We start from the raw sequence: 130,363 nt of genomic DNA, 5'->3' as shown, positions 1-130,363 counted from the left end.
CACTTTGGATGGACAATTTCTTTTTCTTTTTCTTCCCCCTCTCTTTTACTCCTAACTTTTTTCCTTTCTTCTTCCTCCTCTCTCCCTCTCCCTAGTAAACTCTTATTCACATGAATCGTAATTTTGCATTCTTGAGGGGATGAAGCCATGAAGGGAAAATAACAGCTTCAACAATGGCTTATACAATGTGACCAAAATCTTGAGAGGTTGATTCAACGGCCGAGGGATCATAGAAGAGTTTGATTGCAGTATCAAGGGCTTGGAGCTTAAAGAAAATACTATCATTCTTTGATATCCCTATGAAGGCCACCAAACGGCTTATATTGACTATAGCTGTGAAATATGATGGAAAAGTGAAATATTTTTGTTTTACTTTTTGGTGAATCAAAAGCAGTGAAAATTAGCAAAGAAATGCAAAGAATCTATATATATTTCTCAGCTTCGTTTTGGTTATATATATAAAGAAAGGCTGAAAGAAAATTTGGATTAAAACAATGAAGGTTGGTGAAGAGGATTGATGGGATAGAGGCAATCGGCAAGATGGCTTGTCAAGACACAGACGCGCATCTTTAAAACTTGAGCTAAATTATCGTATATTCGTTTAAACATTTGCATGTTTCATGCAACGAATAAATGCGAATAAGCCTAATAAATTTTGTCATTCACATATACTGTTTCTCTACTGCAAATAGAAGTTATTTTCTTAAAGAAAGTTCATGATGTATGATCGGGAATGGAACAACGAGAAAAAACAAAGACCTTAGCAAAACACGAGGCACCGAAAGTCAGATACAAAGAGTGGTCGTTTAATGCATAAAAAGGTTGCTTTTTTTCTCATTTGCAACTGTTGATGTTTGGTGCTGCAAAATTTGGCTTTGGCTCCTTATCACTTTGTCTATAGTTGCCTTCAAATTTTCACATTTCTGGATTCTGGTAAGAAATTTTGCGTTGCTTTCTCTTGCAAGAAGGTTTCATGAATTGAAAGGGGCTGCTAATTTATTCAATTTCTATAGTAAAAGATATTCTAAACGAAGAGAATGTCCTCAATAAAACGAATTAATAGTTAACAGAGGAAGAAGAGTTATTTTAATTTTTTAAAAAATTCACGAATCAAGCCACATATTTAATAGAAAAGACAGAATTTGCAGGATGAAAACAAATTTTAGAGAATATTTTTGACCCAAATAATTTTAAACACCAATATAAAAATATGAAAAATTAGACTACTATTTGATTATTAAAATCGTTAATTTAAAACTTTGCGAAAAAATATTTTGATTTTAATCTTGAGAGTGTCGAAAGTATTAGGGGTGAGTATTTGATCGAGTCATGTCGAATCAAGTCAAAAAATTTCGAGTTAATGGAGCTGACGAATCCTATTTTGGCAACCGAACTCAATTTGAATTTTTTTCGAATCGAGTCAAAAAATTTCGAATCGATCATTTAACTAGTAAATGAAATATAACATTATTTAATTATACAAACAATATAATGGTTTTGACTTTTATTTTAATAAGTAAATATTTACCAAAATAACGTAGTTTTAACTTTAACTTAATGGTTTTAACTTTTAACTTTAGAAAATGTAAACATTTATTAAAATGACGTAGTTTTGCCTTTTTTATTCGGATTTTCGGATAACTCAAATTGTATAATTCATATTCGAGTTAAACTAAAAAACTTAAATTTTTATTCAAGTTTATCCAAATGACTTGATTAACTCAAATAATTCGAACTATTTAATTCAAAATTTAAAAATTTTATCGACTATTTCAAATCGAATCGAATTTTGCTCACCTATAAAATAATTAAAAATTAAAATTATAAGTTAAATGAGATGATAAAAATCATTTTTATATTAATCAGTAGTTAAAAGTTTAATCATTATATTAAATATAAAATAACTTTAAAAATCTATCAAACCACAAAAAATTTAATTAATTAAGAATTAGGCTCACCCATAAAGCTGAAATGACTGCCATTTACCTATATACTATATATTTCTTCGTTTGGACGCGGGCAACTGCAGCCTTTTTCTCTTTCTTCCCCCTCACATCACTAGAATCTGAAATAAACTGAATGATAAGGTGTATTTATTAAAGGAAAGCTTTCTGCTTTCCGTTTCAAATGAAGAAAGCTATCGCCTACCCATCCTTTATATGATTTTGTACTCAGCTTTCTTTCTAAGCAACATTCCCCTTTATTTTAAGAGCCTCTGCGTTGGAGGTCTCAACTACGATAACGAAGATGACCAAGCTTCCATCAGCCAAGAAGTCTGCCAACATGATTCTAATACTCATGGTCATTGGCATTGCTCTCGCTCTGATGGTATCACCGGTGCTAGGAAAAGGAGCTGGAAGAGGCGGCGGCGCCAGAGGCAGAGGAGGAGGCCATATTATAAAAGGCAATCGTGCTCGGGGACACTCTTCTTCCGCTGTCGCATTGTACCCTGGCCTAGTTTTTGCCATGGTTCAACTTCTGCATTTCGTATTTTACGTTTTCCTTTTCGTTTAGGCACTCTGATGTTGTTTAATTTCTGCCCCTTTTAGAAAAAAAGTGTTTAACGCTTCTTTTAATGACTTTGGTTGTATGACACATGGTTTTCAGATTTGCTGTGAAAGTAAGTCAAATTGAACATGCATTTGCAGCCTTCTAGGAACAGTAAATTGTTTGTTTAATCATTAATTACTGCTGTTTGCCGGTTCAAATCTTCCAGGTTGGTGTAGGATTTTATTTTATTCCTTTATTACGTGCGCTCCAGCACAGTTTATTAGCAGTCAAGGATCAAGATACTCTCTTATGCCTAGGATTTTGTCAGAGATATCAGTGAAGAAAGAGTATCCATATAGATGACATGTCGGATACGCAAACTCAATGGAATTGGAATCAGAAGCAATTTCTATACTATACTTTATTACTACTAGATACATTATTTAGGGTAGAACAACGTCATCTATCATCCTTGCTTTGCTTAATACATTTAGTAAGCTGAATAAATAGTTGCTTAACACACGTGGTCGTGAATTTGATTCTAACATATACACTTAAATGTTAGAGTCTTCTTTGAACCGACATGGATCGAGCTTATTGTGGTATTTATTATTGTGGTATTTAAGGGGTTAGATTTGATTTGCAAGATTAAAAAATAAACTAAAAAATATCGGAATTGAGACTCCAATCACTCTCTAATGCTGAAGCTAGTAAAGGATTATTGGTTATGAAAAAAAACAAAGAATCTTAGCTTAGTGAAAGAGATGAGAGAGAGATAATACCTTATGATGCTTGATCTCAAGCTTGTTTTTTATTGATGGTTTGGTTGGTGTAAGGAGTGACCCACACTGTAGCAAGTTGATACTACTTAATAATTGGCATGTCTATCCTACAAAGGATCAACGGATTTATGAGGCTAGAAACACAGATCAACGGATTTATGAGGATAGAAACACATGGTTGGCAAAAACTGCAAGAGGAATCTTATGTATATAATTTTATATGTGGACTACATGATTTGGTGATTGTATGAATGAACTACCAAGAGTTTAGAATGAAGTAATTAGTAGAGCCAAAATGAAAGTTTTTTCCCCTTCATGTGCATTTTCATGTCATAATTTCTGTTTTTACTTCTTCAAAAGTAGGCCGGATTGAACTTGGACTATATATTTGACTTTCTGTTTTCTCTCGTCTATATTTATTTACATGTTCTTTTTCTTTTTCATTTTTTGTACTCGTGAGCACCTTATTATTTATTATGTGTATAAGGTAGTTTAGCAAATAATAGTGTTATATGTATACTATATATTGATCATAAATTTTATTTAGGATTAACAGCATATATATAGTGATAATAAAGTTTTAGTCAAAGCATAAAAATACACCTTAAATATGTAAATGAAGCAGAAGTCCATGCAGGTCAAATCAACATATAAAAAGAGTTCACTAACTTAATTAGTACTGTCACATAGTTAGACCAGCAAGCATTCATTTACTCTTTTTTTTCCTCTGAAAAAACCCAACAAGCACTCCTTAATCCTTATTACTATAGCTGGAGACTGCAGCCTCATTTATGCTGCTGGGCATATGGTTCCCCATTTGCCACTGCAGCCTGTGATGAGCCTGCACTGGACTCATCCTTGAGATACCCTCCCATGGCTCCACTCCCGAAGAACCCATGGCCATGGTGATGGTGATGCCCCATGTGAAAGGCAGGTGCAAAAGCAGCAACACCCAAAGTTCCATAATCAACCACTCTCTTCACCACCGGCTCACCTCTGATTGATCCACGCTCACCCTCCAGTTCTCGGTAGCGGTGGAGGTATACCGTCAAAGGCTCGATGTAATCATCAAAGCCTAGCTTACTCATTGCCCACAGCACATCCTCAGCAGTGATAGTCTTGCGTTGCTCACGTTGGCAATGCTCGTTGGCTTCGCCGGTGATGAAGCTGATGTACTCGGACACACATTCTTGGATCGTTTCCTTGGCGTCATCAGATATTTTGGCGTGTGGGGGAAGGATCTTGCGCATGATCCTTATTACATTAGCAATGGGCATGAAACGGTCTTGTTCTCTCACGGAGCACTCATTGTCATCAGAGTTTGAGTGGCTGTTCGTATGGTTGGCTTCACCCATTCTCATGTTCATCTCCGCCACCTTCAGCCCTGGACTCAAACAAACATTCCCAACTTATTTCAAAGACATGAAAATTATCCATTTATAGCAAGAAAACGCTAATATTTGGTCAGTTCTTGGCAAGCATGTAATGTGTGACCCAGTCAGTTCAATTTTTTGGTTTAACTATATTTTATACAAGCCTACACCCACGGGCCATCTCACCGACGGACCATTTGTCTCCGCATAGAAGGCTCTACGTATATTCGGGTTTTATATACACGCAGTTAAGTATGCAAGGAAAAGGCCGGCCCGTTAGAAGAACTTATAACTGCTTAAGCTGAAAAGTTTGAAATTTTGAACCCCACAAGCGTTGCTTTTCTTTTATTCATTTTGGCAGATAATGAATGCATGGGTGCCACTTGTTTTCGAGGGGCTCAAGTATTGGATGCCTTCCCAATTGTGCACACGCTTACCGACAAGTCAGCCATTTTGCTTGCGTCTCCACTTTGAGTCCTCACAAGCAACCACAAAACCACTTAATGGAGAAACAAGTTTCTTGTACGCCCATTCAAGTAACTTACGAGAGGAAATGTGGGAAAAGAGAGCAGTGTGTCACAATGGGCATTAAAAATTTCAACAAAGCGTACGTTTCGAAACTGGAAAACAACCACTCGAAGAAAGGTACAAAAATCGACATTTTCAGGTCGGGATATCAGTACATCGGAACACAGCTTCAAAATAAGACAGTAAGAAACAACGAACACAAAAATCTGCATGCTAATATCCATGGTGGTAAATCAAGGACAAATATGTGTTTGTGGGTGTGTATCAATTATAAAGATACAATATACATTATAAACCAAATTAGTATCAATTGCATGCAAGAAATAATCCAAACACTAGACACTTAAGGTCCCTCATGAACCAGCAGGTAAGAGGAAACACTAATGAAAGGGGTAGATGATAGAATCATCTCTTGAAAAAAGAAACATATACATTACACAGATACAATATTGCACCTGCAGCTGCATGTTGTTAAAATGAACAAATTAACATAGATCCAATCCAAGCAATAATTTTCACCATTTCCTTTTTCAAGTTAAAATATGTGTTTGTAGGTGTGTATATATACACTTTACCAGAGGTATTGTCGGGGAGTTTACGGTAGCCATGGAAGCCTCCACGTTCCATCTGTCTCTCCTTTCTAGCTCTCCTGTAGCTGGATCCCCCTCTCGCTCGCACACACGCAGGCAACTTTTAAGAGTAAAATGCTGCGATCTTGTTAATTCGTAATCAAGAGGATACGAGGGAGAGCACTTGGCAAGTGTCAACATTTATAGTGCCTGAAAAGGTAAAAACCACGTGGCATGGCGATGCCAACGATGTAATGTAATTTTGCAGCCTCCAAAACCCGAACCCATACCCGAAAATAAGTCCCAGTTGACTGACCGCTGGCTGTCGCAAGGCCGAGCATGTAGCTGCATCGCCTTGCTTAATTATACTTTCTTAATTCATAATATATTGGGGTTTTTTTTCAACAATTCATAATATTTGTGGTCTTGAAATATTTTTTTTGTGTGTGAATGATAAGAGGAAGGTAAAACTCTAACAGGAATACAATTAATATGATTTGAATTTAGGTTATACTTGAAGTGACAAATACTTTGACCATCAGGCAAATACATAAGATTCTGGTTCCACAACAAATTTAAGGCTAAATTTTGCTATTGTTTCCTATATTGAGGGACTTTTAGTAATTCTAATTTTTTTAGTTATTATATTTTTCAAAAATTAAAATTTTAGTTCTCATAAAAGTTAAATTTATTAAAATAAATTATGCTATTTTCAAAATTATAAGTATCAAATATATTACCATATACTTTTATATATATTAATCACAAAAAAAAACATTTAATAAATTTAACATCTATCACTTATGTCATGAACAAAATTTAAAATAAAAAAATAGTGTTAACTTTGATTTGTTAAACTTTTAATATATTTTTATTAACTAAGTTATTTAGTTATCAAACATTTTCAAAGCATTTCAAAAACTTGCAAAGCACTCAAAAACATGTTTGAAATGTGTTTTCAACTTACTCAAATGTTTTTAATGTGTTAAAATAATTTGATGGTTAAATATAGATATTGGGTATAAGTTTTGATACATTGCAAGTAAGTAGCCAAATAGCTACACTAGAAGGAGATGTATGTATACATCCCTTAGATGTACCTACACATGGTTGTCAAATTAATCACTAATGGTTGCTTTTATGAGATGTATCGATACATTCTTGACATGCATGTATGATGTATGATATATGAGTTGTAGGGTCTCCTTTTTAGTCTAAGATTATTGCTTCTAACAACAATAAATATCTACTGATTTGTTTCTTGGTATAAATACAAGTCAAAGACATCTCAAAACACAATAGAACAACATTCTAGCAAAAAGTTAAAATAAAACACTTCATTTATTCATTTTCTTCATTTCTCTTGTACATATATTTTTAGAACTTATTATAATATATTTTTGTATTCTCATCTCCATTCTTTGAGTGAGTTAAAACATATAAACACTCACCTTTGAGAGATTTTCATTGTTCGCACATTTCTCTTTGTAATTAAAGAGTATATTTAAGGTATTTGAAGTATAAAATCTTAAAGAGATTAGAGAAGTTTCTAGTCGAGCCCTTGAAAAAGATAGAGGCTATTAGTCAAGCTATAAAAACTAGGAGAATGTTCTCAGGCTTGACAAAAATACAGGGATTGTAAAGGTTATATATTTTCCTTGCAAGATAACAATTCAAGTTTATTTAATTAAGAAATATCTGGTTAAGGTATACCAATATAGTGGAAATAGACAATTGGGGTTGAACAATTAGAAGTTAGTTGTATTCAAGTTTTTCTTCCCTTTCCTTATCATTTTAGAAAAAAATTGTAAAGAATTTTTAAAATATCAATTTACTTCCTCTTGGTATTTTCATGTCTAACATAGAAATTAAGAATGATTAAAATGGAAAATATCGACTAAACATACAACTTTACATATAGTATTATAGGACTAATATGTAATAGAATTTAACCAAATAGATTTAATTGTTAACATTTGAGTTAGGTTTGAAATTTTAAAATTAAAAAGTATAAGACTAAAATTAAACAAGAAAAGTACATACACTAAAATTAACTAAATTAAAGTAACGGCCAAATCCAAAACTTACACAATTAATAGCATATTTTGCCTAAGCTTTTATACCCAAACTCGAATCCAACCCAACAAAACTTGATGCATCTTTTTTACTGTTCATATAATTATTATAAAATATATTTAAAAGTAGATTTATATTAATATATTCTTATTTTGTAATTAGATTCAAATAAATTTTATCTTCTAAATTCGAATGAAAAAGAATTATCTTTTTTTAAAGCGACCCTTGTTGGGCCAGGCTTCCAAATCTATGGATAGGTCTGCTTAATCAAAGCGATGAAATTTGAAGTTTTTATTAAAAGTATATTCTTTTTATCTCCGAAATTGCAAAAGACACATGGCCCTTTCAGAAAAGGCGACCATCAGTGGCTTGCGGTTGTGAGAGGGGGAGGGGCGGGGGGCCAAAAATCACGTCGGCTGCTGGGTAGATATGTTGCTGAACCAATCGTCGCAACTCTTTGCCAAAGGTGCATCAATCCGTGCAGCACCACGACTCTCTATATATAGATCAACAGCGTCTCTTTTCATTTGCATATTCGAGGAAGTTAATTTTCCCTGGCTACATTGGAGAGAGGTAAGGCATTTCAGTGAGAGTGAAGATGGAAGATTACGGATGCGGTATCAATTCGATAGCCATGATGCTGTTGGTAGTTGCTCTGCTGTTATTGGGTCCGCTCGGAATGCCACCGTTGCAGCCTCCACCCGCTTACATTTTCCTCATCTTCGCTTTCGTGTTGGTCTTCGTTTTCATCTACCTCTCTCATGCCTCCAAATGATGATCCATGGCGATTTCATTGCTTTCTAGTAGTATTATTCCCTTTTATTCAGTTGTATTTGATGATAATATGCTTTGGTTGGGATATTAACCACCAAAAATACAGTTATTTGTTGTTTTCAGTCGTTTATTAATAAATTATATGAATTCGAGGGAAGAATGTTTGGGTTTATCTAATACGTAAATAAAACATGCAATGCATGCATACTTATATTGCTTTAAAATGGACACGACGCCTTTTACTAATATGATTCCTTTCATTCCCATTGGCTTATGTACGTTGCATGTGTTGTCCCTTCATGCTGTCTATTAACTACTGGGTTAATAATGTCCTGATCAACAATTTTAAAGTGATCTTCATTCCATCCATCGATCATGTCTTAATTAGCCTCATTTTTCCTGCATAAGTCAAATCGTTTGCATTTTTTCTGCATACATCAAATTGTACTATATTTAATCTTACGGAAATCAATTTAAGTATAGTTCATATGGATACTTTTAACACTAATTTTTCAGAAGGATTAAAGTTATGAACTTAGATTCAAAACTTTCGCGACGACGCTAATATAGCTTTGGTTGCATGATGGATATGTGACTAATTAATCCACAGTTTTGCTTGAACATTTCATAGTCATCCCATCATTTGTCCTACTAAAATTCTGTTTGGGCTCCTTTTTTTCTCAAAAAAGAAAAAAATTAACAACATATACTTTTTCTCCTCAGCCTCTTTAAGGCATGCATGGGCAATTTCAGGGCATTGGCTCCCATTATTCCTTTCAATTATTTGAATGTGTTAGTTATTTGTTAAAAGTAAATGTAAAATTACAACGGTCACTTCTTAATTTTCCTGCAGTACCTCTCTCATGGCCATGGACATTTCACCTTCTTTCTCATCACCACCAAAACATTGCAATTCTACATTCTAAAGGGAAGAGGGGACAAACTGGCCCAAGTATGTGACCGTGCAAATTAAGTAGTAGCGATAGTGATGGATGGTGACTACTCCTTGTAGTCTCCAATGATATTTAATTGTGTTATAAATTCCAGGCATTTTTTGGTTTGCTATATAGAGTATCTGAAGTAATTAAGAGAATAGAAACTGCATATTCAGGAAAGCCAATTAATTCAAGATCACTTAAATTGTACGGATCATACATTGTCATCAACAGTAGTAAATAACAAGTAGGTTGGAAAATTGCATATGGGTATCACAAAATGGTGGTCACGTACGTAGATGGATCCTACATGAGAGAGCAAGCATTCGGGTTCTCGTCGCTGAAAAATTGAGGAGGATATGCAAACTCGGAGTAGTACTTGGATGAGTAATATTCACTTCTTTTGATATCGTCCATCTTCTTATCATTATCTCCATCTCCTTTGCCTTGATCTTCTTCTTTCTTCTCTCCTTCATCTTGTTTCTTCTCTGCTTCTTTCTTCTCTTCTTCCTTGTTTTCCTCGTCCTTCACTATGGATACTTGCTTTCTGGTTCTTTTGTATACATAATCTACCAGGTTTGCGGGATCTACATCCCCTTTTACTATTACTTGATGATTTCTCACATCAGTATCCACCGTCTCTACTCCTGTTTGCATTTACATACAAGATGAGTAGAAAATTAAGGCAAATGTCAATCGGGTAGTAAAACACTGTAGGATAATCTCTGAATCATCTCATCTCATCACTGATGATTAAGCAACATATAAATGCAGTTTCTAATTTCTTAATTATACCTGAATTGGGTTGCAAAAATTAACAGAAAAGAATAGTAGTAAATATATTACCTGGGATCTTTCGGATTCGCTTCCGCAAAACTTGAGCACACGCTTCACAGTGCATATGAACCTTCAATACTACTGTTATCGCCGCTGGAGGCTGGCAAAGTTACGGTTACGACCAGAAAATAATAATTAAGGACAACAAAAGAAAAACCCTAAGGGTCAAGCCCCGTTAATTGTTCAATCCAAGAAACAAATGAAACTAAGATGATACGTGATCACCATATACTTTGCATGCATGCTCAGAACTACCGATAATTACATATAATTAAAGACCATAATGAATAGGGATGAGCACCAAAATCCCATAATATACAACTCTGAACTTAACAATGTTGGTTTGTAAATTCCAAGTAAAATTAACATCACTATCAACCAATGAGCGTACGTTAGGGCTTTACCCCCCATGGCTGCAACGTGCAGAAGTGCAGATGCAGTGGGGTCAAAAGACAAACTAAAGCACTAAACAGTGGCCTCCATCCTTGGAATATGTGCTTCGGGTATTGGGCTGTTTTGTTACTTTCAATGTCTGCAAACAGCACACCACTCACTGGTTTCACGGTATAGGAAGTTCAAACCCCAAAGTCCAAAATGGATTCTAGCTAATTGCATTTCAATTTCTATGGCTCCAAAAACTAAAGTCTAAAAGAGAACGGGTCACTAAGGGACAGGACGCTGCGAGTGTTTATTATTAGTCGTTTTGCCACTGTAAATTTATCATTATGCTTGATTCTTTATACCGTTAACTATGAATGAAACCCATACTACCTCTTCCTTTTTTTCTTCTTTGAGCTCTTTGTTTTCTTCCTTCTTCTCCTCTTGCGATGGTGGTTTAGGCAAAGGTGAAATTAATTCCACTTTTCTTCCACTCTTCTTTCGTAGCCTTTCACAAACCGTGATGGGGTCTACTGTCTTTCCCTTCACCACTACTTTATTTGCCTTACTATCTGTGGCTACGTCCTCCACTCCTGTTATCAAACACTAGTATTACAAACATTAACATATATCAAAGAATCTTAATTAATGTTTCCGTGAAAGATGAAGGAGGTTCGTGTAAGCTAACGATGAAAGTAGTAACTTAATGAAGGGAAAATGAAATGAGGACCTTGAAATCCTTTGAGGGCTCTTGCAACCTTTCTGGCACAAGCTTCACAGTGCATGTCAACTTTGAGTACAATCTCTGCAGGCTCTTCTTCCTTGTTCGTTTCATCTTGTTTGCCTTTGCTTTCTTCTCTCTTCTCCTGAACGGATTATAATGGAATAAATATATATATTGTAAATATAATATACTTATACTATATATACTAAGCTAGGCCTAGTGGGTAGGAGATCCAGAGAGATGCTTACCTCACCCATCTCTTCGATGAGCAGTAGTCTACTTGAGAACTTTGTATCTATCAGCAAAGAAAGAAGAGATTTAAGTAACGCAGAGATGTGATCTGAGGTGGAGTTGTTTAATTGATGCAGGGTAGACGTATTTAATTTAGCTGACTCGTCATCACTCCATTAATTTCCCTCCTCTTCCTATTAATTGCTTGCAGTGAAGTTGCTGGACCTGTATGTATGTTGGATATTATTTGATAATAAAAGCATACGTGTGGGTCATATCAATTATCAAATCATTGTCATATTTGCATCTGATTTTTATTTTTATTTTATTTTTTAGAATTCTACTTCGAAAACAAAAACAAAAAATTGACAACAATTTTGATTTTAAGATTTTTAAGTCTCATAAGTTTATTTTAACATATTATGATTGATTAGTTTAATTTACTAAAGTGATTGATTATAATTATTCGAAAAAAATATTAATTATAATTATAGAGATTATAATATCTAATTTATAATTCATATTTGGGACTAATAATTTTCTCTCAATAATATTATTTTAAAATTTAAATTCAAATTCTTCCCTTAAAAATATAATAAGAATTACCATTGCTTGTAATAAAATCTTTAATCAACTCTTTTTTTTTAATCTTTACCATTATCACTGATATTTATTTGTCATGAATTGAGTTAATTCAATTCGGATCAATCCATCACTTGATGTAACCAAAACTATTATTAAAGTTTGATTCCAAGATTGATATATAGAGAGAGATGTAAGGAATGTAAAAAGCATCATTCATATGCTTATAACAGTCCAAGAACATGTTGATAAGCTTTTCTTTTCATGGATTTCAGACAACACAAGCAGGACCGCGCACCCACGAAACGACTTTTTCTTAAAAGGAAAATACAAATAATTGTGCTTTTGGTTCGGAAATCCAACGGCTGTGAATGTAGCAGTAGTGGTCAATCCTTTATTTAATCAACCAGAAATAGAAAACGTGAAAATGTAAAACCACTCATTGAGTGGCATTTATGTTGATAAGAGCTAGCGTTGTCTATCGTCCTCTAATTTTCATTCATAAAAATAAAATGGAAAAATAGGCTTCGTATTTGCAATGATATCAATAAATTATTGAATTATCTATAATATTATAATGTTTTTAAGTAAATTATTAGTTTTTTAATAAAATTACTGAGTTTATTTTAAAAGAATCTCTTACAACATTATTGTTTTTATTTTTACACAATTTTGTTGAGTTAACGAAAATTGATTTTAAAAAGCAAATTGACTTAATGCTTGCTTCCCTTCACCCTCGTTAAAAGAATATTGGTTAAATTCTACTATTAGTCTATATATTTTATAAAATTATATATTTAATTTATGTATTTTTATTTGATAGTATTTTTAAAATTTTTAAATTTCAATCTTCACCAAACAATAATTGTTAAGTTTATTAAGTAAAGTTCTATTATTTCCAAAATTTAACGTACAAACATATTATCGTATGTATAATGTCATGTTAATTTATTATTTCTAAATATTAGTCTCTAAAATTCCAGTTAATCGATTAACAATGGATATTTATGTCAAAGACTTAAATTTTAAATGTAAGAAAGTATAGGGATTTAAAAGATCCAATTGAAAAAATAGATTAAAACTACAACTGTATGCATAATATATAACTAGTAATTATATTCAACCAAACATATTTAATTACTACTATTTGAGTCTAGTTTAAATTTTAAAATTTTTAAAAATACAAAGACTAAAATTGATAAATTCAAAAATACAAAAATTAAATTTAATTAAATAAAAATATAAAAACTAAATTCATAAATTTTACAAAATATAAGGACTAATGGCAAGATTTAACCAAAAATTCCATTATTATTAATAATTTACTAGCACTAGTAATCCATGATTAAAACATGCACGTTAAGCGCTGAACCTACTTTTTATAAAATAAAATTTCAAACGCTTACACAAACATATACACGTTACTCCTTCAATTTTATAAAAAAATTTATTTTTATTTTTAATCTTTAAATTTGTATATTTTATTAAATCACTACAAAATAAATAAAAATTTAATATATTTTTTTAATTTTGTTAACGTTGCATACATGTAGATTGCCACATGAATGGCGGTGAACATTTAATTAATTTTAAAAATTTTAAAATTCAAAAAACTATAAAACTATTTTTAAAGATTAAAATCATTAAAATTATTAAAATCAAGTAGTTTAATCCCTGTCTTCAGTTAAAGTAATGAAATATTATGTATTTGTATTTTAAATGATTTCAATAAAAGTCGGAAGCTGATAAATGGAAGACATGTGCAACGAAAAGAAATCGAAGAGATTACGATAAACAGAGTATGACCAGATTGTTTTCAGCTTCTCTATCAAAAAAAGTTAAAAGATGTTGATAGTCATTTTTCGTTTTCGACAAGGTTTTTAAGGGATCCAGAATATTTAGATTATTCGACAATTTTACAAACGATAAAAAATTGACTCTAATTAACACTCTTAATTGTGCACTACATTGTCCAACTGCAACCCAATTAAACCATGCCAATTTTTTCTTTAATAAAATAAAATTATCATCTCTGATCGAGTTATATTTAATAATCATATATTGTTCAAAGCATCGAACAAAGAGTCTTTCTTGAAATGAAATCTAAAAGCGATATTAAGAGATGATCTTCATCTTTCTCGTAATTCAAACATGAGATGAAGTGCTGGTTTCATGCTAGAGTGAAATTTAACTAAACTTAATAAAATGATAACCAAAGGAAATTACAAAAGAAATTTTTTTAACTAAAACGGGAAATAAGGAATAAAGGTGGAGACGTTTGAAATTCCCAGTAATGGGACTTATATTTATATAGAGAGTTGGTGCTTAAAAGAAAGATAAACAATGAAGCACCAAATTTAGTAGAATCCATATCCAAAATTCATTGAAAAATGTAAAGGGCTCGGAAACAGAACATGTTTTTCTCTTGGTGAGATGATGATGATAGCATGGCCATGGTTAACTAGGTAAGGGAGATTGAAACCGTGACTTGTTCCATGTTTGAGTATTTATTGTCCCTTATCTCAGGGCCAAAAGAACAATGAAAGAAGACCAGCTGGTTGTTAGTTTCCAGAATCGAATAGCAAACAGGAAGAGACATTAATGAATTTGAAAATGTTGATGCTGGTTGTGGGTCAGGTGATGAACACATCATGTTGAGATGCAAAACCAGCTAAAGGACTCGTTGCTAAAAAAAGATAATAATAAAGAATTAATTTCATTCACATACACGTGTTGCTGCATAAAATAAAATAAAAAATTGTAAGAAGCAAGCGGATCTTGCCTCCTTGCAGAACCATATCAACAAGACAGCAATAACAACAAGAAGGCGAGACAAAAGCAAATGATTCATTAATACAAGGCATTGAATGTAGTACCACCGTCCGCATTATTATATAATATTTGTATATATGGATTTTATGGCATTGAAAACTAGTAGTGTTTGTTGCTACCGAAGGGTGATGAGTTGTGATTGTGGAGAGGAGACACAGCAGAAACATTTTGGTGATAGTTGTGGGGATCGAGATCGAGTTAGTTCATGTTGCTTGCTTCCAATTGATATTTAAAATGATCGAGATTCCTCATGTCTGCCCTCAACCTGTAATATATATGTTGAGCAGATGGTAAGGGGACTACAGCAAATAGCTAAGCAGAGTTGAAACACAAATCGCTTTTGCAAAACAATAAAATGGCAGCCTCTTACCATGCTCGATCAAACAGCTTGCCCTCAAGGCAACACCCCATCGTTTCACAAATCGACGACAACTTGAACCGATTGAGGGCATCTCAATCAGCCTCTACATCATCATCGATAGGCCACGATCTAAATGGTCTTCAGGATTTGCATGAATATGTTGATGTATTGCTTCAATTTCCCCTCACTCAACAAGCTCTAGTCCAAGAGAAGCAAAGGGAAATGGTTGAAGAGCTTTTGGATGGATCTCTCATGCTCTTGGATGTATGTACCACTGCTAGGGATGCCTTGTTGCAGACAAAAGAATGCACACAAGAGCTTCAATCAATTTTGCGCAGAAGACGTGGAGCCGAAGGGCTTGCTAATGAGTTTAGGAAATACTTAACATCTAGGAAAGCCATGAAAAAGGCAATCTGCAAGGCCTTAAAGAACTTGAAGCATATACAGAACAAACTCGGTACTCCTGGCGAGAATGGAGCTGTGATTAGCATCTTAAGAGACGTAGAAGCAGTTACCATCAGCGTGCTAGAGTCCGTATTGTCCTTTATTTCAGGGGCAGGGGCAGAATCAAAATCGAGCCGTTGGTCGCTGGTTTCGAAGCTAATGCACCAGAAGAAAGTAATGTGCGAGGAAGAACAGAAAGCAAATGAAATTTTGAGTGCTGAAGCTGCAGTGCGTTTCTGCATCAAATCCGAAAACATGAAGCATGTCGAGAACGTGCAAAAGGAGCTTCAAAGCTCAGAGTTGAGCATCCAAGATCTTGAAGAAGGCCTTGAAACCCTTTCCAGGCGTATGATCAAAACTAGAGTTACTGTTCTTAATATCATCAGCTGTTAAATATTGGCATCGCAGTTGTACATATACTGTAATTTTAGAGGTTATACAATAGAAAAGAAATACAAAGATTAGGCAATCTTCTTTCTCAAAATTCTAACTCTTGTGAAATCATTTAGTTATATTTCCAAAATGGTTGCAGAAATCAAGCATATTCAACAACGAACAAGAAAAAATTTGAAAAATACTTTTATCCAGCACATGCTAATATCCAAAATTTACACCCGAATCCGAGTAACTTAGACCTACCTTTAATTTTACCAAGTTGAATTATAGAGCCTCATCATCACAATTGGTATCTTGGAATATCTCATGAAACATTTCTATGGATATGTGAGTTGCCAGGATTCCTCTTGTCCCACTGAAGACAATGGAAGACTTGCTAAAAATTAAAAACTCGATGCCCATCAGTTTATCACATGGAAGATGGCAATGAAAAGATGCTAATTTGATATTATGTTAATCATAAAATTTTCTTATGTTAGGGGAAAAGGAAGCAAGGATCAGAAGTGGATCGTGTTCAACTTCAAACCCTTCTTTACTTGGTTATCAAATTGCCTGAAAAATAATGGTAAGTGCTAACACACACGTGGAAATAATGAATTGGTTGTCTGTTTTTCCTTAATAAATTTGAAAAATGTCACCAACTCCCGTGCATTGGCAACTAGGATGGTTTCAACGTGTGCAAAGAAATGGCAAGGATATATATATATATATATATATATATAAATTGAAGTGCTTGGATAGTGAGCTGGAGAGATGGTAGAGGGGAGACATTGCGTGAACATTGCGACACCCTTTGATCGAGATCTTAATCATGTCAACATTAGCAGATAGAAGAAGCATTTGAGATTCCCTTTGTCTCCATGGATTGATATGCATATACATATATATAACTTGGGAGCAGATGCCTAGTATTTCAGTGAAAATTGCAAGAAACATTGATTCAACAAATAGGCTTCTTTTCTCAGAAGAAAAACAATGGCAGCCACTCGATCCAACAGTTTCCCCCGCTCATCTAGACAACACCCATTAGCAACAGAAGTTAATGAGCATTTGAATAGATTGAGGGCTTCTAAAGAGGCATCTACTTCATCATCATCATCAATAAGCCATAAACTAAATGGCTTTCAAGATTTGTATGATTGTGTTGTTAAGTTTCTTCAGCTGCCTCTGTCCCACCATGATTTAGCCCATGAATGTGCTGACGAGTTGTTGGATGGTTCTCTTAGACTCCTCGACCTTTGCAGCACTGCTAAAGATATTGTGCTGCAAACAAAAGAAAGCGCAAATGAACTTCAATCGGCTTTGCGTCGAAGGAAAATCGGTGAATCCGAGATTGTAAGTGAAGCAAGGAAATACATAAGCTCCAGGAAAGTTGCCAAAAAGACTATCCACAAGGCATTGGGAAACTTGAAGGTCATACAAAGGAAAAACACAGTCTCACCTTCAGAAACTGTTAGCATGCTGAAGGAGATTGAAGCTGTGACATGTTCTATGTTTGAGGATTTGTTATCTCTCATCTCCGGACCAAAGCCTGGAAGTTGGTTATCAGTTTCGAAACTATTGCATCAAAGAAGAATAGCGTGCGAAGATGCTGCAAGAAACGTGAATGAATTCGAAAAGGTTGATGTTGCTTTGAAATCCTTCGGAATAACCAAATCTGAGATCATAAATCTTGAGATTCAAAACCAGCTAAAAGACTTGGAGCTATTTATTCAAGATCTTGAAGATGGACTTGAATGCCTCTTCAGGTGTATGATCAAAGCAAGAGTTTCGCTTCTTAACATCCTTACCCTGTAAAAAAGCAAACCCAATTTTGGATTACATCATGTATAGAAATCAAATATACATACATATAAATGAAGTACTCTTTTCCATTTCCATACGATAAAAGCTCCCCGTTTTGGTCATACTATTACCATCATTGCCTGTTATTTTTCCTCTTTCAGTAGCATTTGTTTTAACCTTCTTTTCTTCCTGAGAAAACAAAAAAGTTACATAAAACAGTAACTAGATAGTAATGAAACAAAGTTAACCTTGGGTTTTTGTATTTTACTTTCTTCTTAAATATGATGCAATTAATTTATCAAGTTTGAGGCTGTTAAGATTCCTTTTGTCTCTAAATTAAACAACAATCAATTCATTCACACAGATGCATGCACTTTAAATCTACCGCACGTTTCAGTTGATAAAAAATGGTGAGGCCAGCTTATTGCCAAATATCAACCATTAAACTCAACCCTTTTCTTTTTCTATTTGTTGGCAATATGTGTAAAAATTATTAAGTTTATATGCAGATATTGCCTCCCTCCCCCACAACAAGATAATCATATGCTAAAACTTCACCCATTTTTCTATTTATTGGCAACATGTGCGCAACATCCACATATTGCATGCAAATCCCTTGTTTCCAAAGGTTGAATTGCAATACGAGCAACCAAAAAAAATGACTCTCCAAACATAGGTGAGTTTATGTAAATAGAATTTAACATTTTTCGTAAAGAAAATAGTATTAACAAATAGTTCACAACACCTTATATATCCGAGCAGAATCGTGTAGCAAAACACAAGAACTGCATTGTTGTCGAAATGTGTAGAAGCATGGTGAAGCAGTTATCACAACAATCTTCTTTAATTTAACATTGAACGGAATATGCAATTGAAATTATGCTTCACTTGGTCTTCTAGCCTATAGAGACTAGATCTCTTAAAAAATGACAAGTTCAAAAATGTTAGCTCTTAACTAAGGAAAAATAAATGTGAGCCTATTACTAAGTCAGGGTATGCACAAACTATTAGAAGTTGATTCATTTAATGAATGTATGTATGTCGATTAAGCAAAACCCAAATCATAAATAAGTTATTGTAGTTAGATTTGTGAAATATTTAGAGAGTACCACCAATTATTTTTCATTATATTAGAAGATACAATTATATATGTTAATTGGATTTGAAATTTAGATGAGATAAAATCCACCACATGTTATATACTCACTCTTGGTGGTGGTGCAATATTGTGGAGATCAACCAATCTATTATAGCAAAATCTATCATGAACTCAGAGTTTATTCTGTCTAACACATGCCGTGATAAATGGAGTTATAATCTTTGGATTATATAGTCCAAAGTGAATTTGGCCAATTCTTTGACTAAAACCACTAGGGAAGAAACTAGTGACTGAAACATAGAGGGGAATGTAACTTTGGTTGAAGGATAAGCAAGGGCAAAACCCGAAAATTTTTTAGGGGGGCCGAAATTAAATTATAATTTTTATGATAGAAAAAATTACAATTTACCATTTTAATAGACTATATATTTATAATTTTTAAAGTATTAAATTAAATTTTTTTATATTTAGGGAGGCAAAGTGCAATTTTACTTTTACTATTTTAAAATTTTAAAAAATTTAGAGGGACATATGAAAATATTTTCATTGTAGGGGGGTCGGGGCCCCTGCCTGCACCCATTATTTTGCCATTGAGGATAAGATTAGCAATGATGGAAACCCAATCTATTTGATTGGAGATCCCATGAATTAGGTTCGTATAAGTAATAACAAAGTCATTGGTTAATCTGTAAAGAACTGTAAGATTATGTTCCTCCTATCGTGTAAATAGTGTTAAAACTACATGGCTAGTAAAGATGAGTAAAAACTCTTAATCAAATTCATATCCCTTATAAGTAGTGTACTAATATACAGAATACACTTGATGGATTGACATATATGAATGTGAAGTGAGACCACTTCTATAAGATATTTGACAAAATCTTTAAAGCACTTTTGAAAACTAAGCACATGCATAGCCTATTAGTGCACAACTATGTTGAACAACAATAATATAAGTATAACGTGATTGATTATAAAGATTAAATATGTTCTAAAAAGCCTATCACACACAAATTAAAAAAAAATTTTGAGTGATGCTGCCTGACGCACCAACAACAAAACTAAAAAATATTCTTTTTGTTTTATTCTCCCACCGTGTATACCTGTATTTTGACTAGTATGTTCATAAAAACATATCAGTGTCGCTCGACATTGTAGTGACACCAAAAATACATATATAATTTAAAAGCTTAATGATTGTCAAATGATTGACCGAAAATTGGGGTGGTGCTGCTATCGTGTAATTAAAATTTTTCAACCTATTTTTGTAATTAATTAAAATTTTAATATTACTTTTATAAAAGTTCATCTAAATAATAAATTTAAGAGTTAAAAAATACATTTTGTACAAAAAAGCATTTAAGCTTTTAGAAAAAATTTATATTATAGAATTCTTAATGAAGTCCCAAAAAATTCAATTAAATCCTTTCGTTAATGAAAATCGTGATGAAATTATAATTTAGTGCAAAAATATTAAAAAAGTTTATAATTTATAAAATTGTTAATAATTATTTAAATATGTAAATATATATATATATATGCTTTTACCAATAAATTATAATTTCTTCTATAAATCTATAAAATATTAGTTATTATATAAACCTTACGAAGAAATTATAACAATATTAATTATAAAAATTAAATATGTTCTAAAAAGCCTATCACACATGTTTGCATCTGAAATCATAAATTTAGAACACATATGTTTAATTAAAAATCATATACAATAAATAATGAAATGTATGGTTTGAAATTGATCAATAATAATATATGGAATATGCACATTATTAAAATGAAAAAATGGATTAAATTGTTTATCATTTTGTTGTCATTAATCATAAGTCGATGCCGAGTTAAATTGCAATACCAACTCAATCAAATACATTATTTTTTTAACATTAATATCATTATAAGTTCTTATCATATTTGTTCTTTTTGATATAATACTTAGAACTATCAATAGTCTTTCCCCAACTTTTAAATAGGAGGATAATGAGCTTTAGCGTAATCGGACCCATGTCTTCTTGCATTGCCAATAATGTCGATGTAAATCAAGCTAAGACTCAATCGGATGAAGGTAATAAAATGTATATAATAAAATTAAAATGTATAAAAATATAAAATAAAAACTTAAGTTAAATAATAAATTAAAGGTTTTATTAATGTAATTGACATGTTTTAATAATTTTTAAGTATAAAGAATAAAATAGCCTTGAATAATATTATTTATTTTAATTAAAAAAATAATAACCTAATTGAAGATGTGACCAACCCAACCAAAATCTTTAAGTAATAGTATGAACAGATATTAGTAATTTGCTGGAATTTTAGTTGAATATTATAAATGTTGTTCATTATGCCATCGTCTGCTTCAGGACCTTGTAAGATTAAACCAGTCCAAGCCAAGGAAGGCATTGACAGGCTTTTTTTTTTTTTGGGAACATTTTAATTACTTTGTTGTAAACTTATAAATTATAATTTTTATAAATTATTAATAAAATTTTATTTTTAGTTTTTTAAATATTTAATTTTATAATATTTTCATATTTTTTATTTTTAATAATATTTATAATTTTTTGAAAATTTATAGTTTTGTACTCATTTTGAATGAATTCACGCACCTAATTTTTAAAAATTCTCGTTTGCTATACCAACATGCCATGTTAGCGTCATTTACATTCTAACTAATCACCTGACAGTTTCCGTTAACAGAAAGGCCTAATTGATTTTTTGGAGTCATTAAAGACTCAATAGCATGAATATTTTCCTTAAGATTTAATTGCTTTTTTAGTTTTCTATAAAAGTTTTTTTTTTTTTTACTTTTAAGCCTAAATAATATTATAATAGGTTTGTCGATTGAGTCTTAACTCGACCGACGTAGGCATCGTTGTCAATGTAGGAGGATGTAGATTCGAGTATGCTGAAACGTATTATTCTCCTATTTATGAGTTAGGAGGGACAATGAGTAATTCTAAGCATTGTGTTAAAATGAGTCTTTATGATCAAAATCTATAATGAGATTGCTCAAAATAAATATTATAAAAGTTTATTATTATTTTATTATGACCCGATTGAATTGATCAAACCAAAATAAGTAGTTTAACCATTGATCTAATTCTAAAATATTATTTTTAACTAGTAACACTTATATAACGAAAATAAAAATAGTTTGAGCTTAAACCAATCGAAATTATCTTTATCCGATTCCACATTCATTAAATTATATTTAAACTATTTTTAATTAATTTAATTCACTTTTTATTTTTAATGAAAAATTTATCATTCTTCCCTCGCTCTTTTTTTTTTCCTATTATAATTTATTGTGGAATTACCGAAAAGGTTGTTAAAATTTAAAAATATGTTAACGATGAAATATCCTTAAAAACAATCTCAAATTACTCTACTCATATAGTTGGTTTTTTAAAAGTAGATGAATATTTGGCTAACAACTTTTAGAAGGTTGGACTCGTACATTAATGCATTGCTTGAGAGCGAGGGATAGTCATTGAATATTGAAATCATATTAAGTTTCCTGGATGACGTTGCATGGATGACGTCAGCCACGTGGAGAACATGGAAATAGGCTTATTTGTGCCACGTGGCACTAGGACACACGTGTACTGTTGGACGATTACATCTATAATATAATTAATTAATTTAATTTAAAATAATTATTTGAATTTACCTTCTTTCTATCATATTATTAAACTCTAAATATAAATATAATTATAATTTAAAATAATTAGTTAATATTTAAATAATTGAGGTGATAATAACTAATGTAGTTTAAATAATAAAAAACAAAACTTTATCAAGTTACTTTTTCGGGTAAATTAGTTAAAAGGTTATTTTTAAAAATTAATTAAGAAATTAAGCCGTTCTTTTTAAGTTAATTTTGGTGATAGAAATAAAAATGTGTTTTGTTAGATGGACTTTCATTTGAGTTGGCAATCAGGGGTTGAAAGCATGCTTTGCAGGACATTGAAAATTTTTAAGATGGGTTGAAAATTAATTATAAAATTTTGAGAGGTTAAAATATAATTTTATAATTTTATTTTTAAGAGATTAAAATTAATTTTTCTATTTTTCAAGATTAAAGTATAATTTTATAGTTTTTATATAAATAATATAAAAATTAATTACGAAAAATATATGGGAATCAGATTAATTACGAAAATTTGATATAGTGTTCTAAGGGTACTGTCTGACATATTAGCATCATCAAATTGAAATGTGATGAATTAAAATATTCAGGGACCAAATATGAAAATTTCCTATTTAGATTGGCTGTTAAACTTTAAGCGTGCTAAAGTTTCCTATTTTTGTATTTATAATTTCGCAATTTTTTTATTTTTTTTGGACTTTAAATACGCCCCTGACATGGAGAGTAAATATTGTACTAACGTGCAAGTTATAAAACCTTACCCACTTGCCTTAATTTTATATGGCTCTTGGTTTCTTACTTCTACCGCGGATTTAGTTTGGTATATCAAACTGTTCTCACTTCAAAATTAATTTAATCTTCATTTCACCACTCTCGCTTTGCTACTTATCTTCTCAGTTCAGATCTGTGAATTTCAGCTCCACCATAACAGCTAGAGATGGCCGACAAGCACAAGGTTTCATTTCCCTCTATACTTTCATTCTTTCAGTGTTAATTACCAGCAAACACCCGTTTCTTTTTCTTGTTAGGGCTTCTATTCATTCGTAAAAATTTATTCCTATTTTCGATTTTGTGGCTCCTTTTCTTTTTCCTTTGCCCTTAAATATATAACTCATCAAGTCATGCCCATTCTTCCGTGCCAGAACCCGAATACCTTATTTCCCTTTTCTCTTGTCAAATCAATCAGCAAAAAATGCTTAATTTGTGATATAGAACTAGGCGGAATTTGAAAACAAAAGTTTATTTTAAAAATATTTAGGGTTTTGTGTATTTTTTTTAGATATAAAACATGCTTTCTGATTTTTTAATATATGAACTTTTTTTGTTAGATGATTAATGTTAGTAGTTTTATGTTTAAGTCTCGGCTTTAATTTCTTTTTTACTCACATTTGTTAATATTTATTTTAATATTTTTAATTAATAAATATATTATTTTAAAGTTTTTATTTTTAATTCATCTTTTAATTAATATTTTTATTTTATTTTTTAAAACATTAACTAATTTATTAATTAAAAGATGAATTAAAATAAAAAATTTAAAATAATATATTTATTAATTAAAAACATTAACTAAAAATAAAAATAAAAAGCTTGAAACAATATGAAATAAAAAATACAAACATGCTTAAAAAAGACTAAAAATAAAATTATTTTTATTTAACCATTTAACCAAGAAAGCTAACATTTTAAAAATAGTAATTAAAAATAAAAGTAAAACTTGAAACAATATAAAATAAAAAATTATATGGGTAAGTGAGGAGTAGAATCCGAAAGTCAAAGATAAAGCCACTAATATTTAAGAGAAGGGATTGTATTAAACTGTAATTCCACGTCATTCATTGACTGATTTTTTTCGTATTGATTTTTAGTATTTTTAGTTGAATTTGAATTTTTTCAAAGAAAAAGTTGAAAATCAGAAGGAAAATATTTGATTTGTTATTCTCCCGTTGAGAAGAGATAAGGATGAGGTGGAATCACAATTCCATACAATTACTTCTCAACATTTAAATATTTGACAAAAAAAAGTTGATGTATCGAAAGAATAAATTGGAGAAAAGTAGAAACTGAGAGGTGTTTTTTAAAATCAGCATTTTTTTTAAATTCGCTCATGTAACTAGGTCTTCCTGTAACACCCCTACCCGTATTCGTTGCCGGAATAGGGTACAAGGCATTACCGGAGTTTACAAATTAATTTAAATTTTTTTAATTCAATATAACCCCTTTATAGATATCCAACCTTCCCTACAATTTTAAACCGAGACTAATTCACATCAACCAATCCAATTCAACATATTTTCAAGATAGATTCATGCATATTTATAAGATAACCTCATCACATACCAAAACCAAGATTTGTTAGCCATACCAATGGCTGACCTTACAATCATTTCACATTAACATTTACTATATTAACTTATACATGCCATTGATTTCCAAAATAAAGTTTTTTTATATACCGAAATCTTGAGATTGATAGTGTGATATGTCTCCAACTGAATCCGCCCTCCGAGTTTTTAACACTATAAAACAGGGGAAAAAGAAACAGGGTAAGCACTTTGTGCTTAGCAAGCTCATGTAACAAGAATTATACTTACCTAATATTTTCAATACAATGCAATAAACATTCAAATATCCATTCAATATATTATTATCCTAACATGCACAAACTCAACATTCAAGTTAGTCCAATAATTTCCATGTATCAATAATATATACCATGATTGATGAGCTCATCAATACCATGATTTCTATTCCCTTGTTATTTTTCCATATTTATCTCATTAAATTTCTTAGAATTTCGATGGATTTTCAGAGGTACACTTTTAGTGTACAATTCCGGGTCCGTCAATTCATATTCATATGCACACATTTCCATTTCAGAGAGTACACTCCCGCGAACCTCATCCTTACAGCGGGATTACCAGTCCAGGCTAAATCCCCTACAACGACAATTACTCTAATGAGCTTGGATTTGAATAACCAGTCTAGACTAAATTCAGACGCTAATTCGGATTACTCGTCTGGGCTAAATCCATTTTACACATATTCTTCGGGAGGGCTATATCAGGATAGGATCACCCGTCCGAGCTAAATCCTTTTTACCATCAATTCTTTTTTAGAGATCCATCAAACTTCTTCATTCAACCGGGATTTCTTCCCCCTTTTATCAAATATATCAATGTTTCATCAATTTTCATACAATAAACATTCAAATCATATTCACATCAATAACATACATTTCAAGCATTTAAGAATACAATTCAAGTTATACGAACTTACATCAATACTTGTTCGTATACAAAAATCTACTAATCTCGAACTTTTTCTTTTCCTCGATCTATCTTCGTATTTAAATTTTTTGGATCTAAATAAATAAATTTAATAATCAATTTAATACATTTCATCTTCATATGTAACATTCTCTACAATTCCACTATTATTTATAGTTCATTCAAAGCTATCTACTTGAGTCGTAGTCACTAAATTATTTATATTTTAAGCTACAGAACTCCAAATTAAGATCCGCTAATTTTCCCTAAAACTAGACTCACGTATCTTCTTACAATAAAATTTTCAGAATTTTTAGTTTAATCAATAAGTACAGTTTATTCTTTAAATTCACCCATGTTCTACTGTCTGACAGTTTCGACCCTTCTTCACTAAAAATTATTTATCTCCTCATACAAGATTTTAATGATGTTCCCGTTTATTTATCTTGAAAATATACTCATTCAGGATTCTAAACATATAAATTTAAACCCCTAATTATTTTATTCAATTTTTTATGATTTTCCAAAGTCAAAACAGAGGAACCTGAATTCATTCTGACCTTGTCTCACAAAATTTATTATATCTCATGATTTATAATTTCATTGCTTACATCGTTTCTTCTATGAGAAACTAGACTCAATAAGCTTTAATTTTATATTTTGTTCATCCTCTAATTGAATTTCCACAATTTATGGTGACTTTTCAAAGTTAGTCTACTGCTGCTGTCCAAAACTGTTTCCCCTAAGCTTTTAATAAATAATAATTTCGTCCCTACTCAATAGAGGTGCACATGGGCCGGGCCGGGCGGGTTTAGGCCGGGCCCACCAAAAATTTTAGGCCCATTTTCTAGGCTCGGCCCGGCTCGGCCCAAACATGGGCCTAAAATTTGCCCAAGTCCGCCGAAATAAAATTGTTAAGTTTTGAGAGCAGGCCTGCCTTACCATATTAATTTTTTTAACTTATTTTATTAAATAAAAATTTTAAAATATATTAAATAATCAAATACATTTAAAACAAATATTAAAACAAGAAACAAATAAAAATATATTAAAACAATTCTTAAAACAATACACAAATTGAAAATATATAATAAAATTGATTATATTGAAATTAAAATTAAAATATAAATATAATTAAAAATAAAAATATATATTTATTATATAATTCAGGCCGGCCCGGGCCCGGGCCAAAAAATTTTACCTAAGCCCGGCCCATTTTCTAAACGGGCCTCATTTTTGTGCCCAAACCCATATTTCGGGCCTATATTTTTACCCAAACCCTCCCATTTTTCGGACGGGCCTTCGGCCCGGCCCATGCACACCTCTACTACTCAATTAGCACTAGACTTTAATTCTAAACATTTTCATAATTAGGTCCTAAAAATCAATTTCTATTGAAATTACCTAATGAAATCATCTCATAAACAAATTAAAGCTTCAATTTCATGTTATTTCATCGTAAACTTACAGCACTCAACCATGATGGCTTTCAATTTCATCCATGAAATCAAAAACTAATGAATTTAATAGTAGGATCTAGTTGTAAAAGTCTTAAAAACACAAAAATTATTAGAAAAAGGCAAGGATTAACTCACTTGGTGCAAAATTATGAAATAACAGCTTAAAGAACCTCTCCTATGGCGTTTTGGCTGATGAGAATGAAGAGAAATCACAAGAAATCTAGATATTTTCACATTAGTCCTAATTTTATTTAGTTGATTATGCAATATTTCAAATTTGCCCTTAAATCATCCATTTTCTTGCTGAATTCATGCCCTGCTGGTCCAACCCAAATAAATTTTAGGTCTAATTACTTTTTAAATCCTTTCTCATTAGACACTTAAGTTATTTAATCATCCTAGCCACTTTTACACTTTTTTCCAATTTAGTCTTTTTTATTTAATACCCAAACATTAAACTTTCCTAACAAAATTTTAATACCACATTACTAAAATTTCATAAATATTTATAAAAATATTTTCAACTCGATTTTACGAGATCGAGGTCTCGATACATTGTTTTTACCCAATTTCTTCAATAATTTCTTTTTCTAACTAACCACTAAATCGATAAAATTTTTCTATCGATATTTTTGTACAATTTTCCTATCATATCAATATTCATACAAAAATATTAAAATAAATTTCTCTTTAAATCGGATTTATGGTTGCGAAATCACTATTCCAATAACCTTAAATTTAAGCTATTACTTACACTTTCATCATTAATAAGTAGTTATTTAACGCAATATATACTACGGACGAAGGTGACGATAATGGTGCTGACAGTCGACCTTCGGTGTCGTCGCTGCTACTTGAAAGTGGAGAAATTTCTTCGTAAATTCCCTCGTGAGTATCTTCACTTTTATGCTTTATATGCAATTATATGTACATATTTATTCCTATTTGTCATTTTGTATTGTGGCGCATTATTATTATTGAATTGAAACACAGTAATATAGTTAATTAGGTCTTGGGTGATCGTTGAGTGCACAAGGCGAGAAGTCTGAGTTGATATTTTATTATGGCTTTTGTGAACAATAGAAATACGAGACCAGACATTCGACGAGAAGGCCAACACGGTGACCATCAGTGTGGTTTGCTGCAATCCGGAGAAGGTGAGGGACAAATTACGTTACAAGGGTGGCTTTTCCATCGAGAGCATTGAGATCAAACCACCTCCAAAATCACCAGCCAGACGGGATTCTTCACTGCCGAAACCACCAGCTACTTTACCGCAGAAACCACCAGCTACTTTACTCCGGAAACCACCAGAAACACCGGTTTCTTCACAGCTGACGGCTGGTACGTGGGCTGGATTTTGTTGCAATGCATGTTATCATGGCCAACGTGGGGGCCCTTGCTACTTTGGTGGACCAACACCACCTCCATGCTATTGGACTTATAGTAGTCCCGTTTATGATAGGTGGGGCGGCGGCAGCTACAAGTATTGTTAGTCGAGCCATGGAGATTGTTTTATCGAACAAAACCCACAAGCCTGCTCAATCCTATGAAGTTGTAACATGGCTCTTGAGGGATGTTGTTAGCAATATTCTTCTACTTTTCTTCCCTGAAGAACAAAAATCTTCTGCACCTTTATTGTGCTCTTTATCCTGTCCCACCTATAAATGTTTAACAGGTCTATGTTCTTATTCTTTTACATTAACAAGTTTCCCATCCAAAGCACGTGGCTGTTAACCTTTTTTTCTACCATAAACTGGTATATTACCATCCTTAATCAGCTAATAACTTAAACAAGATTAAGCTTCAGCATCACTTTTGATTTTTTTAGAACTAACATCATATGATATAGACAACATCTTTTACCTATTCATGATTCCTAATCATGAAAGTATAACTCTCCTGCAGATTTATTTAATGGGATTTTTTACTCTCGAGTAATTTGAAGTTGGGAATAAGAGTTGTTAATTTCTTGACTAATACTTCCAAGCTCCAAACTGAGAAACAAGTTCTTTAATTTCTTACGGAAAATTCATGAGAAAAAGATTGTTCATAATTTTATGGCCAGATGCTTGAAAACAAAGAAGCTACAATCTCATTTCTTAGTTGACTTAATAAAAAGATTCAAAGAAACCAAATGAGTTAAAACGAATTATTGATTTTCAATTTACATAACATTTGTTTTTTTTTTCCCACAATTTGAAACCATTATTTCGACGTGACAGTAATTTTCAGTTTCACTTCACAATCTCTTGTACCTACCAAAAAGAAAGATGCATATTTCCTGCTAGAGAAATTTGTTCTCTCCAAGTCTAAGATTTTGGATCACACATAGCCAATGGCTAATTCATAATGACTAATGTGTTTCAAAATTATTATAACTTGTATGGGAATTAAGGATTATCAACCACATAAATGCTACCTAGAATATCAAACACATTGAAGAAGATGCCAATAAGCAAGGCTGACAATATTTGAATTGAAGAACTGGAGAAATTTGATAGCCAAGATAACAAACCTTTCCTTTATACTTCTTTATCATATTACAATCAACAAGTTAATATGTAAAATTTTGGAGCAATTTCCAAAATAAGAGACAGAAGGAAAATTACATTGACGACCAAAAATATTGTAAAAAAGTAATATTTCAAGATAGAATTCACCAGTCCAAAGTAGATTTCAATTTCTTTATCATTAGTTGGGGCTTTGAAGGTATTTACCAAGAAAACAACAATTTTTTTTTTCTCAAAATAAATATGCAAGAGTGTTAAATTATAGTTAAATATCATAAATTTACATGGTAGAAGCCATGTTGGTTCCCAAGAAAATTAAATGCAAGAACGTGGACCTAAGTGATGAGGTTATTTATTCATTAAAGCTAAGCTTAATCTCATTTAAGATTAGCGTTAAGAAAAAATCGGTTTGATTCAAAAAAATTAATAAAAGATTTAAATTTTGAATTAAATAGTTCTAATTATTCGAGTCGATCAAGTTATTTGAATCAACTCGAATAAAAAAATTAAAATTTTTTATTTAACTTAAATATAAATTACACAATTCGAGTTATTTGAAACTTCGAATAAGAAAAGTCAAAACTACGTCGTTTTGATTAATATTTATCCACCAACCTTACTTATGTAATTAAATAATCTTGTATTTCGTCTACTAGTTAAATAATCAGTTTATGTAAATGCAATATTAAGTATAAATAATAAGATTCATTAACTCGAATCGACTTGACTTGAAATTTTTTGACTCGATTCGAAAAAATTTCAAATTGAGTTTAGTTGCTAAAATAAGATTCGCCAAGTTGACTAACTTAAAATTTTTTTACTCGACTCAATCGAATGCTCACCCACATTTAAACATTAGCTATAGGATCAACGATTTTATACCTGTGTATAACCAAAAAAAAAAGAGTTAACAACGTTATGCTTTGGATGTAGGACATGTTAACACAAAAGAGAAAGACATACTATGTTAAAAAATTATAAGTAATAAAACTCGTGGTTAGACTCTCTCTCTTAATAAATTTATAAAACATGAGAAATTAATCACTGGACTCGCTTCAATGAATATATTGAGAAACCAAAAGATTTTATAAATGAGACACAATAAAAAACACAATAAAGAGAAAAATAAATTTTATTCGCGCCGAATAACTTAATGATTACAGGTAAAACTCTGTTGGTAATTCTTTCTCCCCTAATTATACCAATAAAATAATATATAATAAGTTGTTGAGGATTAATAGGTAAATCCATGTCCTTCAGTTAAGATGATGATACAGTATGTGACTTTGTTTTAAATGGTTTCAAGAAAAATTGATAACCGATAGCTACTCTCTTAGAAACTTTAAGTTCAACCTTCACGCCTTACGCGTTCCTTGGACAATAATGAATAATGAAAAGAAGAAAGGAAAGTGTTTGAGGGGAAAATGATCTTACAGAATAAAGGAGATGTTATGGCATGCACTAATCTTGGGTCTGTTGGAGTCAAAGCGACTTTTAAAGTAGGCTAAGTATGCAGATAAGTTGACAAAGAAATTGGCTTGCAAAAAGTGGATAGTAAGCTGTCAAGATATTGACCTGCAACTTGACAAAACAAGCAAGGTGATAACCTTATATCTGTTTCAAGTTGACAGCATGAATATGGCATGAGTTTAAGCATTATCATAATAAATGGAAAAGTTTGGTAGCAAATTAAGCAGGGGCGAAGCCAAATTTTTGGAAGGTTAGAATTAAATTATATATATTTTTACGATAGTAGAAATACATTTTTATCATTTTAGGGCTTAAAATACAATTTTACCTTTTATTAATTTAAAATATAAACTAGAATTTTTTCCATTTTAGCTTGGATTCGCCCCTGAGATTAAGTGGGCTAAGTCAGTTTAACTAAGCCTATAAATATGTAAGTATAATGTGTATGAAAAATATAAGTGGCATGAGTAAAGAATGAAAGAAACTAGCAGCAGTTGGTGATTACAAATATTTATTTGTGAGTAATAAAATTAGTTTGATTTGAGTATCCGCTACGTTTCCAACAGGGTCCCTGGCTGGCGTCATGGAGTGGAATGTTGCTGAATTGTCGGCAAATTCCTACTGCATTGAAAGTGTTTGTTGAAGAAGGTCTTCTTAATGACTCAAAGCTGATGATCATAGGGTCGGTTTCAGAATAACACCGTTGTTTGGAGTTCAAATTGCAGCAGGCGACCATGGACTTTGGCTTAGATCTTCATGAAGATCGATGGAATTGGTGGGCTCATTTCATTATATCTTGAAAGAGGGAAATGGCTTTGCAGATGCATTGGTTAAAGGGGGAATTTTTCGAACTAGCTTATTCAAAGCTTGGTGGTAGGAGATGTCTGGGTATTTTTTTTTTCTTTTCCTGCTGGGTTTATTTTATATGTTAATAGTGGAATTTTGTTTAATTTAAGAGCTAAAAATCATCATATATTTTAATTCACATTTAAAAAAAAAAATAAGATATATAATAAATTTTAGATCCCACCACACCTCTTGTCCGATGGGATTCAAACTAAAGCATAATATTTTAAAATATAATTTATTAATATAATTTACATCATTTAATTTTATTAAGATCCAAAAAGATAAATTATACTGTAGTTTACATTAAAATAGTATTATTTTTATTTTGATCACCCTAATTTTTTGTCAATTTAATCACTATTGTTAAAAAATTGACTAGGATGATCACTTAACCATTAAACCTTTAACGAATTACTTACTGGACTTGCAAAAAAGAGAAATTTTATTTTTTTATCCCTTTAAAAATTACAACTTTTTAAGTTAATCTCTTAAATTTCCATCAAAAACCCATATTAAATAACATAAAAAAATGTTAAATCCAGCCTTCAATATGCTTCCATTGTCGTCTTCTCCCACTATCTCCTTCGTTCCCCCTTCCATCTCAACATTAAGGTAATTTTAATTACCCATCCCATTTATTTATTTTTCAACTAAATAGTTTAGTTGCACTTGTTTTTCAAATGCCCCATAATTATTCATATTCTCTTCTTCAAATGCCCCATAATTATTCATGTTCTCTTATTTATGTATTTTCCAACTAAATAGTTTAGTTACACTAGTTTTTCAAATGCACCATAATTATTCATATTTTTCTAATTATTTATTTTCCAACTAAAGTCAACAAGGACTTTAACAATGGAGGAATTTTTAGGGTGTGTTTGGTTGGATGAAAGGAGGAAATAAAAAGTAAAAAGAAAATAAATTTTAAGTTTGCTTGATAGGAAAGACAAGTGAAAGGAAAAAATATATGAGAAGCGGTCAATTTTATCTTATTGTATAAAAATTAATTTTTTTAAATTGGAATGATTATAAAAGTGTATTTTTTAAATGTTTTTTTTTTTTTATAGTCGTGCTTTGTAAAGGGACCGAGCAAGTTTGATGCGGCTTTGGGTATGGACTAATATCTTTGAATCAGATGCTGCGGATTAATGAGATGGTACTATTACAGGCCACAAATGGTGATGAAAAATACACCTTTAGTTACTGGCTGTAAGACTACCGACAGTAGTTAACATCGATGAGATGACAATTTCACCGCAAGTTTGATACATCGACGAGATGACAATTTCAAGCATAACCAAATGGTTAATTAACATTTATATATATATGGTAGGGATATTTGGCGAGGAATACCGTATGCCATATATTGCGACAGGAGCAAATGTATTTCAAATCCATTTTCCACTGTCATACATGTGCAATGATAACTAATAAATGAGCCAATTGAATGAATCAAATTATGAATTCATTACGAAAATGTGAAAAATTAATTGGTTTAGCCTTACAATGAATCCCTCTCTGTATACATTGTACAAACATCGTGCTTAAATTACATCAATATCCCTACTTGATATGGCTAAGACTTGAATCGCGTTCATCTCCAGAATCCGTCAACGTTTTAACTAAACTTGAGGGTGTTGCATGGTTGACGAAGACATGGAAGACTTGGACATGGAAATAGACAAACGCCGAACGATTCGAGCCACTTGGCCCTGGAACACATGTACGATTGCTCCAACGCCACATTACACCAATCAATAACCACGTGGCTTAATTTTGATTCCAAGTAAGGTGAGATGTGCCAATCAACACCAGCACATGGAGAGTGAATGTAGGACTAATGCATTTATTTCGAAACCTTACCCCACTAGGCAGCTTACCTGCCTGCCTTAACCTTATAAGGCTCTTGGCTCCAAATTTTTTTCTTCATTTCACCACCTCGCTTTGCTACTTTTCTTTTCAGTTTCAACATATAACATCTAGAGATGGGGGAGAAGGTAAAGGTTCCTCTTTCCTCTATACTTTCCTTTTCTTTAGGGTTTCTATATATGCTTTTGTAAAAATTTATTCCTTTGCTCGTCTGCGAATTCTTCCATGTCTGAACCTGAACACTTATATATGTCCCTTTCTCTTGTAAAATAAATCGGCAAAAAAAAATGCTTAAGTTGTGCTACGAAATTATTTATTACTATATCTTCCATCATTCGTACGTAATTATTTTTTTGCAATATATGTACGGATGTAGGTGACGATAATGGTGCTGAAGGTCGACCTTCAGTGTAGACGCTGCTACAAGAAGGTGAAGCAAGTACTTTGCAAATTCCCTCGTGAGTATCTTGACTTTTATGCATTATCTGCAGTTATATGTACGTACATAATTATTCGTATTTGTCATTATATGTTATTATGTACTATGTATTATTGAATTGCAACACGGTAGTAGGTAGTCAGTTAGGCCTTGGGTGATAATTGAGAGCTCCAGTCTGAGTTGATATTTGATTACGGGTTTTATGAATAACAGAAATACGAGACCAGAAATACGACGAGAAGGCCAACACGGTGACAATCAAGGTAGTTTGCTGCGATCCAGAGAAGATGAGGGGCAAGATACGTTGCAAGGGTGGCGATTCCATCAAGAGCATTGAGATCAAACCACCTCCAAAGCCCAAGGACCCCGAGAATTCTGAGAAGGAACCTGAAAAGAAAACAGAGAAGCCTACAGAGTCCGAGAAGAAGTCTGAAAAGCCCAAAGAAACACCACCAAAGTCACCGGCGAAACAGGCTTCTCCTCCGGAAGGCTTTTGTTGCACTGATTGTTATCATGGTCATCGTGGTGGCCCTTGCTACTTTGGTGGACCACCTCCGCCCCCATACTATTGGCCTTATGGTAGGCCAGTTTATGTTAACTGGGGCGGCTGCGGCGGAAGCACCTACTGTTATTGTTTTGAAGAAAACCCACAATGCTCAGTCATGTAAGTTGTAGCATGGCACATGTGGGACGCTCATAATAAAGTTATTCTACGTTTCTCCCTTGAATTATTGTCATTCAGTTAAAATACAACGTTGAATGTTTTCATGTTTTATACATTGTATTTACAAAATTGTTTGATATTTAAAAAACAAAAGAAAGATAAATCCTAAATAAACTTCACAAAGCTAATTACTATTGGGAAGAAATGATATGAAATTGTGATTACACATTTTCTTTATCCATTTTAATAAGAAAAGATAAGTCAAATTTTCTTCCTCTTAATTTTCAAATTTTTCCTCTTTGACAAAATTTAAATTCAATTAATAAAGCTAAAATCAAAAACAAAAATTCTAATTATAATGGATTATAATCAAGAGAATTTTCATGAAATGAAATAAGAAAATTGTTTTTAATGGATTGTTTCTCTATCTCAATACTTACAATCAAATCATACTAAAGGCAAACAATTCCAAAGAAAACTACCCAAAAAATAATGAAAATTAAATAGTAATTAAAATAAAATTACGAAAATAGGATGATTCCTTTATACCAATTACTTTTACATGAATTTTATTTTATATTTTTCCATTTTTCACGAGCATATTTTTTGTCAGGTTATATTATTATAGAAAGACAGGTGGTGATGGGTGCGTTTGCTTCTTCTTCTTCTTTTTATCACTTTTACGTACCCTTTTTCTTTAAAATAATATAACTTAATCCTTGTTTGTGGATTAGTAGTTCAATCCTTGTCCTTCGATTAGGGTCCCTATGAAATATATCATATGAATGTGTGTTTTAAATGGATTTAAGAAAAGTGGTTGATAGCTACGTTAGTGGTTGATAGCCTTCACGTCATGAGACGTGATTATGCCTTCCTTGGACATATTAGATGAGATGAGATAAGACAGCTTCTGGTGCGGAATCATATATATCTTCTAAACAGATCGCCCATCAAACCTTCGCTTAATAGTAGCGTTAAGTTTCTTTCCGACTTGGAAACATCAAAAAGAAAAAAAAAAAAAATTCTTCCAAGGAATCATATTAATATATATTAGTTAGTCCTTTTGTAATTTCAAAAAGAAGGAAATATCCTTGAAGAAATCGTATATAAATTATTTAGTATTGGTGATAAAAAATTTTAAAGGTTAATGTGCAAATTGTTGGGTATATTTTTAGTTGAAATTGAAATTGTGTGAATGTGAATTTTTTTTTGAATAACAAAAAAATATTATTTATCAAAAAAATAACAAAGCAAAATTATTAACAAAGAAATAAATTGAAACAAATCATACGGTGGGGCAACAACTAATCTCAAGCCAAGAGGCTTATTCTATTGACGAGTCGAATCAAGTGAAAAAAATTTTAAGCTGACGAGTTTTATTTTATCATTTTAACTTGATTTGAAAAATTTTTGAATCAAGCTGAGTAAAATGAAATTTGAGCCAAGTTGAAATGAGTGAAATTATTCGAGTTAACTTAAAAAATTAAACATGTTAAATTAAAATATTGTTACAGTATAACTAATTACATGTTATAGCACATAAATTTGAAACCGTATAAAAGAAGAAGAAGAAGTTTTAGTATCATAAACTTGAATTATTAACTAACTTATTTAGGTCCTCAAAATTATTATTTTAAAATTTTTTAAAATTTAAATTTCTTTATATATTTCTTATATTTTTTAGAAATTTTATAATTTTTAAAATATAAATTTTGGAATTTTATAAACATTTTAATTTTTAAAATTATTTTAAATTTTTTGTAATTTTTGTTGAGAGAGAGACCAATTTGCACATTTTCAAAATTGACAGGGACCAAAAGGGTATTTACACCAATCATTATTTGAATTGTAAAGTTCAACTCGACTCAAACTCGAAACTTGAATCACTTATTCAAGTTTACTCTAATAACTAGAATAATTAGAATAACTCGAAATTTAAAATTTTATTTATTTTTCGATTCGATTCAAGTTTTATTTACCCCTACTAATATACACCCCGTACTAGAACCTTTATTGCTATGACCCATAATTGATTCAGAATCCAAAACTAAAAAAAAATAGGAAAGTATACAGACCACTATATTTAAATTTTATCTTGAATTTTACTACTTTGCATTATCATACCACTATATTTAAATTTTATCTTGAATTTTACTACTTTACATTATCATCGAATATTAATCAAAATAAAGGATAGTGATAATTTTAATATTTATTAAATTTATGATTACCAGTTTAATTTTAAAAATTTTTAACGGTCACATATTTTAATTAATATTTAAAATAATAAATAAATAAATTATAATATAATGTAAATGGCAAAGGCAGTGGCAGTGGCTAATCTCAAAGGACTTTGCACAAGCATGTTTAACCAATGATGTGACAAAAGTTGCAGGCTAGTCAATCGTGTGTGCCCATGTTTGTACTAGGCCGGCTTTTTGCATACACGTGTAATGTCTACACATATTTTATTTCTCAGTTTCCTTTTTACTATATTCTTATCAAAGGAAAATACTTGGTAGCCACCCTCAAATGACAATGCTAACAATAGTACGTGACAGTGAATGCCATTGCCTACTAAACTATATAGCAGAGAATTAATCGTCAATTCACGACCCATATAATATATATATATATAGACTGCTTTCGGTACTACACTACAACCACTACAACATCATTTCCCATTTGATAAAGTTATCGAGAAATGTTTCCCGGACCCAAATATATATAATATAAGTAGGAAGTTGACTTTCCACTATATAATTTTAATTTTCCAACAGGCGGGCGTTGACCTCCTTGTCTTAAGAACAAAGTGATATGGGTTGCACGTCCATGTTTCATACAGTCTCCAGCGTGAAAGATTATATATAGAGTCCGCACGACTCGATAACTCAAAAAGTATCAAAAAAAGAAATCATGGGCAACTGCTTAAACCATTTGTTCGCTCCGTCTCCGGCCAAGAAGGGTAAACTTGTCGTCCACAATGAAGGAGAAAAGGAGTTTAGAGACTCGAAGGTAGTCAAAGAGGTCCACTATTTTCTGCCTCCGGCTGGCTGTATCATGCCAAATCACCATCCAATTTCTCTCAAAATCATCAAAAAAGAAAGCTGCAAAGGAGGACGTAGTAGTATAAAGATTATGGTTTCTAGGCAGCAACTGGAGTTTCTCCTCAGACATGCAAAGATGTTTCAGTCTATGAAAGTATCCATCCCACCAACCTCTAGGACTCCTAAGCCAGGGAATCAGAAATGGCGACCATCTTTATCTGCCATTCCTGAGGAGCCTTATTTAAGGCCATATAGGATTTCTGCCTGTTATTTTCAATCAGGGGAGCAAAAAAACCTGTGCAGTGATTCGTAAATTGTATAGATAGTAGCCATCGGGAGACTGTTTCTGCCATGTTTTTTTTTTCTTGCAGTGCCTTCTCTCGCCCATATATTTTATGATTTTCTGCTGTGTTTAAAGTGTTTCGTGTGTTTGAACCTACTAACTAGATTCGACTGTGACTAACCGTAAAGTATTATCGGGTTACCCTACCCGGTTTCTGAAGTCTGTATTCCCTGTTATTATTCTCTGCATTGTTATTGTCATTTTCACATCTTACACTAATTAGACAAATACAGTCCTCAAGCATTGCAAAAAGCAATTTCATTCCATCAATCAGAAAACCAAAGGAATCCTATTCCTAGGATGTTACAAGTTTAGATCTCCAACGTTCACCCACAGCCAAACCCTTTTTTTTACAGACCCAATTTCATCAATCATTTAACTTTATTTTAACTAGCTACCTACCATCAGCAAAAAAATTCAACAATAATTTACAGTGAATTGAAAACTACAAACACAGAACAAGAATCAAATCAATTTCCAAGTTTTCTTCAACATCCACCCTTCATGGGAGTCTTCAAGATCAAGATGTTTGGGTTACCCCTGCTACTTCCAGACCATCCAATGCGTTAAAAATTATATTTAAATGCAAAAATGTTTGTAATGAAATGAAACATCTTTCTGGTAGACATTATGAAATAGAACAATAAGGAGGAATTTAAAGTTAAAACCAACCTTCTGGTCTTAGAGGACTTTTTGTGTTTCATCTTTTTGGTATCATCACCCATTTTCGCTGATCCATTTTCCTTTTCTTTCGCTAGTGATTCTCTCTTCACCCGTTTAGCCTCCACTTCCATGGCTCTTGAGAATGCTTCAACCTTCTTCATGAGCATCTGTAGACAATTAACATATGTTCGGTAACTCATGCTTGTGCATTGTGAGTATCTAAAAACAGCAGAAAATTTACTGGTGTTTCTTCACCTTTATTTCTTCATCTTTAGTATTCAAACTACTGTCTTTAGCCTCACACAACTTTCTTAAATTGATGACCTCTTTCTGAAGCCTATCATACAAAAATCCTGAAACCATATCTTCGGCATTGCTATCAGCAATTCCTCTGTTTCCTGTCTGTTCATTGCTACCTCCATTACTTTTTATTTCGGCCGAATCTTTTGTGTCACCGTCTTTGCGTACACTGCTGTCCCCGTTTACCTTCATTTCTGCATTTTCCTTCTCATTGCTATCAGCAACCTTACACCTAGATGCCCACAATTTTTTTCTTACCATGTTTTCTCCTGATGTTGCCCTTGGCCGTTGCAGGGAAGAACTTGTACTGATGGTAGAAGCCCTTGGCTGAGAGGTAGACCTCTTCTTTAGTCCACCGGTGCTTGTTAAAAATCCTAAGATGTTACTGGACTTTTCTGGTTTTGGGGACCCGTAAGATGCATTAGGATTGATTGAGATACTTGATATATGTTTTAATCCATCTTCCAAAATCTTGAGCCTTAGCTTGAACTTATCCTAATGCATAGATAGTTACATTGAGCTTGAGAAATAGTGCATTTAAAAAAGATTCAATTGAGCTATCTCGGGTCAGCAAATCAAATTTCACCTTAAGCTGTGCTTCTGCCTTTGCTGTTCTCACTGACATAGATAGTTTGTCCTTCAATCTTTGCATCTCTGCCTGTAAATACCTCATCATTATGTTTCATTGTTCAATAAGTTATGTTCGAGGCTAACTTCACCATTAAGTCACTGACATTGCTTGCTTAAGAAGTTTGTTATGAAAGAATTACCTGCAGCAGCCTTCTGTCCTCCAACCATTGCTTGACAGGCATTACTTTGTCATTTTCGTCCTTCCATTCATTAGCCACCACGGTCGCTACACGGTTTGCCAAAACTTTAACTCTAGCGAGCTCCCTCTCAAGTGTCCTCTTTTCCTCCTGAATAATTGAGTCATTCCACTTAGTAACTTATACCACTTCCATGAATCAGAGTGAGAGCATGGCACCTACCCGAAGTTGAGAAATCTGTCGCCGACAGTCACGGATAGAATTAGCAGCAGCCCCACCAACCAAAATGGCCTCTTCAAGTTCCTTAATGGTTTGGCTAAGCTTTTCAATCTCCAAGACCTTTTGGCGATTAGTTTTCTCAAGGATTTTGTTCTCCTCCTGCAATGCATAATGATAAAGTTGAGGGTACATTTTGATCATAGGCTAAAATTCTGGAACCCCTCTAATTATTCAATAACCAAACTGTCAAAGCTAAACTTGCCTGGCAAATCTCAATCTGCCTCCTTAACTCCAAGTTTTGGTTTTGAACTTCCTCAACTATTAAAGCCCTTTCTAAAGCAGATCGCAAAATCCTCTCTGCTTCGATCAAAGCTAATTCCTTTGACTTTGTGAGACGTTCCAAAGCCTTCTTATCCTGGTGGAGCACTGCAATCTGAGAGTGGAAGTGGAGCATGATGATGAGGCTAGTATGTTTAATACATTTGGAGCACTACATATTTTCCCACAAATCCTTCCCTACCCTACCTCATTTTTGTACATTTTAATCTCAGCCTTAAGAGGAGCAATGATTGACTCCATAGACACATCCTCATCATCCTTTTGACTTGCATAAACTCTTCTGAGAGTTGCTTCCGCAGCAAATTGTGCAGCCACTGCATCTTTCTTCTCATCTGCCAGTTTCTTCATTTCGAGATTCTACATCGAATAGAATTTAAGTTTCATTACTTATACACACACACATGCATATACAAACATGCAGAATCCAAGAATTCCATAAAGTAGACGAACCTTTTGTTGGAGCAGATTCTCAGCGACCCTGTGTTTCTCATCCAACGTTTGAACTTCTTCACCGAGCTGCAAAAAGAATTACAAATATACCCACAGAATCTGATTACAAACTTCATCCTGTAATTTCAAATAATTCAACAGATCCTAGTGTTTTATTGCTCTCTTGTGACAGTACTGAAACTACAGCCTATATATACATACATGTACATATTCGTATTCAGTATATTATAGCTGTGCCGCTAGCACTTTATTAACAAAGAATTCTTCTGATATAGCAATTAAAACTTTGATTTTCCACTACCTCTTCTATGACCTTATCCTTGAGCGCTTCTGTTGCTCTCAATGCCTTGATTTCAGCCTGAGCAGCTCCCAACTTTCGGTCCTTTTCTGGAACAATAACAAATTAATATTCAGAGCTAATAATCCTAAACATGTTTCACTGAAGCAGCCGATACACAGATGTAATACTGTTGGTGTAAGAGACCTTTGAGTCGGTTCTGCAATCGGGTGAGCTCTAACACAAAAGGGTCGGGGTGATCAGCAATAGCAAGAGGGAGCTGTTCTTCGCCTCCAAATACATGGCTATGACCCGCCATCACCATCTTTGCGCTTTTGTGTCTCAGTGTTGGCACTTGGTGGTAGCATATATAATGCCAAAACACCCCCCTCCCCAAACAACAACAATAAAACCACTTAGACAAATTTGAGAGAGCCGGTCTCTTTAAGGAAATGACCGCAAAGAGAGGAATACTGACATTTCCTTAATCTTAAGCAATCACTGAAAGCCACTGCCATATATAATCCTCTTTCTTTCCTTCGTTTATGTCTTAATCTTTGGGCAGTAACGGTTACTTTCTTATTATCATCGTGACTACAGATTTCAAACTTTATATTCCTTAACTAAAATGATGATACGCCCCATCGAATATTAAATGCTTATTAATTTATTATTATATTTGTTTTTGATGAAATGATGATAAATATTAGACACTTTGATGGAATTTTCCCCTTTTCATGTTTACCTTTCGAATGAACACCTAACTAATCTCCATGTACAGACTCGTCTCTCAAGAAACTAAACAACTGCTTTTTCATTTTGGAGTGTACATATATGTCCAAGGTTAGAGAAAGATATGGATACCAAACCTTTACTAGTTGGGTGCCATTTGCTGCAATATTATTGTTAGTGTATGACTGACAGATAATTTTCAAAAAGAAAAAGCCTAATGAGGGAGACAAATAAAAAAATAAATCCATTATTTCCAATGCTTTCTATCCAATCTTTTCAAGCCCCTGATGATGCCCTTCTAATTTCCTAAACTAATAAATTAAAATGAAGCAGAATACTATTACTTCTCTATGTGTATATATGTATATAGTTGTAAGCTTGCCTTGCTTTGCCTGCATTTTGATGGCCATGGTTTGGGATGTCCTCATAATGAAACCCTATATCAACTCCCTTCTTTTTTTATTCTCTCTTTTTTATCTTTAAATTTTTTAAGTTGTTTCGACTTTTCTTACTTTTGATTTTAAGAATTTAATATCTTTACTTATTTAATTTAAAATTAAAATCTAATTAATAACATTATTAATCGACTTCTAAATCTTAATATGTATTATTAATTGGACTTTTAGCTTTTAAATAAGACATTTGAATATTGAAACATTGCATATTTGAATTTAGTGAATACTCATTAGTAGAATTATCAAATAGACTTTAATTTTCAAATCAAACAAATATAGAGGACAAATTCTTCAAAATAAGGTAGCATTGGTATAATGAAAATAGTCATTTTCTTGAGAATTTAATCCATTGAAAAGTTATCTCAACATTTGATATGCCAAATTTAATTTACTTTCCTTTGGAATTACTTTCTCATGAACATGGCGATGCAGTTTCCGTGATAAAATGTGGGAAAGTTATTTTTCCTTCTGGATTGGAAAGTTAAAAAAAATATTAAAACAAAATTAACCCTATTTTATATTTGTTTAAGGTATTACTCTATTAATAATCATAAAAATAAATAAAATAGAAGAAGCTATTGCCTTCCTCCTCTTCTTCTTTTGCCCTACCACTTGATTCTCTTTATTACTTCAACGGATTCTTCACAAGTATTATATATATATATATTTTTTTAATTTATTCCAAGACAAGTATATATATTCATTATTTATATGCACATTATTTTATTTACAAAATATATGGAGGACAAATTTGAAACAATTTTACTTTCAATTAACATTATAAATTAAAAATATCAATTAAATTTTATTATAAATATTCAATCCAAATATTTGTTGAGAATAAAGTTTATTATAATATGAATATTATTTTTTATTTAATAAGGGTAAATTCATAAATTATTATTACATTCTTAGGAAAGTACTCACTTTGAAGCAAACATGATAATATAACTTTCGTAAAATTTTAATTAATACCTTTCAATGTATACTAAATGTTATAAAGTAACTTTTCCGACAATCACATCCCATTTAAATCATAAAATGAGAAAGCACTTAGCACTATCTAAAAGTAGAGGAATTAAATTTTAAATTTTAAAAAAAAAGAGTAAGTGACATAATTAAACCAAATTATTTTTGTTGTAACTTTTATTCATCATATTAATTAATTGTCCTAAATGTGAAAATGATGGAGATTAATTTTGGTAATGGAAAGCTCTTTCAATGGAATAGTTTGATTTCTTAAGCGCTAAAAATTGCTGAAACCAAGGCGTTGCTTTTTATATTATATTTAGTGGAATGAAGTCACTCAAACACACATTTCTCATCTCATCTCATCGTTCCTTAAAAGTAAGATTGATTGATTGATGATTAGATATGTATTATATAAAAAGTAGGACTATCATGAATACGTAATACATAATATACGGAGCTCCAGCTGTAATTAGCCCTAAGCCATTGGCGATTGTAAATATAGTAGACATTAAAGAAAGCCATAATTAAACCTGAATAGAAACCAGATTAGTCAAAAGGGATTTTGATTAAAGATTTAATCATAGCTTAATTGAATTCTCCACTAATCTTGCTTTGTAAGTGATGCCAACACCCATCAAAGCAAGCTCCGACAGGTCTCTATGTTTTTATCTGTTTCTGATAGGTTTGAGTTGGTGAATTATTGAATGATTGATGTTGTAGTTGAGCAGTCTTGCAATGTTTTCAGTTATGGGTCTGTTTGAAGCCCATTATTGGGTATACTTCAGGCCTTGCCCTCGTTTCAACTTGGGATCGTAGTGGAACCATTAAAAAGGTGAAAGTCGTTTAGTCCCAACATCTGAAAGGAAGGGTTTGTTTGGTACAATCGTTGGTCTCTCTATCACACTGAGTCTTGGAGGACGTACTCGAGAGTGGAGACTAAGTTCTATTAATCGTGAATCTAGTCTTGGGTGTAATCAACTCATCAGAAAAATAAGAGGGATGGAGTAAAACATAAGTTTAAAAAATGGATTTAATTAAAAAATAAATTATATTTAAAAAACAAATCAAGCCTCAAATAAGATATTTTTATTTCAATCCGAATTAGTAAAAGACAAAAATTTATTGTTTTATTATTGTTTTACTGCTATTTTTAATTTTATCGTTGTTTTGCTACCCTTTCACTATATATTTTGTTATTATCATTTGTATATTATATAATTCTTCTTTTATTGTTAATTTTGTTACTATTTTAGAGGCATTTGCTTGTTAAGTTATACTTATCTTAATATTATTTAAGTATAAATATTTTTTAACTTATTTTTAATTTATTAAGAAACAATTATTTTAATATTTTTCATGTGTTATCTTTTTAAAAATTTATATAAAAAATAATTTAAGTGAGTTATGCTCGAGTTTTAGTATTTTTATTCAAGTCAAGTCTTTTTAGACTCGAATCTAGTAAATAAACCTAAATTTTGATAACATCTGACTTTGACCTATGACCAAATCTAAACTAAACCTAATGGCTGGTCGAACAGGGTGAAAATTAGTGGTAAGGTTGCCATCTTCCTATTTCATTACTCCATGTTTAATGAACCAAAATCATAATAATCTTGACCTTTATGTGGAATGAAAGGTATTGAAATACGCATGCATCTCAAAAGCATTTGAAGGCGCAGCATTATATTGATGGTCAGGTAACCACTAAATGTTGAAATTGAGATCGAGCTTTATTTAAAATATCATATAACCGCTAAATTTTTACAAAATAATAAATTACATCATTAATCACTAAGTTATGGGTATTTTTTTTGGTCACTTAGTTAAAAAAAAAGTATAATTTAGTCATTGAATTATTTGAAAATTTTTGTTTAAGTTAGTAAACTATTCGAAAGTTTTTATTTAATTCACTGACTTGTTAAGTTTTTTCTAAAAAAAATTTCTATCAGTGAACTCTAAGTGATAATTTGAAATTTGACAAGTAGAAAAACATACTTTAGATCCTAACCGATCTAAACGATCAATGTTGAAGATCGAATAAAAAAACTATTTGAATTTTGGTTCGCTGATTCATGATGTCCAAAGTTATTTCATAAAAAAAACTACTGTAGAAAAAAAAGAGAAAAAAAACTTTCGATTGTTGCAAACAGTACAAATAAAAAGAGCCACATAGCATCAACTTTAATAGTGGAGCGAATTACCTAAAGCCTTAGTAATGATAAAGTTAGGGGTGCTTTTAATTTTACCAGTGTAGTTTAATTCTGTATGATTTTCCTTTTAAAAAAAAAAAGGTCATAATTTACAAGTACAAAGGTAAGCAACTCCCACGTGGGAAAAACATAACAATGATGAGGATAAATAATGATATTGTATTTACTCTTTACTTACCACCCGCCTAGAAAGATAACTACGCCCTGTGCCTCTCTTAAAAGAAAAGGGGAAAAAAGTGTTTCTGAAATAAGCAAGTGACCTCACCCCACCATCTTTTGTTCCAAGTTATGGTCTTTTCTTTACCAGTTGGAAGAGAGGGGAGATTTCCACACACGTGATGCGACTTCACCACCCCACCCACTTTTTTTTTTTTTAATTACAAAAAAAGCAAGGGCGAGTAAAGAGTAAAGGGACGAAAGGATAAAGGAGTAAGTGAGGTCAGTAAAACAGTACCTTTGATTGGGATGATATGTATATAAACAATAAAACTTAGTTGGGAATCATTCTCATACGATAAGATTTGTTGCCCCCAACTTCCCTTATCATTTGATTTTGATATTAACGATGAACCTATATCTGTAATGCGTGAAGTAATATTGGGAATATTCCCTTTTACATAAACGGTTCGGAAATCGCCCCCCTCTAATCACACGTAGCTATACGAGATCGATTCTTGTGTTGCCGACAATACCTTTTACAACTGAATTGCAGGGACGGTGTTAGAGCATCTGCCAAAGATGCACCGAAGGTTAGTAAGATAAGAGATCCGATTAGAAGACAGAATAAATTATTAAAACTAAAGAACAGCAAAGACATCTTCCCACATTTACATGAAATTTTTTTTTTAAAATGATGCTCTTTGTCTCTGATACTGAACCGCTTCTCTAATAAAAACCGTCGAATGACATTCCTTCATATGACAAAGAATATTGCTTGTCCTGTTTTAGAGATTCACTTAAGACCATTAGTTATTAATGTGCACGGTCCTTTTTCTCTGTTGCTTAATTAAGAAATTAAAAGAAGTAGGTTACCATATAACAGACAATGGGTTGGTTTCATTGGTAATTAATATTGATGGGCCATCATGTCAGATTCTCAAGTCACAATCACCAAGCAGCTCCTCCCAAATTCCTACGTTCGGCTGTAGCTTATTACTTTTTCTTCTCTTTTTCAACTTCCATCTCATGCTGAAGGATTTAAGTCTTAAGATAAGGAAAGTGGGCCAATATTTTTATTTGATTAGTTGCGGAGCGCTTTGTTTAAAGTAAATTAATAGTGTAAAAAGGAAAAGCACCAAGATTCACCTTTATTTTTTCTAGTTTGTTTATCAACATCAACATCGATATCAATATCAATATCACATCCTTCCTTGTACCGTAAAATATGCATCCGAAGTCAGAAAAAACCTGCTTGGTTGCTAGGCCAAGGCCACCACTTTTAAAGCTCAAATCAAATCCCTTTGTTTTGTTTTAACTCTACAGTACAAATACGACTATTTTTATAAAATTATGTTAGACTAGTCTAATGTTGTTCATATGTCCGGTCAAGTTTAGGTTAAGTCTTAACAAAATTTCAGGTCCGATTAATATGTTTAGACCCCATTCTGCTTAAAAAATAGACTTATATTTTTATCTAAATTTAACCTATATTATAGATGTTAAATTAAAGCCTATTTTAACCTGGTTCAGTATTATTATTTTTAAATTATTCTATTATATAAAACAAATTTAAAAGTACAATATATCAAATATATTATAACATTAAACTAAATAATTTCCTAATAAATTTAAAATATATTAAAATATTAAAACAAAAATTTTTAATATTTTTGAAAATACATATATATGGGTCAAGGCTAGGCGAAAAAAGCAAACCTTTTTTCTAATTCAAATTCATATTTCAAACTTCTATTTTTATTCAAATATTCTCATTTTCCAAGCAAACCTTAATAATAAGATAATGGCTCAATGGTATAGGTTGCACTCGAGACTTGTTGAATAACCTTACGTCTCGATCAACGTTGGGATTATATCTTTGGGACATTCTAAACATGCGGTGAGGATTCAGGGTTTAAATATTTCCTCCCATATTTGCATTTGATCTTTGAATTTATGGAAGCAATTATTTTAATTCAATTAGATTGCCGTATTTAAAATCTTTTTTAGTTTATTATCTTTTTATTTAAAAATTAAAGAGGAGATATATGTAATTCTACCAATTACTACGTAATTGTGATTAACAAATAGTACGACTTTCCTTTATTCCTTTACCGTCTTCAAACTTCGAAGTAGTTTTTGTTTTTAATATCAACAGTTGCATCATTTTGAGATCCCCCTTCCTGGGAAGAAGCTCAACATTTTTATGCTTTTTTTTTTTAATGACAATCTAGAAAGAGAAGTGGTAATATTAATTAATTAATTAATTAATTTCTTATACATATTTATGAGCTGTATTTTTTAAGAAAATGTTATTATTTGGAATCATAAATAATAATAATACAAAAACATGATACATAGTACAAATGATTAATAAATCATTACAAATTAATGTATAAATATGTAAAGTAAATTTTAAAAAAAAGAGAGAAGAACAATTTGCCAATAACTGCAACACTAGAATAATTCAAAAATAAACTAAAAATGCATCAACTTGATCGAATTTGCATTTTAACATTGCCGTCATCAAATCGACCTGACGATGAACATCGATCAAACAATAAAAAGTTGTCAAAAGTCCTCAAAAACTCACTGCACCAGTGATGGACAAAAGATTAAGTCTCATATAACCTATCTTTCTCCTTATCATTTCAAATCTATCACTATCATTATGATTTATCATGATAAACCCCTTTAAGAACGATTTCTAATAGATTTGACGATAGGAACATATTCGGTTCGATTCGATTTTTGAACAAAAATTAAATTGAATCGAATCACTATATTTTATTTTTTTCTTTTAAAATTGATACCACATAAATAAAAATTAAAATATCCAAAACTGATAATTGCGGTTTGGTTTGTTTTTACCAAATTTGAAAAAAAACAATATTACCTTATTTTGGGCCCAAAAATCAAAAATTACATTTCTTGATTTATTTAATTTTCACAACAGTTATAATACACTCTCTAAAATTCATTTATAAAATGAATTAAATAATCAAATTAATATAATAATCATCAATAAAGCTATTTAAAAATCATTTTAAGTTAAGTTAATAAGTGATAAATTATTCAAGTTGTTAAATAGAAAGCTAATATATAAATCATCATTATATTGATGTTTTTTGTATCTTTTCTTTAATCAGTTTTAGTAGTATAACTAAATAATAATGATATGTCATATGATTGACTAAATCAATAACTATCAAACATACATAATTGTGAAATTTTATTTTATTTTATAAATAAAATATTATAAAATTTAATAAACTATTTTCCTAAAATTAGATTTATACTTATATTTATAATTATTATATTTAAGAAATGATACAATTATTCTATTATAAAATTACACTTTTTAATTTTTTTTATGAATTATTCCCATAACTAGTTGTCGTTAATAATAATAATAATAATAATAATAATAATAATAATAATAATAATAATAATAAATAAAGTTAAAAGAGTTAGTCCATATAGATATTAAAATGGTCAAGTTATTATGTTATTAAGCTTATTTTTTTAAACATAGATTTTTTTTTTCATTCGGTTTTAATTTGAATAAAATTGAATTTATTTGGACAAATTGAACTGAACTGAATTGAGCAATTTGGATGATAATACCAACCTAAATTCAAATTGAACAATATAAAATCTGAATCGAATTGAATACATCGGTTTGAATCGATTTTTCAATTTTTTTGGTTTCTTTGTATATCAATATTTGGTGGCACTTGTCAAATCTCACATATACTCTAAAGCATGATTAAAAATAAAAATAAAACAATAAACAAAACAAAAATCAAGATATAATAAAACTATAAAACTGTGGACAAATTAAAATGACGAAATTAAAAATAAAATAAAAAGATGTTGAAGAAACTATGCTCAGCAACAACTTAAAGGCTGTTGTCGTGGCTAATAAAACAAAATTTTAATTTGAAAAAGTTAAGCGGGGAGATTTTTCTACGAAAAGAAGTGAGGGATTTGGAGTATAATTAAGAGCTGTACTTGTAGTTCACAATTGCACATTATATGAAAGTACGAATGGCGCACATAGTCGGTTTGCTACCGAGGAGCGAGTGGTGTGACCCACTGGCACACACCACACATTGCGAGCCACTAAAGGCTATTTTCATACATATGCAAATGCATTAGGCAAGCATAAAAATTTTGACCGCATCTTTTTAAAGCTTTTTCTTAGTGGCATCCGTGTAAATAAGATCAATTCTAAGGTCCGTTAGTGATAACTTCTTGTATCTATCTATCTGTATGTGCATCTCTCTCTCTATAAAGTTCCGCCATGAAACAACAAACAATAAAGAAAACCATCACATATTTCTGGAGACAAACAGAGACACACAAAGGACAAAGGGTTCGTGTGTTAGACGGTCACAAAGAAAACCTAAAGCTAAAAACTATTTATTATTATTATTTTACTAAGGTTAGTAAGGTATGCCAACTCTCCCATAATCATATCTTCTCTGCTCGTGCCTTCATCATTACTATCTTCAATTGTGTTCCTTCTCTTTTCACTTTTCCTCGATCCATCACTCTTATTTGAGTTCAATTCAAGGTTTTATGTTCATATTCATGATTTTGGGGGAGAATGAATAGCTAGGCTACCCTTCAATTTAATTTATGTATATATATTTTCATTTGTTAGTTGCTGCTGTAGAAAATGAAAGTTTGGCCCTCTTAACGTGATAAGAAGGAACTAAAAAAATCTATTTTTTTTTTTCCATTTGTTTGTATAAGCGAGTTTATAGAGATATTAGATATGAATTTTCAAGTTATTTGTGTTTTAAGGATTTAAATGAATCATGAATCTGGTAGCTGATTTGTTTTTATGCTTTTGGTCTATTATATCTGTATGCTGAATTTTATGCTTTGTCATCTGCTACTGGTAGTGGTTTCTCTCTCCCCCTTTTTTTCATGATAGTTCCCTTTTGGTTGGTATGTTGGCTTTCGGTCTATAACCTTTGGGCTTTAACTTTCCTCATATTATTTTATGGGAGAGAGGTTTAAATTGGTTCTACCACCGTGCATTTTTTTTTCCACTTGGTTATAGTTTTTGTTGATGTCTTGTGCTTTGGTTGATCAACTCCTGATTCAAAGTTCTAACCATAGTTGCCTAGAGAAAAATTTCCTCTTGTCTTACACCCGTTCTCCATGTGGGCTCCTTTGGTTATTGCTTCTTCTTTTTTCTCTGGTGTTTCATCCCTTGACTGACTGACTGACTGACTATACTGTGCTTCCATCACTTGCATTGTCTAAGCTCTTATTTTCTTGGATTTGTTTTACCAGATTGCCTTTTTTTCCCTTGATATTTCTGCCTTGCACAACCAAAGCAATTAATGGTCCACATTGATGCTGAGGATCAATTCAGTTTTATCCGCATATGAAGGCTTTGCACAATCTTATATCCTTTCTATTAGCAATTGATTTTGCTCAATCAAGCAACTGCTGCTGTTAGGAGAAGGAAAGAAGGAAAGTGTTCAAAAAAATTTGTTATCGCTGCAAACATCATTCAGGAACAAAGAGTTTTTTAGAGGAAGTTTATAGGCAGGTTGGGCTTAGATGCGAGCATCTCCGAAACACCAAAATCCAGCTACCATCCGCAGGTTGTATGACCAACCTGTCAAAGAAAATGATCCATTTTACTTGTCTCGTATCCAGATGTTAGACAATAATGCATGTTCAAATACTGGCGGCCAGGGAACCGATGTCTCGTTTCAAACATGCAAGGACCAAGTTTTTACCCTGGAATCATCCATGGCAGGTGCCGGTTTTGTAGCCTATGATTCCCTTTCTGCTGTAAGCATCTCGTCGAGCAGGAGTCCTTTCTCCCCACACGGTTCTCAATCATGCCTGTCTGATCCTCGTCCTTCCCCTGACAACACTGACGGGTCACCATACAGTGGATCTTCTGTTGTTGATGATAGCAACAAATTGAAGCACAAGCTGCGGGAGCTGGAACTCTCATTGTTGGGGCCTGAATCAGATACTGTAGATAGCTGCAATGGCTGCTTCATTACTGGAGACCACCAAGTTGCTTCCATGGCAAGCTTCAACTGTGCCCAACTGGTGGACTTGGTCCCTAAATTGAACTTGAAACAGATTCTTGTTGCCTGTGGTCAAGCACTTCATGATGATGACATGTTGACAGTGACAGGATTAATGCATGTCTTGGAGAAAATGGTTTCAGTGTCTGGGGAACCTATCCAACGATTGGGTGCTTATGTGCTGGAAGGGCTTAGAGCGAGGTTGGAATCCTCGGGGAGTAATATCTACAGAGCCCTAAAATGCAAAGAGCCAACAAGCTCAGAACTGATGTCTTACATGCATATTCTGTTCAGGATCTGCCCATACTGGAAGTTTGCATACACATCAGGTAATGTTGTCATCAAGGAAGTCTTGGAATATGAAGGAAAAGTTCACATAATTGATTTCCAAATAGCACAGGGCACCCAATGGATGTTCCTTATTGCAGCTCTTGCAAAACGCCCTGGCGGACCACCATCAATCCGCATAACTGGTATTGATGATTCTCAATCAAATCATGCTCGAGGTGGGGGACTTCATATTGTGGGGCAGAGGCTATCTGAATTTGCTCGGTCATACAACGTGCCGTTTGAGTTTCATGATGCTGCTATGTCTGGTTGTGAAATTCAACTAGAGCATCTTAAGGTTCACCCGGGGGAAGCCCTAGCTGTGAACTTTCCATATGTATTGCACCACATGCCGGATGAGAGTGTAAGCATCTGGAATCACAGAGATCGACTATTGAGGCTGGTTAAGAGTTTGTCACCCAAGGTTGTGACTCTCACCGAGCAAGAGTCTAATACGAATACATCTCCATTCTTTTCAAGGTACCTTGAGACACTTGATTATTATTCAGCTATGTTTGAATCAATAGATGTAGCTTGTCCAAGAGACGACAAACAAAGGATCAATGCTGAGCAGCATTGTGTTGCACGCGATATTGTGAATATGATTGCTTGTGAAGGGCCTGAGAGGGTGGAAAGGCACGAACTTCATGGAAAGTGGAGGTCAAGATTTATGATGGCTGGTTTTTCACAATATCCGCTGAGCTCGTCAGTAGCTATGGCTGTAAGAGATATGCTGGAGGAGTATGACCATAAGTATAGACTCGAAGAGAGGGAAGGGGCACTCTATCTTGGCTGGGTAAATAGAGCAATGGCGACATTCTCGGCTTGGAGGTGAAATCCTAATACTCCATGAATTCTGTATATTCTATCCACATTTTTGTTTGTTTTCTAGTTTTCTGTTTAAGAGCAAGGCCATTTAGTGTTAGAGTAAATTAAAGAAATATGAGCTTAGCTTTCGTAGTTTGTTGTTGTTGAGATAGCATTAGGAAAGGGAAGTGCCTTGAACGGCAAAATATCAGCAATGTATCTCCATTCTGCATCTGGACATGAGAAGAGGTCGTTCATTTTTCTCTGACTTTGGCTTCTCATTTGGACATTAGTAGATCAATTTATTGACTTTGCAATTTTAACTGATTAAGAGGGTGAGGATTGAGGAACCCATGGTCACTATCAAATTCTACTACTATCTAGTAAAATGTCCACAAAATCCTTCCATTTACTTAAATAACTGATGCATGGATGGATGGCAGGATATAAGAGGGTCATGCCAGTCTCTGCTGCCTATATTTCTTATAAATTGGAGATGGACAAAATAACGGAAAAAAAGAGAATGTTGAGCATCCACTTTACCTTTTTCCTTGCAGTAGTTATTTGCTCAAATTGAGCATCCACTTCTCTACATTTTGAGTTAAAAGTTTCAAATGCATGATTGAGACATGTAGTTGGCAACTAATGGAACTTCAACACCAAAAACTTTTTATGTAATGAAATTTCCAATTGTACATCCATCGCATGTAATGCGAGATGTTAAGTGTCGACATAAGCAAAAATTCAGCGACTTCTAGTCATGAGAAGGCACTTCGAGGCACCTCTTTTTTTTCTCAGTTTCCTCCTCACAATCTTCTCCATCTACTTCTTGGCAGTTTTCTGAATCTCCTTCGGTTCTTTTCCTCTGAGGGATTACTTGAAAGAAGGAATCTTTCCAGTCTTTTGTCTCCAGGAACTTGAGTAGTATCTCTATAACTTGGTTCACAGTAAGGACCTGCACTTGAAGGAATGAACTGCTAGTTAGACAAGAAAAACTTGGAATAAACATTTGCTTCTTTAATTGCTTGGTAGAAACTTAGCCTGCTAAGTGAGCCAACTACCAAGCATGACTATCAACAGAAACGGTAATCCACACCCTACATCCTAAGCATTGTCTGAAAGAAAGCAGTATAGCTCTCGCATACAATTAAAAAGCTACCCCAAGAGACTTGAGGTTAGCAGATTCCTTTTCAGCTTCTTGCAACTAACATCTAATGCCATAAAAAGTAAAAAAGATCATAAACCAACAGTTTCATCTGAAAGAGGTAAAAACATTCAAGACCCAAATTGTAGTGTACTATATATAACCAAGAATACCTGAGAACTGGACATTTTCATATAAGCTCCAATCGGGAGTTTTGCCGTATGAATTCCCTGTTCCTCTGCTTTCTTCATAGTTATACCTTTCCACCGGTTCCTGTCCACCAATCCGCCGACAATATAAACTTTGGTGGGATCAAGTTCATGTAGCACAGTTTCGGAATCTGCAGTAAGGTACACTAAATCATCTTTCCGATCGGAAAATGCTTTGATATAAGATTGTTTTTCCTTCTCAATAATCCATTTATCGAAACCAGGGAGCCTTTGCAATTGAGTTTCCATCTCCCCTTCGCATCCAGTCAACCAGATGTGAGCAGGAGAACTGCATCTTCCATTCACAGCATAGCAGTACATTATCTGCAGGGTTTGAAAAACATAAGACAACAGTATTCATAAGTGTAATGCAAGAAGAATAACTTAATAAAAGAAACATCTTTAAAACAAAGGGTTTTTTTTGTTTTCTGTTTTTAATGCAAAAACTTCAGACACCTGCTGGACGAGGCTGTGGATCTCAGAGTGGGTCATAAGATGAGAGAATTCAAGGTCGACGACAATGTTTTGGCCTGTCTCCTTGGCTTGGGTCAGTCTCTGGATTTTCTGGCCTCTTTCCTCGGACCTTTTCTCCATCCTCTCTCTCCTCAATTCTTTTCTTGAATCTATGAGCTTAAGCCTTTCGTCTTCGGGTAGGGCGGCCAGTTTCTCTTCCCATTCTTTGCGCTTCCTCTCCGCATCCCTCTGTTTTTGCTCTTTCATTTGTGCTTTCTTCTCGGCTTTCTTCGCCTCGTATTTCTGCTGCTTCAACAGCTTCTTTTGGGCATTCTTCGACAGAGACTGAGGCTGTGGAACGGGACTTGGATTGGGATCGGGAGGGTTTACTTGACCGTTTTGCTCATTTTGCATTGCCTCCATCGTTGTGTTCATATGAGATAACTGGATTTCTGTTCTTTGCGTTTTTGCCTTTTAGGGTTTAAAAGGTTTTGTTCCATTTTCATTAATTGCGTCCGACGTCGTTTAACTTAAGTTTTGCCCGACCCCAGTCAAAACAGGAAAACGGGTCCTAACTCCTAATTAGACGCAGGCGGAAGAGAAGAAGAATAAAATGGGTAATAAGAGCAATTAACCCAAAATCCGAAAAAAAAGGAAAAATTCACTGCTCTGCTTAGATTTGATTTCATTTGGCAAAAACCGAAACCCATCCTCGCTCGGCCCCCGTCTCTTTCCCGTTTCTTCTCTTCTTCCTGCGATCAACTCCACTGTCCAGGTTACATTTTCCGTTTCCTTCGCATTTTTTATTCAGTATTTTTCTTTAATTCATTTTTATTTGATCATTTGGATTTATGGATATTTTTAAGATCAGGAACGCAAAATCATGATTTAATGACGGTTTAGCTCTCTCTCTCTCTCTCTCTCTCTCTCTCTCTCTCAATGTTATTTCCTTTCTCTCAATATAATTTCGAATTTATTTATTATCTTGATTAGAATATTCACAACAGAATAATTAAAACATAAGTTCTTAAAATTCGTTTTGCAGAAAAAAAATTTTAATTAAAAAAAAAGGTCCACTGGAACATATATATTTATTAAGGTTGTGATTCTGTTGAATTTTGTTTGGGGATGATTATGGAAGGGATAGCAAGCAGATCAGAGTTGCGCAAAGAGCTAGAGAGAGAACGCCGTCGTGTAAGGGACCGGCAAAGAAGGCAGTCTATGAGCCATGAGGAGAGAGAGAAGCATCTCGCTAGACGCCGAAGAAACTATCAATTGCGGAGACAGAGAGCTGAAACTGCTCGGTTATACCCTGCTCCACCTCCCGTTCAATTTGAAGATACAAGCATTTCAACAATTCAATCGCCCTTGAGCAATTCCATTTCAAATATAAGTCCTCAGTTTTATGCTGCCGCTCTTGTGGATCCCAATCATGGACCAGAAAGACTAATGCCGGATACGAGAAGTGCCCAGAGTAGGCTTCCACTTCTTTACCTCTAATGTTAGTGGTTGCCATGTATTTAAAGAAAAAAAAAAACACTTCGCTTGCGTTCTTACTTGTTCCTTGTAATTTACTCAACAGGTTTAGAAATCCCAGCTCATAAGTTAGCGACTTTACCTGGAAAGGTACGCTTGAATCACATAAAACATCTGGCACGAGCAATACAGAATCCTGTTTGTGATGGGGTTGGGATAGGTGGGATGATGAAGGGAAATGGAACTTCCAATTGTAAGTTGAAGGATTCATCTTAGTTTATATTATTGAAGGATATATGTTAGTCATGTGATTGATGTGCACTTGGAACCATTTTATAAATGAACTGCCCCATTTCAGATTACAAATTTATATATTCAAAACCTTCTGTCCAGGTTTAGTATCAAAAGGGGTACGATTAAACCATATTAAACGTCTTGCTCGGGCAGTACATCCTATTGTTCAAGAGGCTCCTAGTCTAAGTCTTCAAACCATAAGAACAGAAGGTAAAAATGTATCTTGTGTATTTTTTAGGTTGTGTTGTGTCACAAAATATTCATTGTTCTTTGCCAAACGTTTTTGCTTTCATAAATTTATTTCATAAGGCAATCTTTAGTGCAGCTGAAAAAAGTTCAGCTTTAGGAAGAAACTCATTTGATAAGGTCTAATGAGCCTATGTTTTACAGTTTAATTACGTTCACAAATTATAGTCTCTGATGGTATATCTGATAAGCTAATAGTTGCTTTTATGATGCAATTTAGTTGGTCCAACAGGACAATTTTATGAGAAGAATAACAAGAACACTTTGCTATTATGTTTTAGGGTGAACATTTCTGTTTTACTGCTGAAGACAGATAGCCATTTTACCGAGTCATACTAATATATTTTGGCTCTTCCCCAGATTCTTTCAGTTGAAGATCTGTAAGTTTATTACACTTGTTAATTTTTTATGGTCTCTTGCATATAGTTGATATTCCCTTCTCATTGCATTGCATATTCTACTGGTTCCATCAGAATTTTTTTCTAATTTGTCTGTAAGGGATGAAACATTTGTATGAACCTAAGTCATCAGCAGACATGTTCATATTGCCTCATTTAGTAATAATTCAGTAATATAGAATGATAGCTATACAGGATTTGGAAACTTGTATTTTGAACTAAAATACACTGTATGCTTTGATTTTTGTTGTCCTATAAGACTTCAGGTAGGCTGGAGGAAAAAAAAAAGGATAATTGCAAAAGCAGAGGAGCATCACAGATGTAGACAAGTCGATGGAGAAGGGTGAGAGGGTTTAGAATTTAGAATTTAGTTGCATGATGATGATGAGAAAAGCGATCTGCTAGGACTAGATTTTCACATATCAAGGGGAGGGCTGCTATCTATTTTAACAAATATATTTGTTGTTTTTCTTCCTCTTTCTTCAGACAGGTTAGCTTTGTAAATTCTTCTTTTCTTTTTTTTTAATTTCTCAAATTTTCATTTACTTAGATTTCTTAACTGTTTCCTGCCCCTACTCCCGACCAAATTATTTCGATGAGTTGTCATTCATTGCTACTGAGATGGACTATCAGCTCTCGGTTCTTTTAGCTTGGAATTTGGATGTGGGTCTAGAGCTTTATTTTGAGCAAATTAATGGTGTGAAGATAAAGAAACTATGGGGCAGTAGGGAGTTCCAACACTCGGTATTTAACTGAAAACTCAAGATTGAAATGTCACGATCTTCATTTATTTCCCGCTAGTAAAATTTCATCTCTGTCCTATTCACGCCTAAAATTATAAATGAAAAAAACCAAAGAGTCATAAACACGTCTTCAAATGACTATGTTATTTTTTTCTGGGTGTTCTTCATAAATTGAAAAATTAAATGGTGAATTTTTAATTTGAATTATAAAAATGGTTTGGTATTTACTTAAAATACCTATATTTTTTATAAAGATAAATTTTATATTTTGAATAATTAAATATCAAATAAAAATAATATTTTTCAATAATCAAAAGTTAAGCTAAATCTGATTTGATTTTTATAATAGATTTTATTTTATTTTTAGTGATATCGTTTCTGATGTGTTTATATTGAAAATAGTCAATTAAATAATTTATAATTTTTGTATCAAATACATTAAATTATTAAACTACATGCTTAACAATATAGATTTGCAAAGCCGCAAATATGCAGATTGGGCTTTGGTGTTGGGCCGTCTGAGATTTAGGTCCTTCATGGTCCTTCAAATATTGTATTCTTATTTCTTACGTAATCGCAACCCTAATGAGCGGCGGCCAGTAACAATTCGTGGTGATCAAAACCAGGCTATAAATTAACACCAGAACACAGCCTTCTTTGACGCGGCAGTGAAGTGATTTCTCTTCTTATACCATAACAAATCTTTTAGTAGTTTCGATTGATTTGGGTCTGTTCTATGTTCAAAGTTATCAGTTTTTGGTTTACTTTCTGCATTAGTCCTTTCAAAATTTTGTAGGTTTTGTTCTCAATTTATGTCCTACATTATTGTTTTATTCTTCTTTGTTTCTTCTCTTGTGTTCAATCTAACGTGACGGGGGATTTGAAATCCTTATCTATAAAGCGGGGCAAACCAAATCATGTTTGTATATCCCGAGGATAACGTCACATAACGACACTCATTGATGTAGACGGTCCTACCTCCGGGGAGCTCCTCCGTCGATGAGTTGTCCCATATTCCATCGCCTTGTGGAGCAGCGTCGCTGCTTTTACCATTTGGGACTTGCCATGAGACGTACATTCCAATTCTTCTCTTCGCTTTTCGATTTCTCATATTCTGTCTCTTTTTTCTTTTAGTTTTAAGTAAATTAAAGATTTCAACTTTGATCTGGTTTTAGTTTTGGTAGTATGGTATGACGGGGGACTAAAATCCTTTTCTTAATTTGGGGCAAATCAAAGGATAATATTTGTAAATCCCGAAGATAACGTCATAAAAAAATGAACGGCGACGTTGATGGTCCTCCTTCGGGGGAGTTCCTCCGTCGACGGCAGTCTCATATTCCATTGCCTTGTGGAGCGGCGTTGCTGCTTTTACTTCTTGGGATTGGCCATGAGACTTACAATTCTTTTTTTTTTCCCCCCCTTAATATTAAAAGTTGAAACCATGAAATGCATCCAAACAAATGATATGACCGAAGTAAAAATAGAACATCCATTGGCACAATTAAGGGCTCTGAGATTACAGAAATAGAAAATTATAGAGTTAGATTATTTATAATTGGCCCCAAAAATGGTAAAATTTCTATATTACTCCTTCAAATTTTAAGGAATCAATACTTAAAATGTATTTTGGCTTCTAAAAGTTTATTATTCACTTTTTCTTCTCTTAAAACAATAATTTTGTCGCTTTATCCTATTATTTAAAGTGTTGTTTTTACAAATTTTTATGATCTTCCATGAGATATAATATTATCACAATTCCTACTCCACCAGTATATGTATACAATACACTTTCCTATAAAAGCCCATCTAATGAACATTCATGGCCTTTTTTTGAGCCTAGTCCGTGTCTTAACAATTATGCTTTACGTTTATATCAGACACCCAAGTCCGGAAGTCCCTCCCTTTAAAAAGAAGAATAAAAAAGACAAAAGTCAAGGCAAAGTAGAGTTGTTGGTATTCGACAACATTTTGTTTTTCTCCATATAGTATGATATAGCACGTTTCCATAGAGTGCTTTTTGGAATGATAAATTAGTAATAAAATAACAATAAAAAAACAAACACAATTATAGAAACGAAAAGATTATTAAAGATAATAGTAGTCTGATAAAGTAAAAATAATACCAAACTGAATAAAAATATTGTGTGAACAAAAAATGGTATAATTTCAAAATATCATATTATCATATTTCATGTAAGGACCAAATTGAAAAAATGAATGTGAACAAAAATTTTGCATATTAAGTTGATGTTCTTTTCTCCCTAATTAATAGTAAGCAACCAGCTTGAGTTTTACCCTAAACCTAAAGGAAGTCATGTCCTGTCTTAGTAGGTGGGAGGCAAGGGATGGGAAGTTGCCATTGTTGGATTGGAGTTCCTCCTTTTAGTTTCACCACACATCAAACTTTATTTTTTTATTAAATTATATCAATAAGATTAGGATATAGAAGTTGAAACCTCTGTGTTGATATGACTTCGATATTTCCTTTGCCATTTGCCCCATTTGGTCTTGTAATCATCATAAAATGAAATGCCACCTATACAAATTTAAGAATACATTCTACCCAAATTATTATTCCTACTATTAAATAAAACTTATTTTATTTAAAAATCAAATAAAATCATTTTATAATAAATTTGATATTTATTATTTAAAAATGACATAAATTTTTTTTTCATTTACAATTCAGTTTTCAACAAATAAAATATTTTAAAATTAACTATATTAATTGATCAATTATATTTTTAAGGAAATAAAAGTATTATTTTTAATAGTATAAAACTAAATTTAATCATTTAATAATAAAATTTAATTTAATTAAACTCCAATAAATAAAAAATAAACCTGCCAAATAATTTAACCCATATATATAGTTTAGGTCATAACTAGATAAAAACTAGAATCAGCCAGCCAGCAAGCAGCTTGACTTTGTTTTTGCCTAATTAAATATAGATAAATTGATGTTTTCTTAAACTCAAATTGAACCACTATTACTGTATGATTTTGATAAGTAAGGTTCATAATCTTCTTTGTATTCTGCAGCCGACCACTTGCCTGCCTGTCAGGGCTAGCCCCTAATTATCAACAATTTATTAATTCATACTATATGAGATAGTCGGTTAAATATCTCATATATATTAAAAAAAATTTATTAATTGGTGAATTAGGTTTTTTTCTTTTAAAAAACTTAAGAAAATAAATCGTTTTCAGAAAGTTCGTGTGAAATTTTGTTTAATTGGACGAGTTTTCTATCGACATGTCGAGAAAACATGTCCAATTGAAAGTGTTTTTTAAAAATTTTTAAAAAATAATTACGTCAAACTAGGATGCTTTTCTTAACATGTCAGCAGAAAATTCATCTAGTTAGAAAAATTTTCCTGTCAACTGTACAAAAAACACACCTAATTAAATGGCTTCCATACACTCTCTTCAAATACAATTTATTTTAAAATTTAAAAAAACCGATCTATTTCATCAATTAATTTTTTTCAATATATATGACTGATTTAATTGAGATAGTCCAATAATCAAAATTTATCCAATCATTCTTCTTATTTAAAATGTAATATATATATATATAAATTAAAATAAAATAAACTCATCCCTCGTCCACCTAAAATATATCTTTATTTTTTTATTAATTTTCAACACCTTTTTAACTGATTTTTTTTTTCAAAAAAAAAAGGGGAATATCGAAGGCTAATGAATCGATGTTGATGAAGATTATAGCGGTGATGATGATGATGATGATGATGATGATGATGATGATGATGATGATGATGATGATGCAGATCATTAAACGATGAAAAAAATAAAATAAATTGGGCTAATAATAATATGATTAGTAAGTAAATTAAGTCTGAGTTGGAATTGGTGATGGGGAGGGGAGAGTGGGTGTGGGTGCACAACCAATCCTTTCTGTCTTTCACATTTCTATCTCACCTTTTATTCTTTCTTTGCTTTATTTTATTTTATTTTATTTTTAATATTAAAAGTTGGATGCAAAGTTATTTATTCCAAACATACATATATATATATATATATAAAATACTAATGATTTTTTTTCTCTCAATTCCAATATTTCGACTTTTTAAATGTATCTAGCATACAATTTTAGACTTTATATTCAATATCTTATTTGGTTGAGGAAATTACTTTTTTTTTTTTCCAATTTAGTTATTCTATGTCGATTAAATTTTAATTTGTTTTATATAAATATTATTATTAATATAGAAAAACGTAAATTCATGTATACTAAAATATATTATTTTTAGACTATAAATAATTTTAAATATTATATCAAACAGTATAAATATTAATGTTAATTTTCTTTTGATTGAAGTAAAATTTATATATGAACCATTCAACTCATTTTCTCTCACATACATCTTGTTTTGTTTACTGTTTATATGTACGTAAGTAGCAAAAGGCTCAAAGCCCAAAGACATTCATGTTGTTTGAAAAGATTTTAACACACAACATTGTTGAATCAATGCACTGTGTTAGTTATGGACCACCAAAATTATTATTTAATAATATAATTTAATTCAAACACTTGAGGAAAATTTTTAAGAGTTCAAAAAATTAAGAAATAAATATAATTTTAATAGATGATTTTGAGAGAAAAATAAAAAATTGTCATTTTTATGATGATAATGATTAAATTGTTAAATTTGAGAAAAATGTAGATGAAATAATAGAAATAAAATATATAAAATTACATATGTAAAACAAGACATTGAGATATATTATGTGGTTAAATTGTAATAAGAAATAAAATTAATTTAATATAATTAATTAGTGAATATTAAACTTTTATGACAGATAGGGACTAAATTGAAAAGTTATAAAATTTTATAAGAAATAATAGATAAGTGAAGAATGTATCCTCTCAATGCTTTGACCCGATGTTCAAGTCGAGTATGGATGTTACAATGAACGAAACTTTATCAGTTTGGAAAATATTTTACGGAAAAAAATTAGTAACATATTTTACAGGAATAAAGAAATAATTTTACGTTGTCTAAAATTTTTTCACGTTAAACATCTTATTTTACATGAAACAAACATTAAAAAGATTGAAGATATTTTTGTAAAAATTTTTCATTGAAACAAACAGAATATTAATATTTTTCTAGATAGATTAAAAAAAAAGAGATATAATATTAAAAATAGCTGCTTAGGTCCCTAGGTCCCTTGAGAATTATATAAAGGGACTTTGGAAAGATGCATGTAATGATGTTTATTTATAATGTAAAGTGTTTTAGGATGGAGTTGATATAGTATTGAATAATAATAATAATAATAATAATAATAATAATAATAAAAGATATAATAGAAAATATTGAATTTTTTATTTATTTTTGGATAAATTAAATTGGATTTAATAAGATTGAATTTTAAACCGATAAAAATATGTGAAAGGTTAATAATATTGATTTAAACCGCGTTTAGAAGACAATTTTAAAATCAAATTCAAAACATGGAAACAGCCATCGTCTCTCTTTAACAACTTTCTTGTAAGAAAAGGATAGCCTACCCTTTGCTGCCTTACACAATTCTCTCTTTCTCTCTGCTAAATATATATAAAATAAATATCCCTTTGTTTTTATCCAAATCCATTTTCTCTCACACATCTCTGCCTCTCTGTTTGATACACGAAATCCATTCATTTACACCACAGGCACACACACATATATTCTTTTTATAAATCCCAATTCCATTGATAACGAAAACAGTAATCGGAAGAAACAAAGAAAAGAAAAAAAAAAAAAAAAAAGAGAGAGGAAAAGGAGGGCCTTTTCAGCCCTCTCTTCTTGTTATGCTTCCTCTCAGATCTTAGATTCTCTTGCTTTACCTTCTGGGCCTTTTTCTTTTTCCCTCCCTGGTACAGTTTATATCATTGTCCCTTCAAAACTAGATTAAAATAAACACCCAAATCTTGTTTTTCTTATGTTTTCTTCATTATTTGCTCTAAACTAATTCTGGGTGTTGGATCCTTCCACTCATTTCGCGTTAAAGTTGCTCCCTTTTCATGCGTTGTGTTTTTTAGGAATCCTGGATTGTTGGCCGATTCATAGTCGATCCGTAATTGGTTTTACGTTTTCCGATTGAATCCAACATTGGGTCGTTTTATATTGATATAAACAACGAAGCTTTGCTTGATTCCTGACAAGGCACGGTTATCTTCGTTTAATCTACATTTACAATGTTTATGTTGGATTGTCTTTTTAAACCATGATGCTGAATTTTGTATTGGCTTTTAAATTTAAAGAAACCAAAGTCTTGATTATATCTGGGGTTATTTTACATAAATTACGAGTCGAATTCTAGATCCAATGCTTGCTTCTTCTCTTGTTGAATAGAATTATATATATATATATATATATATTTATGACATGTTATATTCAAGTTGTTTACGATTCAATTTGATATCCAATATTCAGAATGGAAATGGAGCTTGGCAAACTATTTATCGGCGGGATTTCTTGGGGCACAAATGAGGACCGTCTTAGAGAGTATTTTCAAACTTTTGGGGAAGTTGTGGAAGCTGTGATAATGAAGGATCGGGCTACCGGCCGTGCCCGTGGATTCGGGTTTGTCGTTTTTGCTGATCCGGCTGTTGCAGAAAGGGTTGTGATGAAAGAGCATATGATAGACGGTAGAACTGTGAGTTCTTAACTTTTTTGATCTCCCTTATAACATGATTTATTCTGCAATATACTTTTCATTGTATAACATGCAATTCGATCAGTTGATGGCCTTTCATATTATCTTTTCGTTTATTTTTCAGTCATGATTGGTTGATTATTTGATTAAAATAGGACATTAAAAAAAATTGTATTGGTTTAATTTTGATGCTTGTATTGTACATTGTGAGGTTTGCTTGGCAGCATGTTGCTATTGAGTAAGAACTACTCCAGTAACATGTATTTCCCTTTTGAGGGCTAATGAAGGTGATAGATTTCCAAACATTGTCAATGTTGACAGCTTCATATTGCAGGTTTGATCACCAGTACGAAATCGCTTTCAGCAGTAGAATAAATTTCAAAAAGACCAAAATTCTTATATTAGACGTGACTCAAATATAACAAATGTTCTTCTTATAGTTGCATTTAGATGGATCAATGCATTCAAAACAGAATTTTCTAATTGTGAAAAAAGAACCATTGGTAATTGTATAGCAATCGAAGTGATGATGACTTTACAACCTTAAGTACTAGAGCGGTGTAAAAATACAATCTGTATCATGGGGAAAAAGCATATTTGTAGAATAGTGCAAGTTTCCCTGATTCATAAAAGAATTTGGGTAAAGTTGATCAGCTTTAGGTGGTGCCTTTCTTTAAGATTCAAAGAGTTTGTGCACTTCAGATACCGGTATTTATGTTGTAAGACTGAAATTGTGTTTTAACTCCGTTTTCTATGTCTCTCTCTACAGGTTGAGGCAAAGAAGGCAGTTCCTAGGGATGACCAGAACATGTTGAGCAAAAATAATATTAGCACACTTGGATCACCTGGTCCTTCTCGCACAAAAAAGATATTTGTAGGAGGCTTGGCATCCACAGTCACTGAGAGTGACTTTAAGAGGTACTTTGATCAGTTCGGTACAATTACAGATGTTGTTGTGATGTATGATCACAACACTCAGAGGCCACGAGGTTTTGGATTCATAACTTATGATTCAGAGGAAGCTGTGGATAAAGTCTTGCAGAGAACATTTCATGAGCTCAACGGGAAAATGGTTGAGGTCAAGCGAGCTGTCCCCAAAGAATCATCTTTAGGTCCTAACCGGAACCAGTTAGGTGGGTATAACTTTGGCCTTAGTAGAGTCAATAGCTTCCTTAACGGGTACATGCAGGGTTATAATACTAATTCAGTCGGTGGTTATGGTGTTAGAATGGAAGGTAGATCTAGTCCTGGTACTATTGGTCATAATGGGTTTTCTCCATTGAGTCATGGTTATGGGATGGGACTGAATTTTGAGTCAAATTTAAGTCCAAGCTCTGGATGGAACTCGAACCTTGGTTCTAACCTGAGCCATGGACGGGGATTTAACACTTCATTTAATGGAAATTCAAACAGATTTGCAAGTCCCTTTGGGTATGGTGTGGGCAGTGGAGGAAATGATTCCGTCTTAAACTCAGCTGGTCGAAATGTGTGGGGAAATGGAAATCTTAACTATGCAACTAACCCCACAAACTCTAGTGCTATGTTGGGGCCTGGAAGCGGGAAAACAGGTGTGAGTTCTTTGGGCAGCATTGGACCACTTTGGGATTCCTCTCCTAAGTCAGGTCAAGGTGGAGGTGTTGCTTCTGCTTACAATAGTAGCAATCTTAGGTATGGAAGTGGCGATTTTGGTATTGCATCGGGAGGGATAGGCCATGGGAGAAGCAGTGGAACCAGTGTTGCCCAGGTATCATCCCATGGTGGTTATGACAGGGCTTATGCTGATATTTATGACAATGGTTCATTTTTCGAGGATTCTACGTGGCAATCTTCACCCTTAGACCTAGAGCAGTCTAGTTCTTTTGATTTTGGTCTGGGAAATACAACTTCAGATGTTATGTCTAATAACTCTGCTGGTTACATTGGCGGTTATAACGTTACAAATAGGCAGTCAAATGGAGGTAAGACTTGGTTCATTTTCTATTGGTTATAATGTGCCAGAAGTCCCTGCAATTTTTGAAAATTGGGAATTTAGTCCTTGTACTTTTATTTCATGAAATTTAGTCCCTCTACTTTTCAGATTTTAAAATTTAAGTCTTAAATCCTTTTTGTTAAATTCAAGTTAATTACAAAGTGTTTTTTTGTTTTTCAAAAATGTCAGCAACAAACTTAACAAAAAGGATTTAGCAGTGTTAACAGTTGCACCTGAATTTTGAAATATAAAAAGTAGGAGGACTAAATTCATAAATTTCAAAAAGTACAGGGACTTCCGGCAAGTTTTAACCTTTTCTATTTAACTGTTTCTTTACATTTATTTTCCTCAGATATCTTGCTTGTCTTCTTAAACTTATTAATGGCTCTGTTTCTTTTTTTACATATAGAACATCATCAACAGATGTAGAGCATACACACTAGTATTAGACCAAAAGCATTTCTTGGGTTATACTAGTTTTGCGAGGTTTATTGAATTATATTTGTCTAGTTGTCATTTACTAGATAATTAAAACCGGTATGCGATTAAGAACCAATGCTGCTTAGGCAATTTCATTGTGTTTTGGCCGTCTTTAGGGTGTCATTAACTTATCTATAGTCCTTCTAAGGATCAATGTCAGAATCCATGTTTAGCAACGAAAAAAAAAAAAACCTATTCATCAGTTAGTAGTTCAGAAACAGATAATATTAATCTGGGTGCTTTATTGTGGTACTCATTTTCTATTGCTTACCATCTTTTCCAGGGATTGCCACATAGGTTGATGATGATATGATGTCACGATATAACGGTAGGATATTTGAACAGTGGAGCGGATGAATGACTGGATTTCTACATTGCCCCCACTGAGATATTTCAATTTTATACGAAAATACGAGTAGAGAGCTGATTTGGTTTACCTGTTTTGATGAACCTGTTATAGAGACGAGTTACAAAGAATTCATGTAAGGTATGTGCTTGAGGGTTTTTTTTTTTTTTTTGTTCTTTCCATTTTCTAACACAGGTTTTCTTTACTGGGATTTTAATTAAATGTAAAATCAGATTGCCAGTATATGCAGATTATTGTAATTTTTCTTTCCCATTCTTTCCTTTGGAGTTTAGAGTTGTTCGATTTTTATGGTGTTATATCCATTGAAGCTGCCGGGTTAATGTATATTGTAGGTATTAGTGAGATGTCTATTTGGTTTGGATTTACATTCTGAAATGGAGGGTTACTCATTTAAGAGATCCCCTTGAATAAAGATGATGCAAAAGTTTAAAAAAGAATGTGATTTATTTTTGGTATATTTTGTTATTCACTCGATTTATATTTGATACACACTGTTTAACTTTTTACAAAATTTATCTTCCATGCAAGGAAAACAAATTGCAAGGCACTGCTCCTTTGCAAAAATGAGTGCATTTTTGTAAACACAAGTTGTCCCGAACCAAGTGCAGCCGACGAGGCATCTTTTATTAAATACCAGAATATTGTGTGGTGGTTTTGACCTCTTATCTTATCCTAACATTTCTTAACGCTTGTGCTTTGTAGTCACTTTCGTTGTATGGGTATATCATCACCTTCGACTTCCATGAATAGGGGATTTTATCACCTATTGAGGTGGTCCTTGGCAGATCTCTGCATTAGTTCATATAAAAAGGGAACAATTTACTTTAAGATTATAAGATAATGTAAGAAAACTACCATTACATATAATGACAGCATCAGGCATTAAGTATATAATGGATAATGGTGTTCATTCGAGTGGTAGCAATGCAAGCAATTTTAAGTTACCGTGATGTACAAGAATATTTACTATATATCAAGTAAAGCCAAAACCTAAATAAGATTGTTGTTCATTGTTGCTAAGCCATGCTATTTCCTTTCTTTATACTTTTGCCTTCATTATTAGCCTTCTCCCGCAATGACTACAATAAGCCATATACAGTATTAAATGCCTCTAACAACCTAATCTTTACACATTACATTATATTGTTTTTGTTTAGCATTTCTATTACCATTGCAAAAAGATCAGTTTAAAAAATGCATTTAAAAATTTGCTATAGCAAAAACAATAAGGACCTTAGTTTTACCGTGTTTAAATGTATTTTTCTTCTTATTTAAGGGTTAAGAGAGTTTATAACTAGAAATAAATATTGTATAAAGAAAAACACAAGAAAAGAACTGAGAGATGTTATAATTATAAATTAATCATTATGTAAAAAAATGCAGTTGAAAAATTGATATTAGGATGTATTATGAGTTATTATTATTATTATTATTATTATTATTATTAAGAAGAGAGTTACGAGATTTATAGTGTTGCATTATAATGGAAAAATAGTTTTAAAATGATAAAACGTCTGAAAAGGACATTATCTTAAAACTATATTATAGATTATTTGTAATAGTAATCCAATAAATGAACAGTATAAAGATATATATATATATATATATATATAACGATTTAATTTTAAAATTTATATAAAAATGATTTTAATTTTCTTAAAAGAAAATATCATCTTAACAAAAAATAATTATTATCCACTTTAAAAATTAAAATTAGCAAGTGATATTCATAATATAATTATATACATATTATACAAATATGTGAATGTATGATTAGTAATAAAGTAATTATACCTTTTAAGGCAATTTTGCTTTTGGTTAAAAACATTAGGTAGGAAAAAAACACACTTTGTTTAGAGAACACTAGAACTATGCTTTAGTTGTGTTTGTAAAGTTGATGTTTCGAAGTTTTCTTTTTTTGAAATTTACTTTAAATATAAATTCATAATATATCAGCTCCATCTAAATAAATTTTAGATTTCAATTTAATCATATATTATAATTATAATTTATTAATTATATTTAAACTTATAATTATGCTCGTAACAACACTTGCAAAATGCTAAATAAGCCTCGAGTGATGGTGTCTTGAACTTAACGCCATCATGTGTAAGTGTCGTTAGGATAAGGGCACTTCGGGAATCATAACATGTAAGGTAAGTTGCGCGCGTGCGTGCCTCTATGTGCTCTCCATACTTGAAAATATTTCCGAGTCACTTCCGCAACATTTAAGGCCATGTTTGGTTACCTTGATTCTCAAACTTAACATCCATAATCGACGTGTTGTTAAATAGGAAAAAGACCAAACACGGCTCAGGAAATTTGATGGGTCCGTTTAAACGTTAGGGAGATATTATGACAACAAAGGGAATGGCCGAATGGGATTGGATTATATTTATACGTAATTCAAAAAGGAAGGAAAAGGAAAGAGAGGAGCAAAATAAATGAGTGTTATCTTTCTCCTCCTAATCTCTATCTCCATGGCGGATAAAACGAGAGCCTCACCTTACCACTCTCATCTCTTCAAACTCCCTTCTTCTTCTTCAATTTGATCTATCTGTTTCTTTCTTCTTTGCTTCTTTTCAAGCTCTATTATTATAACAGCTGCCTCTGTTTCTTCTTCTTCTTTTCAATTGCCATTAGTTTGATTGTAGCTATGGCTTCTGCTGCTAACTGTGTAGTGTATTTTAGCAGCAACACTAACTACCTTACTGTCTCTGAACATTCTTTGCCTGCTAGCTTTGTCAGCAGACCACCCAACAACAACACTCTTGGGAAAAGAAGGTATGACTGCTGATCTTAAATTCTAGTTTCTTTTTATGCCCTGGGTGTTGAAATTATTGATTGGGAAATTTTATAGGGTGTTTTTTTTTTTATGGTACATGAAAGTAAACAAATTAATGCATTTGTAATCCGTCGTTATTGTCTTAGAAATTGGATCAGGTATGGGATTTTAAAGCACGTCTCTCTGATTATAGTTTAAACCGCTTTTGCTGCAATTTTGCTGTACCAATCGTCCCTTTTCTTCAGTTGCTACTGTTACTCCTCAACTGGATTTGCGGTTGCTAACATTGTATATATATTGATGCGTAATCTCTTTTCTAAGCTACATCTTGGCTTTTAGTCGTTACAGTGTCAGATTGTTATCTTCAACGACGGGAATCAATCCACGGGCAGCAGCACCATCAGCCACTGCTGTAGAGGTATGGAAGAGCAGTAACATATTTAGTTGATTGTTAACCATTTATTAACTGCCTAAACTTCCATTCCTTATGGTTTTATGGTTGAAGAATGATGGAAGTTTCCCCGACACTGATATGGTTCCAACCCCCAAAGTTATAATTGATCAAGACTCGGATCCAGATGCCACTGTTGTTGAAATTACCTTTGGCGATCGACTCGGAGCGCTTCTTGATACTGTATAATTTGTATTCTCTTTCATTTTATTTTATAACAACTTTTTATGTATGATCTTAACCATTAGCTAATGAGCTGCAGATGAATGCACTTAAAAGTCTCGGGTTGAATGTTACTAAGGCAAATGTCTATTTGGATTCATCTGGGAAGCACAACAAGTTTTGCATCACCAAGGCGTAAGTTTAGATCCCCATTTTGCTTGAATTATTTGACATAAGTATGGTTCTTCATTTCCCTTGAACTAATAAAGTCTTGTTATTGTGGCGAATCAATTATCTCATTCATCAAGTAAATTCCCTAAAATGGGCTAAGGCAAACTTTGGGAATTCAAGGCTGTTAATTAAAAAACTCAGATAAAATTTGGATGTTAGACAAGCTATTTTAGATGCAATTTTACTAATATAGTGATGGTGTGCTCCTGCAGTAGCACTGGAAGGAAAGTTGAAGAACCAGAACTGCTCGAGGCAATACGTTTGACGATTATAAACAACTTACTTGAGTTTCATCCGGTAACCATCTCTTCTTTTTTCCTTATTCTTGGTGAGGAATCTCCCAGTAAAGCCTATTGACATGTTATGTGGTTGTGGTCCAGGAATCAAGCTCCCAGTTAGCAATGGGTGCAACTTTTGGTGCTGAGCCACCAAAAGAAACGGTATTCCTCTTGCAAAGTTTCTCTTTTCTTCTCACCCAATGAGTTCAAGCATTTTCCTATGAATGTTTGTCGAAATAAACTTTCTGCCACCACAAGAAGAGACTGTTACATTGCCATTTGCTTAATTCCTATGCAGAGTTTTGATGCTTGCTACCGAGACTTATGCAAATTGGTCATAAATGTTACAAATTGTCAATCAATTATTGAGCTGAGCATGCATTAATCTCTTATTAAATTTTGCACTGCTGGAATTCCTCAGGTTGATGTAGACATTGCTACTCGCATTAGAGTTCATGATGATGGTCCTGACCGTAGGTAATGAATACTGTGGTCTCTCTCTAAATGCTGGGGCTTATAGTCTTATACAATGCAATCCCCACCCTTGAAATTTGATAGCTTAGGACTATAGCCTTGGCCACATTTTGAAATTTTGCTAGTCGGCTCCCATACCCTGACGATTATGGTGTGTCAATGTAAAAAAAATTGTTCAGCTTGCTATATGTAGAGACAGCCGATCATCCAGGGTTGTTGGTGGAGCTTGTGAAAACTATTACCGACATCAACGTTGCAGTTGAGTCCGGAGAGTTCGACACGGAGGTGATTGATCAGCTATTCTTTTTCTTTTTGTAACCGAGGAATTAGAGGATTAGATGATTATATTTTCACCTTCTTTTTTGAAGAATTGGTACTGGTAACTTCGTATTAGCATAATAATTAGTTTTGTCTACTTTTTTGCCACCTAGGGGTTGCTTGCAAAGGCAAAGTTTCACGTCAGTTACAAGGGTAAAGCCCTCATCAAGCCTCTGCAGCAGGTAAAGAACAACATAAACCCAAACTTTTGCTACTCATTCTCCACCTGCTAACCCAAAGTGTACATGCTAGAAGAGATATATTTCAAAAGAAAATTGTATAGGGTTTTTTCAAGGTGTGCTTATGAAATGTTGCTCTATGATACCTGACAGGTTCTTGCAAATAGTTTACGATATTACTTGAGGCGTCCGACTACAGAGGAGGCGAGTTTTTGAGCCACCATAAGAGCAAGTTAGCAATGGGGTGAAGTTTAGAATGCTGTTGGCAAATAATCTCCTCTTGTAGGAATTCTATATACAGTCCCCTGTTACAGCATGGTAATTGTTGTATAACGATTTTAATTAATTTGATCACTAGTTGTGCAACACTACGGGATTCTTAGAAACGTGGGCTCATTTTGTGTGTCATTTGAGTCGGGCCTTACCCACACTCCACTATTTAAACTCTGTTTACTTATATATTTCAGATATACAAAACAAAAAGGAGAGATGTTGAATCCCCACATCAGTAATAAGTTTATTTTGGGGTAATTTAAGTTGGATTAAAACTGTTGGAGCCCTGCCTACTATAAGCAACCTCAATTTTTGTAATCATCAAGTGGTCCTCTCTTAATTTTTTTATATTTAATTCAAATTTTCATTTAATATATAATTCAAATATAAATATATTAAAATATTGTTAATTAAAATTATTTAAACAAAATAGCTCCTTCGAATCTGAAAATTTTTTCTCGAGATTTTGAACTTGGTGATCACCGATGTTAGAAATTGAAGAATGGAAGAGAAACTAGAATTGGATGAAGTTGAATTCCCTCATACTATCTGCTTTCATCTATGGGACGCTTGGGAAAAGCTAAAATTGGATCAAGTTGTGGTGATCGATTTTTGCATGACACCTGCCCAACTCTATTTTAATTGAATGCGTCGTCCGAAATCAAACTCAACTTGAAGACCTGTAAGTCCACAGCTCGCCCAATAATCTCAAAATTAGAGCAGGTGAACTTGGAAGTTATCTCGCCATTGTTGAACAATGGCCAAAAGTGTCGGGATTTGTTTTATCGAGAAGGTAAAAAACACATTATAGTGATTGAAGATACTTGCCTCGAGACAACAATCGTGAATCAGCTGAAAATGATGGCTATATTGTTTCTTTTGCTCACAATGAGAAGAGTTGAAAATCAGAGCTCCAACTTGTAAACACCACGAATTTACGGTTTCAAGCTTCAAATAAATTACTATCCACAAATCTTTGGTCAATCAAGCTTAATTAGTGTACAGATATTTCTACTAAAGGAACCCCTGAGTCTCCTGAAATTTTACCTCTCCCCATATCTTTTAGGTTTGAAAGGAGTAGTCTGTAGCTTTTCAGCATTGTAGATAACAAATATTTACAGTTTCAGAGTGTAGACGAAACAGAACAGGGTTTGCCTGTTTCGGTTCTCCCTAATTCCTTTTAAATTTAAAGAACTCTGTTTACATTTTAGTTCCAAATTTGACCTTTTTTGTCAACAAGATACTCAACATCCTAAAATAATACAACAGTGTCTTTTTATAGTATGAATTATTTAAGTAAGGTATGAATAATTTTTTTTTGGAATATGCAATTTGAATGTAATTTGTGTATATAATTTATTATGAAAGATTATTTGAAATTTTATTTTTTTAAAATAATTTAATTATGCATATTAATTTGTCATTCTCCTATTAAAAAAGGGATAAAATGAGGTAGAATCATAGTTTGATATAATTCGTCTCTAGAATATATAGAATATTAATAATGTTTGTGATGAAAAGCATGAGAAAAAGTAAAAAGCAAGGGGCGGCTATAATTACCAATTTCTTAAAATTGACCATGGAGAAAAAGGTGTTGAACCTCAAAGAGGAAAGAACTACAATTTACTACTCTAAATATGGTAAACAAAATTAGTTAAATTAAGACAATGGAACCGTATAAAAGACTGTTAGGATAGCTTCCCACTTCCATTTTAACCACACTCAAATCTCAGCTATTTAATTTAATTAACCACGAAAACAATTTTTAACTCATTTCAACTCAAAGCCTAGGATTAATTATAACACAAATCTTCATTGCATTTTAACTAGCTGGATCTCTGGGGGACTCTTTTGGTATTAAGCTTACATTACTTTCATGGCTGATCCAAACTGGCACGATTTCTTATCTAATTTTTTTGTTTATTTTCAATACAAGGAAATTTCGTTTTGCCAGTTGGGAAAACATGGTTGAAGGTGGTGTCGCAAAAGCAGACAAGACGGAGTTTACCGAGTGCTGGAGGACGACATGGAAGACTCCTTACATTATGAAGCTTGCATTGTCGGCTGGGATTGGAGGGCTTCTATTTGGTTATGACACTGGTAAATAACATATGATGCTACATGTTCATTTGTAACATAAATGGTGTTGTATATGTATAATGTATATAATCATTAATGTTTGGATTCCAGGGGTGATATCTGGTGCTCTACTTTACATCAAAGAGGACTTTGAGGAAGTTGATAAGAAAACATGGCTACAGGTTAGATAGTGATTTACCGAGTTCTTGTAGGGCAGAGAAATTAAAGAAAGGGAATATCGTTTGATGAGTTGATGATGATGATGCAGGAAACCATTGTGAGTATGGCAGTCGCAGGTGCTATATTTGGAGCTGGAATTGGAGGGTGGATGAATGACAGGTTCGGGAGAAGAGTGTCGATTTTGGTTGCTGATGTTCTTTTCTTCGTAGGTTCCATAGTGATGGCTGTGGCTATGGCTCAATGGATGATTATCCTGGGAAGGATTTTTGTTGGTTTTGGAGTCGGAATGGCTTCCATGACAGCACCTCTTTATATTTCGGAAGCTTCCCCTGCTAGAATCCGAGGGGCACTTGTTAGCACCAATGGCTTGCTAATTACAGGTGGCCAGTTTCTGGCTTACCTAATCAATCTGGCCTTCACTCATGTATGTCATATTTAATCATTACAGTTCAAAATTTATCATCTCTTATTGGCTCAACTTGAAAGTACCACTTCCATTGTGTTTCAGGCTCCTGGAACCTGGCGTTGGATGCTTGGAGTAGCTGGACTCCCCGCCTTGGTTCAGTTCATCTTGATGCTCACACTCCCCGAGTCTCCTAGATGGCTTTACAGACAGGTTTAACTCTTGTCCTGATTGATGTGATGAGGCAACAATAATAATGATGATGATGATATATTGTTTATTATTATGTTTCACTCTTCAGAACAAGGTCGAAGAGGCCAAGGCCATACTAGAAAAACTTTATCCTGCTGACGAAGTTTTAGAAGAAATTAATGCCTTGAGAATCTCTGTAGAGGCTGAAAAAGCTGATGAACACGCCATTGGAGACAGTCTGATGCAAAAGTTGAAAGGTGCATTTGGAAATGTGGTAGTCCGAAGGGGGCTGTATGCTGGGGTGACAGTTCAGGTGGCTCAGCAATTTTCAGGCATCAACACAGTGATGTATTACAGCCCGATGATAGTTCAGTTCGCGGGGTTCGCATCAAACAAGACGGCTATGGCCCTTTCTCTTGTCACATCTGGTCTTAACGCGCTAGGGTCTGTGGTGAGCATGTTTTTTGTCGACAGATACGGGAGGCGGAAGATGATGCTGATTTCAATGATGGGTATCATTACATGCCTTTTAGCCTTAACCGTGGTGTTCTGGCAGGCCGCCATCCGGTCCCCGCAGCTTAACATGTTGGAATCCACGCAATTCGGTGCAAATGGAACGTGTCCAAGTTTTAAGTCGGCTGCTGATGCACCATCATGGAACTGCATGTCTTGCTTGAAAGCCGAATGTGATTTCTGTGCTAATGCGGTAAATGAAGTAAGTATATCCACACCTCTCCATTTCCTTGCACATTAGACACATCCATTAATGCATCAAAATCCATATGTTCAGTATGCCCCAGGAGCATGTCTGGTAGTGACGAAAGATATGAAGAATGCATGTCAGGGGAAACATCGTACTTGGTTCAAGGATGGTTGCCCAAGCAAAACTGGGTTCCTGGCAGTCATATTGCTGGGATTGTACATCATTTCCTTCTCCCCTGGGATGGGAACCGTGCCATGGGTTGTCAACTCCGAGATTTATCCACTAAAGTACAGAGGTCTATGTGGAGGGCTGGCCGCAGTTTCCAACTGGGTCTCCAATCTCATAGTCAGCGAGTCTTTCTTGACCTTAACCAAGGCTCTTGGTTCCGCTGGCACCTTCCTCCTCTTTACTGGGTTTTCTGTGACTGGGATTACTTGCATCTACGTCTTTGTACCTGAAACTAAGGGACTGTCGTTCGAGGAGGTTGAGAAGCTGCTTGAGACTGGGTTCAAGCCCAAAGCATTTACGAAGAAGAAGTCTAAAGAGTAACGGCCGGCCGGTCTAGTTGCTAGGCTTTTACTATTTCTAGTTGGGCCTTAGCCTTCCAAGATCAAGATGGCTTGTATAAGTATTGTCCAAATCCCCATGTTGGTTTTTATTTTACTGTCCATTCATAAATGCTGTAACAGAATCTTATTAATCAACAAACAGTAGGACTTTACAAATACAAAACAATTTCTTGGTTTTTAATTTATATGTTGCAGTCACTTTTTACAGTAGGACACAAAACCAGAATAGATGCCAACAGTTAGGTTTCTTGATTAATCATTTACTTGAATGCATAGATTAGACCATCAATTACAAGTTCACTATCCTTTGTACAGTAGGACAAAACACACTTGCTCCTGCCAGCTAATACATGATAACAACACAAAAGAACCAAAAAGAAAGTGAATCTCCCATATAGTTGAAACGACTTTACACCAAATTGGAGAAGATCAAGAGTCCTAAGATGCCGCAATATGCATCCACCTAATGCAAAATACAGTCCCTCGTCAATACTGCATCAATCCCCTTGGCAGCTTGGAAATGAAAACCATATGCTATACATTCTTCCTTCATTCTGCAGGTCTCGAATGTTGATGCCATGTATAACATGCTATGTACATCTCTATTTGACAACCGAGAACTTGAGGAGAAATGTTTATTAACCACACAAGGTGCTAGAGATGATCAACAAGTACAAGAACAGAAAGTTTATCGTATGCCATCCTTAGGCAACTTTATGCAAAACCTAATACAATCGTCTCCATTACAGAAGGCTTGAGCTACAAGCTGAGATGATCAAAAAAAAAAAAAATGCTTGGATGTAGATCACATCACATTAACATATTCTCCATAGTCCACATTCACTATGCAGAAAGACAATCAATACCCAGTAGATCTATGCAATAGAATTTTGGGTCACTCAGACAAAACATAAGGAAAATAACCCAAAATCCACAAGTCAAACCCTGAGAACACAAGTCAATAATAAAAGGCAAAAAAAAAAAAAAAACCCAAAACCTAATCAATACAAGTAAGCTCAAAGTCAGTCTCTTGCAGACTAGCCTCCTTTAAATTGTCTTTTGTACTTGTACAACTCAACCACACTGTACAAACCATCAGAACACTCCCTATACAAATAAAAAAAACTCAATAATCTGGTCTAATTACCTCAATTACTAATAAACTTCTCTTCTCTTCTCTTCTCTAAGGACTGGAACACAAAGGCTCTTGTCTGGATTCTCTTAGATACCTAAGAAGAGTTTCAGCCTGCAAAATTAACATTCAACAAATACGTTGGTTGTTAAAATGAAGCAAACAATCGCATGGTTAGATTTGATGCAAAACTAAACGTTCTCAGTTCTGATCATCCAAGTGCAATTACTTAAATCAATCAAAGCAATTCAATCAACTAAAAACAGCATTGTGATTAGAAAGAATCAATCAATTACATTATCTTCATCCAAACACAAGTAAATCAAACATCAACTAGAATTACCTTATGTTTAGCCTTAGCACTCCCAGTCTGAGAAAGAGCCACAAGAGGAGGGATCCCACCTTCCCTAACAAGCAACCCTCGATTCCTAATGCTATCAGCACACAACTGCAACAGTGTCAACACCGCGAACTCCTTCCCCTTGGTAGACCCATCCTCAATCGCCTCCACCAGTGCCGCAATCCCACCTTCCTCAACGATAGCTTCCCTTCCTTCCTCAATTCCTGCCAAGCTACTGAGGACAACCATCGCCTTCTCTTCCATTCCGGTCCCTTGCTCGCCTACCATCCCCACCAAAGGCCTAACTGCACCCGCACTAACCGCCCTTTCTTTGTTCTGCCTGGCCGAACACAGCTTATAAAGGGTTGTTAGTGCATCTTTCTTGCCTCTGTTGGATCCGTTAATAAGAAGGGATACCAGAGGTGGTATCGCCCCGCATGCTCCAATTGAAGCCTTGTTTTCTTCGATCAAAGCTAAGCTCAGAAGTGCACAGGCCGCGTTTTGCTTGGAGGTTTCGGTTCCCGTCTTGAGAACATACACTAATGATTTTATAGCTCCAGCATTTATAATTCGGTCTTTGTTCGCTTCGAAAAGAGACAAATTTAGCAACGCGGTCACTGCGTGCTCTTGAGTCCATGGATCGGTGTTCCGAAGGAGCGAAGTGAGAGCAGGGATCGCACCGGATTCTCCGATTAACTCACGGTTATCCACGCGGTTCTTCGCTAGCAGTCTGAGCTTAGCCGCAGCCGATCGCTTCACGGCAATGGACGGTGATTGGAGGCCATCGATGCAGATCTTGACCGTCGGTTGAAGATCCTCCGGTGAAATACTCTCGATAATTTCCGTCGAGAAGTTCTCTCTCTGCAGAAAGCCTTGGCACGGCTCCAGTTCACACATAGCTCCATTGCCGCTCTCATTTACCAAGGCGTTTTCGGGCGAGGGCAAGGTAGCCAACCGCTGCAACTCACCGGAGATGTCGCTGCTACAAGCCGAGAAATCGCTGAAGGCTTGAGAAATGTCTAAAAAGCCCTCGGTTTCTGAGTCGGACTTAACAGATTTGGCGTTGCTCTTGGAAGCCAGTTGGCCGAGACGCATGTCGATGGCGGATTCGGTGAGGTTTTCGGAGATACATCCGGACCTTTGGGGGACGGAGCTAGTAAAGGAGCAGCTGCTGTCGTCGTTTTGGTAGAAATTGGAGCGTATCGTACGCATGGAACGACCAGTTGTGTGTCGGTCGTTTTTAGCCGTCGAAGCCGAACCTTGAGTGCAAATGTTTCGACCTAACGGAGACCTGCTTGAACTGGAATCTCCAACAGAAACCATTTCTCTTTTTCAGAGACAATAAAATGAGAGTAGAAGAAACAACAGCAAGAGTTAATACAAATTCGAACAGTGGTTTGTTGGTTAAGAGAAATTCATTTCACAGTTAGCTAAGAGGGTTGGAGCCTGGGGGGTCGATCTATGTATTTATTGGGCAGAGAGTGAAAGGAACTGCTGTGGATTTGGTTTCTTTGCCTATCTATCTGCTCCCGCTTGGTTTGTGTAAAAGTTAAATAAAGTAAAACGGTCGTCCCAAATAAAGTAACACGTGCTCCTTTCCTGTGGGCCCAAAACTTTCTTAAAAGCATAAACATTAGTTTAAGTCTAGTTTTAGTCCCTATTGCTCTTGAAATTTTATATAGCAAAGGGATTAAACCATAATTAAAGCAAAATAAAAGGAAAGGTAGCTGGGTGGTGAGATCTGGTCAGCTCAGGTGTGACGGTGGTCACAGCCGTGAGGCATGAGCCATGCCCACGTGTTTTGAATCAAACTCCAATGCCCATTTTTTCTCAACGCTGGCCGCCTGCCAATTTATTAGTTGAACCCAAATATGCCAAAATGGGCCTTGGTAAAAAACCATTTTAATTGCTAACTCATGCGGCGGCAGCCGGCAGGTACAGCTCTGAGTTTTCCCTTTCTTTCTTTTTTTTTTTTTTACTCCTAAGAAAATTATGTCAAATGCCTTTTTTAAGCATTAATCAACTTATCATCCATTAACAACAAATTTTGACTTATTCATCTAATAAATTCAACCTTATCCAAATTTTGCTTTACTTAAAAGTCATAAACAGACCTTCAAATTTCACTCAAGACTGAACACTACTCTTGAACTTTTCATTTTCCTATTGTAAATACAATGTAAATTTATTTAATTATGTTTAAGTCCTTGAAATTGTAATATATATCATATAAATCAAGCCTATTTTCTCTATAGAAACAAAAAGTTTAGGATGAGGTGCATATATTGATATTAGAGCTGCCAAAGCTTGAAAAAAGCGCACTTTATATGTTATATAATAGACTCATTTCATTTGTTTAAAACATATATCATATCTTAATGCATACTCTTTCAATATCATATATTATATATTGGTAGATATTGTACTAGCTAGTACTATTTATATTTATATTATGTGCAATTTTGTGCAGCCAATTATACGACATGCTGAGTTGTTTACCACCCTAACCACTCTTATTAGCATATTTTATGTATAATATATATATGTATTGTACGTAGGATTGTTAGGGAAAGAATTTAATTTTGAATCTCGAATTTTAAAAGGATTAAACTGTAAAATAAATATAGAGGATACTTAATTTCAAAAATAAATATATTGAGAAATTAATTAATCAGCCGTTTACAAGCTTATGGAGAGTATAATAGCAATAGTAGTAGTAGTAGTAATAAAGAAGCAAAGTTGATGATATTGGTTGAACTAAAACTTATGTGAAGGTGTGATGCCTGATTACGCGTATTTGACTAAAAAAGTTGAATGGAGCAGTTCTTCTAGGGAAAGCAAGATGAGCGCAGCTTCAGCATCTCTTTGGAGCATCCATATCATCAGCAATGGAGACTTGAATGCGGGGCTACAATATTTTAACATCAAATATCAGTCGAAAAATACAATATTTTAAAAGATGGACAATAACTAATGCAACCAGCAAGTCATTACGAAATACATAACGAGAGGTTATGAGTCAAAGTCAATTAGCTATTTTGGGTTTAGGGTTAAAAGGGATTAGGATAAGAGTATATAATCATTAATCATAGAGAGTTAAAAAGGAAGAGACTGTCAAAATAAACTAACAGATAAAATCTGCAGGCTAGTAGATGATTGAGCCCACGGATAATTTTATCTGAAAAACAAACTTCAAATAGATATAGTCGGTTTTGGAAACTAAACCCACCTGCTATTGCTTAATGGTAGGTATATCATTGCAAAACAGCTTGTTTATTGATTGGTGTGGGAGGAAACTTCTTTAGAAAAAAGGGGGGTGGGGGGGATGGGTGGTAAGCAAATTGCATGGCAGGACAGGACGACTAATAAATTACATATTAATTGATATATCCTGACTTCTCACTGATTCTGATGGATTTTGCCTTTGAATTTGAAAATAGCAATTGTCCAACTCAACCCCGACAAGGACAAAATTATGAGAATAAATAAGGGGATGGTACTAATAATAAATTATATGAAGGGTAGTAGACCAAGACCTTTGAGAAAGGGCCACATCTAAACTATGGACATCCATCCAGACTTTGATTTGCTAATGGCCCAATGTGCGGTGAAAAAAACATTTTCACACTCTCGTCTATTATCATTTAATAAGATAAATGCCAGCTAATAAAAAATAATAATTTCGTTTTAATATATATTTATTTGGGTATTCTTCTGAAATCTTAATCCTTATTGAACTGGCAGTGAGGGACCAACAATTCTGGAGGATGCCCACCAGGCCACCTGGTCTACATCAAGCTGAAGGTGGTCTAAAGGGTTTTTCATTAAATTGGGCTGGTAGCTTCCCCAAAATGTTTTTATTTTTCTTCATTGTATCTGCCAACCTTGTGAGATTTAATATCAACTGGATTCTACAAAATAATCTGTCTGCCACCGGTCAGGGAGGACCATGCCTATTCCAAGAATCATTAATGTTTTCTAAACCCACATTTATCCCTGAAAGGAATCTTTGACCAATTACAACAATAACAAAAATAAGCTAAGATATATCATATCAAGTAGAGGCAATTTCAGGACTCTGAGGAGATTATCAATGCTGCAAAGCCTCAAGGAAGGCATCTTTCAAGAACGGATTCGAAGCGGCGACCTGTGGAACTGTGATGTCGAAATCTTTGCCAAACCTGATGGACACAACAACACAACCATCATTAGATGAAACAAAGCTTTAAAGGCTTCAACTTATAGTGCAGCCATTAGATTCAGAAGAAAATTGAAAGTGCATCGTCAACCATGTTAGCTACTTACGGATCATACACGAGGCAACCAGCTTCTTTAACGATTAAAACACCAGCTGCGACATCCCTGATCATAGAGGCACACTGTGTCAATCGTGTAGTGAATATTGTAACTCCGTAAAATATCGAAATGATCAAAAGCATACCATGGACCACCGTATCCAAGTTCATAAAACAGGTCAAGCCTTCCGCATGCAATTCCACAAAGATTCAATGCACATGAACCGCTCATCCGGACTGATCTCACCTGTTAATCAGAGGAAGTGATTATGGATTTCAACACATGGTAACAAAAAAAATAAAAAATAAAAAAAAAAGAATCTGGGCACAGCTTTGGTATACCTTGAAAAGTAAGTTATGGATTCTATTTGTAGTAGCATCCACAGTTGGTGTGTCTCGTTTTGTTCCAGCCTGCTCAATTGAACAAAATTGGATCAAACTTTTACATGCTTGCCAAGAAGGACAACTTTATTGTGTCAGTTAGCCTAACACTATTCAATAACAATCTCCTAGTAATAATGAGATAATACTGTAAAATGGGATTGGAATTTTGAGGCAGAAATTTCATGTTCAGTTTCAACCAACAAATAAAAAGGACTAAGCTCGGAATTTCGACACAGAAGAATGTTCACACCTCTGTTGCAAGGAGAGACTTCACAAGTTCTGTTTGAGATGACACTGCAAATTTTCAGGAAACAAGGCCTCAGCTTTTAGACATTCACTTGAAAATTGAAATGAAATTTGAGACCCATACATCAAGATCACCGGATTCACCTCTAATAGGAGATCCATTGAGAAAAGCACCTTTCCCAAGTATACCGGTAAAGAGCTGCATATCATGAAGCCAGAAATGTTTATTTAGCACTTAACAGAAGATACAAGACTTTGCTTGGCACGAAGGAAGGTAAATTTGTTCATAAAATGGTTAAGATTCATAACCACATTCCTACTTTGTAGCTTAACCATTAGATTAACAAATTTTCCATCCTCACTTCTTTCCATCCTTCGTTCCAAACAGAGCCTTATTCCAGCAAACTTCAATGACGTGAAGAGAAAAATCTAACCTCATCCATTATTGGATTGTAAACAACACCAACTGTAGGAACCTTTCCAAGGGTAAGACTAATGGAGACACAGACAAAGGGAAACCTGCAGGGTTGCAACAATAGAAACATGAAAATGACTTTATAAATGAAACAAGACACGATTCAAGGAAAAGCTGTTACCCGTGGACAAAATTAGTTGTTCCATCAAGAGGATCAACTATCCAGGTAGGCTCATCGGTAAGCTCTGATGTACCGTAAGCCGCGGTAGTTTCTTCCCCGATAAACTACAACAAATATCAACTATGGAAAATCAGAAAAGATGATTACTGAGAAAAACCAGATTATCTCTTAAGCTCAAATTTACTTTTAATCTTGATAGATAAATGGTAAGAGAATTGTGAAAAAGTGCAAACCTTGTGAGAAGGGTAATGCTGCTTAAGATGGTTAAACACAAGATCCTCACATGCCTTATCGGTCTCAGTGACCAAATCGACCTGAATTTAGGTAAAAAGAGAACTTTTAAGTAGTCATTTCCAATTCTAAATAGGAAAGTAGCGGTGTCTACTTTTGGCAAGACCTAAAAGATTTGATTAGTTAACAGAGGAACCAATTTGAAATGTACTTAAAAACAACCTATAGGAAGATTAGTTTAATAAAACTCTGGTACCAACCAATGAATGGTTGAGCCTCAGTAATCCTTTAGCATTAATCATTATAATGCATTTTTCATCGAACATGGATTTCATGGCAACTAACCAGAAATAGGGGAACATAAAATGAAAATGAAAATAAAAATATGGTTTAATCAAAGATTTGAGATGGAAATATATAACGACCTGGCCTTTATGCTCCACATGCTTGGTCTGATAAAACCCTTTACGGATTATCTACAAAATCATTAAAGACCAAGAAAAAGGTAAGAAATTTAGATTGAACAGATCAATGAAGTAAAATAGCAATACAAGAAAATAAGAAAGTAAAAAAGAAAAAGAAATGGAATTTTGAATGAACCTCGCCGGCTTTCTTTGCTGCGTCGACTGCAGTGGCCAAGAACTCTTCAACAGAAACTGCAATTCAAATAATTTTCCCAAAAAAAGGAAAAACAAGTAACTAAAACAAGAAACCAAAATCCGACAGAAAAAGTGAACCAGGGAAACCAAAGGAAATCAAAAGCATAATAATGCTTAATAATGGGGGTCCTACCATTGTCAGCCATGCTTAATCGTTTGGCACGAGAACGTGTTAGGAAAATTGATGGATGATTTTATTGAGAGCTTTTCATGTAGCAAGCGACAAGCAAAAAGAGACCATGAGTTTTAAGTTTATATAACACAAAAATTTTACTGGAGAAACAAAATGGCCTTGGATTCTCTTCTCTAAAATTTTATCTCCTTCCGCTTTAGGACTTTAAGTTTATTATACCATCCATGTTTTAAATCACACACAGCAATTTGCATTTTGCAGGTGAGATTCAACAATGATGTTCGGTGGTGAGGTTTTTTTTTTTTTTTTCCATTATTATATATGATTTTAGGACAAACTAATTCACATATTAATTATGGCATATATTAATTCAGTACCAGTTAGGGATATTATTACTCAGGAAAATGGATCCTATTATAATTGTTTGTTAGGACTAAAAAGATTAATTCAGATTAGATATGATAGATAGTGCTCTTATGTTAGACGGGATGGGTGGTTAAGAAAAAGCAGACGAGGGATTCTTCTCACTTTGCTTTGAAGAATATACCTAAAATGTGCATTTAGTGTTAACACCAGCGAAAGCAAGTGGAGAGGCAACTTCGAATAATGGAGGTTATTCTAGTCCAGACCAGTCATGTCCTTGTCATAAGAATATCCATGGAATATGCCAATGTGCTGCCAAAAGCTCCTCGCTTGAATTCGATGATGATTCCAAAAGTTTCACATCTCGTGATCACATGACTTTGTGAATGTACGAGGCCCAAATTCATTTAAATATTAATCTGCTCCACCCACCTCTAGAAATGGTCCTCCCTGCGAAGCTTCCCACAACCTCTTTCTTCTCACTGCCTGCCTTATTCTCCCAACCCAAGAAACCAGCCCAGCCCATTCGTCTTTTTGCATCCGCAAACAAAACGCTTATGCAGTTATCCATGCAAACCAGTGCTAATTACAGATAATGATAAACTAAGATTAACAATAAGAACCTCTTTTACATATATATAATATATAATATAATATTGCACATGCGTCCTACTAAAAATCACTATGTGAATCACAGTCAACTTGTTTTAATAGCATTAAAACCAAAAATAGAAAGACTACAGTACATTAGAGATCACTATGCCCTGGCCAGTCTTAAAGCTAAAGGGCAGCTATTCCTTTCACAATTTGAGCCTTATCCGCCTCAAACTGTTCATCAGCTGCAAGTCATCCAATAAGAAACGATAAATAAAGTGGCAACCATAAAACTTTCAAGCAAAAAGGTTTTGTTACCATTTTGTACCTTTATCAGTCTTGAAATCAGCAAACAAACGTAAAAGCTTGCTTTTATTTGCAACCAGTATGCTAACGATATCTGGAGGCTTATTTTGATTCGCAGCAAACAACTGTAGAAACATACCCACACATATAAATAACCAAGGGAAATAGTGAGCCATTTAATATTTCAAACTACTATCTAAGATCAAGTGGAAAAGAAATTTAACACCACACCTTGAAAACATGGAAAGCTTCTAATTGGATGCTCTTGCTTGATTCCTGCGGAAAAGGAATTCACTGTTTAGTGTTTGAATTTTGTTCGATTTAATAACATCAAACTTAAAGACTAGTTTATTATTATTATTATTATTCCATATAATAACATCAGACTTAAAGACATTACAACTGCGTTTTAATACTTGAAGTCTTGAACAAGGAAAATCTCAGTGGTTGCAGCTACTGTGCTGATAATAGCAATAAGCCAGTATAACACTTAAATTTTACAACCAAAAACTAAATAAAGAACAATATTGGCAAACTTACGCCTATCATTGTGACAATAGTCAATGACAACTTAACCTTCATGTCAAATGTGTACAACAGCCAAGTTGAATATACTATATTGTTAGAATAAAATAAACCAAGAAAATAACATCTGGATAATCAAACATGAAATCAAGAAATCCGGGTAAGTATCATACCCTTAGAAGATTCATAAGAATCCTTAAATTATCCCTTGAGCTCACGTATCTAGCCATGACAGCTGAATTTGAGCGGTCCAACAAAATATCCCCCAACAACTGTAACATAAGACGAGAACAGAGTAAACAATAAGCAAGATATAAAGGTCTCCTAAGCAACAAATTATAAAACAGGAATTAACACTGCCACATCAGATTTCGAAATCTTTAGAGATACACTGGCCATCATACTACTATGATTTTGACAATGTAACGAAGGAACTTCAATTGAATTGAGTTGTGATCAAATCTTAAGCAGCACTTCTAGTAATCCTTCTCTTAACAAACTATTGATGTTTCAGATTCTAGAAGGATAACACATTTTTTGTACTCCTCATACTTCTCAAAAACTCCTTTTTTTTCTTTTGCTAAGTCAGAATATCATTAATAAATCAACCTAAGAACATATGGTTTAAAACAGTACAAAATAGATAAAACGAACTGAACATAAACCTTGGCATCCTACAGAATACAGAAACATCCTAACACCATGCAATGAAATCTTGAGCTCTGTAGACCCCATTCGCCAGTTTATCTGTCAGGTCATTGGCATCTCTTGAGACCTTAGACCATCTATATAACCTCTTTAATCATCTCAAGGAAACAATCAATTTCAGAGAATAAAGCATGTTTAAAAGCACATTTGTTTTGATTAAAAAAAAAACCACTAGAACGCTCACTGTTTTTTTCTGAAGTGTCATACCTTAATAGCTTGTCTTCTCGTAATGTAGTTGGTAGATTCCAGCAACTTTGAGTTATATTCTGCAAAAAACTGAAACAAAAAACAAGGTGTTTATTGAACTGTAATCAATGAAAACTTTCAACATAAAAAGGGGCATGAAGAAGAAATTCAGGGACTATTGATATAGCTATCGTAGCGTCACTACAATTTTCAATAATGTGATAAAAATATCTAATCATATATGACAGAGCAAATTCAATTATTTGGAAAAAATTATGGGCTGACAGTATCGGAGAGAGAAAAAATGATACTGATAGTTTTGAGGAAAACTAATTATTCAAGTACCATGACAAGTATTCAACATAAAAACTTCAGAACTTATAGGATGACAAGAATGAAGGAGTAACACTCACCCATTCATAGTTCTTGGAAAGAAATTCAGCTACAGTGGATTTATGCCTTGTCAGAAGCTCCTGTAAGAAAATGAGATATTACATGAGAATAGCAGTAGCCACATAACTCAAAACCCTCAATGAAAGAAGCAGAGAATGACTCAACATAAAGCGACCTACATTTTAGGGGAACATGGTAAAATTGAAAAGCAAAACAAGTCCCTACTTTAAAAGTTACAGCAAACTAGTTGTTCTGAAACTAGATTCCAAGGACGAATGCAGATTGGAAGTGAAGCAGTCAGACTGACAAAAAAAAAAGGTGATCATCTTAACATAGTTTAATCAGCAGTACTCAACCTTAAAAGTTGCAGCAGCATCAGCAGCAATGTCAAAATTTGGAAGTTGTATATAGTCATAAAACTTCTTCATGTGCTCTGATTCTAAAACATACCTGTAGATCAAATGAAACATCACACATACAGACAATAATAAATCAAATGAAAAGTTTTGTTATAAAAAGGAAATAATCCACAGGTAAATAATAGGCCAGATTGCCTCTGAAGTGCAACACCAAAAGGAATGGCTTGGGTTGTCCAATTATATCAACTAAAAGGATGAGAACCAAATCCAAATTATGAAAAAATGAATTAACTTTGTTGGCTATGCTCACCTTGCAACAGTCTGATGCCGTATGCATTCTCTCAACATTGCACCATAATGTAAAGCCATGTCTGTGTTCTCATAACTGAATAACAACATCTAAGAATCAGATGATGGTGAAAATAGTAATCATAACTTCTGCAAACCAATGTTGAGTGCCACTTACCCTGCTATTAAAATATCCATTAGATCTAAGTTCGCCTCCAAGTAATCAGAAGCAATCAACCGTGAATGCACTTGCTGCCTTTGCAAATTTGCAACAACTTGAGTTGCATCTTTCCTCGCCTTTAAAGGAAGAGATACTTTGTCAATTTATCATAGAAGTAACAATTAGGATAAACTAACAGTTAATTGGTGTTACCTCTAAATTCAATTTAGGAAGACAAGTGATCAAAAGCCGCAGTGTGTTCTCTCTAAAGAACTCCTGAGTTAGTTGTGCACAAGCTTCAGAAACTGGCTCAGATTCACTATTTCCATAAAGAATAGACTTCAATTCCCTTATGTTTTTACATAATTCTGCCATCTGAATAAAAAATACGATCAAACGTAAGGATTAGACGCTGAAGCTATGCTACTTTCAGTTAATCAAACAACTGCTCAAGCTCTAAATATCCACACCAAACATCAACCACATAAAAGAAATTAATAAACATTTGATTCCGCAGTAACTAAAATCCCTAGCTCCCGTCAATTGAATTCTCATCGGGGCCAAAACTCGAAAATATTTAGATTCCAAATATAACCGGAGGGCGGGGGAACTCCAGATCAACAAAGAAAAAAAAATCGCAATAATTAATGTGCTGAAAAAATAAAGGTGTTCGATGAAGAGAACCTTCTCTTCGCGCTTGGATTCACGACTATCGGGGGAGCGATCAGCATAGATGAGGAGATCACGCGTTTGCCGGACGATGTCAACGGGAGTTCGCGGCTTTGATTTGAAGAGGCCTTTCATGTTGGTAGGCGATGACTTGTCGCAGACGTTGGCGGCAGTGGCGGTGTGAAGTAGCGCAACCGGTTGCGGAAGCCTCCGCGCAACGGCTCTGCTCGTCGCACCGCCTGGTTTCGATATACAAATTCCTATTCTTTCGGGAAATAAAATAAAATCCAGTCTCAGGTTCTCACTTCTCCGTTATTGTGTTGGACTGTTTTTTACAATGATGAGAGATGAATACGGGTAGGGTTTGGCTTTTGTTCCCAAGATATTCCGGTTTATTTTCATTACTTGCTATTTAGACATGAATCACTCACTCTAACAGTTGGTTGGTTACTAATTGCCGTTCTTTTTACTCATGGGTTGAGCTCAGCTGAGCTGAGTGTTTAGTTCTCTTCGATTGCGGACCCACATAGGATTATACAACATCACAGATTCAGTATAACCAATCTTATATCAACACGTACACAAAACCCAAGTTAAAATAATGGTGGGGTCTATTTGATTGTGGATTTTCTGACTGACAGGTTTATTCAGTTTCTATTAAAAAAATATCAAAGAAACAGTTGACCTCGTATTTTTCTAAGAAAATTAGTATTTTGATATTTTTACCACTATAAATCATTACGAGGTAAATGGATAATGCTACTAATTTTTAAGATAATACCAATAATTATATTATATTCAAAAACTTGTGAACTACACAGATTTGCTATATATTATATTATAGATCTTCGGATTACACTATATATTATTACTATATGTTGTAATCTCTCTAACATATACTTTTATTTATATTTCGATTTTATTTATAAATTTTTAAAAATAATCTACATTAGAATCATCCGTCTAGAATTTGTGGGAAATCAATTTAATTTGAAAACAATTATAGATGTTCGAATTTAACATATATAATCATTATAAATAGTGAATCTTTTTATTTCAATGAGGTTGAATACTTTGAATAACTGTTTTAATTCTTATGAGAGTTTAGATTTAGAAGAATTCATTAATTCGGATGATTATTAAAATCACTTTTAATTTTAAAATTGCATTTTAAAAAAGGGTAAACTACAAAAATAGTCATTTTGATTTGCCTCAGATTACATTTTAATCACTTATGTTTAAATATTACATTTTAGCCACTTATATTATCGTTTTGTTACAAAGTGGTCACTCTACCGTTAAGCTTCGTTACCTCCCTAATAATGGTCCTACGTGACAGTACAAATGGGTTTTAAGTGCCAATTTAGATGTCCTACGTGGCAATCTAAATTAAATTTATTTAATTAAAAATCTATTTTCATCCCAACAACTGGACATCCAAGTTGGCATTTAAAACACATTTGGATTGCCACACAAGACTGTCGTTAGGAAGGTAACGAAGTTTAATGATAGAGTGACCGCTTCGTAACAAAACGTTAGCGTAACTGGCTAAAACATAACATTTCAAACATAAATGACTAAAATATAATTTGAATAAAATAAAAGTAACTATTTTTATAGTAAACCCTTTTAAAAATAATATTGCCGTTGTCGGAGGTTGCACTGAGGTAAGTGTGCTCGGTTATTTTCCAATTTCTTCGTAGTCACAGTCACATGGAATGCAATGAACCAAAAAAAAAGGAAAAAAAATGCAAAACCTAGCTTATTTTCCACCTTCTTCGTATTCACATGCAAAGCAAAGAAGGAAAACCCCAGTTACCACCTTCACAATTCACATGCATTCATCCCCCATTCAGTACCCACTCATTCAATGCTTAAAAAGATGGTGAAATAATTAGTAAAACACAAACTATTGCTGGGTTCATCAAACGAAACTTGTATTATACCATTAGCACCGGCAAAGAAACTCCCTTCTCTCTTCAAATACATGAATTATTGAAGATGGCTTTTTTTTTTTCCTTTTATTCGAGTCAATTTCTTGAATAATAATAATACATTAGATTATTTCACACTTTTCGATTGAAGTGAAAGTAAAAAATTTATATAAAAGAAGTTATTCCTTGAAATATAGGCGGAGGTCTTATATATAATTTTATTTAATCTCAAGTTGAATCTTTGAACTCTTTATTATTTTAAATACTGCTGCATTATAATAATATAAATATATTCAAAACTTTATTTTAGTATAAATTTAATACTTATGCGTTTTACTTTAAAATTTTCGAGTAAATTACGTAATCAAAGTTTAAATATGTATATAGAAGCTACCTTACATGGAATTAATTGAAGCCGAAATTCAAACCCTTTGTGCTTAGCGCTAAATCAACCGACTCTCTATTGCGGACTACAACCATGATTTGAGTTATCCGTTTTAAAAATAGAGATTTGAATGAAAATATAAATTTAAAAATAAGTTTTATAAAAAAATGTTTGTTTTGTAAACGAGTGAGTTTTGGATTGGTTTTTTACCAAGTCTAATTCAAATTAATTTAAACTTTTTAATGTTATTGTTTTATTGCCATTTTATTATTATATTATTATTATTATTTTATTGTTATTATTTAGATATTTTATAACTCTTGTTTTATTGTTAATTAAGTATAAAATATTTTTTATTTATTAAAAATATTTATTTTAATATTTTAATGTACTTGATGTATTATATTTTTAAAATTTGTTTTTATTTAAAAAATCTATAAAGTAAATATGGGCAAGCTGAGTTGGGCTCGAGTTTAGTATTTTTAAACTGAGTTGGGTTTGGACAAAATTTTAGATATTTTTCGGGTTGAGCTGATCCTAGACCTAGAAAATTGACCTAAAATTTTACATCGGCTAGACCTGAATCTGAATCGACCATGATCAAATCTATTGCACATTAATCTAACAATAAATACATCTAGTAGGTCACTATATTTTATCGATTAAATTAAATTAATATTTTACTATTAAATAAATTAATTTAATTTTTACTATTAAAAAAAGAATCAATTACATTGTAGTTACATAATTATCAGCAATTTTTTGACATAATGATTTTTTGTCCTTTAACATTACAAAAAGTCATTTTAACCCTCCATTTAATTTTTCGTCTCTTTTATCCTTTAAACTTGCATTGGTGTATATTAACTTGTGATACCAACACGTTTAAGACTTAATATAAATATAGATTTATATAAAATGCAAAAGATAAAAACACCCTTATGATAATATATCTCTCAATTTATATATAAAAGATATTTTAGTAAATTTTCAAAAGAATTAATGTATGTTAACTCGTGATACCAACATAGTTTAGGATTTAATATTAGTATAAAATTTAAATAAAATGTAAAAGATAAAAATACCCTCATAATAATATATATTATTTTATGTATAAAAATATTTTAATAATTTTTAAATTAAATTAATGTCTATTATTTCATGATATTTACTCAGTAAAACTTAATATTAAGTATAAATATAGATACTGATAGACAGATAATACATAAATACGAAAAATAAATAAAAAATAGCATAAGATTTATTAGTTAATAGTGTTTGTTGCGCTGCTTAGGTGACGACACCACAGGCCTCGCGCGAGTGTGTAAAACTTGGATCCTTTGCCTACAAGTTCTTTCCTTATATTTTGTATTTTCCATAGGGTTTTCCATCTCTATTCCTTTGAGGGGTTTTCCAATTTCAAGCTTTTGTTTTTTCTTTTTTGATGTTTGTGTCGGCTTCTTGATTATCTGCTTCCCCCCAACCATACCAGGCTGGGGGCTCTCTACCCTCCAATGTCTCTCTTCCCATCCCCAGCCGTTGATCAATTCTCCAACGGCTACGATCATCGCCTTTCCTCCAAGCGCAAGTTCGACGATTATGCCCTTGCTTTCGACGGCGACCAAGACTTCGAGGCTCCCTTAGTCCCTGTTAGAATGCGAAAAGACGATCACCATCACCCGATCGCAGCCGTGTCCAAAGCCCCACCTTTCGCCTTCCCTGCTTCTCTCATCGATTGCCGCCCTTCCTCTTCCGATGCTTCGTCGTCTTCCGCCTCTTCTTCCTCCACACGCCTCCAATTCTTTGTCCGGATGTTCTCGGGGGGCAAGACCATGGTAGTCACGGCTAATTCGGAGGACACCGTGAAATCCCTACACGAACGGATTCATGTGATGACAGGAATTCCAGTATTCGAACAACGGTTAATTTATCATGGGAAACAGCTACAGTGGGAACAATCCCTAGCAGACTGCCACATCGAAAACGATGCCGGTCTCCAACTCGTCGGCCGTATGCGATCCACTGACCACCCGCAAACCTGGCAAGTCATGGACGACTTGGTCTCCCTTATTTCCTCCCTTTGCCGAGGACAAACGGTCCATTCCCCAACCCAAAGCATCAAAGGTTGCTTGGACAAATTCTTCACAATTGCTCACAAGGACAACGGCAAGGTTGCTTCTGCTGACTTGCAGATATTTATGGTATCTTCGGCTCCTGCCGCTTTGGTAATGCTTTATATTTCTCCTATTGACGGTAATAAGCAGTGTGCAAATAGTTCAATAAGAGATTTCTTAACATCATGTAGGATGGACTTACCAAAAGAGCTGCATTCTTATTGTGCACCAATAGCATTAGAGTTTTGCAAGTTACTACGGAAGGTTGTTAATGAGGATAGTTTGTATGCTTGGTGTCGAAGTACACTGAGCGTGTTGCTTGAAAGTGTTAGCAGTTCTATGGGTTTAATGCGGGCAAAGGTTAAAGGCTTTACCGTGCCGGAGATTTTTCCCTTTTTTAATGAGTTGGTTAGTCATTTATCTGAGGAGTTGGATTCTAGTTTGTATTCAACCACTAGTGAGGGACCATCATCGAGTCATTTCCGGGAATTCGTAGCATTCTTGAACCCTTTGAAGTCTGCCATTATTGAGCAGGTGGAGTCCCGAATTCCGATATCAATTGATTACCATCCTCTCTATAGGGATGAGATTAGGAATCTTCATATCATATTTGATAAATTGTTGCATCAAATGAAAAATTGCCTTATCAGAGTGGAGGAAAGCCTTGTGGCAAGAGGAAGCAATGGCGATGAATTTGTTCATTCAGGTTGGTCCCTGTATCTTTCCATTTTGAAGGAACTAAATGGCATCTCAAAACTTTATCAAGGTGCTGAAGAAAAGTTTTGGATGGTTTTGAGGAATATGAAGGCTTCTTTGTGTGCCTTAATAATTAGATTCTCCAGGCGAGATGATGATAATCAATGGCTACTTGAGCACAAGGATGTTACCAATTTTGAATCCAGGAGGCATTTGGTCATGATGATGTTTCCTGAGGTAAAAGATGACTATGAGGAATTGCATGAGATGCTGATTGACAGGTCTCAGTTATTGGCTGAATCATTTGAATACATTGCTCGTGTGGACTCTGAATCACTTCATGCTGGTCTGTTCATGGAATTCAAAAATGAAGAAGCCACTGGCCCTGGTGTACTGAGGGAGTGGTTTTTATTGGTATGCCAAGCTATATTCAATCCGGAGAATGCCCTTTTCTTGCCTTGTGCTTATGATCGTAGAAGATTTTTTCCTAATCCTGGTAATCTTCCTCTAAAATTCTGAACTTACTTTCAGTTAGTGAAGAATTTTTACTGCTCTCTTTATCTGTCATTTTTCTGTGTTGGTGTTCTCTTGTTTGTCTGTAAATATGGATTGAGGTAGTAGAAAGGTAAAATTCTTGAGGACTGTCTTCGCATTTTGTACTGGTTAAATTATGTCACATGCAGTGCAGGCTCTAGCAAATTAAAAGCAAAAGTACCTATCCATGTCAGTTGTCAATTATCATGCTTCAAAGAAAGAAACAGTGCATCAAAATTTTGTTTAGCAGAATGTGAAAACAAGTGAATACTATTTACAGTGTACTTTCTAGGTATCCTTAATGACATAAAGAGAGATTCTCATGGTCCTAGTAAGTGTTGAGTTCAAAGCATACCTGAATTGTTGGCCTATGTTTTCTTACCCATTTTTCTTCCTTCTCTTGCTTTTGGCAAGTGAGACCTATGATTTATTTCCAATCTTTATTGTTTCTTCTGCTCAGACCCTGAGTATGAATTTCAATTGATGAGTCATTGAAGGGTTTTTAGATCTCTAGTTTTCATTGGTTTTGGGCTGCTTTTAAGAAACAGTTGTTTCCTTTCCAACCTAAGCATGATATTCTATGTAGACCAAATGAGGCTTTGTATTTCACTTTACTGTTGTAAGCTTCATGTTTTGTTTGTCTGCATTGGTCATTCTATGTAATTTACTCCAAATATATTGCATGCCTGGTAATACAAGATGTGTCTGGCACATTGGATATGGCACCTTACATGTTACACCATCTCAACCTGCCCAAAGGCAGTATATGTTATTATATGCTATGAAACAAAGACAATAGCCAATTAGTAGCTTGAGTTTTGAGTTGAGAAAGAGGAACAATAGAAAAGACAATAGCCCATTAGTCGCTTGAGTTTTGAGTTGAGGAACAGGAACAATAGAAAGGGCGGTGAGGGGAGAGAATCCAAAATGAAGTAAGCAGAGAAAGTAAGGCTTTGAATCTGGTTGTGAACAAGAATTTGAGAGAGCTTAACCGAGAGGACTACTTTAATTCTTTTTGAGATTTATGTGATTGTCGGCCAACCTCACAAGATGAAACATGTTTGCTTCTCCGTTATATTATTTTATTGACATCAAGACCTTGATTCATTTTTTTGAGTGTTGCCATCGAAACCAGATTCTGTTTGTTGCTTGTTTGAGAAAATTCATGGAACTAGGTTCCTTTTGAAATGTTCTCTATTATTAATTATTTTCTTATATTTTTAAGCAGTCTTTGAAGACCCTGTGATACTTCATAAGTTGCATGGATTTCCCTCTACTCTGGCGCAAGTGTATGCTTACTTATTTATTTTCTTCTATATGCAGCATCTAGGATGGATCCTTTGCACCTCGAGTATTTCAGTTTTGCTGGACGCGTGATTGCATTGGCATTGATGCATAAAGTGCAAGTGGGTATTGTCTTTGATCGTGTATTTTTCTTACAACTGGCTGGCATGGATATATCTTTGGAAGATATACGAGAGGCAGATCCATGCTTGTATAGCAGTTGCAAGAAGGTTCTGGAGATGGATGCTGAGTTTATTGATTCAGATGCTTTAGGGCTGACGTTTGTTAGAGAAGTTGAGGAGTTAGGATCCAGGAGAGTTGTGGAACTATGCGCTGGTGGGAAAAGCATTGTAGTAAATAGCAGGAATAGACAGGAATATGTTAATCTTCTTATTCGTGATCGCTTTTCAACATCTACTTCTGAACAGGTAGACTATTTTTCCCAAGGTTTCGGCCATATTCTTTCTAACCCAAGGCTCCAGAAGATCTTTTTCCAAAGTTTAGAGCTTGAGGACCTTGATCGGATGTTGTATGGCAGCGAAAGTCCCATTTGTGTTGATGATTGGAAAGCACATACTGAGTACAATGGCTACAAAGAAAGTGATCCTCAAATAACCTGGTTCTGGGAGGTATGGACATATAGGAATGTGTTCTAATCACACATGGTCTTGGTATCTATGTTTTCTTTAAAATCTAATTCTGTATTGTTAATTTTCATTCTGCTTGTCACATATATGCAGTTATTTTGAAAAATGAGCGTATGGAACAAGGGTGAATGTTGTTAAATTGATTGTCAATATGCTACAACTAATTAGCAAATTGCAACCATTGTCTTTACCTCTGTCCTGTCTCTTTTTGATAAGCTTAATTGCTGCAAATCACAACCTGGATTTTATTTTATATATTTTATTAGATACTTACAGCTTATAGACAAAAAGTTGAACTGCATTAGAACAGTGATTGAGAGACTACCTCAGAAGCAAGGATATGTCCAGAATGTTCTTGATTTATAGTAACTGACTGTTAATGCCCAAGAAGTTGTATCAGCCTCGAAAAGAGTTCTTGATATAACTAGTTGAGGTTAAGGCAGTGATGAAACTGTTTTAAGATGGTTTGTTTATGTTAGTAACATATCAATAGATAAAAGGCAATGATTGTTGTAGTACTTGGCTTGATGAACTCATATGCTTTTACTATTTTTTCTGCCTAATAATTTACTTTCGAAAGTTGAAAAAAATTTGCAGATTGTTAGAGAAATGTCAGCAGATCAAAGGAAGCAACTTCTTTTCTTCTGGACCTCAGTGAAGTATCTACCTGTTGAAGGTTTCCGGTGTTTAGCTTCCCGGCTTTATATTTATAAGACGTCGGAGCCGTACGATTATCTTCCTTCCTCTCATACCTGCTTTTACCGGATATGTTTCCCACCATATCCCTCCGTGGGTGAAATGCGAAAACGTCTTAATGTTATTACTCAAGAACATATTAGGTGCAGCTTTGGCACCTGGTAAAAACACTTTAGTTATATTTCGCTTTTTGGTGGGGGCTAAAAATCGGGTTTTAACTGCACAGATAAATTTGTACAGGATATAGGATAAAATATTATGCTATATAAGAAGACGGTGTAGTTTAATTGTCGTTTTCCCTTCAAGAAATGTCGTTATCTTCTTCTGGACTCAACTATTTAAGTACAGGTATGATATAAATTATCTGAGAATTTTGTAAATATGATGAAACAAAAATGTACCTTTATGCAAAACATAATAGAGATCACATATCCTATATCACACTATATCAAACTCTCTTGGAACCCAAACAATATAAATCATACAAAAGCATCAGCATGGTATGTGTGTTGACCCTCGACCCAAATTAACACCATATAGAACCAAAAACACTAAATCATAATAATAAACAAATAACAGAGGCACTAGGACTGTGATGCACCCTGTAAGATAAAAGCTTCTTCTTAATTATGGTGGCTCTCTATTCCTGAGCCTTATCAACAACAGGAACCTGTTCGTTCTGCTTTGTCAGCCTTTTCCTCTTCTGCTGGTGCTTCCACCGTATCTCTACTGCAACTGTTTCTGGCTTCACCTCTGTAGTCTCTTCTTTGGTATCATCTGGCTTCTATTCCTCATCAGCATTGGCTTCTTTGGTATCAACTTCAACCGGAGCTTCGCTTTCCTCTGCAACTACAACAGGGGCATCTGTTTCTGCTTCCTCTACTTCCGTGGCCGCTGGCTTCTCAACCTGGGTTACCTCTGGTGTCTCCTTCTCTGGCAATGCTGTTGCAGTTGATTGAACCTGGAAGGAAGGCCCCAAAAATCATTTTAAGATATTAATGTTGTTCTAACTGAACCAAACAAAGTTCATCATCGCGTAATTTCGTTCATTTAGTAGGACCATGGATATTGTTAATTGTTAAACATAGGATGTTGAAATAAAAGAAGACCGATCCTTTTGGTTTTGCCAAAGATTCAATATGCAGCTACCCAGGCTCCTACATTACTTACTAAACAACAAAGTTGTTCAATGGTAACGAAAACAAGATGAATATTAATTCTAAACAAAATTTCATTACCTCAACACTGGCCATTGGTATGGAATACAAAGGAAAGCACAAGAGCAAGATATTAAGAAGTGTTTGGAGGGAAGTGAATAAGAGAGGTATTTATAGGATGTAAATGGCTGGCTTTAATAATTTAAATTATTCGAGGATATTAGAGAGAGAAAAAGGGATGGATGAACATGGCAAATTGACACACCTCGTGTCACTCACACTTTAAAGAATTTGAATCATGGTTCGATGTTGTAACTAGTAGTATTGCATGTTATATATTTATTTCGTGATGAACATACCTGCCTTTACTTCAAGCACAAATAGTTTAAATAATTAATTCTTCATGCATACACAGTAATGAAAAGAAGAGAGAGGGTAGGGATGAAGGTCAAATTAATGTTTAGCTTTTGAGTATAATTAAAAGCAGGGTGTTTCACTTTCACTTTCCAATTCCTTATATAAATTCCATTGACAATTGAGGAATAAAGGAGCAATGATAAGATTGATGTATCTGTATACATGGTAATGGACAGAAGCCAATTGCCAAACAAAGAAGGGAAAAAGGAAAAGGCAAGAACGAAGTGAGTGTAGGGCGGTGGCAAAGCAACAAGAAAGGGTCCACTCTCCATTTGCATTTTTAAGATTTGATTGATAATTCAGTTCCTGCCCTTTCGCTTTCAGAAGATGCAATGTTCTGCTAATCATGTGAATGATGATGTATCTCTATGGATCGGATTTTGGCCACGCATCATCACAATCATTCCTTCCTATAAACCCACAATTTTCTAAATCTCCACAAAATGTTTAGTTATGTCCCTTTTACTACATGTTACTATTATTTTATGCTACACCTCCATATTAATTTAAATTTTCCGACTTACATTCTCTTAAAATTAAAATTATATATCATTGTTATTAGTATTTATCATACATTTATATTATACATATGTTGCTTTTGATATATTATATATGTTATAATAGTGTATGCATAATATATATTGATACCTATAACTGAATTTGTGTTATAAGCTATGTACTTTAATTTACTTGAAAAATAATTAAATAATTATGCTTTTTATATAAAGTCAGTCATATTATATGATGATATTTTTGTTTTTTCATATTTGTTATACATCACTAGTCACCGACCCGGATCTCTTTCTCGAATCCTAAAAGGGATCTGGGTCTTCGACCTGCAACCTGGATAGGTTCCACCAGAAGATTAAGTGCAAAGCGGGCCACGAAGAGAACAATAAGGTGAGTTTGAGGATCCTGCTCGCAAAGCGAGCTTGTGGACCCAACTCGCAACATAAGGCCACCACCTCAGCTCGCATACACCTAGGGAGTTCGCAGAAAGGGCCGTGTGCCCCGTAAGCCACCGCCTCAGTCCCAGGAACAGAAAGGATCGCATGCTCCGTAGACACGTGCCCAGCAAACCTAGAGTTCATAGAGAATGTTAATACTAGAGGCAGCGGGGTCAAGACAAAATAGTGGGACCCTATCATGAACTATAATAGCACCTATAACAACATGTATAAATACTCAAACATTCCTATCAATAACACATGAGAATATCTTACTCAACAATTGGTGCGCTGAGCTTAGACAGACTTCCGATCATCAGATTTTTTTCGAGTTCGATTGAATTTTCTTCAGTTTTTGAAGCAAATGGCTCACCCATGTGAAATTTTCCCCTTCAACTCTTCATCGGGACAAGCAAGAGCGTTAGGTTCCAGTGACCAACACAACAAAACATATTTATTCGCCAGATGGTTCACCGATAGACCAGAAAACCTCGACAACATGATTTATTAGGGAGCTTCTGGTCATTTGGACTTGAATATTTCTACCAATCAAGGATTACCACTCCCTCTCAACCAAGAGCCACCTTCACAGTAGTTCTTGGCTCTCCAAGAACAAATGAAACTTATGAGGAAACAAATGGCCGCTTAGGAGGCTGCGGAATGCTGCATGAAAGATTTAGGGCTTTAGAGTTTTCCCCTTTTAAGAGGGATTTCTCTTCTCGCTCTTTGAAGATTCGTTTAATCGAGGAAAATCAATAATTCAGAAGCGAACAGATGGAAATGGTTCAGCTTTTAACGGTCATATACGCACACTCGATACCCGCACATGCCGTGGCAAAGCAATTGTTATGTATCATAGATCGTAACGTATTCAGGAATTTGCATTTAAACTTGACATGGTGGACCTAAGGGTTGCCACTTTATAATGCCCCTTAGGCCCACTAAGGGGGAGTAGATTGTTATACATCAGTAGTTACTGACCCGTATCTTAAAAGGGATTTGGGTCTTCGACCCGCGACCCGAATAGGTCCCACTAGAAGATTGAGTGCAAAACGGGCTACGAAGAGAACATCAAGACAAGTTCGCAATCCCAGCTCGCAACGCAAGGCCATCACCTCAACTCGCAAACACCCAGAAAGCTCACAGAAAGGGCCGCATGCCTCGCAAGCCACCTAGACACGCGTTCAACAAGTATGGAACCCACCCGTAGACGGACGTCCAAGAATAGAAAGGACCACTTGCCCCGTAAATACGTGCCCAGCAAGAGCTCGCAAAGAATGTCAATACTAGGGACTGAGAATGTCAATACTAGAGGTAATGGGGCCAAGACAAAATAATGGGACCCTATCATGAGTTGTAATAGCACCTACAAGAACATGTATAAATATCCAAACATTCCTAACAATAACACATGAGGAAATATTACTCAAAAATATTTTTATATAAAATCAATAAACATCTACGAGATTTAAACCTAAAACATTATAGTTTTACACTTTCAACTTTACTATTTCAACTAAAATTTCATTTAATTATTACATAAACTTTTAATAAATATATTCATATATGTTTTTTTCAACACATTAGTGTGTACCTACCATAATCCATTGATTATGAAATTTTATATTTGAGTTTAATTAAAGTATTAACAATTCAGTTGATGTCATAAATAATATAAATCAATAACTCTATTGAAAATTTACTAACTTTTTAAATATAATATATGCTAAATATAATTATGTCACATTAAAATAAATGTATATTATAATATTCATTTAATTATGTAAAGATTAATTAAATTTATCTAAAATAATTTAATTAATTAAGTTTCTCAATAATAAAATTTGTTTTAAAATATTTAAAATTTAAAATTTAAAATATTTAACTTAATTACTTTAATTTCAGAAAACGATATTTTATTATATTATATTATATATTATAGATTAAATTGTCTTACTCATAATAAAATTTTAAATTTAGCATTGGCAAATTAAAACTTATAGAACGTAAAAAGGTCATAGATTCGGATTTGGATAATGTATTTTCCCCGATCTCTATTTTCATTTCAAAAAAAAATGTGATTTTAATTATATCTGTTCTTTTTAACAAAAAAGTTTAAAATCCCTTATTGTCTCTCCTTAATTCATAAATAAGAAGATAATACGATTTAGCGCATTTGAACTCATATCTTTCCACATTATTAACAATGCTTATACAAATTAAGTTAAGATTCAATCGGTCTATTCTCATTTATTTTAAATCTGCAATAAATAGTAACTTTTTATTATTCACGTTTGAATGTATGATCCGAATAACCATCCCTATGAAATAGTAAAACCAGGCCCGTGAAAAGGCCGAAAGATAGAGAGAGCTTTCTAAACAGCTTGGGATCGCAAAATGCCCAAAACCATGGCGCAATTTCTAAACCTAAATCATCTCGGGTCATCGTTTTCGACCCGACCGCATTGGCTCCTAATCTCTCACGACGCAATCAAAGTGTTGATCTAATTGGAGCTCTCAATCTCAGTTGCGACGGCAGATTTTCTTGCCTTTTTCTTTTTCCCTCATACAATCACAGAGAGGTAACACCGGATTTCACACTTTTACCGACCTATATCTTATTTTATTTAATTCTTATGTGATTTCATGTTTGGCTGCAAAGAAATGAATAAAATAATTTGGCTGCTGATAGTTTTTATTATTGGAATGTGTAATCACAACTATAAACAATATAATTCAATGAACTTGGCAATGAATGTTCATTCTTTACGCAGGATTACTATTTTTTGTCGATATTGAGATAATTTGATGGTACATATCAACTTATTTTAATTAAAACAAGCACAGAAATTGTTTATGAAACTATACTGTAAGTTTTAGCCTTGGGCCCTTAGCTGCTTTTTATAACTTAATCATGTCGGATGTAGGACCATGAGAGTTGTTTCATCGTCATTCAAGCAATGATTCCCCTTGTTTTATTGTTAGAACTATGAATATTTCTGTTACAACCTATTTGCCATTCTTAAGATGACACCGATTACCAGGCTAAGCTCAATATCTGTGTGTTGCATCAAATTTAAGCAGGTTAGTTGTGTTCTTCATTATATCCATTATGATGACAGAACCACCTCCCTCAAATTTAAAAAAAGGCAATTTGTTGAAGAGTGCACAGTTTTGGAGAATAATGCATGTATTATTGAATCCCTTCATCAATGCAGGTTGTTAAATGAAATGAATGTTGTACAAAACAGAAAGAGATGGAAGAAACGTGCAGGAAGCATTAGTTTTGGTTTCTCCAACCACCTAATCACTAATCAATGATCAAAATCAAAAGAGCAGCAGCTAGACAGACAGAAAGACTGCCTGAAAATAATTACGAATTAGAAAATTGGGGTATATTTTCTGGATAATTGATTATTCTATGTCCCCGATATCATTAAATATCATATCAATTGTGGCGTAAATCAAGCATCAATTATCCAAGTAACAAGTTGAAAATGAAGATCTGTTTAAAGGGTGGAGTGCGAATGGATTTCTTTTTTCTGCCTCGAAACTGTTGCCCCCCCTATAATGAATGTCAGTAATTGAAATTGTAAACTGTGTGTGAAGCCATGAAAAAGACTTTGACAAGTTATGCCCAAAGGGGGTTGCAAGCTGCAAGTACGACATATAGTTCAGAACCACCCACTTGGAGACTCAAAACAAGTTAGAATTAGCGTACTCTCACTGCCCCCCTCCATATATGGTGTCGAGTAAGACAAAGGGTTGATAATAGCAGTCAGCTTAGGTTATTTAGCATATCATAAACGTTAAAATATACTTTTATTTTTGAAAATTCGGTGTTTTTATTTTTAAAATTTTAAAATTTAAGTTTAATTGTTAAAATATTTTAAAATTTAAAAATTATTTAATAACAATGTAATTAAAATAAATTGAATTTAATAAAATATTTTAAGAGTGTTAATAATTAAAAATTTAAAATTATGAAGATTATATATAGTTGTAAGCAAAAGCAAAGGAAAAAAAGGAAAGTAAAATCCTTAATTCCCTTAAACTAAGAAAAAGAAAGTAATTTTAAAAATTGTAATGTATAATTATTCTTTCATAATTTATTGAAATAAAATCATGAAAATTATATGCTTTCCTTAGGAAATTATATAATTTTCTTCCCTTAACCATGCTTTGATTTTCCCCTCTTTTACTTTCTTTTTCCTTAGTTTAGCGCGTAAACATCTTTCCTTTTCACCCTTTATTCCAATCATTAACATCAGTGTCTGAGGAAATGTGAAAAAGGCATATATATATTAAACAAAGGGGTGAGGCTGTCTAGGCTGTATATCTCTGCCTCCAAGTTTGTGTTCCCTGTTAAATAAGAGATTTTTAAAATCGAAAAGCCCCCCTCCTCGAATCGTGCTCTGCGTGGAAGCTAGTGCAGGAGTGAGTGACCTTCACGATCTCCCCAACTCTTCCTCCTCTCTCTTATATTTTTTTTTTCTTTTTTTGTTTCATTTTATGATGTTACATAGTATCTGACCGCCATCTCCTTTTGCTATTCGTTCCCTATATTTTCTTTTTTTCTTGGTGTCTTTTCTTGTTTGAAGGGTTATCCTATTCCTTCCTTGGTATTTGTTTTCCGTTTACTTTTCTGGGATTCTTTGACCCAATATACTTCTTTTAATACTAATATTATATATTTCTTTTTTTTTTTTTGAATTAGGTTTCCCTCATCTTTTGTTGTTTTCTTCTGAGATTCTTCCTAGTGTTTTTTTTTCTTTTTTTTTCTTTGGCTTATCTTTTCTGTTCTTTTGTGCTTTGGGGCAAACTCTGTTAGTTTCTACTATTGTATATATCTTCGGCGAGTGTGTTTAGTCTCTTTTTCTCTTTGTTCCTGTTTGATGGGCTGTTGATGTCTTTGGCGGTTGGTGAGAATCCAAGTCCCAAAACCATGGGGTTTGATAAGGAGGGGAGTGCTACTGATAGTGAAGCTTCAGAGACAAAAACACCATCAAAGATTCCTCCAAACGAAGATGCCGTTGACGGACATCATCCCCCTGGAATCAATAGAAAAGCAAGCGAGAGTTCTCTTTGTCCAACTGAAGACGAAGACGATGATGATGAAGAAGAGAGGGAGATTGAGTTAGGCCCGAAGTGCACCCTTAAAGAACAACTCGAAAAAGATAAGGTTCGTTCCTTTGTTCCATCTCTTCCTTCATATACTAATCTTTCTTTTTGTTTGAAACATTTTTAATGTTAAATCTTATCTGTATTTTGGTGGGAATTTGAGGGTTCAGGATGATGAGAGTTTGAGGAGGTGGAAGCAACAACTTCTTGGGACTGTGGATTTCGAGTCCGTTGGAGGTTTGACTTTCTCTTACTACATCTCTCTCTCTCTCTCTCTCTCTCTCTCTCTCTCTCTCTCTCGTCTTTCATTTTCTATTCTTTGAAACTTGAGGATTTCTTTCACTGTTGATGAAATTTACATTGTGTGTAAAATATCTGGAATATAATCCCTTGATCTCAAATGTTGCAATACTTGGTAGACCATTATTAAAAAGGTAAGAATGGGATGCAAGATCAATTTGTTTGCATATTGAATTTCAGCTTCTTTTAATGTAACTTTTTTGTTGGTGGACAGTTTATCTTAACATTGTAGGCGTAGAGTAAAGCTTCATACCTTCTTTTTGTCTATGATTTCATCAATGGTTTCCATGCTCTGTAACGTGTCCTTTCTTTGTATCCTGACATTTTCTTCTATTGTTTATGATGTTATAGAAAAGCTAGAACCTGAAGTGAAGATATTGAGCCTTGCGATCAAATCACATGGTAGACCTGATATGGTACTTCCAATTCCGGAGAACGGAAAGCCTAAAGGCTTGTGGTTTACCCTAAAAGAAGGAAGCAAATACAGCCTGCAATTCACTTTCCAAGTGAGCAACAACATTGTATCCGGCCTCAAGTACACTAATATGGTTTGGAAAACTGGTGTCAAGGGTAATTCCTCTTTCTCTTTCTCTGTTGTTCATATGGAAGAATTGTACCCTCTCATGTTAACCATTGGATTTGATATTCTTCACCATGAACTCTTGTACCAGTTGATAGCACGAAAGAGATGATCGGAACCTTCAGTCCCCAGGCAGAGCCTTACACACATGAAATTTGTGAAGAAACAACTCCATCTGGAATGTTTGCTAGAGGATCTTATTCAGCTAGAAGTAAGGTAAAATCAATGATAAAATAAAAAGCCATTTAAGCTTGCTCATTAATATCCATAGTGGTTTGTATGATTCTGGTTCTCTGTTGCTTTTATTACTTGATTTCTTGTTAGATGGTGTCTCCGAATTTACTGATAAACATCCCATTAATGAGTTGTCAGGATCCATGTGAAACAGGCTTTTGAGATTCAAATTTGTGGGTCATTCTCATGTTATAGATAATGAAATCATAGTTGAAATTTTGTACCATCTTGATAGTGTGCATTCATACGAAGGCTTACTGATATTGTTTCCATTACCCTATTTCTCTCCTTACAGTTTGTGGACGATGACAACAAGTGCTACTTGGAGATCAACTACACTTTCGATATCCGTAAAGAATGGCAATCGTAGACTACATACGAAGGAAACATTGTCAGCGAATTGGTTTGCTTTGTGTTCCATTGTTTGTCAAGTCTCCTTTAGGTGTGACCATAGTTCATTCATTTACTTTGTTCTTATTTTGCCACCCATATCCTGCTGTGTGAGAGTGAGACTAAGAATGATTTACACAATGGAGTTTAATCAATTAGCTTTCTGTTTTGCTCCGAGTCCGAGTTGCAGTTAGACATTCATTTCTTTAGGAATGGATTAATAAAAAAAAGTTAAAGCTTTTGCTTTTTAACCTTCCTTCACGGGAACCACGGCGTTAATCTTGCACTGTGTTAAGCTTTATTATATCTGCCATTCGGAGTAATTTGATCTGTAATGGAAAACAATGAAAAAGTTGAAAACTTTTGAAGGGGGGTTGTTACATAATTGTATGGTCTCTGTTGTTTTCCTTCACTGTGGAAAGTGAAAGTTAGCCAAAGCATGTGTAAACGCTTTGTCCCTTTAACTTTATTTGGTCCTTGTTCTATTTTTTTTTTTTTTTTTGTCACAAGCCAATTTACCTTGTTTCTTTCTGTCCCAATCAAAACCCACTATTAAATGACTGTTCACGATCCAGTTTTTGTATTTGGAAAATGGATTGAGATTCTAACTATGCTGAGATGTGCAATGTCTAAATTCTTTTTAGGGTTAAAGCACATTTTATATATTAAAACAAATGCTAGAACAAAAGAAAAGCATGCGAGGGAGACAAGTTAAACCAAAGTTTATTTTGTACACCCAAATTTATGTGTCTCGGCTTCTTGAGTACTAAAAATATCATACTTATTTAAGGAAAGGTAAATGAATATTTGAAGGAATTTTAAAAGCACTTAAGATAAAGCTATCTTAATCCTCTTATGAGTTACTTTATTAATCTTTTTTCTCGTTCAATGGAAGGATAAATTGAAAAAGAACGAACTGTGATTAATGTAATGTTGAACAAACATATTGAATTCAAATACATCAATTTTTATTTGAATCAAAGCCATGATAAAATTCTTGCCATGCCTAATTTTTCTTTAAAATTTTCTCCTAACGTAAGGAATGGAGAACAAGAAACTAGCTTTGCCATATCTAAGGCCCAAGTCTACGATGAAAACAGACCGGTCTATATGATAAATCCTCATCCACATGTATGAACACAAATATTTTTAAATATTGAAAGAGCCCCCCCACTATATTTGATCATATTTGCAGAGGACTTGACATGCATGTACGTGTTCTCTCTTTCTTCTTCCAGCTTAAGGGAAGGGCAAAGAGACTGAAAGCTACAAACATGGCAAGCTTGTGTTGTGATCAATTGGCATTTGCACTGATTATTACAATATATTTCCGTGATTAATACCCCAGAGTTGCGCCATTCCCAACGATTAGTTCCTTTTTCCTAGCATTTAAAGCTAAATATTGCAGTAGTTCCTAGAGTCGGATGTTACGTGATTAACACCATTCCATGCAATTTTAGTGGTGGAATTTGTTTTCATAAATCTTCAATTTTGAACAATCCATATCAAGAAAATAAGTATTGACCGTCGATTCCACTCTAGAAAAAACAATATTTTTAGTGACGGTCTCATGGATTAATCTCCATATCATACGTCCTTGACTTTTAAGGAGCTAGTTGGAGATTTCTAACATGAAAATGATGATGAGAAAATAGTCTTCAGTTATCAGCCTTGTAAATAAAGGGTCTTCCTGGTAGGTATTAGGTAGTCTCACAACTCAGCCTGAGTTAACTCGTATCATTCGTTAAGCAAATAATGGCCTACTTACTGAAACGTTTTTCATTTTTACTGCTCTCTCTCTGGTATGTAAGAGCAGTGGAGCTGTTGGAAGCAAAAGCTCTTCTTAGATGGAAAGAGAATCTCCCAAATCAATCCTCTCTCCAAACATGGACACTTGCAGTAAACAACGAAAACCTTACCAGTCCATGTAACTGGTTTGGAATTTCATGCGACAATGCTGGAAGCATAATAGGAATTAACCTTGCAAGCTCACGTATTAGAGGTAATCTTAGTAACTTGGATTTCTCGTACTTCCCCAACCTCACTTGTCTAAACCTCAGTTCCAATGTTCTCTCTGGTCCAATCCCATCCGAGCTAGGCTCACTTTCAAAACTAACCCACCTCAATCTCTCCATGAATTATCTTTCTGGTTTTTTTCCTCTTTCGTTAGCCAACCTGAGTCAAATTTCATTGCTTTATGTGGGCAATAACTTGATCAGCGGCGAGCTAGACCCACGATTATTCTCCAACTGGAACAGGCTTCAATTTCTTGAGCTCCACAACAACAACTTCACTGGGATGATTCCTTCGGAAATTGGCCTGCTTGTTAACCTCGTGGAGCTAGCTTTGTCTAGCAATCATTTCCATGGTTTTGTTCCATCAGCAATAGGGAACCTTACAAACTTGGATGCCTTGGCTTTACATCGAAACCATCTTTCAGGTCCAATCCCTTCATCTTTTGGTAACTTGACCGAATTAACAATGTTGTTTTTACACCAGAATGAGTTTTCTGGAACCTTCCCTCATAGTTTACTCAACTGTAATCTTCTTGTTGAATTGCTGCTGTTCACGAATCGGCTTTCGGGTTTTGTACCTCAAGGATTAGCAAACCTCACTTCTTTAAGAGAATTGCATTTGAGTGAAAACAACTTTTCAGGTCCCTTACCACAAGTCTGTCAAGGTGCAAAGCTTCAGCTTTTCACTGCAGCGTTCAACAACTTTACAGGTCCCATCCCGAAGAGCTTGCGGAACTGTACCAGCCTCGTCCGAGTACGGCTCCACAACAACCAGCTTTCGGGATCTTTGGACCGAGACTTTGGAGTTTATCCGAATCTGAATTACTTGGAGTTGAGCCACAATAGATTGGAAGGGTTGCTTTCAGCTAAATGGGGAGGATGCAGAAACCTGGAACAATTAAAAGTTGCTGGTAATATGATCAAAGGAGAGATACCTGAAGAATTCGGCAAGTTGAATCGACTAGCGGTACTCGATCTTTCTTCGAACCAACTTGTTGGAAATATACCAAAAGTATTGGGCAGATTAACCTCTCTGTACTTCCTCAACTTGAGCAATAACCAATTATCAGATGTGATGCCACTTGAGATTGGAAAGCTCTCGAGTCTTGAGGATCTTGATCTTTCAGAAAACAAGCTGAATGGGCAAATTCCAGGACAACTTGGTGAATGCTTGAAGCTACATAATTTGTTCTTGAGAAAGAACTATTTCAATGGGTCTATCCCATTCCAGCTTGGTTCTCTAGCTTTGCAGGGTTCACTTGATCTTAGTCAAAATTTGCTCACACAGCAGATACCTCCCGAGCTAGCAAAGTTCACCATGTTGGAACATTTAAACGTCTCACACAACATGCTGTCAGGTTCAATCCCCTCTTTATTCGGTACAATGACTAGCTTAACGTCGATTGACTTCTCGTACAATGACTTGGAAGGACCGGTTCCTGACAGTGGGTTCTTTCGCCGTGCTTCACCTGCCGCATTCAGCAACAACAAAAACCTATGCGGTGAAGTCCTAGGTTTGAAGCCCTGCAGTAATACATCAGTGGAGAAGGAAACTCATAAGAAAAATCACAATGTTCCGATAATCATTGTCAGTGCTTCTTTATCATGGTTGATACTTTATTTAGCCCTGTTTATTCTGTATGCACTCTCCCGAAGAGCAAAAAGGAGCAGAGAGTCGAAGGAAGCTATGGTATCGGAGGCCAGAAATCCACTCTCGATTTTGAACTACGACGGGAAGATTGTGTATGAAGATATAATCGAAGCTACCGAGAGTTTTGATGAAAAGTATTGTATTGGGTCTGGTGGAAGTGGAAGAGTGTATAAAGCAAAGTTAACACTAGGACCTGTTCTGGCCATCAAGAAACTATTGTGTCTGGGCGGGGAACAGATGGAGAAACTGAGAAGTTTTACCAACGAGATCCGAGCATTAACAGAAATACGCCACAAAAACATAGTCAAGTTTTACGGATTTTGTTGCCACGGGCCGCACAAGTTCCTGGTTTATGATTATATCGAGAGAGGAAGCCTAGCTGATGTGCTAAGGGATGATATGAAAGCCAAAGAATTGGAGTGGAGCAAAAGGATCAAACTTGTGAAGGATGTAGCAAATGGCTTGTCCTATATGCATCATGACTGCGTACAGTCAATAATTCATAGAGACATATCAAGCAAGAATGTATTGTTGAATGATGAGTACGAGGCCTGCATTTCGGATTTCGGCACTGCTAAGATTCTGAACTCCGATTCGTCTAATGTAACAGTCCTTGCAGGCACATTAGGATATGTTGCTCCAGGTAATTTAAGCCTCTCTATGCACTCCATTTTCTGCTTCTCTATTGTATCTAAACTGTCTGATTGGCATGGAAGGTTCTTACAAGTTTCCGACTCTGGCATCCAGATATAGAAGTTATTTAAATTAAACTGAAGGGTTGATAGGTTTTTTTTTTTTTTGGTGGTGGATGCAGAGTTAGCTTACACAGTTAGCGCGACGGAAAAATGTGATGTCTACAGTTTTGGTGTTGTGGCCTTGGAAGTGATGATGGGGAAACATCCAGCGGAGCTTGTTTCTGTTCTGAATTCATGTTTGGATCAAAAGGATATACAACTAATACTAGACCCTCGTATTCGAACTCCCGCAGATGAAGAAACCGCTCTGGAAGTTGCTTCTATAGTGAGGCATGCTGTGTCCTGTATATGTGTTGAACCAAAATCTAGGCCCACCATGCGATGGGTTTCCCAAGCACTATCAGAAGCTCGAACCAATGTTTGAAGGATGTTATACAAAATTTGCTCTTTAAAATAAAAAATCTCTTTCCATGGAGTCATTGAGAACTAGCTGACCAGTAAATAATGCCACTTTCTTGGATCATGTCAAACCGGGGTATGGTATTGTCATCTTTTCCTGGTACTACTGCTGCAAAAGAGATTCTTATATGAAGAGATCCTAGATTAGGATATGCAAAAGGAAAGACGCGTCAAAGTGACAAAATCTTGGAGGATTGGTGAATGTAAAAAAGGACGATATCAATATTATACTCACTGTAATTGTGTCACATAACTTAAGAAAATAATACTACCTTACAAGTCATTAGACCATGATAGTGACAAATATTAATAAAAATATTTTATGAGTATTTATCAATTATCAAAGACCATATGTTTAATGATAGTATTAATTAAATAAAGAATTTTCAATAATTCTTTTTACATCTTAATTAATCTTCTCTATCAACTCCAATTTATATGATCTAGTTTCCACTTTTCAGGATTAATGGAACACTTTAGGCAACTTGACCTAGAAAATATATGAAGGAAAATGGATTTTTGTACCCAAATCATAAACTCCATGACCCATCAATCTGGAATATTTGGTGAAAATTTGCGTAACGAATTATCTCACTCTATAAATATAGTTACCATAAAGAAGTAGGATTTGCGTTGGCTCTGTGGATGAGGGATTCAAATAAATGAAATGGGAAAGGGTTCAAGTGCAAAGGTAGACTTCAATGTAGGGGATGTGAAAGTGGTTTGATCATTGCGAATTTATGTGTCACGTTGAGGTATGGAATCAACCAGCCAACGAATGGTCCTTCAACTTCAACTGTAGTATATAGCCCTAGTGTGTTTAAGTGCTTAGTTTTCCTTCAAAAATTAATAAATAAAAAAGTTGGCTCTGCTAGCTAGTAAATATTATTACTTATTGGGCAAACCCAAGTTCCAGCATACCATCAAGTACTACAACTATATTAACATCGTAGGAGAGATCAATCAACACATATACAACAAACACACCATTTCATCAGCTCTCTGAATTCCCAGTAAGATCTCTTTTAAATCAACGACGACTTGAGTGAGTGGCACGTGATTCCTCAATCGCGTGGTGGGATAATCTTACCAGCACAGGTTCCAAAACCAACGTTGTAACCATCTCCCTGTATGCAATTTATAATTCAGAAATCAATCACTCTATACTACTCCACATATTCCTGTTCCTCCTATTGGAGGTAAAAGATTTTGGGAAACAATACATGACCATGACTTTAACATCAAATGACTCCACGTTCTATATGGTAACTTTCACTTTCAGCACGGATTTGGAGATAAACAAATTTAAGTTCTCGAGCTCAAACCTTAGATTCTAAACCCCACCATACTAAGCTTCTGAATTCCATAATTTTAAATCCCATCACTACCAAAACTTCAACCAATAACCCAGAACCAGAAAGATCCTAAAATATTGTGGTTTTATTTCAGCTGTTTAAAATTCCTTCAAGGCCAAAGACTCGAGCCTATCTATAAATTGCATGATAGGGAGATAAATGAGTTTCCAACTTAGTTTTAAAAACCATGTGGAACACAGGAAGTACCTTGCAGCAACCAGAGAAGATTACTTCATCTCCATCTTCTAAGAATTTTCGAGTTGTCCCATTTAATGGCAATGGTTTTTGTCCATTCCATGTTAGTTCCAGCAAACATCCAAATGATTCAAATTCCTGCCCAAAATATAAGAGGCTGAACTTTAAGCAAACAGTACCAGACTCATTTATAGTTATTGCTTGAAGAATAAAAAACATCAGACACAGTATGACCGAATAATCATCATATTGTGACTCACATACCAAACAAGCAGCATGATCAACACTATACCAGAACTGACTCTCAGTTATTTTTCACTTCATCCAAGGCAATTGACATAAATACAGAAAACTATTGGAATATTCAAGGAAGGATTACATGCATCACTTTAACCCAACTCTCAGTAGCATAACCATTCTATTCAATAAAAACTCAACTCTTAGTTTTCCAAAAAAAAATCAATGCAACTCTTCCATCTCATACTTTGCTTTAAAGGTAGTTGCAATAAATAATTAAGAGAATTGGTTTAAATGAGCTTTTTCTCAGGGAATGGCCAAATGTAATGTCCAAAGACCCATTTGGCTGTCTTATTCAGTGCATTGAAAGAACACCAGAGGCTAGGAGCAGTTGATTAAGTTTGAGAAATTTCTAACACATAAACAGATTCATTACTTGTGCATGTTTGTGTGTGGATTGGTAGATACATACATACAAATGAAAAAGGATACAAAAATGAAAGGTAATGTACTAAACATACAGGCCCACTAATGGTCCCAGTTCCAAGGATATCGCCTGGCCTCAGGTTGCAACCATTGATTGTGTGGTGTGCTACTTGTTGAGTCACTGTCCAATATCTGTTACAAGAGTTCAACAAAAATCAGCATATATTTGAAAAGCAACAAATCAGCATATTAAGTACAACAAGAGATGCAACATCTTCAAGTTCAAAAAATACTCAAATTTTCTCCCAACATCAAATAATGAAACAATTTGATTCTTTCTTTCGTGACATCATAAGGGAAAAGGCAGCTATCATCTGAAAGGACTTTCAAAAGAATAAGAGCAGCAGTGAAGTGGAATCCCTTACAGGTTCTTGAAATTACTTCTAGTAACCACGCATGAATCATTTTGTCCAGAAGGTTTAATTTGAACCTAGAATCAAGAAACAAGTTCACCTTGAAAATTTTATAAAATTTAAGCACCCGTAACTCAATAGCAAGAAAATAACTTAAATTCATGATACTACAAACACATCATATCAAACCAGGAAACATCCAATAAAATAACTAGTGAAATACTGAAAATCAAGAGGTAAGCCGGATTCTACCTCCAATTCAATATCATAGTTTTTGGATATTTTCTCTGCCAAATATGGCAATGGATGGGGATCCTGAAATGCAGAACATGCAGTTTTAGTTAGTTCACTAAAAGAACCACCATGAAAGAAAATTAGGGAAAAAAGATAGAAACTCAAATGGCTTTAAGATCTAAGACCCCCAGTATAGATACCTACCTGCTTAGGAGCATCACATGCAAAAGGTTCAAGAGCATCAAGTGTCACAATCCAAGGGGATATTGTAGTACCTAAAAGATGATGGAAATAAAGTAAATCCAAGCTGTAACAACCTGTGGGCTCAAGAAAAGATACAGCCCATGCACAATCTTCACTAGCCTACCTACTTTTAGTCCAGTAGAATCCATGACTTCCCCAGATTTATCTAATCTTTTCTCACCAAAATTAAGATGGTTAAGAGATTCATTCCCTTATATTGGATTATATATTGATTCCTTACTATCTTGTTCATTAATTTGGGTCCCCCTTTCAAAATAAGCTGTGGATTTGCCATGAGTAATTAGACATACTGTTTGTAGCCTTAACTCAAAAGAAAAGCAGGAATACATTGTCTTACCAAAACTCTTTCCTAGAAAGGGTCCAAGAGGAACATATTCCCATGCTTGAACATCTCGAGCTGCCAAAACCAAATGTGTATTAAATATGGTATTCAAAAAGGGGGGAAAATGAGGATGATGAAGTGAAGCAACAAAAGGTAATTATACCACTCCAGTCGTTCATCAAGACAAGTCCAAAGATATGATCTGCAGCCTCATTAACATCTATGGCTTTCCCTAATTCATTTCCTGGACCAACCACAGCAGCCTGCCAGTTTGGTAAGAACCTATGTCAGAAAAAAATTTATAGCAAGGTAAAATGAGACAATAACATGACAGTAAAACAAAATGCTGACCATTTCAAGTTCAAAATCTAGCTTCAATGAAGGTCCAAAATATGGTGGAGATTGACCTGTTGGATAGCCTTGACCCCTAGAAGGATATAGAATTAAGCCAGTTAGTGTCTACAGCTGAGTGGACAGTTCTTCTAGTATCCCAGTCACTAACTGCAATATATGGAACAAGTTATTGAACTTCTAACCTTGGTCTATTAATGTTTGTTCCAGAGATGACAATAGATGATGCTCGCCCATGATAGGCAATAGGAAGATGGAACCTGAATAGTGCACAATCATCATGCTTCCAAGTGAGAGAAGGTATGATATATAAAGCTTTTCATTCAAACAAGTTCTCACTGTTTATTTGTCAAAACTTTAAAAATCAGCATACCAGTTTTGTGGAATTGCGTTTTGAGGTCCACGAAATATGGTCCCACAATTCTTTGCATGATGCATGGATGAATAAAAGTCTGTGTAGTCTCCAATTTCCATAGGAATAACCATTTCTACCTTGCTCTAAAGAAGCATGAATAAACTGAAACATTAGGAAATTGAACAACAAACATCTTCATTCAGATCCTGTATTGGAACTTATGTGTATATTCTTACAATCGGCACAAGTGACTTCTGCCTCAAGTCTGCATTATCACGCAAGGTTGGCTCCGTAGCTGCAAGATCCAATAAGTGTCAACCGTTCCCTTCCATATCTCAGAAATGTATTTTCATTTCAGTTGAAAACAATATTGTGCTTTTGAAGGACCAAAATACGGCAACTTCAATAATATTAAGTATAGCTCATGCTATCGCCTATTGGTATAATCTTCACCAGTTAACCTCAATCCATTACATGTTTAAACCAAAAAAAAAAAAAAAAAAAAAGATAAGAGGATAAGTAAGTCTTTAACATACATGACAAAAGCTTTTGAAGAGTAGCACGAGCTTCCTTCCAAGCAGGCCGTCCCAGCGCCAAAAATTTGTTCAGAGTAGGCTGGCACCACCAAAACCAACCAAATAGCAAGAAATTGATTTAGCTTAAAGTTCTCAACAAAAAAAAAAAAAAAAGTAATAATAATATAGAGTTTCATTATCTAGGCAACATCAACAACTCATAATCTTATTTCGCAACTTGATTATGTGATTAATAACGTGAATTAGGCTACGACGATAATTTCAACTACCAATTTTATGGTTAGTTACGATTCAAACAAGAAGCTTTACTTGTACAATTTATGTAATAACTGCCAATTATGAACTGAGCTACCTCTCAAGGTGAAGAGAAGGAGAATTGAGAAACGAACCTGCAGAAAGCAATCGGAAGCGGCGAGTATAGGGCCGTTGAAAAGACCGGCTTTGGCGATCTCGGAGAGATCTACTACATAGTCACCAATAGCGGTGGCGAGACGGGCAGGTGCTGTACGATGGGCTTTAAAAGCTCCATACGGAAGGTTTTGGATGGAGAAGTGGGAGTCTGGAAGGACTTGAATGAATGATTCCAAAGCCATGAATGTATACGAAACGGCGTTGCAGATAAAGGGGCAAAGGTGAAGCAGAAGCAGACTAGCAGAAGCCGAGAGAAGGGGAGAAAACGAGAGTCAAAAGGAGATGACCAGAAAGATAATCGCAGTGTCCGGTTGGAATGATTTTATTTTGATAATATATAAAAATTATTTTCCACACTCTTCTGCTCGGTTTTTAGTTGATCTTAGTTAATGTGCTAAAATAAAAATAAAATAAAATAATTAAAGATTGCCTCTTCCTTTTTGTGACATGAAAAATGGGACAGCAACAGAAGAACCATGATTCTTTACCAAAATTTAATTTCTACAACTGTGTTTGTTCATGATGCGTATTTCTTATTTAAATCAATTTATTTATAATTACTTTTTTATTGAAATTTAATTAAATTACTTAATAAAACAGCAATGACTAAATTTTATACGGCCTCCTTTAGGTACAAAGAAACGAATCGAGAAAAGATTACTACACAAAAGTTTTAATTGAGATGATATTATTCATTAGTTAAGTCTTTAACTTAGTGTGCAATAATAAAAGATAATATCTTCTTGTAAAGTAATATATTGTTTTGAAAATATTTATTTATTTGTCACTTTAACTTTATCACATTAAAAAAATATATTATTCATTTTATAAAGTAATTTAACACGTGTTGCATGTGTTTTGTAACAACCTAAAATCCGTGGGCACCAGAAAAGTGTGTTATCGGGCCTCCATCTTAGTGAAATAAGTTCGAAAATAATTATTAAAAATATTTATGAGTCTAGTAGTGTGTTTAATTAGGTTTTAATTAAGTAAATTTAGCTTAATTTAGAGTAATTAGTAAAAAGGATTAAATTGAATAAGGATAAAAGTTTAATTATAGATTAAAGAAAAAATTAGAAGGACTTAAAGAGGTAATTAAACCATTTCCTATAGCTGAGGCGGTTTAACTGGAAAATATCAAAGATTTTATTGATTAAAAATATATATATTTATTTAATAATTAAGTATATTATATTATAATATATTATATTATTATTATATATAAAAGAAACAAATAAGTTAAAAGAAACAGAATGAAAGCAAACGAAACAGAGAAGAACAGGGGAGAAAGAAAGGAAAGAAGAAAGAAAAGGGGAAATAAGGTTTATGAAGCTTGGAGTTAATTGGTAAGCTCAATCAAGTCTTTTTCTCATAATTTTGATATTTTAGAAGTCTTAAAACAAGTTTTTGATGAAATTAAGTTGTTAGTTTGGAAGTTCTTAGGTTTTTAAACAAAGTTCATGTTGAATAAAATGATGAAATAGGGGTTTAATTGAATGAAATTCAAGTTAGAATAGATATAAGGATTGAATTGCAAAGTAAGCTATAAGTTTTGTGTTTTAGGGATTAAGTTGAGGAAAATTCGGAATTAAGAAAATATGTTGAAAATTTAATAGTTAAATTTGAGTTTAAATGAAATTTGAATAGGAATAAGGTGTGAATTGGTGTTATAAATTTGGTTATTAACATTTTACATCAAAACAGTTTTGGGAAGTAGCAATAGTCTGACTTTGAAAATTCACTAAAAATTTTATAAATTGAACTAGAGGATGAAAAAAATATGTAATTAAAGCTTATTGAGTCTAGTTTCTTATAGTAGAAACAGTGTAAGCAATTAATTGATGAAGCAAGAGATATTTGGAGTTTTGTAATACTGGTTTGGGGTGATTTCGAGATGCCCTGTTTTAACTTTGAAAAATCATTAAAAATTGTACAAAAATTATTATGGAGTGTAATTTATATATATGAACTCCTTAATGAATCTAGTTTCAAAATAAATAAACAAGAACCTTATTCGAGTTCTGTACAATGAGATAATTTATTTTTAGTAGAGAGAGGTCAGAACTGTCAAATGAAATAACAGGGGAGTATTTAACGAATAAACTGTATTAAATGGCTAGACCAAAAATTCTGAAAATTTTATGGTTAGAAGATATATGAATCTAGTTTTAAGGAAAATTTACGGATATTAATTTGGAGTTTCGTAGCTCAAGATATAAATAATTTAGTAACAATGACTCAAGTAGACAGCTTAATGGTGAAATTATATATATACATTAAAAATGGTTAAATTTGCATGTTTAGGCTCATGAATTAAATTGAATCATGTTGTATTAATGATTATAAATTATTATTTTCGTAGCCAACAAAGAACCTGAAGCATCAGCATCGAAAGGAAAGGAGAAAGTCATCGAGGACTAAAACGGGAGAATTACGGTGTGTATTACTATAATTCGAATTTTAATTATTATTGATTGCTGAATTTTTTTTATTGTTATGTATGGTAAGTAAGACTTGAGGTAAGTATGTGAAATTGATATGAATATTGAGTGAAAATGAAAGTGATGCAAATTGAATCAAATTGAATTGAATAAGTGAATTGTGGAATATGTAATTATTTGAAAAGCTTATTGATTGAAAAATGATTGGTGATTTGAATGGTGAATTGAAAGTGATATAGGATTGAGAAAGTGAATTGAGTACCCTATTAACTAGTCGGGCTGAGTCGGATATAGTTGGCATGCCATAGGATTGGAAGTGTTCAGGGATACTTCGACCTCGAGTCGATGAGACACTGGGTGTCACTATATTTCTTCGGATAGATTCGATGAGGTACTGGGTACCAACTTTACTTCGGCTAGGCCGATGAGACACTGGGTGTCAACTATTACTTGAACTATCCGATGAGGCCTTGGGTGCCATATTGGTGTGTTTGGTTGGATCCGTGTATCCGCCAAAGTCCGAGTTACGTTAATAGGGTGAAAAATTGAAATGTGAATTTGAGGCATTGAAATGAGAAGAATTACAAACTGAAATTGGAATTGTGATAATAAGATAAAAGCATGAAATGTATATTCATAAGTGATATAAATTTAAATTTGAGAAAATACATTGATTTATGAATTAGTACATATGACATTAATTTTTAGGTATTTAAATATTTATGTTTTTACTATTGTTGATATAATTTGATTTATAGTAATACCACTGAGTATATCCATACTCAGCGTACGGTTGTTTCCGTGCGCAGGTTAGTAGAAGTCAAGTGTCCCGGTTTAGCATCCAGAATATTCCCGACTCCAACACAAATTTGGTGATGTATATTTTTCTTTTGGGTAAAGGTGGCATGTACATAGGTGTTATATAGTCACTTGAATATGCATATTACTTTGGGTAGTGAAGGTTGAATTATAAGATTTAGATGGTTAAATGAAATGGTAAGAAAAATATATGATATTTTGATACATGAACATTAAGTTGTTAAATGAATGAAGTTTTTAATCAATTTTGAATGATGCTATGATAGTTATTAAGTTGAAATTATGTTAATGATATAAATATTAGTTATATGAATGTGAAAAATTGGTGCTGGTTGTTTTAGTTTGAATTTGCAGGAGGTTTTAGGTAAAAATAAGCAGAAATACTGCCGAAATTTTTATAAAAAATAAAAATAAAAATAAATTCAGAATATTCGAACAAGTCCCGTTCTACTTTTAATACGTGCTTGAACTTTGAGAGTTCAAGATAGGGACTCAATTATTATATTATACTATGAAAATTTTTAATAATTGTAAATTATTAGTGAGTTGTCTGATATATCCGGTAATGCCTCATAACCTCGTTCCGGTAACGGTTTGGGGTTAGGAGGTGTTACACGTTTTCATTGGTTAGTATCTTAATTTGAGATAAAATAAAATAAAATATGTAATTTAAATATCACATTTGACAAAAATAAGTATTTAAGTAAAAGGGTTAAATCTCAAAACTATGCATTAACTTTTGATTTGATTTAATTCTTGTAAATTATTACCATCATTTTATATTTATATATTACATACATAAATAATTATATTTATCAATATAAATATAAATTAATATATTTATTTAAATGTATATAATTAAATTAAAATTAAAATTTTAAATATTTATTTAAATCACAATTAGAGTTTTAAGTTTATAATTATATCAAATTAAAATTTATATATATATAATTGCATATTAAAATTTATTGTTGCTGTAACCATGGTTTCCAAAATCCAAGTATAACCTTTGGATGTGACCAAAGATTTAAAAAAAAAAACAATCTGGAAATGGTAATAAAAGATAAAAAAAATTCATGGGATTGGCAAATGTTTTATATGAAAATAATAAATTATTAAAAAATATTAGAATTATTTATGAAATAAAAATGCATTATCAATATATTAAATATTAACCTTTTATTATTTTTTAAATAAAGTTGAAATAAAACATTAAACCCGAAGAACATGAGCGGAGCACAAATTTTAATATCCAAATTATCAATTATCAATTATCAATTTATATTTATGAAGGAATTATGCTTAATAATAGAACTGTTCATGGGTCGGGTCACCCAGCTCGACCTGAAGGCCCACCCAAAATGTGAGAGAGTTTGAGCAAAAATATAAGCCCGAAAAATGGGCTTGGACAAAAAAATAAACCTATTTAAAAGAAAAGTCAAGCCTCGGGTAAGACATTTTTTCTCGGGCTTAGTCCGACCCAAATTCACTAAATGATAAAAAATATATATTTTAATATTATTTTCTTCTGTTTTCTCCTATTTTGTTACCATTTTACTATTATATTGCTATTATTTTATTGTTATTATTTGGATATTGTATAAAACTTATTTTATTGTTAATTTTGTTATTATTTTGGAGGATTTGCTTGTTAAGTTGTAATTATTTTAGTGTTATTTAAGTATACATATTTTTTAAAATTTATTTTGATTTGTTGAAAAATATTTTTAATGTTTTAGTATTTTTTTATGTATTATATATATTTTAAAATTATATAAAAATAATAATATAAAATTAATATGACGGTCGGTTCAAGTCCAAATTTTAACATTTTTATCCGGATCAAACTTTGGTAAAATTTTAAGCCTATTTATTAGGCTCAAGCTAAATTTTTAGTTAAAGCCAACCTGACCTAGCCCAGTCTACGTACACCTCTACTTATCAACTATGTCCATGTTTTAATTGTTTGAACATTTTTTGTCCGAAAATTTAAGGGCTCTACCACTGAAGCAACATTTCCATAATCTAATATTATGGTCCTTCAAGTTCAATTCTTGAAGATATCAAGTGATACACATAATTTGAAATTTAAAGTAGATTCTCATACAACAATATAAAGCAGAAGGTAAGAACACTAGGCTTTAAAAGTCTAAAGAGGAAAAAGAGTGCAGAGAGGTCATAACTACATAACTAGTACAATTAAATAGCCATATAGCAAAGCCATAACCCAGCCAATAATAGCACGGAGCTTCCGTAAAGCCGGGCTGATCCAGAAGGAGTGGTGGGCGCCGCAGCAGCCACTGCAACTCTGGGCTTTTCGGGCTCGGGGTTCCCAAAAGGCATCACCTCCACGTGTAGCTTTAGACCGTTCTTGCAGCTCTCTTCCTTGCCGCTTACGAAATAACGGATCCCTTCCCCATCCAGTGGGATGCCATCTATGCCGTCCGTGTACATTCTTATGGGGTTGCTCACATCGCACGACTCATATTCTTCCGGGCTATTCACCTCAGCAATGCTCTCCTGTGCTGCGGCGTAGGCAAACCCTGTGCATCAGTGTAAAAAAGATCGTAGAAAAAAACGAAAATAAATTAGAGAAAAAAAGAGAATAGTGCCGATTAAAATCATGGATCTCACCAGCTTTACAGCTCGATCCTTTCATATATATATATATATATTCAAGTAACAACAGTGGGATCTTAGTATAGATTAAGGTTAAGAGTGTTTGGGTTTTGATGGGTTATAGGAGAACTTATTTCTATTTTACTCAATATTTTTGTAACCCGAATTTACAATAAGAGTTCATAGTTCGATACGAATAATTAATGCTAGGGTTTATGATGCTTTGATTTTCTTTTTTCCACACTAAAGGCAACAAAATTGAACAATGATAGATTACCGTATTAGTGTTTTTCTTTTTACTCATTCAACAAAACAATCAATTTATCATCGAAGTTGAAAGGGGCTTGTACGTGTTTCTCTATGGCAAGCTAGTTTATAAAGAAAGAGTAAAGTAAAAGCTTACAAATTTTGTCTCCAACCCTGAAGCTCCTACCGGAGGACCAAGATGCCACGTCAGAGGAAACGTCCCACCCACGGTCACCTCCGACCACATGGTGCACTTGTGCTGCACCCAATTTCCCTCCGAGGGACGCTGCCATGATAACCACAGCCATCACCATCTTCACAATCGCCATTGTCACTGAACAGCGAAACTTGGGGGGGGGGGGGGAGTTGTGCTCCCTAAAATTTTTGCTTGCTTCTTTGAGAGAAAAAAAAATGAAAAGAAAGAGTAGGTGATTGAATGAATGAATGAAGTTTGTTAAGCGCAAAAGAAGCGGTTTTTTTAGTACAATAGAGGAAAAGCCATCCTGGCAATTTCCTACACGAAACCAACAGAAGCAGATGAAGGAATGGTTGGTGTGAGCCCAAAATAAAGCTCCCTTTCAACTGCCAATGCGTTTGCCATTTGGAGTGTCCCATTTCTCCAAGGACTGGGTGTTGTCGGGTTCTTGATGCACGGCCCGTCTATTTCTTATTTTCCCCCCGAGTTACCATTCACAACTACCGTTCTAATTCAACTTTTTCTTTAAAAAAATTTGGGAATTTCATTCAATAGATTTTTCTTATACTGCAACTGCACATTGATCACATTTACCATGTCAATAAAGCAACATGATGGTCAATATTGTATAGGATGTATATACAATATGTAATCGATCATATATGTTCCTTTTATATAATATTTAAAATTATTTATAATTTTTTTAACTTATAAATAAAAAAATATATATTTTAATACAGTCAAACTTACACCTTATTATATTGATAACAATATTTATATCAATTATATAAATATTACGAAATTAAAATTACTAATACATACTAACCCAACACTGCATTAATAGCTTTTATATTGTGTGAACCTATTAAATTTTGACAGTGTACCTACACCATAGTACAGGACCATACTGACGGATGCATTAATTTATAGAACATGGTGAATTCTTTTTGCTCATCAGGCTGCTGATTTTAAACTTTTTTTATTGAGAACCCACGTGTACCTGTTACGTTTAATAATTCTGTCAAACAAAATTTTAAAATATTGTAAAAATTTCAACTCCAAATATCTTTTTAATGGTTACTCTTGTTTAATTATATACTCCTGTTTGGTCAAAAGCAGATTTTGGGTATACTATTTTCTAGTAAAGTAGTAAAACCCAAAAGCCACTCAACAAGTTCCCAAAGAGCTGGTGTATTTAATGTAGTTGAAAGCAAAGCATGTGGAGGAAACTTCAGGTCTCCTTGGAAGCATCGTCAAAAGAGCTGAGAAAAAAGGAATCGTCATTAAACAATTAGCAACCATACTTTTCGCTTTTGTCATTATGTGAGCATGGGTACATACATGGCCCAGAAGGATCCAAGTCCAACCACACCCAACACATGAGAGATCTTAGGAGTGAAATCGCTCTATGCGGTCCTCGATTCAAGCATTGTTTGGAGCCATATTTGATGTTGCCGTTTGTACTAGTAATATTTTGAACCCTGTAACTTCCTCTTTGTCCCTTCCATGGCATTTCATATACCAAATTTTGTTCCCTTGGAGTTTACCCATAGATGATCTAAGTATCCTTTTTCTTTGTTTGGATATAGGTTTCTACATCGTTGGAAGATCCGCCCAGTTGCTGCAGCTACCCCACCTTTTTTTAACTCTATACAACCGTCATCTGCAGCCCATTTTAACCCTCTATTTATGCCATTTATTTATATAGAAACCTTGAAACGTTGCTAGATAGGTTTAGACCTTAGGGTTTTTAACCTTCCACGAAGAAGATGAACCAATGGAGTAACTTTGGCCCTTAATACAAAATTTTATATTAAGAAGCCAAAGTTAAAATTATAAAAAAAATTACAAGGATTAAAGTTAAAATTTTGGTATAAAGACGGTTTAAACTGAATCATTAATTCTAAAAATTGCAAATATTTCATTTAACTAAAGGTAAAATCAACTTAAATTAAATTATTAATTATTGGAAGTACAATGGCTCCATTTTATTAAGGGCAATTTGATAAGTCAATTTCATGTTACTATCACCTGTTTCGATAGTATATCAGAACAAGAAATTCTAATTTTCGTTTTAGTATAAATTTCAATCAATACCATTAATACTAGTGTATTTCAATCCATTTTTGTCTATAGAATTTCATACTAACTCATACTGGTTCATATAATATTTTAATATTTTTATTTCAACTTTTTTATAATTACATTTAAAAATAAAGATAAAAGTTGTTTTTTACACGAGTTAAACTTTATTGCACCCAATAAATTTCAGTTGCGAAAAATTAAATTTACTTAGGGTCCGTTTGTTTATATATAAAAGGTTTTACGGAAAATGTTTTCTGCATTTTCCTGTGTTTGTTTCATAGAAAATATTTTAGTTAACGAAAAATAACTTATAGGTCAAGGTAAAATAAGTAATTTTTTCAATAAAATGACTTACCCTTTTGAAAAAAATTAAGTCATTTTCCGGAAAAGAGCTTATATAAAAATTAACTTAAATTAAGTTTAATATTATTATATTGATAATAAATTTTATTTTTATTTTTAAAATATTTAAAATATTATATTTTAATATTATTAAACATACATATTTAATTATTTATATTTAGTCATATAATAAATTATTAATATAATAAATATAATTTATTATTTTAATAATTATTTAATATTTCAATTTTATTTCAATAATAAATTTTAAAAACAATAATTTTAAATAATATTATTCACATATTATTGAAAATATTCAATATTAATATTTTAATAATAAATATTTATTACAATTATAAATATATTAATAATAAATGTTTTGTAGTATAAAGGTTAAAATATGTCGTAAGTCTATATACACTTCATGATTTGTAATTTAGTCTTTGTACTTTTATTTTTAATAATTTTGTCCCTTTACTTTTCAAATTTAAAAATCAAGTCCAATTGTTGACATCTTTAATTTTTTGTCGATTTTGTTGATGTCACATTTTAAATAAAAATACCCATTTAGTAATCATATAATTAAAAATGACGTTGTAATGAATCTGAATTTAACATAATATTTTTAATATATGCAAAAACAATGTAAAATATAAAATTATAGATAAAAATAAATTCAATTAAATGATGAAAAAATAAGAAAATCTCAAATGTATGTTTGTTTAATTGAAAACAACTTTTATGAAATATTTTAAGAAATCTACCAAACAACAAAAAATATTTTACACAGATTCATCCAAACACCAAAAAATATTAGCTTTTCCACAAAAGTAAATCATTTTCCATAAATCATTTTCTAAAAGTTATTTTCAGTGAAACAAACGGAGCTTTATTTATCAAAACTTCATTGGTAATGCTTAGAACTCCACCAAAACTAAAACCTTCATATTTTCTACCTAAACTTTGCTTTATTATATACATAAGATATTAAATTAAAAACAATACCAGGACGGATTCAATCCCCGTTTATAGGAATAAAACATATTTAATCATCAGTCATTTAGACAAAACGATTAATCACTACTATTAACAGTAAATACTTCAAAAATAATTTTAACTCTTAACTAAAAGTTCGAAGATGCTTATTGCATAGTGTAACTATTAAATTAGAACGAAATTTAAATCTGTAATGGACATTAAGAATTTAGGTTCTTCCATTTATAGTTATCACTAATCTATTTATTTATTGGACTCATGGCTACATTAAAATTATTATTGTGGTTGAAAAATATTTTGTACTTTTTTGTCAAATATTTAGTATTAACATTAAAAAATAAATTAAAATTTTAGTTTATTTTATTTATGGTATTGAGAAGTAAAAATAATTTATTTAAAATTGTATCAAAATAAAAAATTATTTTAAGTAGCATTTTAATCCATTAATATTATAATATATAAAATTTAAATATTTTAAATAATTAATAAAATTATTGTAAAATTTACTTTAAATATATAAATCATATTATATATATTAAAATCAAGTAGACACATAATTTTTACAAAATTCAAATATATAATACTATTTAATTATTATACCCTTCACTCAACACCTCGCCAAACACTTTAGAACGACCCATATCACTGAAGAAGATCACCAACAATATTTTCGCACATATTAGTTAAGTCCCATGTGTTGAAAAGTCAAAAATGGTGGGTGGTGGGAGGTGCAATTGGCACCGAAAGAAAAAAAGTGGCAAGCAACTTGTTTAAAGTTGAATGGGATAATTGCAATTTTGTGTGATTTTTTAGTACAATAATTTACACGCTTCCGACCCTATTGAAACAACAAGTGGTATCAGAGCCGAAGGTTAATCGTAGTATGCTCTGTGGTTGCAGTTTAAACCGATCTTCCACATCGAAAAGATTTCCTTAGGTATATTGAAAGATTATGGAGAAAAGCGGTTGGTGTAGGAGCTTCAACATCGTCCATGTGGACAAGACCGACAATTGCAAATGCAAGATTGGCCGTGGAGATCTTTGATGGCACGGGCCATTTTGGTATGTGGCAAAGTGAGGTTCTAGATGCCCTTTTCAGCAGGTCTAGACATTGCCATTGATGAAGAGAAACCAGATGATGTACAGGAGAAAGATTGGAAGGCGATCAATCGGTTGGCATGTGGCACAATTCGATCATGCCTTTCTCGAGAGCAGAGGTATGCTTTTTCAAAGGAGACTTCTGCAAATAAGTTGTGGGTGGCACTTGAAGAAAATTTTTGAAGAAAAACAGTCAAAATAAGCTCCACTTGAAGAAAAGAGATTTCGCTTCACTTACGTCCCAAGTACCACAATGAATGATCACATCACCAAATTTAATCGTTAGTCACCGATTTCTTTGAATATGGATGAGACATTCAAAGATGAAGATTTGGCTTTGATGTTGTTGGGGTCACTTCGAGGAGTTTGAGTTCCTAGAAACTACTCTACTTCATGGCGAGAGTGATATATCTCGAGCGAAGTGCATGCGGCCTTATACAGTTATGAACAAAGAAAGAAGGACAAACAGAAAAACTCAATCAGAGATACAGAAGCTTTAGTAGTCCGAGGTCGTTCATACACTCGGAAGAAAACTCAAAAGGGAGATCAAAGTCAAAGTCCGGACTGGGAAAGATGAATGTGCCTTTTGTCATGAGAAAGACCACTGGAAGAAAAATTGTCCAAAGTCAAGAATAAGGGAAAAGTCTGCTGTAGATGCTTGTGTTGCAAAGCATGATACCGTGACTCAATTATCCTTTGGTTGCATCATCATCGTCGTTCCATTCGGATGAGTGGATATTGGATTCAGTTGTACCTATCATATGTCCCCTAACCGGAGTGGTTCTCGATTTAGTAGAACTAAATGGAGGAGTTGTTTATATGGGCAATGACAATGCTCAGAAAGCTGTTGGGATAGGTTCAATCCAATTAAAGAATCAAGATGGATCAACCGAGTTCTAAGCGATGTTGATGCGTGCCGGTTTGAAGAAAAATCTCATCTCATTGGGAGCCTTGGAATCCAATGGTTCAGTTGTTACTATGAGAGATGGGGTTTTGAAAGTGACATCTGGCGCGACTTGTGATATTGAAGGGCATCGGGAAAAATAACTTGTATTACTACCAAGGTAGTACAGTTATTGGAGCGATCATTGCCTTCCTAGGTAACAAAGAATTGGACTCAATGCGGTTGTGGCATATGAAGTTGGGACATGCCGTGAAAAATCCTTGCAAATTCGGCAAAGCAAGGATTGTTGAAAGGTGCAAAGGCTTGCAAATTAAAATTTTGCGAGCATTGTGTTCGGGAAAGCAAAAGAGAGTGAAATTGACCTCGCTATCCATAATACAAAAGGTATTTTGGAATATGTTCACTCGAGATGTGTGGGGCCTTCCAAAACACTTTCGTTGGGAGGAAAACACTACTTTGTTACTTTTGTTGATGACTTTTCCGAAGAGTTTGGGTGTATACCATGAAAACTAAAGATGAAGTGCTTGAGTTTTTCTTAAATGGAAAACTATGATCGAAAACCGATGGCAAGAAAATCAAGCGGCTTAGGACGGACAATGGAGGGAATATAGAAGTGATCCGTTCTTCGATGTGTGCCAAGAGTATGGTATTGTTCGACACTTCACGATTAGGGATACACCACAATGAGAATGGAGTGGCAGAGCGTATGAATCGAACATTCTTGGAGAAAGTTCGATGTATGTTGTCCAATCTTTGGGTTGGGCAAGCAATTTTGGTGAAATTTGTGACATACGCCGCCATCTTGTTAATCGTTGCCATCATCGCATTAGAAAGAAAAACTCCTATGGAGGTATGGTGCTGAAAACCGCTCTGATTATGATTCCTTACATGTGTTTGGATCCACTGCATATTACCATGTGAAGGAGTCAAAGTTAGATCCGAGGGCAAAGAAAGCTCTCTTTATGGGAATCACTTCTGGAATGAAGGGATTTCGTCTTTGGTGCTTAAGCACAAAGAAAATGATCTGTAGCAGAGATGTTACCTTTGATGAATCTGCCACATTGAAAAAGGTAGCAGATGAAGATATTCAGACAAGCGATACTCACACAGCGGTGGAGTGTACTCCAAAACAGGTGGAGTTTGAGCAGATGGGGATTTGCCCAGTTAATAAGTCTAATTCTCCAGCCACAATGGAGGAATTAGAGGTTGAAGAGGTTCTGACCCAAGAACCATTAAGTACACCAGAACCAGTTGCAGTTGCAAGGCCAAGGAGAAAAATTCGTAAACCTGCTCGATTTACTGATATGGTGGCCTACGCCCTTCCCGTTGTTGATGATGATATTCCTATCACTTATCAAGAAGCAATGCAAAGCTTAGAAAGTGGTAAATGGAAAAGCGCCATGGATGAAGAAATGCAATCTCTCCTGAAGAACAATACTTGGGAG

At 33.6% G+C, this 130,363-nt stretch overlaps 21 protein-coding genes and 4 long non-coding RNA genes across 37 annotated transcripts; 15 read left to right on the top strand and 10 right to left on the bottom strand.

The window, feature by feature from the left end:
* Positions 1–3,850: 3,850 nt before the first annotated feature.
* On the bottom strand, positions 3,851–5,945 carry LOC108450672 (nuclear transcription factor Y subunit B-6). 2 transcript variants are annotated; one of them, XM_017748397.2, is made up of 2 exons: positions 5,749–5,945; positions 3,851–4,656 (listed from the first exon to the last, which is right to left on the bottom strand). In XM_017748397.2, the coding sequence occupies exons 1-2, from the start codon at positions 5,798–5,800 to the stop codon at positions 4,058–4,060; spliced, it is 651 nt and encodes a 216-aa protein (XP_017603886.1). In that variant the 5' UTR covers positions 5,801–5,945; the 3' UTR covers positions 3,851–4,057. The 2 variants fall into 2 exon arrangements, with proteins under 2 accessions (XP_017603886.1, XP_052885063.1); XM_053029103.1 differs by lacking the exon at positions 5,749–5,945 and adding an exon at positions 5,629–5,735.
* A 3,753-nt stretch (positions 5,946–9,698) lies between these two features.
* Positions 9,699–11,952, bottom strand: LOC108450271 (heavy metal-associated isoprenylated plant protein 7-like). Its single transcript, XM_017747822.2, has 5 exons — positions 11,715–11,952; positions 11,473–11,608; positions 11,136–11,335; positions 10,374–10,464; positions 9,699–10,174 (listed from the first exon to the last, which is right to left on the bottom strand). The coding sequence occupies exons 1-5, from the start codon at positions 11,721–11,723 to the stop codon at positions 9,834–9,836; spliced, it is 777 nt and encodes a 258-aa protein (XP_017603311.1). The 5' UTR covers positions 11,724–11,952; the 3' UTR covers positions 9,699–9,833.
* Positions 11,953–15,205: 3,253 nt separating this feature from the next.
* LOC108452627 (uncharacterized) lies at positions 15,206–16,386 on the top strand. The gene has a single exon (XM_017750429.2). It carries the CDS (start codon positions 15,467–15,469, stop codon positions 16,307–16,309), a length of 843 nt encoding a protein of 280 aa, XP_017605918.1. The 5' UTR covers positions 15,206–15,466; the 3' UTR covers positions 16,310–16,386.
* A 901-nt stretch (positions 16,387–17,287) lies between these two features.
* Positions 17,288–18,109, top strand: LOC108452625 (uncharacterized). Its single transcript, XM_017750426.2, has one exon. The coding sequence runs from the start codon at positions 17,288–17,290 to the stop codon at positions 18,107–18,109; it is 822 nt and encodes a 273-aa protein (XP_017605915.1).
* Positions 18,110–23,560: 5,451 nt separating this feature from the next.
* Positions 23,561–29,230, top strand: LOC108450985 (uncharacterized). Its single transcript, XM_017748736.2, has 3 exons — positions 23,561–23,815; positions 28,396–28,477; positions 28,673–29,230. The coding sequence occupies exons 1-3, from the start codon at positions 23,798–23,800 to the stop codon at positions 29,083–29,085; spliced, it is 513 nt and encodes a 170-aa protein (XP_017604225.2). The 5' UTR covers positions 23,561–23,797; the 3' UTR covers positions 29,086–29,230.
* Positions 29,231–31,740: 2,510 nt separating this feature from the next.
* Positions 31,741–32,545, top strand: LOC128292819 (uncharacterized). Its single transcript, XR_008282752.1, has 2 exons — positions 31,741–31,822; positions 32,139–32,545. It is a non-coding gene; the product is annotated as an uncharacterized LOC128292819 (long non-coding RNA).
* Positions 32,546–34,270: 1,725 nt separating this feature from the next.
* Positions 34,271–35,457, top strand: LOC108452171 (heavy metal-associated isoprenylated plant protein 6-like). The gene is made up of 3 exons (XM_017749932.2): positions 34,271–34,418; positions 34,667–34,748; positions 34,943–35,457. The coding sequence occupies exons 1-3, from the start codon at positions 34,407–34,409 to the stop codon at positions 35,395–35,397; spliced, it is 549 nt and encodes a 182-aa protein (XP_017605421.1). The 5' UTR covers positions 34,271–34,406; the 3' UTR covers positions 35,398–35,457.
* A 2,943-nt stretch (positions 35,458–38,400) lies between these two features.
* LOC108452338 (microtubule-associated protein 70-5-like) lies at positions 38,401–42,969 on the bottom strand. 3 transcript variants are annotated; one of them, XM_053028611.1, is made up of 11 exons: positions 42,006–42,453; positions 41,823–41,908; positions 41,522–41,587; positions 41,258–41,428; positions 40,995–41,165; positions 40,736–40,891; positions 40,517–40,663; positions 40,333–40,404; positions 39,702–40,241; positions 39,456–39,613; positions 38,401–38,500 (listed from the first exon to the last, which is right to left on the bottom strand). In XM_053028611.1, exons 1-11 carry the CDS (start codon positions 42,121–42,123, stop codon positions 38,488–38,490), a joined length of 1,698 nt encoding a protein of 565 aa, XP_052884571.1. In that variant the 5' UTR covers positions 42,124–42,453; the 3' UTR covers positions 38,401–38,487. The 3 variants fall into 3 exon arrangements, with proteins under 3 accessions (XP_052884571.1, XP_052884572.1, XP_017605603.1); XM_053028612.1 differs by lacking the exon at positions 38,401–38,500 and adding an exon at positions 39,027–39,329 and having other exon boundaries at positions 42,006–42,969; XM_017750114.2 differs by lacking the exon at positions 38,401–38,500 and adding an exon at positions 39,027–39,326 and having other exon boundaries at positions 42,006–42,449.
* A 7,639-nt stretch (positions 42,970–50,608) lies between these two features.
* On the top strand, positions 50,609–53,842 carry LOC108453261 (scarecrow-like protein 13). 2 transcript variants are annotated; one of them, XM_017751268.2, is made up of 2 exons: positions 50,609–50,770; positions 51,634–53,842. In XM_017751268.2, exon 2 carries the CDS (start codon positions 51,907–51,909, stop codon positions 53,551–53,553), a length of 1,647 nt encoding a protein of 548 aa, XP_017606757.2. In that variant the 5' UTR covers positions 50,609–50,770; positions 51,634–51,906; the 3' UTR covers positions 53,554–53,842. The 2 variants fall into 2 exon arrangements, with proteins under 2 accessions (XP_017606757.2, XP_017606756.2); XM_017751267.2 differs by having other exon boundaries at positions 50,609–50,779.
* Positions 53,843–54,031: 189 nt separating this feature from the next.
* On the bottom strand, positions 54,032–55,893 carry LOC108453263 (uncharacterized). Its single transcript, XM_017751270.2, has 3 exons — positions 55,335–55,893; positions 54,843–55,202; positions 54,032–54,480 (listed from the first exon to the last, which is right to left on the bottom strand). Exons 1-3 carry the CDS (start codon positions 55,764–55,766, stop codon positions 54,280–54,282), a joined length of 993 nt encoding a protein of 330 aa, XP_017606759.1. The 5' UTR covers positions 55,767–55,893; the 3' UTR covers positions 54,032–54,279.
* Positions 55,894–55,935: 42 nt separating this feature from the next.
* LOC128293065 (uncharacterized) lies at positions 55,936–58,459 on the top strand. 3 transcript variants are annotated; one of them, XM_053028284.1, is made up of 6 exons: positions 55,936–56,106; positions 56,377–56,805; positions 56,914–57,060; positions 57,201–57,311; positions 57,629–57,727; positions 58,012–58,459. In XM_053028284.1, the coding sequence occupies exons 2-5, from the start codon at positions 56,460–56,462 to the stop codon at positions 57,631–57,633; spliced, it is 609 nt and encodes a 202-aa protein (XP_052884244.1). In that variant the 5' UTR covers positions 55,936–56,106; positions 56,377–56,459; the 3' UTR covers positions 57,634–57,727; positions 58,012–58,459. The 3 variants fall into 3 exon arrangements, with proteins under 3 accessions (XP_052884244.1, XP_052884243.1, XP_052884245.1); XM_053028283.1 differs by having other exon boundaries at positions 55,937–56,106; positions 58,005–58,459; XM_053028285.1 differs by having other exon boundaries at positions 55,952–56,106; positions 56,473–56,805; positions 58,005–58,459.
* Positions 58,460–63,924: 5,465 nt separating this feature from the next.
* Positions 63,925–68,867, top strand: LOC108453795 (heterogeneous nuclear ribonucleoprotein 1). Of its 5 annotated transcripts, none has more exons than XR_008283186.1 (6): positions 63,933–64,375; positions 64,541–64,664; positions 64,935–65,157; positions 65,927–67,115; positions 67,890–68,093; positions 68,502–68,867. XR_008283186.1 is itself a non-coding variant. In XM_017752098.2 (5 exons), exons 3-5 carry the CDS (start codon positions 64,936–64,938, stop codon positions 67,901–67,903), a joined length of 1,425 nt encoding a protein of 474 aa, XP_017607587.1. In that variant the 5' UTR covers positions 63,933–64,375; positions 64,541–64,664; position 64,935; the 3' UTR covers positions 67,904–68,410. The 5 variants fall into 5 exon arrangements, 3 of the variants coding, with proteins under 3 accessions (XP_052884520.1, XP_017607587.1, XP_017607588.1); XR_008283185.1 differs by lacking the exon at positions 68,502–68,867 and adding an exon at positions 68,186–68,410; XM_017752098.2 differs by lacking the exon at positions 68,502–68,867 and having other exon boundaries at positions 67,890–68,410.
* Positions 68,868–70,352: 1,485 nt separating this feature from the next.
* Positions 70,353–73,382, top strand: LOC108449990 (ACT domain-containing protein ACR11-like). Its single transcript, XM_017747400.2, has 10 exons — positions 70,353–70,757; positions 71,098–71,176; positions 71,264–71,392; positions 71,472–71,566; positions 71,815–71,899; positions 71,983–72,042; positions 72,302–72,357; positions 72,534–72,639; positions 72,786–72,854; positions 73,005–73,382. The coding sequence occupies exons 1-10, from the start codon at positions 70,630–70,632 to the stop codon at positions 73,065–73,067; spliced, it is 870 nt and encodes a 289-aa protein (XP_017602889.1). The 5' UTR covers positions 70,353–70,629; the 3' UTR covers positions 73,068–73,382.
* Positions 73,383–75,086: 1,704 nt separating this feature from the next.
* On the top strand, positions 75,087–77,230 carry LOC108449903 (inositol transporter 4-like). Its single transcript, XM_017747281.2, has 6 exons — positions 75,087–75,224; positions 75,315–75,385; positions 75,472–75,807; positions 75,892–75,999; positions 76,088–76,693; positions 76,769–77,230. The coding sequence occupies exons 1-6, from the start codon at positions 75,089–75,091 to the stop codon at positions 77,228–77,230; spliced, it is 1,719 nt and encodes a 572-aa protein (XP_017602770.1). The 5' UTR covers positions 75,087–75,088.
* Positions 77,231–77,494: 264 nt separating this feature from the next.
* Positions 77,495–80,291, bottom strand: LOC108449904 (U-box domain-containing protein 4-like). The gene is made up of 2 exons (XM_017747282.2): positions 78,726–80,291; positions 77,495–78,496 (listed from the first exon to the last, which is right to left on the bottom strand). The coding sequence occupies exons 1-2, from the start codon at positions 80,043–80,045 to the stop codon at positions 78,434–78,436; spliced, it is 1,383 nt and encodes a 460-aa protein (XP_017602771.1). The 5' UTR covers positions 80,046–80,291; the 3' UTR covers positions 77,495–78,433.
* Positions 80,292–82,539: 2,248 nt separating this feature from the next.
* On the bottom strand, positions 82,540–85,863 carry LOC108453651 (inositol-phosphate phosphatase-like). The gene is made up of 12 exons (XM_017751885.2): positions 85,267–85,863; positions 85,075–85,130; positions 84,900–84,950; positions 84,477–84,557; positions 84,244–84,347; positions 84,082–84,166; positions 83,792–83,846; positions 83,652–83,695; positions 83,360–83,428; positions 83,164–83,264; positions 83,028–83,084; positions 82,540–82,903 (listed from the first exon to the last, which is right to left on the bottom strand). The coding sequence occupies exons 1-12, from the start codon at positions 85,277–85,279 to the stop codon at positions 82,813–82,815; spliced, it is 807 nt and encodes a 268-aa protein (XP_017607374.1). The 5' UTR covers positions 85,280–85,863; the 3' UTR covers positions 82,540–82,812.
* Positions 85,864–86,238: 375 nt separating this feature from the next.
* On the bottom strand, positions 86,239–90,318 carry LOC108453650 (putative MO25-like protein At5g47540). 2 transcript variants are annotated; one of them, XM_017751884.2, is made up of 11 exons: positions 89,833–90,316; positions 89,362–89,523; positions 89,167–89,285; positions 89,011–89,085; positions 88,698–88,791; positions 88,362–88,421; positions 87,970–88,038; positions 87,228–87,326; positions 86,761–86,805; positions 86,552–86,654; positions 86,239–86,468 (listed from the first exon to the last, which is right to left on the bottom strand). In XM_017751884.2, the coding sequence occupies exons 1-11, from the start codon at positions 89,950–89,952 to the stop codon at positions 86,410–86,412; spliced, it is 1,005 nt and encodes a 334-aa protein (XP_017607373.1). In that variant the 5' UTR covers positions 89,953–90,316; the 3' UTR covers positions 86,239–86,409. The 2 variants fall into 2 exon arrangements, 1 of the variants encoding a protein (XP_017607373.1); XR_001866609.2 differs by lacking the exon at positions 86,239–86,468 and adding an exon at positions 87,720–87,801 and having other exon boundaries at positions 86,560–86,654; positions 89,833–90,318.
* Positions 90,319–93,361: 3,043 nt separating this feature from the next.
* Positions 93,362–98,416, top strand: LOC108453430 (E3 ubiquitin-protein ligase UPL5-like). Of its 2 annotated transcripts, none has more exons than XM_017751528.2 (3): positions 93,362–95,442; positions 96,804–97,393; positions 98,009–98,416. In XM_017751528.2, exons 1-3 carry the CDS (start codon positions 93,651–93,653, stop codon positions 98,270–98,272), a joined length of 2,646 nt encoding a protein of 881 aa, XP_017607017.2. In that variant the 5' UTR covers positions 93,362–93,650; the 3' UTR covers positions 98,273–98,416. The 2 variants fall into 2 exon arrangements, with proteins under 2 accessions (XP_017607017.2, XP_017607018.2); XM_017751529.2 differs by having other exon boundaries at positions 93,394–95,442; positions 97,992–98,416.
* A 62-nt stretch (positions 98,417–98,478) lies between these two features.
* On the bottom strand, positions 98,479–99,597 carry LOC108453431 (uncharacterized). The gene is made up of 2 exons (XR_001866556.2): positions 99,346–99,597; positions 98,479–99,068 (listed from the first exon to the last, which is right to left on the bottom strand). It is a non-coding gene; the product is annotated as an uncharacterized LOC108453431 (long non-coding RNA).
* A 3,333-nt stretch (positions 99,598–102,930) lies between these two features.
* LOC128293351 (uncharacterized) lies at positions 102,931–103,876 on the top strand. The gene is made up of 2 exons (XR_008283537.1): positions 102,931–103,210; positions 103,847–103,876. It is a non-coding gene; the product is annotated as an uncharacterized LOC128293351 (long non-coding RNA).
* Positions 103,877–104,882: 1,006 nt separating this feature from the next.
* LOC108450070 (rho GDP-dissociation inhibitor 1-like) lies at positions 104,883–107,504 on the top strand. The gene is made up of 5 exons (XM_017747515.2): positions 104,883–105,810; positions 105,920–105,986; positions 106,401–106,619; positions 106,721–106,845; positions 107,159–107,504. Exons 1-5 carry the CDS (start codon positions 105,535–105,537, stop codon positions 107,231–107,233), a joined length of 762 nt encoding a protein of 253 aa, XP_017603004.1. The 5' UTR covers positions 104,883–105,534; the 3' UTR covers positions 107,234–107,504.
* Positions 107,505–109,098: 1,594 nt separating this feature from the next.
* Positions 109,099–112,466, top strand: LOC108450986 (MDIS1-interacting receptor like kinase 2-like). The gene is made up of 2 exons (XM_017748737.2): positions 109,099–111,562; positions 111,734–112,466. Exons 1-2 carry the CDS (start codon positions 109,387–109,389, stop codon positions 112,036–112,038), a joined length of 2,481 nt encoding a protein of 826 aa, XP_017604226.2. The 5' UTR covers positions 109,099–109,386; the 3' UTR covers positions 112,039–112,466.
* A 469-nt stretch (positions 112,467–112,935) lies between these two features.
* Positions 112,936–117,698, bottom strand: LOC108450044 (fumarylacetoacetase-like). Its single transcript, XM_017747473.2, has 14 exons — positions 117,151–117,698; positions 116,762–116,840; positions 116,462–116,520; positions 116,244–116,368; positions 116,056–116,130; positions 115,871–115,946; positions 115,683–115,782; positions 115,535–115,594; positions 115,138–115,208; positions 114,952–115,014; positions 114,712–114,776; positions 114,382–114,478; positions 113,636–113,761; positions 112,936–113,200 (listed from the first exon to the last, which is right to left on the bottom strand). The coding sequence occupies exons 1-14, from the start codon at positions 117,352–117,354 to the stop codon at positions 113,138–113,140; spliced, it is 1,263 nt and encodes a 420-aa protein (XP_017602962.2). The 5' UTR covers positions 117,355–117,698; the 3' UTR covers positions 112,936–113,137.
* A 701-nt stretch (positions 117,699–118,399) lies between these two features.
* Positions 118,400–120,677, top strand: LOC128293280 (uncharacterized). Its single transcript, XR_008283451.1, has 3 exons — positions 118,400–118,518; positions 119,535–119,608; positions 120,423–120,677. It is a non-coding gene; the product is annotated as an uncharacterized LOC128293280 (long non-coding RNA).
* A 1,770-nt stretch (positions 120,678–122,447) lies between these two features.
* LOC108450378 (mavicyanin-like) lies at positions 122,448–123,906 on the bottom strand. Its single transcript, XM_017747972.2, has 2 exons — positions 123,455–123,906; positions 122,448–122,975 (listed from the first exon to the last, which is right to left on the bottom strand). The coding sequence occupies exons 1-2, from the start codon at positions 123,624–123,626 to the stop codon at positions 122,632–122,634; spliced, it is 516 nt and encodes a 171-aa protein (XP_017603461.1). The 5' UTR covers positions 123,627–123,906; the 3' UTR covers positions 122,448–122,631.
* Between the last annotated feature and the right edge of the window lie 6,457 nt (positions 123,907–130,363).

This window comes from Gossypium arboreum, chromosome 5 (genome assembly GCF_025698485.1).
Source record: "Gossypium arboreum isolate Shixiya-1 chromosome 5, ASM2569848v2, whole genome shotgun sequence".
NCBI classification, from domain to species: Eukaryota; Viridiplantae; Streptophyta; class Magnoliopsida; order Malvales; family Malvaceae; genus Gossypium; species Gossypium arboreum.
The sequence above is the reverse complement of the archived record's forward strand: the minus strand, read 5'-3'. Positions and strand labels throughout refer to the sequence as shown.

What these genes read in the sequence shown, in the direction of transcription:
- LOC108450985 (XM_017748736.2), top strand. An exon ending in ATTTCTTCGTAAATTCCCTC is followed by an intron (nt 28,478 to 28,672) that starts GTGAGTATCTTC and finishes TGTGAACAATAG; the next exon opens with AAATACGAGACCAGACATTC.
- LOC108450986 (XM_017748737.2), top strand. Translation starts at nt 109,387, where the DNA reads ATGAATTATCTTTCTGGTTTTTTTCCTCTTTCGTTAGCCAACCTGAGT. An exon ending in ATTAGGATATGTTGCTCCAG is followed by an intron (nt 111,563 to 111,733) that starts GTAATTTAAGCC and finishes TGGTGGATGCAG; the next exon opens with AGTTAGCTTACACAGTTAGC.
- LOC108450044 (XM_017747473.2), bottom strand. Translation starts at nt 117,354, where the DNA reads ATGGCTTTGGAATCATTCATTCAAGTCCTTCCAGACTCCCACTTCTCC. An exon ending in CTTCCGATTGCTTTCTGCAG is followed by an intron (nt 116,841 to 117,150) that starts GTTCGTTTCTCA and finishes TGGTGGTGCCAG; the next exon opens with CCTACTCTGAACAAATTTTT. An exon ending in CTGGGACCATTAGTGGGCCT is followed by an intron (nt 113,762 to 114,381) that starts GTATGTTTAGTA and finishes TATTTTGGGCAG; the next exon opens with GAATTTGAATCATTTGGATG.
- LOC108453795 (XM_053028560.1), top strand. Translation starts at nt 64,936, where the DNA reads ATGGAAATGGAGCTTGGCAAACTATTTATCGGCGGGATTTCTTGGGGC. An exon ending in ATATGATAGACGGTAGAACT is followed by an intron (nt 65,158 to 65,926) that starts GTGAGTTCTTAA and finishes CTCTCTCTACAG; the next exon opens with GTTGAGGCAAAGAAGGCAGT.
- LOC108449990 (XM_017747400.2), top strand. Translation starts at nt 70,630, where the DNA reads ATGGCTTCTGCTGCTAACTGTGTAGTGTATTTTAGCAGCAACACTAAC. An exon ending in AACACTCTTGGGAAAAGAAG is followed by an intron (nt 70,758 to 71,097) that starts GTATGACTGCTG and finishes CTTGGCTTTTAG; the next exon opens with TCGTTACAGTGTCAGATTGT. An exon ending in CCGGAGAGTTCGACACGGAG is followed by an intron (nt 72,640 to 72,785) that starts GTGATTGATCAG and finishes TTTGCCACCTAG; the next exon opens with GGGTTGCTTGCAAAGGCAAA.
- LOC108453651 (XM_017751885.2), bottom strand. An exon ending in AGCATTACCCTTCTCACAAG is followed by an intron (nt 84,348 to 84,476) that starts GTTTGCACTTTT and finishes TATTTGTTGTAG; the next exon opens with TTTATCGGGGAAGAAACTAC. An exon ending in CTTGGATACGGTGGTCCATG is followed by an intron (nt 83,085 to 83,163) that starts GTATGCTTTTGA and finishes CTCTATGATCAG; the next exon opens with GGATGTCGCAGCTGGTGTTT.
- LOC108453261 (XM_017751268.2), top strand. Translation starts at nt 51,907, where the DNA reads ATGCGAGCATCTCCGAAACACCAAAATCCAGCTACCATCCGCAGGTTG.
- LOC108453263 (XM_017751270.2), bottom strand. Translation starts at nt 55,766, where the DNA reads ATGAACACAACGATGGAGGCAATGCAAAATGAGCAAAACGGTCAAGTA. An exon ending in TCCACAGCCTCGTCCAGCAG is followed by an intron (nt 55,203 to 55,334) that starts GTGTCTGAAGTT and finishes CAAACCCTGCAG; the next exon opens with ATAATGTACTGCTATGCTGT. An exon ending in TGAAAATGTCCAGTTCTCAG is followed by an intron (nt 54,481 to 54,842) that starts GTATTCTTGGTT and finishes CTTCAAGTGCAG; the next exon opens with GTCCTTACTGTGAACCAAGT.
- LOC108450271 (XM_017747822.2), bottom strand. An exon ending in AGCCCTCAAAGGATTTCAAG is followed by an intron (nt 11,336 to 11,472) that starts GTCCTCATTTCA and finishes GTTTGATAACAG; the next exon opens with GAGTGGAGGACGTAGCCACA. An exon ending in AAGAAGAAAAAAAGGAAGAG is followed by an intron (nt 10,465 to 11,135) that starts GTAGTATGGGTT and finishes TAACTTTGCCAG; the next exon opens with CCTCCAGCGGCGATAACAGT.
- LOC108450378 (XM_017747972.2), bottom strand. Translation starts at nt 123,626, where the DNA reads ATGGCGATTGTGAAGATGGTGATGGCTGTGGTTATCATGGCAGCGTCC. An exon ending in CAGGGTTGGAGACAAAATTT is followed by an intron (nt 122,976 to 123,454) that starts GTAAGCTTTTAC and finishes ACTGATGCACAG; the next exon opens with GGTTTGCCTACGCCGCAGCA.
- LOC108449903 (XM_017747281.2), top strand. Translation starts at nt 75,089, where the DNA reads ATGGTTGAAGGTGGTGTCGCAAAAGCAGACAAGACGGAGTTTACCGAG. An exon ending in ATAAGAAAACATGGCTACAG is followed by an intron (nt 75,386 to 75,471) that starts GTTAGATAGTGA and finishes ATGATGATGCAG; the next exon opens with GAAACCATTGTGAGTATGGC. An exon ending in CTAGATGGCTTTACAGACAG is followed by an intron (nt 76,000 to 76,087) that starts GTTTAACTCTTG and finishes TTCACTCTTCAG; the next exon opens with AACAAGGTCGAAGAGGCCAA.
- LOC108450672 (XM_017748397.2), bottom strand. Translation starts at nt 5,800, where the DNA reads ATGGAACGTGGAGGCTTCCATGGCTACCGTAAACTCCCCGACAATACC. An exon ending in ACTCCCCGACAATACCTCTG is followed by an intron (nt 4,657 to 5,748) that starts GTAAAGTGTATA and finishes GTTTGAGTCCAG; the next exon opens with GGCTGAAGGTGGCGGAGATG.
- LOC108452338 (XM_053028612.1), bottom strand. Translation starts at nt 42,123, where the DNA reads ATGGTGATGGCGGGTCATAGCCATGTATTTGGAGGCGAAGAACAGCTC. An exon ending in AGGCAGAAGCACAGCTTAAG is followed by an intron (nt 40,242 to 40,332) that starts GTGAAATTTGAT and finishes TCTATGCATTAG; the next exon opens with GATAAGTTCAAGCTAAGGCT. An exon ending in CTAAAGATGAAGAAATAAAG is followed by an intron (nt 39,614 to 39,701) that starts GTGAAGAAACAC and finishes AATTGTCTACAG; the next exon opens with ATGCTCATGAAGAAGGTTGA.
- LOC108452627 (XM_017750429.2), top strand. Translation starts at nt 15,467, where the DNA reads ATGGCAGCCTCTTACCATGCTCGATCAAACAGCTTGCCCTCAAGGCAA.
- LOC128293065 (XM_053028284.1), top strand. Translation starts at nt 56,460, where the DNA reads ATGATTATGGAAGGGATAGCAAGCAGATCAGAGTTGCGCAAAGAGCTA. An exon ending in GGATACGAGAAGTGCCCAGA is followed by an intron (nt 56,806 to 56,913) that starts GTAGGCTTCCAC and finishes TTTACTCAACAG; the next exon opens with GTTTAGAAATCCCAGCTCAT. An exon ending in GGGAAATGGAACTTCCAATT is followed by an intron (nt 57,061 to 57,200) that starts GTAAGTTGAAGG and finishes CCTTCTGTCCAG; the next exon opens with GTTTAGTATCAAAAGGGGTA.
- LOC108452171 (XM_017749932.2), top strand. An exon ending in AGTACTTTGCAAATTCCCTC is followed by an intron (nt 34,749 to 34,942) that starts GTGAGTATCTTG and finishes TATGAATAACAG; the next exon opens with AAATACGAGACCAGAAATAC.
- LOC108453430 (XM_017751528.2), top strand. Translation starts at nt 93,651, where the DNA reads ATGTCTCTCTTCCCATCCCCAGCCGTTGATCAATTCTCCAACGGCTAC. An exon ending in AAGATTTTTTCCTAATCCTG is followed by an intron (nt 95,443 to 96,803) that starts GTAATCTTCCTC and finishes TTCTATATGCAG; the next exon opens with CATCTAGGATGGATCCTTTG. An exon ending in AAATAACCTGGTTCTGGGAG is followed by an intron (nt 97,394 to 98,008) that starts GTATGGACATAT and finishes AAAAATTTGCAG; the next exon opens with ATTGTTAGAGAAATGTCAGC.
- LOC108450070 (XM_017747515.2), top strand. Translation starts at nt 105,535, where the DNA reads ATGTCTTTGGCGGTTGGTGAGAATCCAAGTCCCAAAACCATGGGGTTT. An exon ending in GGATTTCGAGTCCGTTGGAG is followed by an intron (nt 105,987 to 106,400) that starts GTTTGACTTTCT and finishes ATGATGTTATAG; the next exon opens with AAAAGCTAGAACCTGAAGTG. An exon ending in TTGGAAAACTGGTGTCAAGG is followed by an intron (nt 106,620 to 106,720) that starts GTAATTCCTCTT and finishes CTCTTGTACCAG; the next exon opens with TTGATAGCACGAAAGAGATG.
- LOC108453650 (XM_017751884.2), bottom strand. Translation starts at nt 89,952, where the DNA reads ATGAAAGGCCTCTTCAAATCAAAGCCGCGAACTCCCGTTGACATCGTC. An exon ending in ATGCTGCTGCAACTTTTAAG is followed by an intron (nt 88,422 to 88,697) that starts GTTGAGTACTGC and finishes ATTTTCTTACAG; the next exon opens with GAGCTTCTGACAAGGCATAA. An exon ending in AAGCTTTCCATGTTTTCAAG is followed by an intron (nt 86,655 to 86,760) that starts GTGTGGTGTTAA and finishes ATGTTTCTACAG; the next exon opens with TTGTTTGCTGCGAATCAAAA.
- LOC108449904 (XM_017747282.2), bottom strand. Translation starts at nt 80,045, where the DNA reads ATGGTTTCTGTTGGAGATTCCAGTTCAAGCAGGTCTCCGTTAGGTCGA. An exon ending in GTGCTAAGGCTAAACATAAG is followed by an intron (nt 78,497 to 78,725) that starts GTAATTCTAGTT and finishes TTAATTTTGCAG; the next exon opens with GCTGAAACTCTTCTTAGGTA.
- LOC108452625 (XM_017750426.2), top strand. Translation starts at nt 17,288, where the DNA reads ATGGCAGCCACTCGATCCAACAGTTTCCCCCGCTCATCTAGACAACAC.